General features: G+C 39.8%; 3 protein-coding genes and 1 long non-coding RNA gene across 4 annotated transcripts in view; 1 reads left to right on the top strand and 3 right to left on the bottom strand.

Annotated features, from left to right (window-relative positions):
• Positions 1-6,055: 6,055 nt before the first annotated feature.
• On the bottom strand, positions 6,056-74,315 carry ZZEF1 (zinc finger ZZ-type and EF-hand domain containing 1). Its single transcript, XM_026708690.2, has 55 exons — positions 73,671-74,315; positions 66,617-66,761; positions 65,349-65,543; positions 63,407-63,578; positions 62,010-62,209; positions 58,417-58,627; positions 57,268-57,384; positions 56,982-57,160; positions 55,951-56,049; positions 54,839-54,930; positions 54,004-54,152; positions 52,044-52,155; positions 49,887-50,102; positions 49,153-49,253; positions 48,487-48,656; positions 47,211-47,341; positions 46,825-46,895; positions 45,762-45,876; positions 44,315-44,474; positions 44,030-44,151; positions 43,810-43,932; positions 42,687-42,853; positions 41,437-41,518; positions 41,107-41,308; positions 40,187-40,335; positions 39,074-39,314; positions 38,165-38,244; positions 37,178-37,271; positions 35,792-36,284; positions 34,864-35,028; positions 34,545-34,664; positions 32,632-32,793; positions 31,044-31,173; positions 29,786-29,924; positions 28,445-28,610; positions 27,315-27,577; positions 25,840-26,000; positions 24,749-24,914; positions 23,423-23,559; positions 22,800-23,077; positions 21,785-21,959; positions 21,264-21,396; positions 20,201-20,397; positions 19,090-19,209; positions 18,396-18,581; positions 17,405-17,505; positions 16,540-16,675; positions 15,146-15,505; positions 13,995-14,138; positions 11,658-11,826; positions 9,758-9,856; positions 9,193-9,358; positions 7,386-7,536; positions 7,229-7,300; positions 6,056-6,859 (listed from the first exon to the last, which is right to left on the bottom strand). Exons 1-55 carry the CDS (start codon positions 74,196-74,198, stop codon positions 6,785-6,787), a joined length of 9,087 nt encoding a protein of 3,028 aa, XP_026564475.2. The 5' UTR covers positions 74,199-74,315; the 3' UTR covers positions 6,056-6,784.
• Positions 74,316-74,751: 436 nt separating this feature from the next.
• On the top strand, positions 74,752-89,596 carry LOC148127510 (uncharacterized). The gene is made up of 4 exons (XR_015742249.1): positions 74,752-74,820; positions 75,020-75,156; positions 79,340-79,599; positions 84,243-89,596. It is a non-coding gene; the product is annotated as an uncharacterized LOC148127510 (long non-coding RNA).
• A 6,148-nt stretch (positions 89,597-95,744) lies between these two features.
• On the bottom strand, positions 95,745-118,514 carry LOC113441545 (uroplakin-3b-like). The gene is made up of 6 exons (XM_026708594.2): positions 118,191-118,514; positions 112,037-112,186; positions 107,487-107,718; positions 103,651-103,727; positions 100,573-100,702; positions 95,745-97,866 (listed from the first exon to the last, which is right to left on the bottom strand). Exons 1-6 carry the CDS (start codon positions 118,258-118,260, stop codon positions 97,755-97,757), a joined length of 771 nt encoding a protein of 256 aa, XP_026564379.2. The 5' UTR covers positions 118,261-118,514; the 3' UTR covers positions 95,745-97,754.
• A 20,841-nt stretch (positions 118,515-139,355) lies between these two features.
• Positions 139,356-144,179, bottom strand: part of LOC113441443 (uroplakin-3b-like) — a 16,648-nt gene continuing 11,824 nt past the window's right edge. Inside the window, exons 5-6 of the mRNA XM_087927034.1 lie at positions 143,134-143,263; positions 139,356-139,867 (exon numbers count right to left, since the gene is read on the bottom strand). Coding sequence (XP_087783160.1) covers positions 139,705-139,867; positions 143,134-143,263 — 293 coding nt within the window. The 3' untranslated portion in view covers positions 139,356-139,704. The remainder of the gene's footprint in view (positions 139,868-143,133; positions 143,264-144,179) is intronic.

Here is a 144,179-nt window from a genome sequence, read left to right on the forward strand (position 1 = left end):
CGCCCAATGCTCACTCACCCCACCCGCCTGACGTTCGCCTAAGGTATTTTTTTCTTTTTGTCCCCTGACAGTCAACTGTACATAGATCAGCTGTGCCAGGATTCCCCGTGCTGAGGCCCAGGAAGGCAAAAAATGGCTCAGCCCCCCCCCCCCGCTCCATTTTTTGCCTTCCTGAGCTTCAGAAGAGCCTTAGGGGAGCAAAAACGCCCCCCTAGAGGCTTCCCTGAGGCCCAGAAGGCCCAAAAAATGTGTGGGGGCTGCAAAAAAGCAAGAAAAAAAAGCCACGCCCATCCAGTCACATGGCCATGCCCACACCACACCCACAGAACTGGTAGTAAAAAATTTTGAATCCCACCACTGGATGCAACCCCTCCTCTCTCCAAAGATGGTTGAGAAATTAGGTGATTAAGTGAGGAGTAATCAATTTAACTATAAATTGCTGCTTCGGTTTCATTTGGGGCCATATTGTTGAACTTTGAAGGCAACTCTTTGAACTCCATATGTGTTGTGAGCTCTTGCTAAAAGCACATTATCCACTCTAACAAATAGTGTCACTTATAATTGAACAGTCTAATACTTATTTTTTCCACCTCCACCTTTCTAGATTTCATCTATTATTAGGCTGTAAGTCCCTGGGAGAGACACTATGTCATGAGCGGCAAATCTATTAAATGAGCCAGTGAATGAGAAATATGTAGGTTGGGAAGCAGGCCGATTGATTGTGGGCATCCGAGTTGTTGCTGTGTCTTAACAGCTGCACAAACTTTCTCCAAGATGATCTGTCTCCTGTCTGCTCCTTTTTGAGTCTTCCGATGATGTACCCATCACCACTGTAACTGAGGCTATTCATGTTGTTGCTGATTCTCCTCCTCTTTCCTTCTACCTTTCTCAGCATCACAGACTTTCAAGAGAGCTAGGTTTTCACGACATGTCCAAAATATGATAATTTGAGTCTGGTCATTTGTGCCTCAAGGGAGAAGACTGGGTTGATTTGTTTGTTGATCCAGTTTTGGTTTCTTGACTTTCTGCGGTATGCTCAGGAGTTTTCTCCAAGACCAAAGTTTAGAAGCATCAATCCTGTTATCTTGCTTCTTCAAAGGCTAATTTTTTTACTTCCATAGTGGGTCACAGGGAAACCCATTGCCTGCATTAGTTCTGATTCTGATCTTTTTTGGCTACAGAAACTCCATGTCTGAATATCTTTTCCAAAGCCGTCAACTACTACCCTACTAAATGCTTGCCTGGGGGATAGTTCTTGATTGCTGTGCATAAAGAACAGAGACTATCTACTGCTTAAGTAATTGTATTGTCATTTCTAAAGCTTTAATAAAGGAGAATATTTGTAGCTCAGGGTTGACATGAGGGGTCTTTGATGCTCTCTGAACTTGTTTTTTTGCTGACATTTCATTATCCAAACTTGATATCATCATTGCTTGTCTGATGATATTACCTAGTTTGGATAATGAAACACCTGTATCAAAACAAGCAAGCTCAGAGAGCATTTTTTTAAGGCTTTACCTATTATTATTTTGTCTTCATACTTATTCTTAGCTCTACTTTTTCATTGTGCCTGTTGACTTTCCTTATTAGGACTTGCAGATAATTTGCTTTTTCAGTTAATCCAAGTAATGTCATCAGCATAGTACAGGTTCCTGGTATTACCGATGCTCCACTGCTGGAGGTTTTCATGAAAATATTGTCCAATTATTTATCAGGGATGGCATAAGGACTTTTGCCTTGTGTAGGGGGTTGGATGAGAAGACCTCTTCCAGCCCTATGATTTTGTGATTCCAAATCTGGAGATGTTTTGGAAAATTCTCCTTGTTTTTCTGCATTTGTTTTTTTTTGATATCTTTACAATTTAATTATAATACTGCTTCTTGTCTCCTCTAACAGTTCTCTGAAAATTCTTTGTTAGGTTCCTTCCTGAGATCTTTATCCTTCTTGGCTTTGCTTTCTCCTCTTTGCACTTTCCACTGTTTGTTTTGATATCCAACTTTTCTTTTTCTTGATCTGTGGCAGACGCTTTTTCCTAATCGGGTTCCCTATCAATGAAGATCAGGATTTCCAAGTGATTCAGAGTTTCTCTTTGAAAATGATGAACATAATAACACTCAAGATCTTGTGGAAACTCACAGGCTTTGTTCTTCGGCTTCAGCTTGATTTGGAACTTGCCTATCAGCAGTTCATGATCCATTCCACAGTCAGCCCAATTAGCTGAACACTTCCACATCCTTGTTATCAATAATATAGTCAGCCTGATTCTGTATGCTTCGTCTGGGGATGTCCATGTTGTTTGCAAAATGTTCATCGGTAATGAAGAAATTATTGGATTGCCTGAAATGGTCACTATCTTGCTTCATTTATTACTTAAGCCATATTGTCCCACTTCAGCTTCCAACTACCACTGCACGTCCTGCTTGCATTGTTTAGACTACGAATTTCAGACTAAATTTGACTATGAAATTCTTCAGCCTTCTGTTCTGCATCTGTTGGAGCATTAGCTTGGATAATAATCCTACTGAAGCAGGGTTTCTCAGCATGTGTGTCTTCAAGTCCCAGAATTCTCCACCCACCCACGCTGGTTGGAGAATTCCAGGAATTGAAGCCCACTCATCTTAAAAGTTCATAAGGTTCAGAAATGCTGTATTAAAGGACTGTGAAATCTAATTGATTTTATCTGCTGACTGACTGCATTTCATCCAAGTACTGTTTTTCCTATAGGAAAACAACACAATTTCTGGTTTCCATGTCCCAAAGACCAAACAGTATGATCTACTGACTGAAAGTTTCTGATTCTAGTCCATTTCAATTTTTCGGATACCCAAGATGTTACCGCGTAGTTGATTCCTTTAATCTTTGAATGTGTTGAGATTTCCCATATTCATCTTTCTTATTTTCCATGTTCCCATATAAGTCTGCAGGGTTTTTTTGTTTTTGTTTTAGTATGGCAACATCACAAGTTAGACATCCAAAAGGCTTTAGTAGCTGTGTCATACACTAGTAGAAAGATTCTCAGTTCTTCCTCAGTAGTAGTAATACTGCCATGTGACCGGAGAAGTCTTATCATCTGGCATATTGCCAACCACTTTATATTGTCTGTCCATCTGCCTTTCTTGATAAAGTGCAGAAATAGTTTATCATTGCTTTCTCCCACACAGTATGACTGTCTTTGCTGTTGTTACTAAAGTGATCACCTGCCTTCAGCATCTTCCTATAATACTGCTGTCATCAGATATAGGTGCCTATTTGCTTTAACTGGGCAGTTGGGATCACCTTCATGCTGGAGATGCTGATCCTGCTGGAATTATACACTGTATTCTTGGAATACCTTCAGTGTTATTTGTTATTCTCTCCCAGAAAGCTCCTCTCTCCAATCATGAGGAAACGGCATAGTAGGACATCAGGTCCTGCAATCAAAATAATTCACGAGTCTTGTCTGCTGACCAAAGCTGCAGATGTGACTATCAGCCTGTTTCGTAGTGTACTGGTGGGTCATCTTTAACAGTGTTTCTCAACCTTGGCAGCCTTTCAGGTATGTGGAATTCAACTCCCAGAATTCCCCAGCCGACCAACCTAGAGTAGCTGGAAGTTCTGGATGGGAATTCTAACACACTGGAGGGCACTGAAATGGCGGAGCATATGACAAAGACAGAATGTCAATGCTGAAGGAGAATAAGAGAATAAAGCAGTTCTCTATAGACTAACCTTTCCAATCCCGATGCCCTCTAAATATGTTGAAATATACTTCCCATCACACTGGATGAGGAAGATAGAAACTAATTCAACACACCAAGAAGACATCAGTTTGGAGAAGGATGCTATACTCAAAGCTCTGGTAGTCCAAAACATTTATTTGAAATTCCTACAATTCAAACACTTTTTTGTTGATTGTCAACAAATACATTTACATAATGATCAGTCACATATTTGGTACTTCCATTTTTAATATAATTTTTTACAATATATCTCTTCATTTGTATATATTCATTGCATTTATAACTTCTTTTTAAATACATATTAAGCCAAACAGGAATAAATCTAAGAAGTTGATTTTAATTATGTTAAACTAAAACAGACTATCCTCCCCCAAACAAAATATTTTTTTTTTTAACCCCACCTCCCCTCCCACCCTCCCAAAAAATAAGCATGTAGGAAAATGAATGACTACTAACATTTAAGTTTTATGTTGGGAAAATAAAGTTATATTAGGGTGGTAATAGTCTCTCGATATGTGGGATGCAATTTAGGATACACAATAAATCACTTGTAGGCACGTTTCTTGTTTTCTTCTCCCCGTTCACCCTTCAAATCTCAGGTTCTGCTTTCATTTGAAACTACTACAGATAATGAACTGCAATGTTTGTTAACTGTCTTAAGTTCAATGTATAATGTGCATCTTTCACGCTAGCTAAAACAAAGGCCATAATTCTTCCCTGTGAGAAAAAATAAGGGAGCAATCAAGGTAAGGCAATGATTTATGTTCATGCTCAGCGGTGACCCAGTAAATTCCTTGTACAGAGATTAGAACAAAAAGATGGATTCAATCTTTTCTAGCTTCAAAATTCTTATTGGTCATAGGAAAAGCAATAAGCAAGGTATAACGGTTCCTTTCTTTTCAATATTCATATGATTATGTAGAAAGAGACACATTATAAGCCAAACAGAAACGGGAGGAATTGAAATCATGAAGCTGTTGATTACAGGTCTCAGGTCATGCTGTCCCATGAATAAAATTTGCAAGTTTGTTTTAGAGGAGAGGGAAAAATAAGCCGAGACTCCAGGTATCCATGAGTTCCTTTTCCCTTTCAACAAGCTATCCATCAAAACCCTGTCTTTTAAAAATTGTGACGGACCTTTTTTTTTTTTTTTAACAGGAGCAACATTGCTCTCATAATGGATTTTTTGGCCTGTCTGGATACAACTATCATTGAAATGGCCTTCAGAAAATGCTTCCCTTCTAGCTGCACCTGATCCATAGCTTGTCTCAATATACAGCTTGGAAGACAATAGATATCTTTGCTACAACAGGTATCACTCTCCTGTTATGGATGCTTTATAGATAATCTGATTGTGAGAGGATGCATCCTGGCCAAAAGCTGATTGTGCTGGTTATGGCTTCTGCTTTTGAAGAGAGATGAGAGAGAAGAGAGTTGGAGGTTTTTTTCTACATTGATTGACACTTGCCATTGTAAACAGTCAAGTACTCTCCACTTTCCCCATAGTGTATTGCTTAAGCCAGGAAAGCTCCAGCCCCCCTTGGCACAATCATGGAGACCAATATGCAAGCACCTAGCATCATCTTCAGCAGTTATATCTAGCCTGGGGTTTTGCAACCTTGGCAACTTTAAGAAGTGTTGGACTTCAACTCTCAGAATCCCCCAGCCAGCCTTGTTGTCTGGGGGATTCTGGGAGTTGAAGTCCACACACATTAAAGTTGCTAAGATTGAGAAACATTGAATCTTTTTCTTTCGCTGTCAAAAGATCAACCATTTTAAAATCTTTATTTTATAAAGAAAACACTGGGTTTTTTTTTTAATGCTTCAGCAGGAGCAATATATTCGATGTGTTTCCCTACACTGATTTGCCATCACAGTGTTCAGATCCTCCAGTTTCCTCTGGATTCTGAAAATCCTGAAAGACATACTGAAGCACAACTGATGACTGGCAAGCTTGATAATAATATAAATATAAAGCTGGCAATATATGGTTTCCACATAGAAGCATCTAGCTTTCCATGGAGTTGTCTTGGGAGAGGACCAAACAACAACAACAACAAAATCTCCTCTACCCTGCATTGCTATTTTCCCTCCTGAGGTGAGAAATTAAAGCCTATTTATTTCATTTTTGAGATCTTATGTCTTCCCAATTCAGGAGCTCTGTGGTTACTGTTGTGAAAAGCAAGATGAAGTAGTTTACTTTCTCTACACCACAGTACTCCTAGGATTTTGGGGGAGGGAAAAAACCCTGTTGCACTCCCGCTCTCTTCTCAATGTGATCTTATTGGGGGAAAAACCCTTCCTTTCTCTTGCCTTCTTATGAGCAAATACTGTAAATTCCAGGCCACGGGAAATTTTATTGTATGACATCTCCAGGGATTCGGACTCCACCACTATCATTCCATAACTGTCCACAAAAGCTACCCTGCTCTTCCCAGAAAATACATTCTTTCTTTTTGCTCATTTGTAGGAACTGATCTGGATCCTGGAAGCTGCCCCTGGGCTAGGAAAGGAGCTCACATCTCAAAAGAAAAAAGGGTGTAAGGCAGCAATTCAGTTTTCTGCCATGCTGTAGCCTGAAACCCTCTTAAACATCTTGCTTCTTCCGTCCACATTCAGGCATTTACAGGCTGCTACTTGCTCATTCCAGTTCATTCGCTCATTAGCCTTCTGGGAAGAGGGTTTGCCCAGGATGACCGAAGGATGTGATGACTGCCAGAAGATGACCTGAGTTCTCTTTCTTTGGGGGAACTTCATCCCCCCACCTTCCCTGCCTTTTTTTCTTCCGAGATTCAGAGGGTGAATACTGTTCCAAAGATATGAAGTGCATACATAACTCTTGATGGCACCAGAAGTGCTCCAGGGAATTCTCCCTGCTTCCCCAGATGTGCGCTTTTGCTCTTGCAGAATCTAGATTGGGGAGGAAAAAAGGTTGGCTGGCTGCAGAGTGCACATACACTGAAGCAGGAGGGGCCTCTGCCTTTCTCCGATTCGTGAACCGAGCGAAAACGCCTGCACCAAAGTTCCTCTGGACAAGAACTTAAGTTATTCTGAGCAGCGAAAGTCTAGACATTCCAGGGACTTGTTGATTTGTTGGGATAGTTAATGGCAAGACTAATAGCAGCAATGTTTTTCAGGGCCTGTTAAAACAAACAAAAAAACCAACAATTAAAGAAAAAGCAGAAAGATGGTTAAAAACACATTGCATTTACTATCAGGAAATGCCACTGGCTGTTAAGTTTTTTCAGGTTGAATTCAGCATGTTAATTTGAATTTCAAAACCAGCTTTCCCCAGTAAGAGAAAACGGATTTAGAAGATAATAGAATAAACACTTGGTTTTTCTTATTATAGTATTTGAGCTAATTTTGGGAGCAATGTCTCTGGTTTCACTGGCCTGATGCCAATGTAGTCATTCCAAAGGACTTCACACAGAACCCATTTCAAACTCTTCGAAGTACTTCACCCATATGGAGAGGAGCTTTAGAACAGAAGGAACAGGCTGTCTTACCTGGGCTGTACAGTGGTAGAGATGGTCTTCCGTATTTAAGGCAAGCAAGTAATCCTGCAGAGACCCAAGTTCCTGCAAACAGAAAAAGTGAGGCTCATAAGCAAAATATAGAACACACTTTTGTGGTCTGCAAAACAAAGAAAAGCAAATGACTTACACTAACTCTGCTCTCAGCAATGAAGAAAAGTTCAGTGAGTGCCCGGTGGAGTGGAAGAAGGACCCCTGGCTTAGTGACTTCATACTTCATGTTTTTTTCCATGTGGCTGAAAAGATGCCACAATGGCTTCAGCAAAGTGAGATCACAGTCCCTGGGGGGAAAAAAGGTGTGTTAGAATTAGCATGAAAGGCAGCGCTCTGCAACTGACACGACCACTGACCACTGTTTTACGTTCACATACCAATATCTCAAGTTACTATTTTGAATGCCATTTTATCCCTGTAGTTCTTAGGAATCCAAGCATTAGCTTTACACGCAACCACACTAAAAAGTTACAGTGTAAATGTTCATTTTCCACAATGGAGCTGGGGCAATTGATAGTAGGCATCTTCTGCCCACTTGTTATGAAGGCAGGGCTCAAGATCTCTTCTTGAAGGAAATAAGAATACTTCAGTCAGCATTAGACTGCAAAGCTAGAGAAAGAGATGCAGAAGAAATAAGGCACTGAGGAGTGAAAACCACACATAGCTGGCTGCAAATAGGGATGGAATCCTGAGGTGCCTGCCTATTTTTCTGGCTAGAACCTTTAGGGCATCTGAAGGGCCAAATGATTTTGAGTCTTTCAAGCCTACTGATGTCTAGATGTTCCTGTATAGTAGTACAAAAACAACAACCCTGCTTTCTGACTAAGCCTAGTGGACCTGGGGAATAATTGCTGGTCATGTTCCTTATCTAAGGATGATTTTACTTCCTTGCTCCCTGCTGTCTGGTTCTACATCTCTCCTTAGGATGCAGGGATGAATCCCCCTACAGGTGTGGCAGAATGGTGCTTGCCCACTGTGGTGGTGGATCTCTGTCTGAGCTGCAGACTGGTGATATTTCACTCTGGCCCCAAAGTCCTTGTGACTTGTGCCAGCTGGCAACCCAAGGCAATGCAGAAAGGAATGGAGAAACACAGAAAGGAATACCACGGTGAGATGAGGAGGAGTACTGCTGCACCACTAGGCCCAGTCTCCATGCTTGGCCTCAGCCACTGCAATGATCCTCTGAGAGAGTAGGTTACATGAGCCTGCTGATCATGGCCCCCATGCTAAGTTAAAGGAAAAAGGAAGAGAAGAGAAGGGGGAAAGTTCTGACCATTCTGGTCATGTGAATAGCCCATAAAGTTCACTGTTATGCATTGTCTCTTGAGCAAGGCAAGCCAACAGCTGGGAGAAGAGAGAAGGCTGGGAGAAGTCCACAAGTCTTAAAGTTGCCAATTTGGACATCCCTGTTGTAAAGGCTTCAGGAGAAATTTATCTGCTGCCTTGAAAATGATGGAGGGGGGGGACTTTATGTAGAGCAGGGATGTCCACCCTTACCAACTTTAAGATTTGTGAACTTCAACTTCCAGAATTCTGGGAGTTGAAGTTCACAGGTCTTAAAGTTGCCAAGTTGGACACCCCTGCTGTAGAGGCTTCAGAAGAAATTTAAGTGCTGCCTTGAGAGTGGTTGGGAGGGACTTTCCATTGGATTCACTGGAAAAACAAACAGGTCAATATTTATGAAGAAAGAAGTATGAAAAAATCTAAGTAACCACTTGTGAGACAAAACTATTTCTTCTGTTTATACTTTGGAACGGAGAGAACTCAATTTTTTACACTCTCAATTCCAACTTAAACGAAGTGTTTAAAATGGAAATACACAGTCCTCAAAAATCATAAGATGACACAACATACAGTAGTAGTGTGGATTATGAGTTTTCTGCAAAAACACAAGAACTTAGGAACTCCCTCAAGAAAAACAAAGGTGGGATCAGAACGTGTACCTCTCACCGCTGCACTGTATGATCTTCAAGAGCAAGTGGATGGCTTTCAATCGCTGGTGTCCAATTTGCCTGCAGGCCACGCCCACCTGCCATTCCCAAACTTTCGCAAGTGGAATATGAGGAATTACCTTTTCCTCCGACAGCATTTGCTTCAAGATCTCAAAGCCTGAAATTCAATATAAGCACACTGCGTTCTATATGCGTTCTTTTAAGTCCCTGTATTCTTCTTTTTAATTAATCCTATACTCTTATCCGTAGAAAAGCTCATAACTAAGGTGGTGTACAGAGCTTAAGAAAAACATACAGATAATTGAGGAGATTAGAAAAGCGGTTTCATAAAGTTAAAATAATCTAGATAGGTAATACAACTGTTTTTATTGCTTAGGGCAGCCCCCTGACTTCCTCTATCTAGATGTGTTTGGACAGTGACTCCCAATGTTGTTGGAAGGAGACTGAATTAGATCTTCTTCCGTTTTCAATGTACATATTTATTATTTTATTTAGTATCCCTACATAAAGATACCCACTAAGCAATAATACAAGGTGTGACCTAAGCAGTACTGACCTGTTTGGAATCTCCCCAGGTGACCAGCTGTTACTGTAAACTTGTAACCCCACTCAGTATTGCTCATGTCAGTGGTGAATCGGTAGTACAGCGTATCTCCTGTCAAAGAAGAAGGAAAAATTCTCTCACACAGCCTGACGTGACCCGTTTGACAAGGCTTCCCTTTTTCTTTCATACACCTGTAGGAGGGAGACTCCTACAGGTGTATGAGTCTCCCTCTTACATGTGTATGAAAGTAATTTTTACTATTTGTAGTTTTCATAAGAATTTGTATTAAAATGCTTTATATAGTCATTCTTTTTTAAAAAAATTCCTTCATTTATTGGAATTAATTAAGATGATGGGATTAAAATAATCAAAATTTATTTATTTGTGTATTTATTTCAGAAAATTTATATAGCAATAGCACTTAGACTTATATACCACTTCACAGTGCTTTTTACAGCCCTCTCTAAGCAGTTTACAGAGTCAGCCTATTGCCCCCAACAATCTGGGTCCTCCTCATTTTACCCACCTCAGAAGGATGGAAGGCTGAGTCAACCTTGAGCCTGGTGAGATTCAAACTGCCAAACTGCAGTCAGCAGAAGAAGTAGCCTGCAGTACTGCATTCTAACAACAAAACCACCATGGCTCTTACTGCCTACTCACTCACAGATAGCTGCCTACTCACTCACAGTGACTCTAGGTGACTTACAGGCAAATAAAAAAACAATGTCAAAAAATTAATAAAATAAAATAAAAATAAAATAATAACACACACATACACACAAGCTTGGTGACAACACACACTCAAATCAGTCATTTAAACCATTTGATAGGCTCCATAGCATCTAGTAACAGCTAAAACAGGAGTAAGAATATTTAGTAAAAAAATGAAAAACCACATTGTCTGTAATCTGAAAGGCCTAATCTGAAAGGCCTACTTCCCCGCTCCCTTGGTTTACACAGATGCAGTAAAATATAGTTTTTAAATAAAACAAAGAAAACTAACAGCAATCCTTCTGCACTTATAAAGACAGACTTTATCAAGATTCTTATCATCATAGAATTCAGACTAGCACTAGTATGGAAATAATGTTATAAAGAATAAATCAAGGACGAGGAGAGAATTCCATAAGGCTCTTTCCAATCTACAAAAAAAACCCCAAGGGAATAGAGAGGCAGAACAGGTTGTATATCAAACTAAGTATGGTCGTTAAATGAACCCATTGTCAGGAATGGACTTTTTTTTGCCCCAATCAGGGCATTTTTGGCAAAATACATAGATCTAATTCCTATTTATGGCTTTGAGTTCTTACAAACATTTCAGAGGCAGTATTAGAAATTACAGTGAATGTATACTGCTTAATATTTTGTTTGAAAAGGTGTCCACTTGCTTCTCAAAAGACAAAGGTCAACTGTGATAATTAAGAGCATCTAATCTCACCAATTAATATTTGATACATGAATGTTTTTGACTGCCCATGTCCAGTGTAGTAGCCATTTTCTGAAAATTGTCATAACATCTTCTCAAAATTTCAAAATGTATCCACTGGGCCCAAAACACTGGGTACTTATTTTCCAAAGCACCAAAAGGCAAGACAAGAAACACTGGATGGAAACTAATCAAGGAGAGAAACAAACTAGAACTAAGGAGAAATTTCCTGACAGTGAGAACAATTCACCAGTGGAACGGCTTGCCTCTAGAAGTTGTGGGTGCTCCATCACTGGAGACTTTTAAGAAGAGACTGGACAGTCACTTTTCTGGAATGGTATAGGGTCTCCTGCTTGAACAGAGGGGTTGGACTAGAAGACCTTCAATGTGCCTTCCAACTTTGTTATTCTGTTATGCTGTTACTTCTGACATGGATCTTCAAAATAAGGGATAATTGGTTTCTTGAAGAAATATTTTGTAGTTTACCTGGAAGTTCAAAATCAGTCCATTTGTGTGGAGGCCCGCTGAATGTATGTCGATCATGGATGAAGTCACAGCTGCTGGCTATGACCAACTCATCACATCCCTCTTCGGTATTACACTGAGAGTCAAATTTGACTGAGAGGTAGATAGCACCAGGGATATGAACTTTATCCTATGGATAAAAGAATGTATGAATATTAGTGGTGTTCCAGAGTCCCATATCAACATGGACCAAATGGGGAGAAGCCAATCAACCAAAATGACTAAAGAAAACCTGCTGGAATCTTACAGCTCAAAAATGGGGAAATCCTTGCCTAGTCCATGAAGAGGAACATGCAGCCCAGCAAAACCATTTGGACCTGGGTAAAGCTGCATGGGTCTATCTAACCACCTCACCAAAAGCTGAAGGTGAAGCATTTCAATTCCTGCAGAGTCACTTTTGAATGCAGAATCAAATATTTTTAAACAAATAAAATGATTTATTTCACCATTCTTTCAACGAGTTTCTGTGTCTGCTGTTTTTAACCTCACACCAAAGCTCAGGTGCTATCTTGCTCCACTTTCTAACAGTCCTCCTGATTTCCCCCTTAAATGAGTTGAGTGTGCACATATTCATGCCTGCTACTCACATGGAAACATCCTTCCCTCCACCCCCACCGGTCCCAAGCCTGTTCAAGTCTATCAAAATCCTTTTGAACCTAAAACCTGTCTTCTGGGAGGATTAGCAATTTCTCCCATTTTTGTATCATCTGCAAATCTGGTGAGCATCCCTTCTATCCCTTGTTGAAGAGCACTGGGCCTAGGGCAGACTCCTGAGATACTTCCTTGTAAGGGCCATGTATAATATACAGTTATACAATCAACTGTGAATTCATCTGATAGTGGGGCCATCTATACCTATTGTTTCCTTCTATCAAGGAAATAGTTATGATGAACTTTTGTCAAATAATTTTAGCAATTTATCATCATCTTTTAAAACACAAATGATCTCTTCCCATATTCTATCTCTTATGCATAAATAAATAAAGCCTTAAAGCCTCATCATTTCTATCCAGAGGTCAGCAAAAGTCCATTAAGGGTTACTAAAAATAATGTTATTTCTGGCAAACCTTGATCAAAACAACTGTAGAATCCTTGCTTTTACTCCTAACAATCTTGATCTTTAGTCCTTTCAAATAATGTCCCAGAACTTGGTTTCTTTCGTTTTTTCTCATTTCTCACAAAGTTCTTCAAAACTTTAATTAAATTTATTTAATTACAGACTTATTAAAGCTTTAAAGAATTTTGTGAGAAATGAGAAAAAATGAAAAAAAAAATCAAGTAAATAAAATAAATCAAATATAAAACTTATCCAAGTCATTATGATTTGTCATTTGTATATCCCTTTCAATTATTAAAACATCAGCTGTTTTTTTTTTGTATGTCCAATGTAGTATCTTTTTTATATCATTCTTGTTGCCTGACATTTTAAATTTTACTTTCAAATCAGTCTCAATCTTGTCAGAATCAAATTTAAATGTTTTTCTCCTTTAATTATAATCTTTCCTTCCTTCTAGTCTCATTTTTAAAATCTTATTTTTTATGGATGTTTTTAAAGAATTAAAAAAGAACAATTTTCTAATGGGAAAAGCTCCTTACAATCAATATCAAAATCTTATTTCAAGACAAGATTGAATGATCTTATCTGGACCCTTAACCCATTTGTAACTTTCTAAAGCCAAAATTTTAATCATCCTTTTGTTGTTTATTCCAAACAATTTTTAAAAAACTTGTATTTAAAACTTCTTTCACTAAGGGTTAAAGGAAACCCATCTGGTGCTGTAAAACTTGTCAATCCAAAAGTTCCTAATAGCCAAAAGGCAATTAATAAGTTATTTCTGAAAGTGCTTAGGAAAGGAAGCATACTAGCCCCAGTGTCCTTTCAAAGGTGCCAATCAGAGTTTGAGTAAAATGGCCATTCCCTCATCTCCCAGAGCTCGAAACCTGCCAGAGACTTCTTTCTCACAGTCTCCTTGAGAGGAACAACAGTCTGCAGCACTTGGGAATGACCTTATATCTTCCCCTTGTCTGGCGATGAATTATCAAAGAGCGAGTCTATTCGCCAGCTCTTCATTTCACTTCAGTCATCAGCTTTGCTTTTTGCTGAACTGTCTTCAGTCCGCCATTTCTTCTTTGGTAGCCTTGTACCTATAGTCTACAGTAAGGCATTTAATTGGGTTGACCGTAGCCACCTTTTTGATAAAATTGAACAATACGAGATGGTCTTTTTCATTTGGAACTGCCAATGCAAGCATGACTGACATTTTGCTCACCTGGCATCAAGACTACTAAGCATAGTACCTCAAAGTTTGTATTATTGTTGTAAGGATGCTTGGACTCGCGCACTTGGACTGCCATCCCAGGCTCCTCCATGAACTGACAGGCTGTAAGTGCCATCTTTGCTAGCATGGTTCCACTGCATCCACGGAGCACTTTCAGTAGAATCTGTAGGATAGATCAAGACGAGGGAATGACCACACAAAAATGATTCACAAAATAAATGTTGTTTCAAGTTAAGTTTGGTATCAATAAAAAATACAGGTGGGTGTGATGAGTAATGAAACAAGAAAGGTAGAGAAGAAACAAAGAGACACTGGATAGCCTTCGTCTGCTTTTGCCCGAGACCCTGAGGTCTAAAAGTGAGAAAAGTACTTACTATACACTATTCATTATTTCTCCTTCGGAATGGATTCACAGATTTAAGTATGAACAAAATTAATTAGAGATCATTCTTAACAAGATTAGGAAGCAATTTCAAACTTTTTTTTCCAATTTAAAGAAGAAAACTAGGAGGAAGGAGATGGTTTCTACGTAGAAGCCAAAATTTAGAGCACATGGAGAAGAACACCTTGTAACTACATTTCTACAGGTCAAAACTCCGATCATCTAAACGGAATTTCTTTTGTTAGTATTAATGGACCGCTCCAGTCACATCAGTTATGCTCAAAACAGGAAGCATGCATTCTCCCTGAAAAAATAAGGCAGTTATTGTCCACCTAGGTCCTAGCCCAATTCCTTTTACAGTGACTAACAGTTATCTAAATACTCAGGCATTCCAGGATCGCTTTATTTGAGATTGAACTATGATTTTCTACATGACAAGTAAGTGCTTTACAATTTCTTAGACATTCTACATCTGAATCTCTTCTGTCATGAATTTCATACAATCTTCATGGATAATTTGATTATGCAGCTGAAACAGTCAGATAACAAGGAAAGGGGGGAAAATGGAACGAGGAAAATATTCTGTTTCTCTTTTTTCCTCTTGAAATCCAACCTGAATAGAAGACTAAAATATTGTCTTCTAGTGTATTAAAGACAAAATTGGCCCAAACAAAACAAGTGAGTTGCATTTGTTGCTTGGGACTGATTTATGTTCTGATTTATCTGCTAGTGTCAAGCTACTTTTCCCAGTTCACTCCCAAATCAGAGGGATAAAACAAGTAATTTACCTTTTCACACAGCTGTTTTTCCTCTAGCTGCAACAGCATGTCCAGGATATATGTCATGTGTGCTGGGCCACTGAGATCTAACATCTCCTCACTTATTGCTACGTCGTCAGGCCACTCAGCCAATAACAAAGCGAGGACATGCCTGGCATAGAGGACAGCAGTAGCTTCATTGACTCGGTAGAGATAACCCCGCACGGTTTTCTTGCTTCTGGAGTCCAACTCTTTATGCAGGAGGACAGAGCTTTTGGTGCGTCGTTGTTTGGCGTAGCTGAGTTGGAGGTCACTTTCTGTGTTGGTGATGAGCTTCTGGGTCACTGGGTTGGATTCATCGGTGGCTTTGTTGCAGGGAACAGGCTTGGACTGTAACACAAAAGGAGTCTCAGTAGATGTGAAATTATCTCATTTCAAAATCTATCCTGCTTTTGGATGCTGCCCATGTACTGTGTGATTTTTTTAATATAAGAGTCAGTAATAAAAACTGTAATGGGTCTTTATGATTAAGCGGAGACTGGAACTGAAGTCTTGCTTGTCCACATCTAAAATTCTGAATGGTATACCATGCTGAATCAGCTAATCACCTACCCCTAAATGACCGGACATATATTGAAGACTGCTTGTAAAGCTCTCCAAAATGGACACTAGTGTTTAAAAAATGCATTAACTTTCTACAGTACATTTTGAATGTGAGGGTTTGATATTGCAGATATATCATATTTTTTGTTGTGTGTTTAATATCCTCTAGATCAGGGGTGTCAAACTCGGTTTCATTAAGAGCTACATCAGGGTTGTGTTCTGCCCCCCCCCACCCCACCCCCGGGGGGGGGCAGCTCAATGTCACTTGTGTGATCGAATGCCACTTTTGCTAGTAGTTTGTTTTGCTAGCACTCTGCCAGCGAAAATGGAGCTCATGAGGGCCGCGCATGGCTCTCCCAGGCTCTATTTTTGGCAGTGACAGCCTCCTACAGCCCTCTGATAGCAAAAATGGAGCCCCAGAGGGCCCCGTGTGGCCCTCCCGAGCTCCTTTTCACTGGCAGAGGCGCTGTAGTTTTTCGTTGTCTCAAGGGCAGCCCCGCGGGCCAGATCTAAGTACCCCGCGATGCGAACAACGGGCTTGGAATTTTGACACCCCTGCTGTAGATGTATTAAATTTCTGCTTCTCCAAATATCTCATAGCTATGCCAATGAATGACTGAAGAATGGCGATATTAGTTCAGTGTACATTGCAATCAACCAGCATTTCTCAATGCCCGTGTCCTTCCAGATGCTCAGACTAGAATTCTAATCAGTTCCAGCTAATATGGTTAATGATCACGTTTGATGGAAGTATTGGTAGATATTACTACATAAATGGAACAAAGTAAAAAAAAATGCTTTGCATAAAACAGTACGCTCACCAAACATGGCACAATGATCATATCTGTATCCAGGGCTTTGGAATTCTGCTCTTCTGTGCGTAAACGCTTACTGGGTTGCCATTTTTGAGCCAATGTACGAATCCTTTCATCCATGGTAAGTACTTCCCCATCAAATCTTTTAACAATATGCACACAAAAACTTTAATTGTCAGAATTTAAAGACAGTACCTTTGAGCTGAGCAAATTCTACATTTAAAACCCTTCCCTATGTTTCATCTCATCAAGCACTACTTTATATTAGCAGTTATACGGTCATGTGGCTTTGTTTCTAGATATCTTGTCCATATTCCATGCAATAAAAGTAATTTATATTTTACACTTTTAATTTGCAATATAAACATGTTTTCAAAGCCAGGGTAACTAATTTATCCTCTCTCTGTCTCTAGAAGGTCAAAAAAATTTGTGGATGTGTTGGGCTCTATCATAATTTATAGTAAGAATGAAAGGATAACAACTCTGAAATGGTTGTTTATCAAAAGATTATAGCATAAAGGTATCTTACAGAAGTGGTCTGCCTATCTCTGGGGCTGTGCCATTTCAGCTTGTAGATGAGCAAAACCATGGTGGCATGTTTCTTGCACAGTAAATAGTTCTCCTCACTAAAACCTGGCCAACAAGAAAGCTGTCCTTTGAAATGATTCTCTCGTCTTCCTCAAAATAATCAATAGCTCATTTAGAAATACAAGTAGTCGCCTGGCCCCATTGCACAATATCTGCAATTGTTAAAAATAAATTCTTGGCTATCTGCTAGTTTCCTTTTTAGGTATTTTTGATTAATAGATTAATTAAGTCACTATGGATACATAAACTTTTCATTCCAAGTTGGCTTTGGAAGTACTCTTACCTCTTCTGAACCTCTAGGAAGAAAGAATCTGTCCTTTTCATATGAAGTTCATACATGGCTCGAAGGATGTGTAGAGGTGCATCAAGAGCATCATGTGTCATCTGAAAAGAGGTTTAACTCTGATTAGGTGAGAAGAAGGAAAAATATTTCCTAATATTAGACAATGTAGCTCAGGGTTCAATTCTTGGGTTCTTGGTTTTGGCTTGGTTGTTTTTTTTAATCTGCAAATATTTTTTACCGGATCTTTCATTGCCAGTGAACACCAAAAATCCAACTGTTTTTTTCTATGCCTCTAAAAACAATTGTGGAAGTATTGCAATGGTAGTCTCAACATTTGAATGTGAAATGCTATGTTAGGCTTCCACAATATACAAATACCCCCCCCCCCACTATGACTAATACTGTCTGGATAGATAAGATCTGCTATAAAAGATGGGAGGTGTCAATGCAATTTCTGTCAATTCATTGCATTTACTTTCACAGAAAACAACCAAGTAAAAACACTAAAAACATCAGCCTGAAAAAGTTTTACATGGACTAGAGTCCACTTCAGAGGCTAACCATGTATCTGTTCAAAGTTGGCTAGAGTCTATGAAACTGATATTATACCTAATTTGTTGATCATTCAGGCATAATTGGGTCTTATTTTTGCCACTATAACACGCTAACAGGATTTTTTATCTGTATTTTGGGACAAACTGAAGTTGAACATTGAAGCAGAGATGGTGAAATGCAATATAACTTCAGGGTCACACACTGTATGGCTGCACTCCTTGACTTTTATACCAGTTAGCCTTCTCCCTGAGTGAAACACTAATCTGAAATTTCTGCTTGTATTCTTAGGCCTGCCTTTTGTCTTGATGAGGACCAATCCCTTGTTGTCTCAAGAGAACTTCAAACAACATGCACAGTGCAACACAAGCTGACATGCTGTGCTTTTGAGAAAGCACTGTTCCCACCCTGTCCACTGCACAATAAAAAAAACCAGTACCAGGAAGCATATTTTGGTGGTTTCATCCAAGCCCTCCAGTGGGTCAAGCCTATTCTGCTCAGGATCAGAAGTATCAACAGACTCATTTACTGCTTGCTCATGATCTCGCTCATTGAACTCTATGTCCTTCTGCTCAGCTATTGAGTTCAACTCCTTTTTTGAAGAATAAAGCATGACTGACAAGATCTGCAAGGACAAAGACAAGGTACAATTTAAGTTACAAGACAAATTACAGACCAGATTTGCTTCTCTTCGTAAGGCTGCTTCCTCTTTAGCCTTTAGCTATACTCTCAGATTTTAGTAGTTGATCAATAAAGCATGAACATAATCAATAATAATATATTGTTAAACGATGAAGTGAACATTCATTTATTGAAATGCCACGGAACTCTTATTCTCAAAAAGGCTGTCACAATCTATAACAGGCTCACAATGCCTCCAGTCCCCCCTCCCTCTATCAATTTGCATTCTGATTAGGTTTGCTGTGTTTATATCATTCCAGTCTGGAGCAAAAAGGCTAGTGGCACATCCATTTAATATTCCTTAGTTGAAGCATAATTAGAATAATTAAAATTATGAAGAACACAAAACTGCAAGAATGAGAAGGAACTGCTGGATGTACAGAATAATTCAGATAACAGTACTGTTTGTAGGGAAGAACTTGCCCAGCTGCTTAAATGCATTGTTATGTTACCTCCAAGTCTCTCAGAAGCCAAGTCTTACTGAAGCCTGTCCCTTTGCTACACTTCTTCACCAACAGCTTAAGCAAACCAGATTGCAGAAAGGCTGTGCGTATTTCTTCAAAAGCATGTGTCTGTTGATCACAAGAAAAAATGGTAACCATTAACACTTTGACTAAGAATGATAGCTTATCAGGTTGTCTCAATCTCAACAATGTTAACATGTGTGGAATTCAACTGTTGAGTTCACACATTTTAACAATGTTGAGGTTGAGACATGCTGGCCCATATGGACTGATTTTTTCCAGGATTTTTTGTAAAGGATTTCTTACATGAGAAAGGCACTGAACATATGAAGATCACGTTTTCATCTATAGTTTGCAGAATTAGATATAGACCACTGTTCCTTCCCAAAGAAAAAAAATAATGTGGTATATTGTAATCTGATCAAGAAAACATAATCTTGGATTGCAGTGCTTGTGTATTAAATTATAAAGATTAAAAATAACTTTTTAGAAGGGTGAAGGGATTTTGGCTGCTGGCTTTTGTCTTAACTGTAACTTTTAGATAATAGAATTATCAACAGTCTTAAGCTGTATTCTTAGTGGACCTTCTTATTCCTTTGGGTTCTTTCTTCTGTTATTTTAAAGAACCTAAAATGGTTGGTTCAAAGTCAAAGCTAGACAGCCATTTTTAATTAATGTTTCAATCTGGATTCCAGGGCAGAGGCCTAAATGGTCTCTTAGACTCTGAAGCTAAACCTCAAATACTATGGCCACCAAATGAGATGTCTCATTTGAAAAGATCCTGACGTTGGTAAAAATTGAAGGCAAAAGGAGAAGGGAACAGCAAAGAATGAGATAGTATCACTGACGCAATGGACATGGGTTTAGAACATCTCTGGCAGACAGTGGAGGACAAGGGGCCTGGCACACCGTGGTCCATGGGGTCATGAAGAGTTGGGCACGATTTAGCAACTGAAATGTCTTCTTCCAGTTCTGTGATTCTAGGTTTCTTTATCAGAAACCAGCAGTGCTCTTTCTTCTATGCTCCCCACCCCACACACAATGTATTATATAATTCTGGGTTATAAGATGCCTCAGGGATCTTTGTCCATTTTTGTACCTTAAGTGTTCTGTAAAGTCCCTTCAGAGCAAGAGATAAAACCCATGTTGCTTCCACTGCCTCTGCAAAGCTACTGTCAATGCTGGTCTGGAGAAGATGGCTAGTTATAAACACAAAATGTTGGAGATACTGGCGGAGCTGGCCCTGAGACTCAGCATCATCTTGCTCACATGGCTTAATCAGCTGGAGATCTTTTACTAGAACAGAAATAGATGAATACACAGGTTTCAGTTGGTAGCTGTCCTGGGTTCAGCTCTGTTTACTTAGGTCTTGCAATGTGAAAAAAATACACACTCTTTTAAAAAAAAATTCAGATCCACCTCAAAAGTAAACTCTTTAAAGAATGGGTTTTTTACATACACAGAAAGATGATGTAAGCAGAATGTAGATTAAAAATAGGCTTGTAGTAAATGATTTTGTCATATGATACGCATTCAGCCACTTCTAATATTTTATTTCAATATAGACAGCCTTTGCTTACTGCCTTGTTCAGTGACCATTCAAAGTTACAATGGTGCCGAAAAATAATTTTACAACCAATGTCCACATGTACAACCTTCACAGCATCCTTCAGTTACATGATCACCATTACAGTTAGTGCGTATTGTCCTGTTGTTTTTCTCCCCACACATTTGCAGAGCAGAGTCTGGAGAGGAAGGGATTTCAAGAGAATAAGAAAGCACACAATCGACCTAGTGGCACTGGCAGCACCAAGCATGCTATGCAAACAGCCGGTATAGTCCCCAATGTGTACTTGCTTACTCTCTTGTAATCCCTTCCTCTCTAATGAATATAAATTACAAACACTAATTCCTTTGTTAATTATCCCAGTACTCGGATGACCGTTCCAAAGCAGTAATGGTTAGGAGGCAAACGTGTAAGTTATGAAACTAATAATCACAGGTCGTAGCAATATGCCGACTATCCCAGCACTAGATTGTGAGTGGGGAAAAGGAAAGCACCGTTGTGATCATGTAATTTTTCCATTTAGCTCACACACACACACACATTAAGTTTCAATGTACAAGATGTAAAGAAATATCCAAACATGAGTGACATGAACCTGCTTTCCTCTTTCGGGTTTTAATATCCACAACCACAGCCCTGTTCTTCTCTGTGAAATGCTTGAGGATGATCACATTGTGGGCCTCATTTGCATTATCCATGTACACTGATTTGGTTCCCATGCATAGAACCTGTAGAGTTGGAAAGAGACATTCAGATGACATTTGTTCAGTTAACGTAGATTACAACTAAATTTGCTCTCTATCCAAGCAAGCTACAGGTAAAACTATGATTTACTGAACAATTTGAGGGAGGGGGTTAGCCACTGTAATCTAAATTTACATCATTTGTATCTATTTATGACAGACATAATTACATACTCATGTAATTATACTCCATCAATTTATGTGATTCATCTGGACTGTCATTCTGAAAAAATGCCTGGATATAACTTTTGTCTATTGCATCTGAAATCCTCTAAACTGAAATCAATCAAAGTTTAAACTGTATGTCTTGGTTGCATTTCTATTTGCAGCTTCAGAAAGCGGCCTAGAAAAGCACAGGCCTTAATATGCTCACCTCTGGAAAGCCAACTAGTACCAGTAATGTGAAAATGTTGGTATGTTTCAACTGAAAGGGAAGCTGCTTGATGCAGTGGTCGGTGAAGGCACCAATCACATAATGCCACTGAGAGGAGGAGTTCAGCGCTCGCAGAATGTCTGCCATGGTGCAGGCCCAGTCCAATCCGACACGGCTAGAAACCAACAGTTAGAAATAATTATTTATCTTCATACGTGCTCCCGCATGTGCCTGTCTTACATCAACATTGCTTCAAAAACTGAAAGCGGCCAATGACTGTTTTGCTTCACTTGTAATTCCCATTGAAATGAGCTGCCTTCTTGGGGTAGATCCTGCCAGCTAAGAGGGACGTTTCTTGCAGAACTTACTGTTCCCCCCATGATTGTAATGAGCTGCAGAAAATGACCTGGAGGGCAATAAGTGGCCTTCAGGCAGTGAGTTTGAGATCTTTGCTTTAGGCAGGAAAGTCTTGCAAAAAATTTAGGTCTATTTTCAAATAAGCTACAATACAGGATTATCTTTAGCATTTCCCATTTCTGTTTTTCTTCCCTTAAAAAATGTTTACATTAGTAATACTGATAGCAATAGCACTGAGACTTATATACTGCTTCACGCTGCTTTACAGTCCTCTCTAAGCGGTTTAAAGAGTCAGCATTTTGCCTCCAACAATCTGGGTCCTCATTTTACCCATTTTGGAAAGATGGAAGGTTGTGTCAACCTTGAGCTGTTGAGACTCGAAATGCCGAACTGCTGGCAGTTGGCAGTCAGCAGAAGTAGCCTGCAATACTGCATTCTAATGACTGTGCCATGACGGCTCTTACCAATTTCATGTGAGCCTCAGTTTTGTTTCTTATTGAAGGCAGTATTTGCTGCCTTTTAGGGGTGTTTTTGTTTTGAGCAGCAGCCATGCTTGCAAACATTTTTAACATTCTGCCATTCCGTGGTAGCTTTATAACAGAAAGCGTCACCTGGACATATTAAAAGCTTTTGAGGTTAAGCCATCATGAAAACTGACCTGTCCAGGCAGACCGCTCCCAGACTGAAGAGGAGATGGGTTGTTTTCCAGCCTTCTGGCACTATGGAGCCATCACCAGCAGCCACAAGGCTATGCTTGGTGGAGAGGACCTTGTTCACAGCAGCATCCACTTCTGCAGGAGTCAGTCTCCGAATCAATTGTCCCAGGAGCCCCAGAGTTAAGTGGTAAGTTTCATTTAAATGGCCAGCATTGGAGATCACAACATCAAACATAAGAGGAAGGATTTGGTCCAAGTTAATTAGAGACATTGTTAAGCCCTACAAAGAGAAAACAGGGAAAAGCATGGAAATCAACAGAGGGGATGATACAACATACTTTATTTTAACTGACATACTTCAAAAGTTAAGTTTTTCAAAGCTAGGTAATTCGCAGTTTGTTTGTTTTTTTCATTTCTGAACCAACAACAGGTCTACTGGATATCAAACAATTTGAAGAAGGGATGGAATGGAATGTCCTAGATAACTCCTTCCTATTCTCAAAATCTTTGATGGAACCACTAATGATTCATATGAACTTCTGGAGGGATTGCCCTTTTCTTACTTCCTTAATTATCAAGCACTTAAACTCCTTTACTGATTTTCCTAATTTGGATACTTCCTTACGGATTTCAGCCGTGGCAACATTGCAGCTAGTAGCCCGAGAATCCTCTTCTGGGAACATTCAGCAAATACTTCCTCTTGACAAGGCATTGCTTTTTCTTCAACTTGGTGCGGAGGCAAAGTATCAGAAACTTCAACATCTGAAAACCAACAAACAAAAATGCTTCCTCAAGTTATGCTTACTGTTGAAATAATCTGTAATATTACAATCACTGCAGATTTACAATGCATCAATTCAATCTTCATAATGGTGCACATTTCCTCATCATATATAACATAGTAAAATAGGTCACTATTATTCCCAAATGGATATTATTTCCATGTTCATATAGGTAGTTCTAGATGAACAATATTAATTGAGACTGGCAACTCTGTCAATAAACAGCGCAGTCATGTATGTGACCATGCCATCTTAAATGGTACTTTCAGTTATCACTGTTAAGCAAATCCTGCAGTCATTAAGCATGATGTCACATGATTGCCATTTGTGATTTCCTGCTGGCTTCCCCACTGACTTTGCTTGTTAGAAACCAGCAATGAAGGTCACAAATGGTGATGAGGTGATGCAGGATGTTGTGGCCATTAAAATTGAGAGCCAATTGCTAAATGCTCCCATTTCAATTATGTGACCGAAGAAGTACAGTGCAGTCTCTTTATTCAGCAGTCCTGTAACACTGGACTGTCACTAAACAAGTAATCATTAACTGAGGACTATCTGTACATGGACTGGTAGAGAGGGAGACAGAGCATGCTAGGAATTCATGCATCTCATGCATCTACCTCTGGAAGGCTGATGATCGTTTTTGGCATTACCAGGATACAGCATTACACATGTAATATACTAACTATTATTTGTAAATATAGGGTATTTAGGAAAATCATAGCAATTTCCTGATTGTATGATGGGCAGCTACACTAGTATCAATTTTCAACATGTCCTTGTGTACGCAGTTAGGCTCAATGTTACCAATTTTCTAAGCTATGAATGAGAAATGAGTGAGAGCCTGTGTATTAAAGTGAATAAAGTGTTTCATCTAACCTCAGTCACAGAATCTCACTGAGTAACCTTTGGCCAATTACTTTCTCAGTTCAACTTACGTCACAGGGGTTTTTTTTGTAGGAAAAAGTAACATTTCTACTGTGGTAAAATATAAGAGCACACTAAATAAATACATTTTAGCCAATTTAGAAATCAACAATAATGTATTGCTATTAGGAGCTGACCAATAGTAATACAGTTGGCTGCAAAGCATGTACATAAACAATCAAGAAAAAAGAAATTGAACAGCAATTGCTTTTTTTATAAAGGAGCTAAAAAGTAAAATTTACCTGGGGATATGCTCTCTGTTGCAAGTAAGTCTGAATTAAAAGCAAGTGTCTGTTTCTCTTGTGATACCATTTCTTTCTTTGGTGGAAGACCATTGGAAAGTTTGTTCTCAATCTTCATTTTACTCTCTTGTTTAGAAGTCTGAATTTCAGTAGTGCTTCCATCTCCCTAAGTAAAAATAACAGCATAACTTCAAACTGTATTTTTAAGCAGTTACTGACTTTTAAGAAAGAAGCTATTTTAATTTTAGCCATTTTATTTGCAATGCTCCAATAGAATAACATACCATAAACCAGTGTAAAATTTTAAAGTTCTTGTTGAAGAAATGCTCCTATCATTAAGCAATAAAGGGGATCATTCCTAATATCTGAATTAGCCTTCTCAGGTTAGAGCTCTCCAGATAAGTGGGTTCTGTAAGTCAAAGTTAGCAAGGTCATCAGGTTCGGGGAACTGCAGTGGCAGCACATCTTGAGTGTTCAGTGTTAAAGAAGGCTGTTTTGAATGTACACCTACCCTCCGAGGTCTCCAAAGAGAGAGAGTCAACTGCAGCTTATTCAGTAGCTAACTAAGAACACAAGAGGTGAAAGTCACAAAGGCTCAAGGTTTAGCCTTAGGAATATTTAGGATTTCTTCAATTTGATGTAATTGAGGTCATAAAGAGATCTTGCCTAAGACCAGGTGAACCAATAATCCTGGAACTCATCCACCTTCCTCTGTAGGAAACGGGTTGACCTGTTTATTGGCCTAGTGGTTAAGGAACTAGGCTATAAAACATGAGACCATGAGTTCTAGTCCCGCCCAAAGCATGAAAATCGGCTGGTGACTTTGGGCCCATCACTCTCTCTCAGCTCAATCCACCTCGCAGGGTTGTTGTAGGGAAAATTGAAGGAATATTATGTTCTCTGCCTTGAGTTATTTATAAAAACAGGATTAAAAAAACTAAAACAAGATCACTTAGAATCCATCTCCCCTCTGTTGAGACACAGGAGATACTCCCATATTTGCATATATCTCTTTAATATCAAGGATCTGCATTGATCTGCATTTATAAGCAACTTAAACAACTCAATATATGTTTTCAAAAAATATTTACATTGCTGTGGATGACAGATTTGGGTATCTTGTTATTTTCCATTATTTTCTCACTGGTGTGATTTTCTACATCGCTATCTGTGGAAAAATCAACTGAGGGCATCCCATTTTCAGACAAAGGTTCTTCTGGCAACATGCTAAGCAGAGTTTGACTTTTCAGACCTAGATGCAAAGAAAGTAAGTTTAGATGTTCAAGACAGATTAAAAACAATTCAGGATTCACCCCAATCAATGCATTTCCGAAAGACAGGATACATGGAATTGGTTCCATCACATATCTACTGAATCCTTAATTCTTCATGTGTGTCTACTGTTCTGTTCTGTTTTGTTCAAGCTGACAGGAAATGGTAATGTGAGAGGGGAAGTGATATATCTTCCTCAAAGTGGAAATTCCTTTATCCACCCATTCTGGACAACTTCTACCTCATCTGGAGTTACTTCAGAGGATCTGGGATGGATTGTCTAGTTCCCTTTCAGGCATGAGCTGAAGCCTGGCTCAGGAACAGCATTGCTTACGTTGTGGATGGGCTGCACAACATGTGGATGGGAAAACACAGTCCTCCTCATCCTGCTTGATTCTCAGTAGCATTAAATATTGCTCATGATGTTTGGGCCATCAGTGAGATTATACTGAATTTTCTTGGTGAATTCTTGTTGCAAGTTTAGAAAAAATGAACTTGCTATAAATAGAATTTTCACATCAGAAATGGTGGTAACAGAGATGGAAGGTCAACCATCACTAGCAGCAACTGAAGTTTTCTTGATGTAAGACAAGCATCCGAGAGTTACAGATACCACAATAATGGCAAGAGCCATCAAAATATTTTGGGTAATACAATGAAAAAGATGAGCTCCCTTTTGTTCCACAGAGAAACCTCAGCATGTAACATGTTCATTAATCTACCGCTGTGGAGTAATTTGAAAGTATCTATGTGGAGAGCATAAATTCCTAATTCCTACTATTTTTATATGACTAAGTTTAAGAGAAACAGCTTAAGGAATCAACTATACACACTGCAAAGACTATTCAGGAGGAAGTCAGTTCAGATAAGGTTGAACTGGAATGCTGAAAGAGGATATGTGATGAACTTATTTTTGACAGACAAATATCCTTCATGTCTGTGGACTCTTTATGTCTACCAAAGCTGTGCCAGGACAGGAATGCTAAATATCTTGCATTCAAATAGCCACGTCTGTCCGCCTTTCAAGGTAGAAAACCATGAGTTCTAACACTGCGTTCATTGTAAAGTTACAGTTAACAGAATCTTGCAAGTCTGAAAGCACCACAATCCACCCCTCCCCTTTCTTTTATTCTCCAAGCAACTAGGGAGGGTCCCTTCTAGGACGCTTTCCATGCATTTCCCCTATTTTTTTGTGGGCTGAGATGTCTCATCTCTTACTTTTTGCTCTGGCTGTGGTTCCTCCTCCTCCTGTTTCTCAAGGATATTCCCACAGTGTTACAATATCTCAACTCACCTTTTCCATGCTGCACTTTCATCAGGCAATCTCCAATCAACTGAATGCATTCTTGCTGCAGGATTTTAGCATGAGCGATGATTTCTGGACTGAGTTCTTCTCCATCTGCTTGTTTGCCACAAGTTAAGTCAGCGCTGTAGAGAGCCAAGGCAGAAAACAGGAGCCAGGAATAGTTGTGAAGGTAGGGCTGGATAAGCCTATGGCAGTCACTGATCCTAAAGGTCACCATTGGATACACAGTGATGCTATGGGTAGGCAGGTGGCTAAAACAATAAAAGAGTCTTGGTTATAAAATCTGGTTGATATGATCATTAATTAAAACAAAATATTTTTTCCTGCACTCTGTTTAGAGATATCTGAAGCCTACTGTCTGTCATAGTGATGAATGAAACATAAATGGTTCAATCATGTGACTCACTTCATGGCAAGGCATCAGCTACAGCCCAGTCTGTACCACCCAGTTGAAAATGAATGATTTGATAGATACTAAGTTTTTACTTAGACAGAAGTGACTGTTCTTGACGTATATCAAATACTGTGAACAATATCAAAGACTATAGTAAAAATGGGCAGAAATTATACAAATGAGATCAGGATATACTGGAAGCAAAGATGAATCGATAGATGGGGAAGCACAGCACTGCAGTACAGGTAGTTCAATGGCACACTCTGTCATGTGACTGGACTTCAGGAGCTTGGCAACCAAGCTACATTTATGGCTCTTCGTGGCATCCTGTGATGGCATTTTATGATCGTTTTGCCAAAAATGGAAATTTCCTTTGTTCATTTATTGACCGCAGCCAAAAGGGTTATAAAACTCAGTTTGTCATGTGACCGACACACTTTATGACCATTACAACTTACAACCTTGATGGGCAAGCTCCATTATGGTCATAAATTGAGGACTATCAATATAGAAAACCTTTGCTTATGGGAGAAGGGTAGTTAAGCAAAGTAGAAATGGAACAACCAGAGTGGTTTTCTAAGAAATTAAATCTTGTCAATTATCCCCTTTTGTTCCTTTCATCCTCCCCCAGACATCTTTCTCCCTATAGCAAAGACAATGTAAATACATAGAGAATGTGACCAAGAAATAGGCTGGCATTTAGTAGCCTCTAATGGGCCTGTACCTGTCGGAGTACTTCTTTGCAGAGTAGCATCCATAGCAAAGGTCAAAATCTTCACACACATTGCAGTTAATGCGCTGGCCAACAATAATACCTTGGCAGTGATTGCAAACATACTCCATGTTAATCATGTCATGACTGGCCTCGTGACCTTCAGGTCGCACTCCACCTTTTAGTAGGCAAATGCAAAACACGTCATTCACATTGTCATCCTGCAAATCATTCTGCACTGATGGCTGGGGAATTCTGGGACTTGAAGTCCAAATATCTTAAAGTTGCAAAGTTTGGGAAACACTAAAGCCTCAAAGCCACACATCCAAAGTTTCGTGCAACTGGGAGCCAGGCCCTGCCCTGCTGCCTATTTTCCTCCTACTGAAGAAGCCCAGAAACTGTGCCATAAAATAACTGCTCTGTTTGCTGAATGAATGTTATTCCACAAGAAACTGATAAATTACTCCTGAGAAATGTACAAGTTAAAAAACCAGCAGATTATTTTAAGTCTATTTCACAGAATCATAAACAATTGGCCATGAAACTAAGTCATAATTGGCATTAGACTTCATTGTATTATTGAATGGTTCTATTTAAGTTTTTTTCCATTTTTTTCAAGGCAATGGTGAGATGTGTGTGTATAGAGATAGATAGCAATAAAAACTTCATTTAACAGATTTTAGTTTAGTGGACTTCAACTGTAACGAACAAAGTTTAACCTTATGTACGTAATTTTAAAAGCTATTGGGTAACTGAGAGTTCTAGGCTTCCTATAGGCATGAAAACCGACTGAGTGATTTGGGACCAGGCATTCTCTCTCAGCCCAACACATCTCCTAGGGCTGTTGTACTGAGGAAAATAGAAGGTACAAATAGTAAATAAGAGTTATATATGAAAAGGTGGGGTAAAAATCTAATAGTAACTCTAACAGCAATACCTTCACACCAAACAATTGTAGGGACAATTAGACATTTCCTATTTACACAATCCTACATTTGCTAGTTGAAAAGGCTTGCAATATCCTTTTCTCCACCTGCCATGACCATCTAGATCATGGTTTACATCTAGAAGAGCAGCTGTTTATAACACGGCATGTCAGTACTGCTACAGAAAGTCAAAAAAGCCCACTTAGATTTAGTGGACATAGACATTTGGTTTCAACAAACACCCTTCCACCCTTTATTAATTTGTGGAGTTACTTTGTGAGTATGTATGCACATCTATGTGTGCACATATACACCCATATCCCCCCCACCCCCCTCAAACTGACTCTGAGTATAACAATGAAAGTTAAACTAGAGTTCCACTATGGGAAACCAAGTTTATGATACAGTTTCCATCAATCTACCTTACCCAGAAAGCAGGTTTTACACAGATCCATATCATTGCATTGCAAACAGCGGTAGCGATGCCATGGCGCAATCTCATCACACCCATCGCATGATATATCCACATGTAACAGGTCACAGTAGCGGGCAATGAACATGTGCATCTAGAAAGAAATAGTGATAAAACGCTGATGAACAATAAATAATATAATGGACAGGGATAGTGGGGGTGTTGTGTCATCTTCCCACCTAGTGAACACTGCAGAAAAGCACAGGAGCAATCAGATGAAAATGGGAATCCAAGAAGGATGGCATCTTCCAAAACCCAAAAGTAATTTCGCTGACAGAATTGCTTTGAATTTCAAAGGGAAGAAATGCATATTATATTCTGGTTTTGTTTTGAAAAGTTGTGTAATAGCATCTTTCTGAAGCTCAACAGGCTTGGATACAGAGGTAGTCCTTGACATATGATGGCTCGCTTAGTGACCATCGGAAGTAATAACAGATGCCCCCTCCAAAAACTTACAACCTGGTTTCTAAGTTCCGTGGTGGCGGCACAGTGGTCAGAGTGCAGTACTGCAGACTACTTCTGCTGACTGCTGGATGCCAACGATTTGGCAGTTCAAATCTCACCAGGCTCAAGGTTGACTCAGCTTTCCATCCTTCCAAGGTGGGTAAAATGAGGACCCAGATTGTTGGGGGCAATATGCTGACTCTGGAAACCACTTAGAGAGGGCAGTAAAAGCACTGTGAAGCGGTATATTAGTCTAAGTGCTATTGCTATTGTTATTCCGATTGCTATCCTCCCCTGTGGTAATATGACCACACTTTGAGCACCTGGCAACAGGTCTATATTTATGGCTGTTTGCAGCTTCCTGCAATCACACAATCGTGGTTTATATTTCTAAGAGAACCGCAATTTATGTTTCTGCCATAAACTGGCATTTATTTCTGGTTTCTAGCAAAAACTGTCCCACAGCAACAAAAAAAAAGGGGTGGGTGGTGGGGGCTTAACAATCATGGTGTTCACTTAACAACCACTGCAAAGAAAAGATGGTACAACTGGTCACGTGATGACTCGCTTTAATGATTATCACAACTTATGACTCTAATTGCCAGGCTATTACAGTCATAAATCAGGGACTAGCTGTTCAGAGATTCCTAAACACTCTTCCAGTCCTACTACTGTCCAAAAACATTTAACATATGTAAGCTACAGTACATCTCTCTGTTTTAAAATCTCTGTCTGAAAAGAAAAACGTTAACATTTTTATCCTTATGACCTTTCTCTGCTTATCAGGATCTGCTTGGCTTATCTTGTCACACCACGTTTCAAAAACTCCTTCCTGGCATTCGTCCATCCACTCTGAGTTTTGCTTGTAGTCAGCAAGTTCTTCTTCTTTGTTGCATGGGCTGAGAACAAAGACATTACATTAAAACTCATTACAGAAAAATGACAAAGCCAGACAGACCATCTCCAACAAATTTGCATAAACAAAACTAAAACAGAAGAAGCTGTAGTTTCTGGTTTGCTATGTTGCTGCTTTTGAAATGTAATGATCTTAGCCTTTAGCATTTTTAGCTGGCATGACCTTTGGGTAGGAAATATATAGTAGTCAAAGTACAATATAACAGCAGGACATCCAGTTGCAAAGAGATATTTTTAAAAAAATTAAGTACAGCTTTAAGATGTGAAACACAGAAATGTCATCTTAAAATCTGCTTTACATCTTCTTTCTCACAAAAGATGAAATACCTCTAAGACAACATCAATAGAAATTCTAAATACCCAGAAGAATGAGCTTACCTGCTTCACAATTACTGCTTCACCTTTAATAAAAATGTTTAATAAAATGTTATCAGTAGAACTATAATTGTAGCATCCTGTATCTAATTAGAAGAGATGCAGTGGCTCAGTGGCTTAAAAGACGCTGAAGAAAGTCTATATTCTGGAGTCCTACCACTACATGATGGAGTGAGCTCCCATCACTTGCCTCAAAACTCCTGCCAACCTAGCTGTTCAAAAGCATGTACAGGTATAATCCTCAAGTTACGAATGTAATACAGCCTGCCAATTACATTTGTAACCCAAGGATTCATTAATTGGATCACATTAAATGTGACCACCACCCCACTTTACCCAATGCATTTGCTAATTTGCTAATGCACAGGTCGTCAAATGCATATGTGGTATCTTAGGGTGGGGAAGACTTAGTGTTGCAACAGGTCACTCAAGGCCTCCTCTGACCACTAAGATACATCATGATTGCTTAAAATCCTTACTTACTTCTTACTTCTGCATCATTCCACATGAGAAAATGTGTATGTTTGTTGTTTGGAGATGGTTGCATGGCTATTGTATTTATACATTTGCAAATGTTAACCATTTGGCTGGAAGGGAACATTCAAACAATGAAGCACAGAAAACACAATCACCATGCAGGATGCACATCTTTGCACAATGTGTAGTTGAGATTTGGGAGGTGTGCATGTCAACTCATCTGCAACTATCTGCAACTTATGCACACCCATCGATCCCTTTGCAGTGTAGGTATGCATTGATGCCTGCGTGCAGTTGCAGACAAATCTAAATATAGCTTTAAGCAATGACTAAATTATTCTAGATAACCAAACCAAACCAAACCAAATCTAAGACTCTATTCTAAGATTCTATTCCCTCTTTGCAGCAAGTGACTAATAGTGAAGTCATAATGTTTACAATATTAGTACATTCTATATATAATCATTTAAATATTTCACTCCATTTTAATGAGTTTTTAAAGTGGTTGTGGAAAATGCCCATGTCCAAAACGTATTTTGAAATTATTTAACTGAGTTTTCTTTTTAATATTACATATTTTCCTGACTTACCAAATTATCTTGTCATGCGTACTTATGTTTTCTTGTGACATGGTAAGGAGGAGACGTGGTAGATGAATATCAATGAAGAAGGAAAGATCGTTTGCTTCCCAGCCCATATCCAAAAAGTGAAGGAGACACGTCTGCACACAGGACAAGGCAGGTAGTAATGATCTAAACAAGTAATAATAATAATAATTCATTGAAATTGAGTTAGTGTCATCTAGTTGTATGCAGAATATAACTTTCTTTCTAAGTCAAGGTAATGATAGCTCACCATCTCCATTAGTGGAACAGTTGTATTCGGTTCTATCAGTAAGTGTATATAAAAAAAATGAAATGTCACCTAATGGCTATTAATATTAAAAATTCCTGAATCTTACTTCACATGTTGATAAATTTCTCACACTAAATTGAAATCCAACGAAGAAACAAAAAAGAAGCCACTGCATGGAAGTCAGTAAATTTTTGCATACTTATATTGACAATAGCCACTCAGTCTTCCTAAAACTTGATTATTTAAATTTAATGTGACCTGAAAAGATGCCACTGCAGTTTTGTCTGTCTAAAATGTTATCAGAAATGAAGCCGTGCTTTGGTTGTAGTTTAATAACTTATTTAAAATTGATTCAGATACCAGAGTCTTGCTTAACTGTATCAGTCTATGTAGTCCTTAGCTAAAAATTGTATATAACTAAATACATCCAATATAATCACTAAATATATCACTAAATCAGCTTTATATAGTATAGAAACTGATCTGATCTATTAACCGAATTGTGGGAAAGCCAAATTCTGCTTAATTAAGACCTGCTGTTATGCTTGCCATGCAGGTTTCTAAAATGGACATCCAATTTTCAAGAACTCTCTTTCTAAGAGAAAGTTTAATTTGATAGACCAAGACAGTCCAGCTGATTTTTTTAAATAACTCACTGATTGGAATAATAGTTTCTATGAATAATATAATCAAAAGATACCAATTGTGCTGAAATGGATAGGTTAGCATTAAAGATAAAGGATAAAGAAGATACAGAATATTTTTCAACATGGGATTTGTTTTATCAATGATAATAGAGGCAGAAATTAGAAGTTGGAAGAATACCACTATGTACAAGTAAATAATTTTATTAACTATTATTATGTATAACTAAATTGACCCAGACAGTATACTGTTTATTAAGCACTTATATATATAAAAATATGTGTGTGTGTATATATATATATATATTTTCTGAGGTTTTCGCAGGTATTTGTATGTGGATCTTTGGTTATTCAGGTTTTCCCCTGTGTAAAATTGGAAGTGTCTTGGCGACATTTTGATGAACTCTCATTCGTCATCTTCAGGCTTGTGTCTTCGGCTTTGTGCTTCTCGAGAAGCCTGAAGACACAAGCCTGAAGATGACGAATAAGACTTCGTCGAAACGTCGCCACGACACTTCCAATTTTACGTGGGAGAAAACCTGAATAACCAAAGATAGATAGATAGATAGATAGATAGATAGATAGATAGATAGATAGATAGATAGATATAAAGGTACAGTTGTCTGACCCTGTGAATCAACAGTTTTACAGCAACTAATTCAGCAATATCTGAATACAGCAATGAAATAATCTCAGAAACTGATCCACTGTAAACAATACATGGTGATTATTTATTTATAACATTTTTGTAGTATTCATTCCTGATAACTCTGAGAGGCTAACAATCAGCTACATCATTACAAAAAGTTGAATAAAAATCCATATAAAATAATAAAATATCTCAAAGTTTCAGAAAAGTATATGTATGTATGTTTCCAAATTGAGCCAATAAGTTTATAAACTCTCCATCATAGAAGGACCAATGACTACCAAGAAGATCAATTACCAACATAAATAATAACATGAAAGAGTAATTCAGCATGTTTTATTAATAATGCTCATACTTGTCACTGTAGTTGTTAAATCCTTTCAAAGCATTGACCAAGAAGTGAAGCAGCTGGTAGAAGGATTCCCGTATTTCTCGGTGTAATTCAGCCCCACACCCTTCTAAGTGTCCAAAATAGCTGGAAACAAACAAACAAAATAAGGCTAGCAAACTACAACATAAACTCTACACTGGGTGATACCAACATTACATGTGTATATATGGGATATGGGGGTAGGAGATTCCATGGACAAGTGGACATTCCAAAGCACACCAGTCCAACTGTGTATGGTCTAAGTTGATGGAATGTCAGGGGGATGGTTTTCACCATGTCTTACTTTGTGAAGTCTTTCTGGCAAGCTAAAAGCTCCAGCAGGAAAATTATGCAAGGTGGAACAAAACAGTGAGGTTGGCTGAGGGATTTTAGGCACTGGAGGATCATCTTTAGCACTTCCAAAATACTTTTGGCTTGAGCTTTCCTCAAAGCAAGGATTTTCTGGACACTGTGGATAAAACACACACATATCCAAATGTGATGACAGAATACTACCACCACCGTCATATTTAGATGTTGGATGCATGGAACAGAATTCAGAATTTACAGAATCTTGGTATGGAAAAAGCTATATGAATCTTGCCTCAAGTCATGGGTTAAACTTAAGATTAAACAGACTATGTTTTTCTTCTAAATTAGCATAGGATAGAATGGCATAAGTTGCTTATCCTGGAGCACCTGAATGGTTGCCTTTCACTATTCTGTCAAGTCTCAAGTCCTGAGGAGCCAGTTAATACCGCTATCATTTTCACAATGCTCTTACACTTGGGCTGTTGGAAACATAGCTTTCAGTTTGCCATACTTCAAAGATCAATTTATGCAATTTCAAAGAGAAGTTAAGCTCCATATTTGCTTTGTTCTGACATTAATTGGGGCTGTTGTTGAACGTTCAAAGTTAATTTCCTACATTTTTCTTCTATAGAATAATCCACTTGATATCTGCTCTAGAACTATAAACAAAAAATTATTTTCTTTACTAAAATAGGGACTATTTCACTATGTTTGAGTACTGAAATAATTATTAAAATATATTTTCTTTCATTTGCTCCCTCCCTGTTTAATGTCCGGAGTTTGCTTGCCACAACGTATTTTCAATTCTTTATTGACTATAACTTATAGGGTTAAACAACATAGCCACTCCTGGAACTCTAAAGCAGAAAATATGATCAACCCTATGCACAGATTTGCATCCAGGATGCAATTTGGCTCACCTTTCATGGGAAAGAGACCGATCTTTAATGAAATCCAAGATGTCTTTCAAGATGGGATATTTCTCCTTGATGCTGGGTGCAGGTTTAGAGTCTTCCATTGAGCGGAAGGAGAGAAGTCTTAGCCTTCCACGGCTGAATGGAGGCTTGCGGGTTGGGGTAGAAGGGGGGGACAAGGTTTCTTCTGTCTCTGAGGTTTTTTCCAGGGAATTACTTTGGGATGCTGAAGCCAGTTCCCTCTGTGGGGAATCGGGCACTTGTTTTTTCTTGAGTTCAGAGTTCTGACCTCCCTCTGGGAAAGGGAAACCGGTTGCTTCACAAGCAGGTGATGGATGTGAAGCTTGGAAATCTGCTTCTATGACAGAACTTGTCCTATGGCGTTTACCACTAAGGCCTTGCCCTTGGTCCTCCAGATGATCAGAGTTAAGACCTTCAGTCTTGGCCCGTACAGGCAAAAAATTCAGCAACAGAAGACTTTTCTGGATACACTGCTGGGCTACAATGGAAGGCAATATATGTTTTGTAACAATAACACAAGCAACACTCTGCACCCCAGGATCTCAGACTATTCTTGCGATTCTTGTTTAGAAATCTGGAACATCCACCTTTGGAATACAGCATTTCCAAGTGAATGAAAGAAATGAAAGAAATGAATGAATGAATGAATGAATGAATGAATGAATGATGCAGACTATTAAAAAAGCAATACAAATTTAACACACATTAAAGCAACTATTAGAATAATGCTTTGGGTGAGATCTCCTGAAAATTTCAGGGTTGGCCTCAAGCATGTCAGTGCAGTGTTTTGTCAATCCAGGCAATGGAAAACTGAGCGTGGATGCTGTAATTCAAACAGAGCCCAGTGAGCAACAAGACCTTGGGACTACTGAGAGACAGAAAAGAAAAGGTTTCCTCAATCAAGCGAGCAATAGGGAGACGGGGTCTTCCCTCAAGTTCATACCCTAATTTATAGACACTAGAACCTGTTTTTCTCATTTCTAATGCAATTTTTGGATTATAATTTGCTGTTCAGTTAAAGAGTAACTTTCTACAGATACCAATAAGTATTTCTCCTTGGTGAATTTTGTTATTTCTGCAATTATAATATACAGAAATGTCTGTGAATGTTTTTGGCTAATTTTTACTGGATTTTTGCTGATTAATAAGGACGGTTGAAGATTTAGAGATGCGTTTATAGAAAAAGGCACGAAGTATAGAATGAAGAGTTATCTGGTTGTATTTTAAAAGAGAGTGTTAAGTTGATAATGAAGCCGCTTTTGGACTTTTTGTGAGAAAGACAAATGTTCTTCAAAAAGTTCTTTGGAAAATGGACATACTATTAATAACTAATAGGATTGCAAAAAGAGGCGAGTGCAGAAAGAGACTTACCAAGACATTCTGGGTTTACCTCGCTCATCTCACTAGCCTGCTGCTCCTCCCCATTACTTCCTTGGCCCATGAGGAACTTCTGCTTCATTTCCAGCTGCAGAAAAGGGAGTTTAAAAGAGAATATGGCTCACATTAGCCTTTCTCAGATGACATCTCCACAAACATATTTTCTCACAATGAGTGAAGATCAACAGACCAATGGGATTGTATTATAAGTCCACAGCTTTTAAAAAAAAAATCCTAGAAAAATATAAGAATGGGCAATTTAGAGACCTAAGTTTGAAAATGATTAGTTCAGTCAGATTGCATCAGGAAGTATATGACCATTAGTTTGATGAATGGGTTAACAACATAATTTTCATGTCATTTCTTGCCTAAGAAAGGATACCAGTAACTCATCAGGAAAACCAATTGATATATGAAAGATGTGCTTGTCTCAGATACATTTAAGTGGACGTCTTCCTCTTCCAGAAATTTAGTATATTTTGGGGGATAGCACCTGCTAAACATGCTCCCTGACATGTAGAGCAGCAGTCCTCAACCTTTCTGGCTCCATGGAATGGAATGGTGTCGGGGGGGAGGGGGTGGCTTGGTGTGCGCCCGCCACAAATAGAGCATCATGCACTCACATGCAGCTTGCGCAGCCCAGTTCCCAATGGGGCACGGACTGGTACCAGGCTGCAGACTGGCAGTTGGGAACCTCTGATGTTGAGTAGCAAGATTTTATGCTATTTTTAAATGAAAGGTCATTTGGGAGCTCTCACCTGTTTAGGAGTACAATCTGCACAGACATTGATCAATTCCATGAAAAATGAGTTTTGCAGGATTAATTGCCCCATAAAAGTTGGTAATTGATCAAGCAGAGCATTAGAGATATTCAAGCATTTAATCAACATCTGACCAATTCTGAACAGCTCCAAAACAGATCAACTCTGTGACCCACTTAGTAAATGACGAATATATGATAACACTTAGCAGACATCTTACCATCCATATTCTGATCCCATCTGCCAGCAAATATACTTGTGCAAATTCTTCACTTAAAGGAGATTTGCCACCACTATTCACTGCAAGGACAAAAAGATGGAGATAAGATGACACATCCTTTTAATCTAAATTAGTCAAAGAACAAGGCACATCCTTCATACAAGGTGCGAAATCTTTCTAGATCTTTCTTAAAGAGGTGGCAAAGCTTTGCTGAGGAAAAATAGTGAACTGACCTTTCTATCACTTCCAGAATTCCCAACCATCTTGGTCTACGACTTTACAGTACTTTCAGGAATACATGTCTTCCCCTTTCATCTGATTACATCAAGGACCAGAATGATGTGTTACAACCCAACACCCATCTTTCTAAGATCAGGACAACTAGGATCAACCAAGGTATCAAAAGGTCTCCCATCTTTTGAGGTAGAAGAATCACAAAGTAACCTTGCAAATGCACCCCAATCAAATATGATACCCCATTATGGTGTCTTGGAAATTAAACATATCTCAAAACATTCTTCAGAGGAGAATGTTCAAGAGTGGTTTCCCATACTAAGCTTCCTAGGAAAATTTAATTTGTGTACACCTTTCCCTGCCGATAACACTACTGATTTCTGGAGCCTAATGCTTCAGGTTTTCCTTGTATATAAAGTGATGTATGTCAAGATCAAATATTATTTGAAAAAACATGCAAGCTGTACTTTTCTGGTGAATTTTAAATAACAACTTTCTCACCCTGATGACCAGTTAATTTGCTAATCTACAGTTCCCATAATCCTCCAGCTGCCACAACCTCTGAATGTTCACTGTCATCCAGCACATGTGGAGAACATCATGCCACAGAAGGCTGCTATGTAATAAGAGCAGCAGTCTTTGTTATGAATATATATTCACTAATGTAGAAGTTACCATATTTTTGCAGCTTCCCATACAAATCTGGAGAGAGATACACCAAAGCAGCAAATGTAGATTGGACAGCTTGATCGATAGTGGAACCAGCAACTATATCTGTCTTTGGAGCCTGTTTATTACATGCCTGTAAGAGTCCTTTGAAAAGTTCGGAATTTGGCCCACCGAACTCCTGGGCAGGGTCTGACTTTGAGAACTCAAGGAGAAAATTATGGCAGCAGTTGGCATCTGAGTTGACTGCCTAAAAAAGAACATCAGAAGAGATACCGGCATTAACTTCTATTTCAACCCAACTCTAAGTTCCTGAAGATTAATTCTTGCAACATGAACATTAAAACAAATAATGTCATAAAAACTTTTAATCAGTTTGAATAAAAACTTAACATAGATGCAGTAAAAATAATTTTAAGAAATTCAAAAAAAGAAGATATCCTATTTAGATTTAAAAACAGGACCATTAATCTTAAAAATCCATTTTCTACTTTCCTAACTGAAATGGAATTAGAAACCTGCAGTGTTATATCCTCCATTCTCCATTCTTTGCGGATGGTTGGCTTTACCATGAGAAGGAAAAATCAACAAACTAGCCAAGATTTCAACTAAGTTATTCAAGTATCAGTAACAATGCCAATTTATTAAAGAAAATAAAACCCTGATAAATCTGTAGGATCTCAGCACTCTTTGCATTGTGGGTAAATTTCTTATAAAAATCCTATAATTTTAAATTCTATACTGTATAAATAAATCCTTGGTTTGATTTATAGTTCAGCACTCTTATTGTATTAGGCTAATACATATTCCAGGCAAGGAAGTAAAAGAATATCCACAAAAACAAAGATTACATGACAACTGAACATGAACTCTGAAGAAATTCTAAAATTAGTGTAGAAAAAAAGGAGATTCCTCCCACGAATGAAATCTAGCCTAATTACAGTTGCTCCCAGACAGAAATTAAACATACTTTTAATCCAAACTCTATCTGATACAGAATTGTGGCACAGCATTCCAGTCCCTGAATGATAAAACAGCTATCAGAAAAGATGGGGGGGAAAATGATCAAAAGGCTCTCTGAATTGGTGTTACTAAGTAAGTGTAAGTCGCCAACCTTAATACCTTTTTATTTTCCTGTTGAGTTTGGCTTTGTTTTCTGTCTACTGGCATTTGCTCAGAACGCATCCGATGCCTGAAGACAGGTTTCCATAAAGGAGAGTTAAGAACAGCTGTTGCTTCTGTGGGAGGCAATTCTATTTCACTTTCTACTCCTGAAGAGAATAAACACTAAGTTAGATTAGAAGAGGCTTCATCAAATTTAATATATTTTAAGATTATAGTTTGTAATCTATATTTACAAAGATTTCTACAAAGTACAAAATGAAAAGTAAATTCACTATAAAACCCAGCCAATACATATAAACTTTTAGAAATCGGCACTCTTTGCACCCTTGCTCCCATTCCTTCTGAGACTTTCAATATATGCATTCAGTCTTGCCATAGGTTATGGTGTTATTTTTGTTGGATCTTGGATTTCCTGATAGACCAGTACTTCTTTGGGGAACTATACTGGCTAAAGTAAAGTAAAGCACCAGAGGATAGATATCCCTATTCTAATCCCCTTTGTAGCAAAATTATTATCTGTTCCTTTTCTGTCAGGAGGAAGTCCCTAAGCACGGCTTACAACTCAGAGAGGGAGGAAGCGAAGGAGGGGACGGAAGAGGGAGGGGGAGATGCACATCACTTCAGACAAGATAATCGTTTGAGGATAAGTGAGTGGGTGAGATATGGAAACACAGAAATTCTAAATGAATTTAAACAAATGACAAATTCAGCTTTGATGCTGAGTATTTGTTTTAAAGCACATTGCTTAGCTTTTCTTCCACTGTCTCTTAAATGTATAGGCATTTTAAAAATAAACTTTGAAAATAAAAATTGACAAGCCAGCCGTAGTTTTCAGCTGTATCATATCACATCCATGTCCCATCTATAAAAGCATCAAGAATTTGAAAATGAAGGCATTTAAGCTATAAATTACTCACCTTGTGAAGATTTTAACACCATACTCTGTGAGGCGAGGCGCCCCATTAACTTGGCCACAAGAAGATGCAAATCCAGGACCCAAGAAATGTCAACATCAGGCAATCCATAGGCTGTGACAGAGAATTTGTAGCCCCACTCATTATTACTGCTATCAGAGTGAAAAAGAAACTGCAACCGAGGACCAGTTTTGAAGGTCACTTTCTACAGAACAATAAAACAGCCAGATTTTTGTAGGTGTTAACAGGTTAGAAGAACAAGTCAATATCAGATATCAGGGATATGAACATCATCAATATGAATTTCTCGCTTAGAATCTGGAGATTACTCACCTTAGGCCACTTATCTGTTCCAACTTTGGTATCATAGCGAGTTTTGGCTCCTTTGGCATCAGTAAATTCCAGATAATCATACCTACAATGTTTTTGAACAAATTAAAAGGACAAGTCTTAAATGGGCTAATTTTGGCACCCTGTGATTAATCTGGAAAATAAGACATGCAACTGAGCCACAAGACAAATTTTTTTTATTATGGATATTGGCCACCCAAGGTCCATTATGATGCTGAAGGAAAACAGAAAGTTGATATGGAGAAGGGAGTTACATAGCCAGCAGAAGGCTCCAGTAGCAGGACAGCAGAAAGCCCACTCTCCCCATGAAAAGTTACCAAGTGCGTTCTGTTTTTTTTTCCAAATTAGGAAGTGATCTTGGAGTTAAAGAGGACACTTGTCTGAGATGTTTCCTCATGTTTTATTCTTGGCCTGGGCTCAGGTCCCTTTTATTTGACCATTGCCTTGGTAGTCCCAAAGATGCTTTTAAAAGCAACTGGCCTTTCTTGGTTTTTTTTTTTCCTTGAAAGCATTTAGCTTCTTGGAGGACAAGAGAAACATTTTCAAGGAAAAAAATCAAGAAAGCCCAGTTGCCTTTTGAAAAAGCACCTTTGGGACAACCATGACTTGGATGATTGAGAACTTCCATAGACATTGCCTAGTAGCAGCTCTTCCTCCTGTTCTTCAAGGCCATTCCCTCCTCCCTCTACAACAGAGGTCTTTAAACTTGACAGCTTTAAGACTTGTGGACTTCAACTCCCAGAATTCCTCCTCCAGTCATGTTAGCTCAGGAATTCTGAGAGTTGAAGTCCACAAGTCTTAAATTTGCCAAGTTTGAAGACCCTTGCTTTACAAGCACCCTAGTCAATATCTCAGTTTTTTAACTAGATTAAATTGAAGATGCCACTTACTACTAGTGTGATCATCTGAATGCAATAAACTGCAATCCCTACAAGAAACTGATTACCACAATATATTTTCTTGGGTGGCAAACATTAGCAGTAAAGAACTTGATGAGAGAAGTTTTAACATGTGAGACAAATGTTATCGTTCAAAACCATACATTTGTCTTCTTACATTTGGTTCTAGATCTAAAATTTCTGGCTCTGGAAGAAGCAGAGTCCTAGGACTGGTATTACCTGAACAATCTAAGAACCACCTCTTTTTTTTTTTCAGTAGCTTTAAGAACGTAGCTAATAAGGCCAAAAGGAAATATTAACCAAAAAATGTTAATACAGGATTGATCAACTTGCCTCCGCTCCGTTTCACATCTTTCATCAAACTCAACTTCAAAGGAAGTGGCTCCTGGGCACAGAAAGACAGTAACATCATGGCAGTTGTTATCATAGTTATGGGGAGATTCTGTTGTCCATGTTCGTAGTACCACTGGCTGCTCCTGCTGCCAGCTTTCTATACCCATCTGACACAAATAAAACCACAGAGGAGAAGCAGATATTAGTTAACCTCTCTGAAAAACAATTGTGACCACTTATGCAGTGGCATGGAAAATTAATCCAGACCCTCACTTTAGATCCTGACTTGTCTCGTAGCTATGGGCCTGCTCACTCAGGGATCTGTTTCTTTAATTTAAAAGCTGTATCTGACTTTCAAAATTGGATTTTCCTAACCTGGTTAACAACAGATCTTCATATATCAGAGGCTAGAAATCTGTGTTTCAAGTGAAGCCTCTGTAATGCTTTACAGATTTTGGAACATGCTTTAAGCAGGACAGAGAAATGTCAGCTACAAATAGCATAGTTGTAAAAATAGAGCAGTACAGAGCTAAGATTCATTTAATGACTGAATAAAATCAGAGTTTTCAAGTTCTACTCCAGCTACAATAGATACTTATTTTTTTGGATACTATCTTTTCATTCAGAGCATGGTAACGTTTACGAAGTACTCACTCTTCCTATTTTTCCCCAATATAATATTAGCATGAGGTAGGTTGAACTGAAGAAAAAAAAGCCTGACTGGCCCAAGGAGATTCTATGATTCAGAATAAACTAGAAAGTGGGTCTGTCACTCCTTATTTAACATATGAGCCACCACCTCACACTTGTCCCAGAATCTCAGGTTATCTCTCTGAACTCCCAGGAATGTACTCCACATATTTTCTTAGTCTTAAAATCTTTTAACAGCCTATCAGCATTTTGCAACAGATCCTGGAATAGAACAGGTAACCAAAAAGCTGAGATACCAGAAGAATGTGTTCCAACTGAAGATAAAAATTTCCTAAGTACCCAGAAGCCTGCAATCTACTTAAGAGCTTCACTATGACTTCTTATCCACAGTGTTGGTACTGTATTACAATACCGGCATTTAGTTAAAAACGAAATATTGTTAAGCATTTGTATTGTTTTCCTCTCAGGTTACCTTATTTGGACAATTTTCAGGCTCTGCAGACAGATCATTCAATAATTTTGTCAATGTGCCAACATCTTGCAGGAGGCTCCCATGGGGGATGTCTAAAATGCAGAAATCCTGCAGAAAGATAATCTAGGGAACACATAACGCATCTGATGTTAACACTTACAAAAAGAGGCACCAAACTGGAAATAAGCAAGTGCTGTAGGAACTCATTCAGCTCACTCACCAGCTGACGAACTACCATGGCAAAAACAGAGTTGCTTAATTTTTCCACAGTGGTTTTCACACTGTATTGAGATAGGAGAGAATCTAAAATTGTCTTAATAGTTGACAGGAACTGTTGCACATCTAGATAGAAAAAGAGAACAAGGCAACAGTTAGAGGAAATATCAGCAACAAGATTCTGTCACTAAGTGCCCACTAACTATATTGGATTACATCTCTCCACATTTTCAAACAGACTAAATTGTTGGTGACTACTTATGATTATTATCTCAGATACATTACTCACATTTTGTAAGGATTTCTTTGGCAAGACGTTTAGATGCTGCATCACTGCCTTTAAGTTGCAAGTAACACCAAGACAGGAGGCTACCCTGTACTGACCAGAATAAGGATGAGAGAACCGGGCCAGTATCTTGCAAGACAACGTCCTTCATCAACATTTCACACTGGGGGAAAATCAGTTAAGTTTCAAAGTTGTTAGAAATCAAAACTAAAAATTAAGCAATTAGAATAAAATGCACACCCTTTTCTTGGCCTGAGAGTGATCACATTTTCTACTTGGGGATCAGAAGAGGTATGGAACCAATGAGCAGATAGATGCTTTTCAGATACTTTCCCCTGCTTCCTGAGGTTTTAGAGAGTTTAAGAAACACAGCCAGTGCTTTAATATTGCCTGCCCTTTAATCCTTGCCTCAAAATTAGCACCTCTCAGATTGATTTGGGGAAGGATTCCAGGGTTTTTAAGGGATATAATTTCAATCCCTTAAGGTCCCTCACGAGAAATCTGTATCCAAAAATTTCAGTCCCATTTTCTCAAAGAGTATGCCAGGTGCAAATGACGTCTTAGAGGTTATTTCCCTGTGAGCTGCCATCCCTGAATTAGAACAACTAACTGGAGGAATTGATATTCAACATCACATTTCCCCCCCACTTATTATTTTTAAATGCATAACATAACAAAAACTGCACTTTTTAAGTCTTAAGTGTCAAGAATAATTAAGCAAGGTAGACAATCTTTTGGCAGTCAATAGTCAAATCTGACTGAGATGAAGGGATTGAGGATCATAAAATGGGTGGGATAACATCATATAAGTAAACTGGATATGGCTATTTGGATTTTTAAAAAAAATCTGTGAAACAGCATTGAATCATTAAGTTTAACTTGATTTCCTATCAGAAATCAAAATGAAACAGTTTGTTGGCCAGCTAGCTACCATTTCAACTTGGTCATAGTTCTTTTAAATACGTTTAATTATAATTAAATATAATTTTAATTGAAACAAAATCAGTTTTCTGCTGGTTCTTTCTCCTGTTTTGGGAAGGGCAATGCTTAATGCAGATCTGAAATGTCAAATGTGACACTTCACCCCAAAAAATTAGGCATCCTTACTTCACCATAACTTCACAATCTGCAACCGATTGTTTAATTTAAAAATGCTGTAAAATAGGGCTATTATATTAAAAAGAGCTTATTACTAAAAACATACAAAATTTATGTTCAGCTTTGGTTATGACCAACAAAAACCCAGCTTTATTGGTAATTAAATGTGCCAGTAATTTTTTGCAAATTCAATCAATATTGTCACCTTAAGAGTATTTATTGGAAAAAAAACCTGATACACCTGTTCTGTAACTATTGGAACATATTGTCAGAAGTAGCTTTCACAGACTTCCCAGAAATAATATATAAATTATCACTTCCATATGGGAAAAACATTTTTAAAAACTACAACCTCTTTTGACATCACCATCAGGAGAGTCTTCATCACTGTTAGCACTTGAGTAACATCAACATCTGCAGAAGTTCCTTTATCTGGTAATAGCAGAAGTCCTCCTGGATCCTGATCACTGGCAAAGAAGATTTCCATCGTAATGTATTGTTAATTACCAAACACTCTAGAGCAGGGTCACAGTTCTTTCAAATATGTTTAATTATAATTAAATATAATTTTAAATGAAAGAGCTTTGCTGGATGAGGAACTCTTAGAGTTGAAGTCAACAAGTCTTAAAGTTGCCAAGGTTGGAGACCCCTGCTCTAGATGGAACATCCATTTTCAACAATTGGAATTGGCAACTGGTTAATCTTTAGATCAGTATTCCCCAACCATGGCCACTTCCAGGCATATGTATTTCAATGGCCAGAATTCTTATCAATGGCCATGCTGGCTATGGAATTCTAGGAGTAGAAGTGCACACACTTGGAAATTGCCAAGTTTGAGAAAAACTGCTCCAGATAATGCAGAATTCAACGTCAGCCACCACCGCTAGCATGAGCAATAAAAGGGGATACTAGGATCTATCATTCAGCCAATTTGGTCCAGTGGTTATCACACTAGGCTAGAAAGTAAGAGTTCATGAAAGCCAGCTGAGTGCCATGAAAGCCAGCTGAGTGACCTTGGGTTAGTCATTCTCTCTCAACCCAACTTACATCATAGGGTTGTTGTTGTGGGGACAATAGGAGGAGGAAAGTGTGCTGAATATGTTCGCCACCTTGTGTTATTTGTAAAAATAATAAAGATGCTATAGGAACAAACAACAAATATAACAAACATATGAATGGCTGCAGGTTTTAAAATAGAGCCATGTATTTTTCAATCCTTATGGCCACAGTTTATCTTTTAAAGTAATTCAGATGAAGTTCCTATATTAACCATATCTATTTTTTTGTTTCCCGAGTCAGCAATCTCATTCTGATGATCTGCAGGTTCATACCACAAAATGCCAGATATAAAAATGTTTTTTAAAAAATGCTAATGAGATAATTCAGTCAAGAAACGCAAAGATTAGCTTGCTTACCTAAAATAAGCACAAAGCGATTTGAAAGTAAGTTGCGCAGATGGATTGTGTTTCTGCTCTGTAATATTATTCTGTAGAATAGAAAAGGCTCTTTTAAAAATAAATCTCACAAGCATAAAGTTTTGGCAACAGAAAAAATAAGCCTCAAAGGATTGTCGGGTAGATGCAAAATGGCAGGGATGGAATATAGATAGCGTTATTTACAACGAACATGTACAAGATAAAATAGAGTTAATAAATATTACAACTAATAAAAATGTGTTTCTGGTAGGAAAGTTGAGGTAGATTGGACAGAAGATGCATGCATCTAAAGAATCTAATCTTAAAAAGTACTTTTAAGTAACAGATACAACAAAAGCTACATTTCACTGATCTACACAACATACCAGCATTGCAAAGAGCTGCTGCCGCCTGGTATGTCTCTGGGGGAAAAAGATGGCCGCTCCATTCAGTAATGTGTTAGTCACTTCCTGCTTCAGAGTCTTCAGTGGTGTGGACTCACTGTCACTGTTAACAACTGTGTGTTAAAAAAGATAAAAATATGCTGGCCCAATAAACCATTTTGAATTCCAATTCCTTTTCCTGCTGTTTTTATTCTAACTTAATAATCTCATCTCATACAGGTATTCCTAGATATACGACCACCATTGAGCCCAAAATTTCTGTTGCTAAGTGAAGCAGTTGTTCGGCGAGTTTTGCCTCACTTTACAATCTTTCTTGCCACAGTTGTTAAGCGAATCACTGAAGTTGTTAAGTTAGCAACACACAGTTGATAAGTGAGTCTGGATTTCCCCATGGAATTTGCTTGTCAGAAAGTTGCAAAGGGGGATCACGTGACCCTGGGATATGACAACCATCATAAATATGAGCCAGTTGCCAAGTGTTTTAATTTTCATCATGTGACCATGGGGATGCTACAACAGTCATGAGTGTGAAAAACAGTCACAAGTCACTTTTTTCAGTGCTATTGTACTTGAACAGTCATTAAATGAACTGTTATTAAGTCAAGGACTATCTGTATTTCCTCTATTTCTTTAAGACCCACCAAGAAGATACCAATTAAGGGTATCTTTGTTTTGGGAGGATAAATTACAGTCTACAATTAGTATGTAACAATTTCAGCAGCTGTACCAATTTGTAATAGCCAGGCTGGAAGATGACTTCCACCCCAGCAGAAAATAGCTAATATGAAGTGGCTTAGGATTGAACCTGTATGAAATGAGGCTTGGGCTCCAACAAATAGGAGATTAAATAGAAATTTAAATAAAGATTAACAGATATTCTTATGCACAAGGTCCCTGCTTTTTTTTTTTTAATTCTGTGAGTTAAGAAGAAACTGGCCACAATAAGAAGCTAGCGGGGAGACTATAAATAGGTGAACTTCAGGTACAGTTAGTTTTCCTCCTTCCCCAGCAGAAAGCTAACTCAACTCCAAGTGCCAGCCATCTTGGGATCTGAGGTTAGGTGTCTGTCATGGAATCAAGAATCAGTATGATATTCTTCTTGTTACCAGGAATTTCATAGCAATTGCATTTCCTTTCCATAACTCCTTGAAGAATTGCCAGCCTCCCTGCTCTATAAATACCTCACATTATTGTATTAAAGGAAGAAGCTGCAGCTACATGGAATCCATGGATTGCAGTGAAAGATAGGAATAATCACCTTCACACAAATGTTTATAAAGTTCCTCTGCTGCTTCTGTACTTTCAAGAGTTGTTTTCTGAGCAGCTTTCTCAGTCTTTGCAGCCTTGGGATCTGATGTAAGCATTGAGAAACAACTCTGAAGAAGCTGTAAGAGCACGGCCTGAGCATCAATGCATTCTTCTCTTGGACTACAAGGAGAAGCCGCAAAACAATTGTCATGAAACAATAGTTGACAGTAATTCAGAGTTTAAAAAGCTTTCCCTAAATACATAACCAAGCCTAGAACCTTATGTTGTTTAACTTCCTATATGCCAATCAGTAGAAAGTCTTTATAACACATGTTTGTGGGAGTTAATAAATGCCACTGGAAGGCCCTGAATTCTGGAAAATGCAATACTTGCTTTAGATTTTTATTTTTCTCAACTGTATATTGATTTCCTTTTAACAACAGCATTGTGCCTGCTGACAATTGCAAATGTGGTTTATCGTTTATTATAACTTACCAGTTTCACATCTTCCAATCTGCTGATTTGTTGCACCCAACAGGACAGTGTGATTCTACTCATGTATTTGACAATAGACCAAAGCTGAAGGTTTTGCTCACTGTTGATAACTACCACAATGATAACCCAGCATTCAATTAACTATACTGATTTTTGTTTAATATAATGGAAAGGGACCTACTTTTGGTGAAGTTTACTATAAAAATTCCAGAAAAGCTTTAAATCCAGGCCTGTGAAGTCCAGATATGATTTATACCGTTGACCACTTTCCTTCTTCTGAACCTATAAGAGGAATTACTAAATAATAAAATGGAAAAGAATTTGATTTGAAATAGATTTTGTTGGGACAAAAAGCGCAGCTTTTAAATAGAATGAGCGGGAACTGATTTTGCATCATGCACTTGATGATCTGCCATTTGCTGAAATGGAATCCAATCCCTGAATGCTAATTGCATAATACACCTGAAAGTCTGAAATGGGCCATATAATCATGTACTTGTTATTACCTTAGCTATACTATCTAGTTATTGACTACTTTTGAAGTATATTCAAAGTGTTAGGATACTATAGACTGGATGTCATCAGGAGCTGCATTATCATTCTAGATCATCTTTCTAACCATAGACCCCACTGCCACACCCAGCTATGATGGAAGAAACTCAGATATTTAAATGCAACTGGTCAAATAAAAATGCCTCAAATTGCAAAACTGCATTCTGACTCCAGTTAATCCTTTGATAATTCCTCTGCATAACTGAATTCCATACAAAATGGGTTTTACTGAAATTTTGCATCCTTTTATATTGTCGTTCTTGACAAGATCCTTTGTTTTTAAGAGCTTATTAACTTGTCATCAATGTGTCTTTACAAAACACTCTACAGAAGAGAAGTTACAATGAACAGAATGCCACATACCAAGTCTTGTGCAAGTTGTTGAATGAAGGAGAGAGTTTTTAGAAGAAGAGTCATCCCACAAACGGTATCACCATTTAGTCTGTCACATTCCCTACAGATTTTGTTTCTGCTAGGTTCTTCAGATGCTGACCGAATATAACCAAAGACACTTAAGCCTTGTACTCCGAGCCGTTCAGCTTTCTCTTGTCTGGTGCATAAGAACTTTATCATCAAGTACTAGAAAAGAACAGAAAACTAACATGAGTCTAAACAATTTTCATTAAAAAAGACTACATCATTTCACACTAAGATTTACAAGCACAATCCTGCTAAGAAATATGGTTAGCTGTGCTGTTTGATCCATTTTCAGTTCTTTTAACATCAACATATGAGTTCTGAATCCATAAGACTAAAATGTTTAATTCGGGTCATTACAGAATAGCTTCTTTCCTGTTGGGGGCAATGCCTTTAACACAATGCCTGTTGCAGCATTTAGCACACATCTAAAATAGTGTGTGACTTTTTACATTAGACCAGGAATGTGTAATTAGCATTAGATCAAGGCACTTAATGTTAAAGAATGCAGGATAAGGATGCATTTTAGGGAGGGCAATCATTAGGGCTTTAAATATCTTAAAACTTTGCAATAATTACATTTTGCTCCTTAAATTGCTATCCAAAACCCTGAAAAACAACAAAAAAGGCTGAATTCTGGGACCACCCACAATGTGTGTGAGGCAAGGACAGATATAAGAGAAGCTAATAGAACATTTGTGGCCCCAGATTACACCTCTGCTTTAAAGCTATACTTTGTTATGCTCAAATATATATAGATTTACTCTATTAACAGCAAGAATGCAACAGTCCCTAATACAAACAGTTCAAATTTGCACAGAGTAACAGTCACCAAATTGGGATAACAATGGAAAAATTAAAACACAACCATAGAATGCTGCTGTTTGTAATGCTGCCTTTAGCTCGATGTGACTGAGATATCTAACTGCAAATTAATGTACCTTCCTCCATTAGGCCTGATATATAATTCATGTATTTATTAGATTAACACCCTACCTTTATTTCTGAATAACTCTAGAACAGGGATCTCCAAACTTGGCAACTTTTAAGACTTCGGGACTTCAACTCCCAGAATTCCCCAGCCAGCATAGCCCACAAGTCTTTAAGTTGCTAAGTTTGAAGACCCCTGCTCTAGAAGGTGCAAAAAATGCTTCCACCTCTTACTTTTCCTATAATGACAACTTAGTGAAGTGGGTTGGGTGGAAAGAAAGTTGTGGTCCAAAGCTACCCTGCCACCTTTCACAACTATGAGAAGAGTACAACCCAGTCTTCCAGTTTCCACTTTCTATTTCTGCACAACTGAAACAGAACTATTACATTAAGACTCAATCTTGGTACAGTCCTTCCTAGCAATGCCTAATAACCAAGTTGAGATATAGACCACATTAATTTAATATGGATAGACAAAGTTAGCCAGGATTTAGGATTAACTAGGAACAGGGAATGAACTGAAGCATTGACCCATTTGGCTCCTTCTGACAATGGATGTAGCGAACTACAGACACATATCCTGTGGTTTGCTGATTAAATCATTTGAACAAGGAAGCCACGATCACACTGCTGAGGTGGCCAAAGATCTTCCTGGAATGTGCCTAGCAATCTCTGTGCTTTCCCTTCCCCCATGTAAGACCAAACAGCACATTAATACTCTCTATCTACAGCACAGCACACCATACCAGACACCAGACTTTCCTGCTATAAAGTAGGATTAAGTTTCCAGCTATAAGACTGGAAACATTGGGGGCATTTAATAATATCCAAACCAGTATGTTTTTCTGTTTGCTTGACCTCCAAGACTTTTGGTTTGGCTAGTAAGTCCAACCAAGAAGTTGTATGCATCTCACTGAACCACCACTGAACCTATAAGGTAATAGATTATTCTTTTATGTCTGGATATGTGATACAATGAGAGACAGTATGATACAGTGTACTTTCCTTAATTCTAAGAAAGCACCAGGTGACTTTGGGCCAGTTACTCTCTCTAGGCCGAGTTCCTGTTGTGAAGATAAAAATGAAGGGATATCCTCACACAAGTCATCTTGAGCTTTCAGAGGAAAGACGCCATGCATATCCATAGACAAAGAGACAGTGTGTCCGTTTTACCTTAGATATTCTACACTGCTGCATTTTGACTTCTACTTCATCCCATTCCTCTTCCATTTCAAACCATCCAACAGGATCTTCCTCTCCAAGTTCATCACATAGAGTGCTACTTCTGGAAAACAGGCAGCATAAAAAAAAATAATACTTGTACTTTATAAAAAGTACCACTTATCTCCAGAGGGCTAGAATAAAGGGTTCCCAGTACTGAGCTTCTTTTTCTGGGGAAGATTCAAAGGAACGGAAAGACTGGCTGAATAATCCAAAAGCATTGCTGCACTAAGGAAAATGACAGCAAGGTGTGCCCAACCTCCTGCTCAGTGTGGAAATCCAAACTAAATCATCTGCAACTAATTTCTATTTTGTCTTGAACAAATTCTGTGAAAGCCCACCAGTTTGCTGCGTAATGGGTTCCACTGTCACATTGTTTTTACTTTTAGCAAGAATTTTCTAATATTCAGTTGCAGTAATAACTAAAATCCATTCTTCCATATACGGCATTTTGGGATTATTCAAACAGGTCCTGATCCTTTCACATCGTAAGGGTCTCGACTTAAAACTGTCTGTTTAGTGACCAAAGTTACAAGACCACTAAAAAAAAGTGACTTACAACTGGTCCTCGAACCTATGACCACTGCAGCATCCCCACAATCGCCTGATTAAAATTTGGCCACTTAGCAACCAGCACCTATTTACGATGGTTGCAGCGTTCTGGGTTCATGTGATCACTACTTGCAGCCTTCCCAGCCAGCTTCCAACAAACGATGACAATGGGGGGGGGGGGCAAATTCACCTAACAGCCTTGTGATTCATTTAACAACTACAGTGATTCACTTAGCAATCCTGGCAAAAAAGTCATAAAAATCAGGCACGACTCACTTAACAACTACCTTGTTTAAGCAATGGAAATTCTGGTTCAAACTGTAGTTGTAAATCAAGGACAACCTGTATTTTTTTTAAGGCAAAGATATTCATGCTTATCATTCCTTTTTGGCATGATTTGTGCAGCATGACAAGAAGCACGGGCTAGGGGGAAGATAAGCTGGAACAAGAGCCGACAGAGATGAGAGAGTGGCTCCATTGGCCTTGGAGGAAACTAGGGAAGGGCACAGCCAGTCCAGGCAGAGCTTTTCAGGATTAGAAAGGCTTGTAGACAAGGAGCAGCAGCAGAGATAGAGCTCAGGCGGAGAGCAAGGACCATCTCCTCCTGATCCGAGAGCACAGAGAGAAGAGAGAAGGCGAGAACAATGCAGACTGAGCAGGCAACGAGGGAGGAGAGTGCCCCACCCCCCTTCACAAGGCACACCTGGGGACAGATGTAAGGAGGTGCTGGTGGGAGGAGCATTTGTTGGGAACAAGCGTTGAATCTGTGGAGCCTCGTGTGCACTTGCCAACGCCTGGAGATTACTGTGCTCTGTCTTGTGGGGATTGCCCAGTTTGCCTGCTTCACTGAACTTCTTGCTCTGGTTACTGTTTGGGCTAACCTGGCTTATTGGACTACTAGCAGCCAGAGGCTTTTGAAGGTGCGTGTGAGAACTTTGCTACAGGACCTGTAGTAAAGGTGGGGACGTTTGGGGGCAAAGTTGGAACAATAAAGGGGAGTTAGACCTGTTATCTGGCTGTGTTGCTTTTGTGCCACACCCTGGTCATCACAGAAATGATCTTGTGGATCAACTGGTCAAATGTGACACTTTAAACTGGAATTGACTGTTGGGATTGTGTCTTCTGTCCCAACAGACTGTCATGCTTAGTTTTCAGGGAAATGTCACAAGTCAAAGAGCCTGCATAGAAAGTCCCAGTTGTCGGTCTTTTCAGTTAAAAAGAGCAAGCAAGCAGTGATAGGCAAGGCTTTTGTCTACTGAGCTCCTGGGGAGTTACTGTCAATGAAAGAAGCTTATAGGCTAACTTAATAAAAGGCGGTTTAACATAATATGTGAATGAGGCACATTTGTTTTATACGTACCTTATTTTTAGGAAGTGTCGGAAATCCTCTAGTTTCCATTTGTCATAGCTCTCGAATCTTTTGAAATGCTTATCTGCATGAAATTTATCTGAAGAGGAATTGTAAGCAAATACCAGTCCGCATCGGGCTCCAATTGCTCCTCTCCGCACCTATCAGGAAAAAAAAGGATGTTTAGCATTGCGCAAACCAAGAGGAGAAAAATTAAATGACTCTTCTGAGATTAGCTCACATAAGCTCCATATAATCTTATTCAACATAAATAATACTCTTCTCAACTTTCAAATTGATTTGATGCATTATCTGACTCATTCATTAAAGTAGAGGATACAAATATTCACTGCTTGTTAATTTCATAATCCTCATCCTCATTTCAGCCATTGTCTATCCACTACACAGGATGAAGGCCTCTTCCGCATGTCCCCAACCAATACGGTCCTGAGCTTTCTTTTGACAATTGGGCCCACAATACTTGCTGATGTTGTCAGATCCATCTTGTTTTATGTCTCTTTCTTGGATGCTTTTTATCAAGTGGGATCCATTCTATGACTGCCTTGGTCCACCTACCACCAGTTCTTCTTGCTATGTGACCAGCCCGTTTCCATTTCAATTCTTAAACAAAATGTTATTATTATGGGTTCCCTACTGCTATTGTTAATATTTTATTGTTTGATATATACGTTCTACAAACTTGTTTCCCCCATTTTTTAATATCAGACTAAACCTTAAAGCTTACAAGAAGTTAAATTAGCAAAACTTTATCTTACTGATAAAGACCATGCAATTAAAAAGCAAAACAAAGAGATTCACAAAGAATATTTAAGAAGCGCATTCGGACCTTGATTCTGATTTGTGTGACCTGGAAGGCTGATTCTGTCCCAGTTGAGAGAATGATGCTGGCCTGTCTTTTTCCGGTCTCTGTCAGAAAGCCTTTGGATAAAGCAGAATATCTGGAATATTCAGAACAAACTTTTCCACATTGATACATGTTCGTTTGAGACTATGCAATTGGTATGCACATTAATTAAAACTTAACTGTGTCTAAGAATTAAGTTCGCAATTGGAGTGTGCTCTTGGAACTTGCTTTACTCCTGATGGCTGGCTAGTGTATAAAATGCAGGGATGGTCCTCACTTAATGACCACTCATTCAGTGACTATTCAACCTTACAACAGCACTGAACAAGTGATACTTAAGATCGGTCCTCGAAGTTCTGGGTGGACATATGTAATGTCATCACAATCTCGGTGCTCGGTGACTGGCTCACATTTACAACATCACAAGTGTCTTATGGTCATGTGATCACCATTTGTGACCTTGACTGCTTGCTTTCAACAAGCAAATTTAATGGGGGAAACCAGTAGGAGGTTGTAAATGGCAGGTATGTGATGTTGCAAGAATTGCCTAACAGCAGCAATTGGAAGTTGTATAATTGCTGTCACTAAGCAGCATGGTCATGTGCAGTTGTGCTTTATGATTGCGTCATTTAGTGATGGAAATTCCAGTCCCAACTGCTGTTGTTAACAGAGGACTACTTGTATTTCAAGCCACTGTTACACATGCCCAGTTTTATTGCAATATGCTGAATATGGAGTTGGCTCTGAACATCTAAAAGCTTTTGGTTGTTCATAACATGTCTGAGAAAATGCTAAAAAAATTCCTGTTATTTGGCATATTGCTTTTGTTTCCAACCTCAATTCAAATTGGCAGCTTTTACCACCATACTAGTTCACGATAAGTGAAAACCACTTTCTACCATGGTGATGGCTGTCTTGCAAAGTCATATATGACACATATTTGTATTGTCTGACATCATTGCTCTTTTCTGTTTATTGGGTTTTTAATATTCTAAATTACTGTTTAATTGTATGGCTTTTTGATATCTGAGGCAGAAAAGCAAGATGGATATGTTTTTACTGAGTTGAAAATGAGAATCAAAGGAGGCCCTTACCATCTCCTGTCCATGGTTCCACGAGCATATTTTCAGGTCCTGATTTGTCTTCCTTCCCTTTGACATCACAAGCTTGCAGAGTTAGCTGCAGGGCTGTTCCTGGAAAAAGCAGAGAAGCTTTATGAAGAGATACAAGCTGCCCAATTGAGTCTAACTGAACAGAGTGGGATGAGAATAACTCAGAATAACCTCTACTATTTCGGCTTAAGTTCACACAGATGACTCCAGGTCCAACATTTACAAGCCGAAGTATGTGGTTGAAAGAAAAACTTAAAATTTATTCTTCCATTTAACTGTGAATGGTCACTAAACAAACTGTTGCAAGTTGAAAAGTACCTGTATGTTCATATAGCAAGGTGTTAAACGGAGTAAAACAAAGGGAGGTAAATAACTGTTTTTCCCCCCCCACAACAGATACTGTGTGAAGTAGTCAACCTTAGGGGAAAATGGGGAGGAGAATCAGATGTGGATTTGCATGTGAAAGATTGAACTGAATTCTACTATTATAAAAAAATTATTTGGCTGAGTCACTTTTCAGAAGCATCCTGATCGTTTAGACTCCATGAAAGTCAGCGTAGCACAGAACTTAAGATGTTCAAGTGGGATCAGAATCATTTGGGGGCTTGAGAAAAAAGTGGAAAGGGGGCTAGAGCTTCTGGGAGGCAAATCTCTTTCACTCTCACCCTTAAACCTCCCAACACAAAAGGGGGGGGGGGCACACAAAATAACACTCACGACACTTAGCACAAAAATGGCTAATTCATGGTTGTAGGGAATTTAATTTGCTCCCAAATATTTCACCACACATTATAAAATGGGCCATCTTGCTACTGGATCTCATCAGTATAATCTCAGAGATGTGTGAGATGCTGGACAACTTCGGGTGGACTATACTTTGTGCTGCGGTTTGTGGACTGTGGAAGGCCAGCAGAGAAACAAAACAAACTCCTGGTTGCAACAATAGGTTATCTGCCAAATTCTAACACAGAGAGGACTGAACACCCCCAAGCCCAGTTTCCAGTGATGGTTACCATATTTGTAGAGCAGGTTTTGCCTGACTGTAGCCATAGAAGTAATTAGAGAAGCAGCCTTATAAGCAGTTTCCAAGTGGCCAGCAATTGTGCAAAGTGAATTCAACACTTTGGTCAGGCTCCCTCTGGCCAGAGAAAAAGCTAACAGCGTAAGTTCTACTTCTGGAGAGGCACAGTAACTGGAACGGAAAAAGAAAGTTTAAAATTGAAAAACTTGCAATTTATTCTACCTTGCTATCCTCCTCCTCCTCCCCCTTTTTATATTCTAGATTAACCCTTACTGTACCTGGTAATTCCCAGGAGAAAATTGTCCACTTCTTCCAAAACATTGGAAGATAAGAAACTTGAAATGTCTGTAGAGCCTGGAGACAGAGACAGAGGTGGCATATGTTGCAATGCCTTCCTAGAGGGGAAAAGAAAGAAAAGCCAGGCCATCAGTAATTGTCTCAAACCCATCACCATAATGAGTAATATTTGCCCAAGAATCTGGCAACAAAGAAACAAGGGACTTAATGACATTTGCTTTTACTTTGTTTTTTACCAACCTCTGCTTGTTTTAGCCATTCGGGTCCCTGAAAGCAGATTGTTAATGAATACTCGGATACCTGCCCTATAACAGGCTCAATCATGAGAGCTTATTCTGCAGAGAATTCAAAGAAATTAATTTCTATAAGAAACAAAAACATCCCAGCTTGCAATCAAATTTGTTTAATCCATGCCATCCAGTCCTGTTGTACACTTTTTAGTATTTCCCTGAGGGTACATTTAAAAACTGGCTGATCATCAATATAGTTATCTATAAAGTAGTGTTTACAGTAGAATATGGAGCTTGGCTAGCAGTATATGGACCTTGAATCTTTTGGCCACTAGGCTAGTAGTTAATACCTTTAGGTTTCCTGCAGCTTTTCCTCCACTCCATGGAGGCAGGGAAGAAAGTAGTTAGTGACTAAGTTAATTACATAACTTTATACAATTTTATTTTTGAAAATAATAGCTTACAGTTTTTAAACTGTTTTGGAGTTTTAACTTTCATTATGGTGCATAAAATAACAAAGTATTTTTAAAGAGCAGTTAGATATTGCCTGCTTCATTTTGAAGGTTTGTACTACATTAATAAAAGTGAAGCATGTATTTATAAAATTTATAGACTGTAGGACTATTGACAGCATGAACAAAGGAAATTGTTCCAAACTAACAAAATTTAGGATTTTAAATCATTTTTTTTGTATTCCTGGATTAAAGGTATTTACATGCTGTCATCCAAAGTTCCAAACATAAGCTACAGAGCAACCTCTAGATCATGGGTGAATCAATATGAATATGGATGAATACTATTTTTTAATGCTATAAAGGAATATAGAACAAGGTATGTTCACACTCAAAACAAGGAAGTGATTTAAAGAGAATTAACATGCTGAAAGAGGAGAGAACTTACTGGGTATTTTGCAGAATGGCATGAACAATCGCAGGGTTGGTTTCCATGGATGCTGTGACCAGAGAGGTCAAAAGTGACCAGTACCAGATTGCTGAAGCATCACATACAGAGACACAGTCTTTTTTCACTCTTTGGTACCCAATAGCCCTGAGACCATGAATTCTTGTGTCACATCCATCACTAAGGCAACGCTTGATGTTAATCTGTACATCTGTCAAGAATATCAAACAAGGGTAATTTCTTCCAGTCAAGGGCCAAACTGAAAATTTCAGAAATCAGTCAATTCTTGATACACCATTTAAGAACAGTTCTGAAGGCACATAGCTACACAGTTGATTAATCTTTAAAAAACACAATTGTATTCTAGGTATAATCTCAATTATTTCAGGGAGTATTAATATGTCTTCCTAGTTAGCAAATCTAACCAAAGGTAGGCTCATGTGGCTCATGGTGACTTTTGAGGCAGGACTACTTTCTGAAGATTCTATGTAAGACAGTTTGTAAAGTGAGAGTTGTTCTTGAAGCAGTGGGAAAAATTGATAATTTGGAAAAAGTAAATGTCTACCCATTATCATAATCAGGTTACAATGGGAAAACTATACACCTTTGTTATTGTTGTAGTAATAGTAATTTTTTTTCTCAGAAGTCATTCTAAATATTGATTTCTAATCATTTCTCATGTCAAGAATAATAAATAGATGCTTTCATAGGAAACATCAGAGAAATAAGTAACCTCTTGCCAGCAGAAAAAGGTATCAGTTGAAAATTATACAAGACTCTTAGAATCATGACCTTGAAATGACTAGACTATTAATCTTTTAACAGTGGGAAAGCAAGCAAGTTAAATGCAAGCAAACACTGCAGCACTATCTCCAGAAGGGTGCATCTGTATCTGTACCTGTGCTAAATACAAACAACATCCCCATGAATTTATATGGAAAAAGACATGGGTGATTTAAGAGCAAAAAAGCAAAGGAAACCTACATAGTTCCCATGTTTGTCAAATGTAAAAGGTTTAAATGGCCAGCAATACTCCTGTGACAATGTCAGTTCTGGTTTTGGGGCTTTGGAAAATTGTAAAATGATATTCCATAACCTAATTGGATTAATACAATTTCAATCACCTGACATATCCTTCTGTATGAGTCTATTGAATTAAAAAGCACAATACCCAACAATTTCAACAAATGAATGTCCCAGCACCATGAGAACAACTCCTATGATATCATGATAACTTAGTAGGAACTATGTTCTGCCACTGACACTGACGTGTCTTATGTTTGCAAGTTCAATTCTTCGAGTTCTACTAAAAACAAAACAGGGGTGGGGGGGGACTAGAACAAGTAATTTACCATCTCTGACATTAGAGCATTATTTCTTCTCAATGATTATAAGATTGGAGTTCAAGACTCAATTGCCAAAATTAAGAATAAATTCCTACATCGAAGTAATCAATCAAATTTACAAGGAAATAAGACAGTATATTTTATCAACAGCAGATGGATATAGGCCAAGAATTTATTTGGCAGATGGCCAGGCTATCTGTTAAAGTAGTTACTTAGGGGGGAAATAAAACCAGAATTTACAAAGGGAAGTATAATTCCATTTGGATCAGGATACAAGTCAACCTGCACTATTTTTCTGATCCAATTACCTTCCCTCAAACTATTAATCACAGAGGAAAATATACACCCAGCAATAATGCATTGGGGTGAGGTGATAATAGTATAGTTTTTGAAAAATGGCAGAAGAGAACAGAATGGATTGGCCTCCATTATTCCTATAGTATCATTGTTTAATTATTCTGAAACAGGGTTCCACTACCACAATTGTTTTAAAGTGAAAACATTTCTTAGAAAAACCCAAGAAATACTCCACATAATGTAATTCTTTCAGCCCTATCATATCTACTCCAATGGGGCTCCTCTTGTCTCTGTTCTCATAGATGGATGCTGAATGTTGCTGATATACGCAACCTAGGCAACAATTTCTTGATTTAAAAAATGATTTTGTTTTGATTGTCACTGACAGCATATATATTTAATGGTTAGTTATAATTATGATACATGACTATTGCCCAAAGAGAAATTCTAGTGATTCCTAAAATGTTGCAGGTATATTTACACAATCAAGAATTGAGACTAATAATTGAGATCTGCAATCAAGTGCCCCAATATATTTCTATAATTAAAAAGTGATCCTGTTTAGAGCTGATTGGCCTTGAAAAACTAAAAGTTCAAAGTTCAAAGGAAGGAGATTTCCCAAAAGAACAGGAGAAAGTGCTGTCACCCTCCCCTTACGCTATGAAACATACGAAAGAAACCCCAACTGATTTCAGTGCAGGAAATTTTCCTCCTTAGAACAAACTGGTACAAAAACATACTGGAAAGTTCCAAATAATTTTCAATTTGTTACTTTTAGACGTGTATACGTATGTATGCATATGGAGTCCTGAGTATAACTTTATTCGGGTATTATAAAACCCAGAGTAGATCGTGCTAGCGCTCCCAATAATCTATGCCCTGTCTTCACTGACATCATTTATTATTATTAAGGTGCCTGCTTATGTAAAAGTCACTCTTATTTTTGAGTGGCCCTATTCCAGTTCTACACAAATAAACAGCCAAAGATTCAAGGCTGCTGTTTTCCTAGATAATGATGGTTGCAATGGACCAAACCACAATCTCAGGACAGAATTCTGAGAAATAATTTCACTTGTGCAAATATTTTTGTAAGTTTATAGGTGCTACGAAGGGATAAAGGTTCTGCTAGGAGGAAATATATTTTTAATTAAATTATCTGATGGAAGAGGTGGTGAACACATTGACACCTCTCGATTAAGAGATGAGCCCCTTTTACATCTGCATGTCTATCTCCTACTTGTGAGAAGCTCCCTCCCCTTTCCTTTCATGTTCTTCAGAAAAGAAACTATTTTCTATTTTCAGGCTTCTTTTTTTAAAGAAAGCAATATTGGAACCTCACAGCTATTTCCTGAAAAAAACCAAAATGACCACGGAGAGAGAAGATTTTTCATTCTGAAAAGCCAGCAGGAGATGGTGGTTGCAATTTCTTTAAAAGCCCAATTTGCAGAAACACTCAACTACCACTAACTTCCTTCTCAACAAACCGAAAGAAAGATGGTTTTTCCTCTGTCAACACTGCTAACAAAGTATTTGTTGGACCTCACTGCTCTTCCCTGCAAAACTCTAATGGGAAGAGAGAAAATGCACCCATAGCGCCCTACTACAAAGAAAAGGAATAGCTGATTGGCACATCTGATGCTTCTGAGAAGGCTAACCATCTCTTATCTCCTCAGGTTCCTCAGGTTCCACATTTGCAGAGACTTGAAGCAGTGCCTTACTGCTTCTATCTCCTACAAACTTTTAGCAAAAGAGAAATAAATATGTTCTTTCTCATAGAGAAAGACAAGAGTGAATTATCTTCTCATCCAGTTTTAGTAAATAACAGCAGCGGCTGCTTGCACTTTCTTTAAAAGGATGTCAAGTTCTGCCTTTAGCTTCCAAGTTATTCCAAGTTAATTTACTTAAAATAAAAAAACAGCAAAAAAGCCAATTGTATTGTTATTGACTCACACATCTGACTAATGTTAGCGTTTTCCAACAATGTCACGTATCCAGTAACATTGCTGGGAATGTGAACATCTCGGACCTCCTGGAGATTGTTGGGAGTCCTTCCAACTGCTACTGTAATTTGCTGGGGCATGTAACTCTGGTCGTTTGCCGCGACAGCAATGGAGAGGTGCCTCAGAATGACATCTGGTTTCATCTTTAAACTGCAAGGCAGAAAGAAAGAGTTTATTTATCAACTGCAACCACAGTAGCCTCAGTGGCTCACAAAGTAAGAATGTATGCAATGAAGTATAAAAACACAAACACAGGACAATTAAGGTGTGATGACACATCACTGTTATGGAAACTTTTAATACAAGCATTATTCATGAAAGCATGAAGAAACCAAGAGGAATCCCTTCAATACTCACATTTCTCAGCAACCAATACAAAAATAAGTTCAACTGTAGTCTACTTGACAGAAAATAGCGTAATATAGCAAGCATGACTGTATCAATTGATAGGCTTATATTTCACAAGACAAAACATTTCCATTTCAATGACTCTTGAGAAAACAAAAGGCTGCAACATTTAGGCTGCATTCCTAGTTATACTGCTACAGATACACAGTCTGATTGTTCTGGATGGTTTTATCTTGGCTGTTGTGTTTTTGTTTATGTTATGATGTTTGTAACTTTTAGTTTCTTGTCAGTTGCCTAAAGTCATATATTTGAGATGGGTTGCTGTATAAATTGAAGGAACAAATACACACTTAACAAGAAATAAAATTACATTTACCTAAAATAGATTATCAGAGATGTATTATTTTAAAATATTTTTATCATTTTTATTCTGCTATTATTTGCAATAAATAGCATATTATATGTGCGCATATAATATACACTACACATAAAATCTAGCTAAAACTACAATTTTCTCTGATACAAGAAGGCATAATTCAGAAGACTGAAAAAGAGAAAAGATTTTTCCCATTAGAAAAAGGTTTCTCTTGTGCAAATTTAACATATAATTTAACATTTGTCATTTAAACATTTATCATTTAACATATAATATTTAACATATCAAGCAAGCAATTAATAGTCCTGAAAGATAATCATAGCATGCTATTTTAGATCCATCAATTGGCATGAGAAAAATGCTTTGGGGGTTTGTTTTGGGTTTTTTTGGCCAGGTCAGATTTCTATCTGTTCAGGGTTCATATGTTTTAAGTATATGCCAGCATTAGGCTCAGGCCAGGCCTAATCGATGAATTCAGCTGGTTAAATGAACACAATCCAGTTGTACCACCCTAACACCTGGGAATCTTGTTTTAACAGAATTATAGATCAATTTCCATGAACATCAGTTTTTATTCTAGCCATCTTAGGCAGTTTACTAAATATTTAGCAAGAAGGTCTCACCGTATCCAGTGTGATCGAGCACTCCCATCCGATTGCCAGAAGGAGGAAGTTTCTCCATTTGTCATTTTGTCTATATCAGCTGAATTAGAGGAGGTTTCTATATGGGTGTAGCACTTAGAAACTGATTTGAGTTTGTCCAATTCCTGATTTCCATTTAAATCACTAGGGCTCTCTGTAAAATGATCAGATATAGGGACAAACAGGACAGTCAGAAGCACTTATTATCAACAGATGTCATCAATTTGCATACTATTTTGCTTTTATTTGTTAACTTCCTAGAGACATACATTTGAGATAGATGATCAGATAGATAGATCTGTTCACCATTCTCTATGAATGTCTGCTCTCTCCTTTCACAGTGGTTACCCACAAAATGTGGCACCACAAACTCAGAATACAATTTGCAAGTCTTATTCTAAAGTGTTTAGCTAAAAACATATAAAAACTGCATTCTCAATCATAAAATTTACCTCATCCCATAGTGAATAGAACTAAAATTTGAAGAAAAGAATTTTACCCACCCCCTGAGTCTGCTACTTCTACATTACTTTTTAATATTTTTCTTGTTTGTGGTTTTTTGACATCTGTAGCTGTCTCGATTCAGTTTGAATAGAGGGTGGGGAAAAAAGGGAAGCACTTCTTCCCCAGTTTTGCTGACTAATGTGTACTTGTCTGAATAACGAAACAAAAAATTTCAAACAAAACTGTGCAAATCAAATTTACCACACTATTTATGGGCAAAGGAATGTATGAAATACTTTTACTTCAGGTTTTCAGAGTGTGAGAAACATTGATCATTGGTTTCTCAGGAATGGGTCTCTGCTGCAGTGGAAGAGCAATTATTTTTTTTCTAAATGTTTTCAAGGAGGGAAGGAGCAAAGGAGATCACTAGCTATGGTCATGGAATAGTTGCCATTTTGTACTTTCTTTCATGCTTCAGTCCAAGCATTGTTCTAGGTCATTTTAAGTACAGAAGAGAGATGGCCACTTCCAAAATGCTGCAGAACACTTAAGGAAAATTCTGCAAAATGGCCTTTTACTTAGAAGGGGAATGAGAAAGAAAGAAACACCTAGAACACTTAAGTGGTTTTGGCTCTGCTCCACTTAAAAGCATACAAATTCACTTGCCTAAATTAACAATTACACAATGCTGCAGCTTGCTTCATTAGTTGCACAATCCTTCCAGGAAAAGAAGAGCATCAGGGAAAGTAATTCTATAAGTTTGTAGTAAATCAGGGATCCCCAAATTCTTCAGCTCATCAACCTCTTTATTAATTTTGAGATTGCTCCTTGACTGCCCCCACAAACATTATATGAAAACAATTTAAATTAATTATTATTATTATTATTATTATTATTATTAATAATAATAATAATAATAATAATAATAATGGTATCCTCAACCACTTTTGGTCAACCCCCATTGACCCTTGAGGGTTGATACTTACCACTATGGGGAATCCTGCTTTAAATCACTGTCTTCATAAGTACTGTATTGGGGGAATTGAAGAAAAGCACATAGGCCAACACACCACTAACTAATTTTTTCAACTCCAAATACAAAAGTCAGATTATTATAAATCCCAACTGTCAGTCTGATACTTCTTTGATTACGGGAGAATTTCTAAACAAATTCCTTCTCTCATATAAGCCTGTCTTTTTTGTAATATCAGATTGGAAGCCCTATTTAGGATGCCACAATGAGATGAAGGACATAGAAGTGAGAACAGGGATGGGGATGGGGGGTTTAAGTGGTGCATTCCAAATGTAAAAGAATCAATTGTAATTGAAATAGATGTTTTTTTGGCAGTCAGTTCAATATAGACTTCATTGGTACCCAATTTTGAAAACTACCTTCAAGGCTTAGTGACAGAAAAACAGGATATAACCATTTTAAATAAGCAAGCCCAAACTAAATCTATAAAAAATTAATTTTTAATACCCTTTTCTTTTAGGAGTAGTCGATCTAAAGAATCCTTTAGTACAGAAGATCGCATAGTGCAAATATTGTTAAAGTATTCCAAGACTGGATATGGGATAACAGTGCTGGTGATACGATGTCGATGCAGGAATCTAAGAATCATAGTAGCATGAAGACTAAGGCGCTCATTTGAGTCTGAAAATATATCTATAAAACCTGCAAGAAAAAGAAAAGATCCTCAGAGAAAAGAATATAAAAGTTGGTGGGAAAACTCATTTTACTCTACCATATCCTTTCCAATATATATTCACTCTGGGAGTTTAATAAAACCTCACTACAAATGAAAATTATAGGTACTTTCAAACTGAATGTTGAATATCCTGAGAATACAAACCAACCCAGAGTTCTCATTCAAAGTACAAATGGCCAGATTCAAATTATCCTACTTCGGACACATTATGCGAAGGCCTAACTCTCTGGTGAAAACTGTAACGCAGGGAAAGATAGAAAGAAAGGACGACTAGTAGTCAAACAGATGAACTCGGTTATAGTGGCTTTGAGTGCATCTTTGGAAAACCTGAAAAACCAGGGTAGGAACAGATTATCAAAATCTATCTATGTAGTATCTAAGTTGGCAACAACTTTATGATACATAATCAATCATATAGAGCTGGAAAAAAAGAAAAAAACTATTTCTGGTAAAATTCATGAAAGGGTTATTTTAAGCATAAATGCTAAAAATGCATGGGTTAATTTTGGCTGATTCTGGAATCAGATAGTATTGCTTAGCATAAACTTATGTCATGATTTAAATGCTATCCATGATTATGTATCCACATAAAAAGTAATCAGTGGTTCCACTGTATAATACCTTAAATTGAAACTAATGCTTGGTTTAATCTATCTTAGAAGGACCAATGGACACATTTTCATATTAGGCTTAATTGCAGGTATTTTTATAAAAGTTTCCAGCTCAAAGTTGCAAGGTTCAGTTAGATACCATACCTTTAAAAAAACTAAAGGAGATAAAATAAGGGCATTGAAAATATAATTTTGTTCCACTATTCTCTAGAAATTTGGAAAAGCTTCATGAACTTGAATAATATTTTTTTCCAGGCAGTAGACAAAGTATACATGCACATACACAACTTGAAAAATCATGTTTCTTAAAAGCTGTATCCATCTAAACCAGGACTGTCGAAGGCCTCAGTGAAAGGATTGCTCCAGTGCACAAATCAAAGATTGTTTAAGTGAAGATGACAGGAACATGTTCCTTCCTTTTTTCTTACCTGGAATAAGTGAACAACTCTGCATCTGCCGGATTACGTGACTAAGCTCTCCTTGCAAATTTGCACCACTAGAATTCTTGAGAACCTCCAGCATATTTTCCACATCCACTGTGCCATCGCCCTCAGGATCAAACTGAGCAAAAGCCTAGTGGGGAAAACAATTAGAAAAGCCTCTCAGTACTTATCATACCCATCAGCTGTTGGAAATCAACAAATTTTTGATTAGAATTTGGTCAGCTTTAATACCATCTTGCTGAAACACCTTCCTGAGATTCTAAAAAATAACTCATATAATTATCTGTAATAATAATAGTTTTTACAATACACAGTTATAAAAAAATAAATTCTGTAAAAGGGCTCTCACAGGAGAAATCAAGAGCTGCAGTCAATACAGTAATGACACTTGGTTTTCTGGGGTAACTTGCAAAGCAAAACACAACATATACAGCTTGAGTAACAGGCTTTCAGTATGCCTGGCCTGAAGAAACAAATGCTCTTATTTCTCCTGGCAACTGTTCCCTATTTTTCACTTACTACAGTCCAACCATAGAAAGGATTGATATTAATAGTGGTGAAGGCCTCAGCTTTTCTGATCTCTGCAGTTAAGGTAACTGTAAACCACAATTTTAGATTACAGTATCCTTACTTACTGCAAATATTTGATGTCGAGAAACAAAGCATTCAAAGACCTTTCTCTGAAACAGGTTGTTGCTTTCCAAACAGCATAAATACAATTCTGGTTGCTAACACAGGGGTCAACACTGCAAATTGATGCATGCAGAATGCTGCTGTATCTGAACTTTACAAATATAATCTATATGAAACAATATATTAACTGATATCACAACTGTCTAAGATAGGAAAATATTTTACTACCTTTAATATGGCAGTTTCAGCTTAATCAGTAAGATCTGACTCTTTGAGAGGATCTCCTACTTATTTAAGATTCTATCCTCAATGAATGTAAAAATAAAGCTCAGCAGATTTGCTTCATCTGATGAAATTAAACAATCTTGGAGAACATTTATAGCCTATCCATTCCTGAATAAGATGGCATCCACTTAGCATAGAATGGTGCTCTTCAAATAAACATGTTAAAACTCTAAACCTAAGAATTGCTAGTGGTAATCATAATAGATGGCAATTATGGGAGTTCGAGTCTATTTGGAGCAGCGGTCGCCAACCGGTGGGCCGTGGCCCACTGGTGGGCCATGAGAAAATTTTGGTGGGCTGCAGAGAAATCTCACCCCCGGAGCACCCCCACAAAGCAATTAATCCAAGCTGCGCAGCGGGAACCCTCCCCGCCAACTCATTCCTTACTGGAAACTGGCCTGCGAAATTGCTATTTTTCCTTTTCCCAACCATCATCTGTTCTTCTGTGCTGGGAGATTTAGATTAGCTAGGAAGCAGGAAATGGTTGGATTTCTTGCTTTCTAGCTAGTCTTTAGATCTTTGGCTCAGCACAGCTGAACCTCCCTTAGGACTGAAGGTTCTATTATTCAGTGCAGACTTATGGCAAGCGAATTTGAGAGACTGAGCTAGCCGATGGCAGATAGATCACTGAATGATTCTGTGAGCAACTCAATCTGTCTGCCTGCTTTGCCTGATTTTGGGTAAAAGTTGCTCTTTTTTTATTAAAAAAATTCAATATTTACATACATGGTGTGTTGTGAGCTAATTTTGTGAGTTTGCTTGCAAGCAAATTTTATGTGACAGACTGAGTTAGCCAATGGCAAATAGAATCTCTGAATGAATCTGTGATTCTGTGAGCAACTCAATCTGCCTGCCTGCTTTGCCTGATTTTGGGTAAAAGTTCCTCTTTTTTATAAACAATTCAATATTTATATAAATATTTATAACATTTACATACAAGCCATGCCTAGCCAGTCACATGACCAAGCCACACCCACAAATTAGGCCACACCCACAGAACCGGTTAGTAGTCCCTGGGATCTAAAATTATGAGTTTGGTGGTCCCTGAGGTCCAAAAGTTGGCGACCCCTGATCTGGAGAATACAAGACTTGAAAGTTTGGATTATTTCTGGTGAATCTTATCACAAACTATAAAAATTGTTTCACCTGTATTCAGCACCTATCCATCTGAAGCAGCAATTTTCTGAGCTCAATGGTATGTAAACAGAGTAGGCACTAAACTTATTATTCAGAGCTCTCTCTGTTCAGGTACTGGTAGATTCTATCTAACTATTCTTAATAATCAATAATTTTGATTTTGTCTGCCGTAGTGCTGCTTTGATTATTTCTATTTGCAAGCATAATTTATAACAGGGGTCGCCAACCTTTTGGACCTCAGGGACCACCAAACTCATAATTTTAGATCCAAGGGGCCACTAACCAGTTCTGCGGGCGTGGCCTAATTTGTACCCCAAATCAGGCAAAGCAGGCAGATTGAGCTGCTCACAGAATCATTCAGTGATTTATCTATCTGCCATTGGCTAGCTCAGTCTCTCAAATTTGCTTGCCATGAATCTGCACTGAATTTGCTTGCAAGCAAACCTTCAGTCCTAAGGGAGGTTTGGCTGTGCTGAGCTGAAGATCTAAAGACTATCTAGAAAGCAAGAAATCCAACCATTTCCTGCATCCTAGCTAATCTAAATCTCCCAGCACAGCAGAACAGATGATGGTTGGAAAAAGGAAAAATAGAAATTTAGCAGGCAAGTTTACCGGGTAAGGAGTGGTTGGGGAGGGTTCCCGCTGCGCAGCCTGGATTAATTGCTTTGTGGGGGTGCTCTGGGGGTGAGATTTCTCTGTGGCCCACCAAAATTTTCTCAAGGCCTGCCAGTGGCGACCCACTGGTTGGCAACCGCTGATTTATAATGTCTTAATACGTCATGTACCATATATTGTGGATTGCATTTACATTTTCTAATATTTAATTAACTAGATATATGCATTACTTTTTTAAGATCATACTTTATTCCAATATATTCCATAGCATGATTGGATTTGCAGAAATGGGCTCCAGAAATATAAGTAAACAAGATAACTTTGCCATTTGCTACAGCTTGAAGGCATGTAAATCAACCAGCTTTCCTATCTGAATAACTTGTTTTTTAACAGGGTGTGGTCCACTGAACCTTTGCCCAGCAGCAATATTGTACTTCTCTTGACATTATCTTTTATTACATTATTTGTTTTCCACACCCTTCCAGCAAAAGCAACAAAATACTTTGCAGATTCAATTTTCTTGACTTAATCTAGCCTTCAGGTGGCTTTGGGCATTTTTCTTGATTATAATAATTTAAAACCAAGGGATCTTTACCATCCACCCTAGTCATCAGAATTGGCTCTAATTGGGAAAGGAGTTGTCTTATATATCAAGGCTCTAAACCAGGGGTGTCCAACCTTGGCAACTTTAAGACTTGTGGACTTCAACTCCCAGAATTCAGCTTTGCTGGCTGAGGAATTCTGGGAGTTGAAGTCCACAAGTCTTAAAGTTGCCAAGGTTGGACACCCCTGCTCTAAACAAAAGGAATTTTAATGACCAATAACTTAAGCTGCATTCAGAAAAAAAGCTAATCAATGTAGCTCTCAGAACAGTAGTGTAACTTTGCAGTGCCTAGATTGCTCAGTAAGTTTAACTGCTGATCATGATGCATCCGGGACCAGCTGATGTTCCTGGCTGGTCTTTGAGGGCAATTCCATTAAGAACAAATTATAGTAATCTACAATTGATGCATTGACTGGAGCTGAACAAAAGGCAGTATAGGCTACAACTTCCACCTGCTTTTGTAGCAGGTACTATGAATCCAAAAGAAACATGTAGTAGTAAACCTGTGCTGAGTAAGCATAACTTTGCTAAGAGTTATATATGATATTAACCTCGATTCAATTGGCTTCTGACTTAACATCTACTGCATTTTGCTTGGCTTAAGTATAAACCTATTTTTCCTATCAAGCCTCTAACAGACTCCAAGCATAAGGCCAGGATTTTTGGGGCCAGGGTCAGATCCACCCACTCAAATAGAATTGTAATCAATGCAAAAAATGCCTCCAATTCCAATTTCCAATCCTCACAGATGGCCCAAACAGATATTACTTGTCCCTGGTTGACAAATATTTGTCACTGAGAAGATAAGGACAGTCATGATAGCTCACAACCATGAGGACAATCAACGCATGTTTTTCTCCTTACTAGGGCCTGTTTCCCAACTGCCAGATATCACATGTCTTCCAGAGCTTTAATTATTGCTCTAGCATCTTCTCAACAATTTCCTCACTTCAAGTGCCACAGGCTCAAAGCCCACTCAGGTAAATATGTCATTTCTGCAATATTTTAAGATACTGTGGGATCCCTGGTACTCCCTGAGCTTGGTTGTTTTCTTGCAGATGTTTCATAACCCTACTAGATATAACATCATTGGAGCTAGCAAGATACTGTCCTCCCAGCTTCAAAGAGAAATATGAGCAACCTTATCTCTGAAATGCTTAGCCAGGTAATCGCAGTTTCCCAGCAGCTACTTCTAGCTGTAATTTTAGAGAAGCTTAGGACACTCTGAATTCTGCAATGGGCAAATACTCTACAGAGAAAACAAGAGTGAGAAATGTTTTATTGAATCATATTTATATGCTGCCCATCTCACAGAAATGTAATCTTGCTTTGTTGCCCTTATTACATGAGGTAGACTCAGATTTTTGCTGATGCGTATTTTCAGCTGTATTCACATCATTTTCCCCAAGCTTGCTCCAAGTATCTCTTTATTTAACTTCCCAAAACTCAACAGAAAACTCAGTCATGCTGAAAGAAGCAGCCCTATGTAATATACTTATTGTCTTCATATTCAAGAGGCTATCAATACATTCCATAGAGCTGCCCTAATTGTTGAATTCCTCAGACCCACCTGAAAATCCTGTACGTTCATCAAACACAAGGGTCTTCAAACTTGGCAAGTTTAAGACTTGTGGACTTCAACTGCCAGAATTCCTGAGCTAACATGACTGGAGGAATTCTGGGAGTTGAAGTCTACAAGTCTTAAAGCTGTCAAGTTTGAAGACCCTTGATCAAGCACTTCAGGCAGGTCATCTTGAATCAATGCTTTCTCCCTGTGGAGGTTAGCAACCCCCATTAAACTCTTCGTCATGAGGAATGATCTGTCTGTGACAAGAACTGGTGCAAAAGTCTCCTGTTATCAGATCATGTCTCTTTCATAAAGAGAATATATCAAGCATGATCAACAACTATTTGGTGTGAGTCATTGATTACATAAGTATGTTTGTACTTTTTATATGCAATAATAAAGTTGTTGGCCAAGAACCTAAAGAAGTTGCCACAAATATTGCACTATATGATGCCACAAGGAATATGGACCTACAATAATATAACAAAAATGTGTTGGACAAAGAAAATGCAGTAAACAATTGCCGGCTTTAGAGATAAATCACAAAAAATAGAATAAGTAAATGAAATTTGCCTAATTTGGTAGAAAATTTATTAAACATGAGAAAATGGATAGAAATTTTAAGAAAAATTGATAGTCAGGGGAAATATATGGTCTGTGAATGAATGCTTGCCAGAAGAAGAAAAATGATGCCATATAAGAACATAATTCCAACCATGTTGTTATACAGAAGAGTTGGTCAGGAAAAAAAAAATGAAACGTAGAATACAGTGGGATTAAAGAACAAAATTATAACTCTTAAGACAGTTTACAGACATAGTGGAAACAATGATAGGTAAGGGGAAAAAAGGTATAAATTTTTTCATTAGATTTTACTTACCTTTTTTGCTTATCTCTTGTCATCATTACTCAATCTAAATTTTACTGTCAGTACATTCTAATTTATTTTGTTTACTATTTTTTTCGGCATAACAATGATACCCCAAAAGGAAACATTAGGATTAATGTGTTTATCAAGAAATAAACATGCTGAAAGGGCTCCATTAAAATCATACTGACAATGGTCTTTGTTTCTCTACAGTTCAATGATACATGGTTTAAAATATGTTTGTAAGCATTCCATATCTCATTATTTCAAATGGATTCCCTAATGGCATCCTTGGTGAAAACTGCACATGCTTGAAACTTGCTAATTGGTTCAGGAGAAAGCCAAAGATGAAATTCCAATAATATACTTAGTACTAAATGTAACCCAGAGTTTATGCATGCATCTTTAGTGGAAAACAAACACCACCCCCCCCCAAAAAAGGCTGATTTTTTTTCCTTAAGTGAGTTCATTCTGTTCTTTTGAACATTGTTCCTTGGGTCTGAGCATGGTGGAACTTGGCAGGAAGTGAATTCTAGATAGGACTGCAGTTCAGTAACAGTAATAGAGTTGGAAGGGTCCTTGGAGGTCATCTAGTCGAATTCCCTGCTCTCGCAGGAGACCTATACTATTCACATTAGATGGCTGTCCAGTCTTTTCTTAAAAGCCTACAATGTTGGGGCATCAACAACTTCTGAAGGCAAACTATTCCACTGATTGATTGCTATTGCATTGGAAGAACAGTTACAGGAACTGGGCATGGCTAGTCTAGTGAAGAGAAGGACCAGAGGAGACACAATAGCAGGGTTCCAATATTTAAGGGGCTGCCCCAGTTAGGAGGGGGTCAAGCTATTTTCCAAAGCACCTGTAGACCAGACAAGGAATAATGGATGGAAACTGATCAAGGAGAGATTCAACCTGGAAATAAGGAAACATTTCCTGACAGTGATAACAATCAATCAATGGAACAGAAGTTGCCTTCAGAAGTTGTGGGAGCTTCCTCACTGGAGCCTTTCAAGAAAAGACTGGACTGTCATCTGTCTGAAATGGTATAGTAGGGTTTCTTGCTTGGGCATGGGTTGGACTAGATGGCCTCCAAGGTCCCTTCCAACGCTGTTATTTTGGTTGTTCAATGATTCTGGTATCCTACACTTAATACATCAGAAAGATGCCCCGACGGAAAGATGCCTTGAAAGCCTGAGAGCAACAAGTCTTTTTGCCACCCTCGGAAGAGAAGCGCTACGGTCCCAGCCCTTTCGCCCTGCAGGTATGCAGTTGAACCCCGGCCGGACAGCCGCGCTGAGCTTTCCGTTCTCCCCCCTCAAGCGCTCACCTCTTCGCTCCTGACTCGCTCCTCGGCCGCAGCGGCAGCGGCGTCCCCTCCTGCCCCGGCGGCGGTGGCCGTCCCTTGCGCGGGTCCAGCGCGGATCTCCAAGGCTTCGCAGAGCTGCTCGAGGCCGATGGCGTGCTCCCCGCGGCCCAGGCGCTCCTCCAACCAGCGCACCAGGGCGGCGTGGTGGCGCGAGAGCAGCGACTCGGCCGAGGGCACCTCGCGCAGGCGAGCGGCGGCTTCCTCGCGCAGCCGGGCCTGTCCCAGCAACACCGCCGGCGGCGGGAGGGTCGAGGCGGCCGAGGAAGAAGACGACGACGACGAAGCCGGCGGGGGGGAGGCTAGGCCCGGGAAGGTGGCCTCCATAGCTCCCGGCGGAGGTGACTCGCTGGTGGCAGCGGCCCAGTTGCCGTTACTATTGCTCCAGGTGACGATGCTCGCCGTTCCTCCTCCTCCTCCCCCTCCTCCTCCTTCCGCTGCCGCCTCCTCCTCTTCTTCCTCGCCCTCGCTGTGGCTCCCCACGTTCCCCATGAAGCCCTCGACCGGCCTTTTGCCCTCCGGCTCCCTCCCTTCAGGCGAACTCCTGTCACAGATCAGGAAGGGCCGAGACGGCTCTTTCTCTTTCGTGTCTTCTTCCCTCAGGACACACTTCCGCCCAAACGTCGCAAAGTCCGCTCGCCCGGTTTACGAGCCTGTCGTAAATCAGAGCGGGAGAGTGGGGTCCAGGGCCCGAGCGGCACGGCGAAAGATGGCCCCCTGTCGCCTGAGTAAGGGACGGCGTCGCTTTTCGGCAACACCGCAAACCTGAGCACGGGAGGAGAGGTCTCTACAGCAACAGAGGGCTGGCCTCATTTTGCGGCAGTCGCAAAAATCACAGCCGCCTAGAGTTAAGAGTATATATATAACCTAACGGGCGCGAGCGTCTAAGAATGTCGCAAAAGGCGATCAAGACTCGTCTTTTGACGGCAGAGATGGTGTCGATTTTGGCTGAGGGAAACTTGCGGCATAGAGATAAGAAAAAGGAAGAGTCACCTAGGTTTTTTTAAAGGGCACCAATAAAGGAGAATATTTGTAGCTCAGGGTTGAAATGAGGGTTCCTTGGTGCTCTCTGTATTTGATTGTTTTCTTGGAGACGTTTCATTACCCATACTAGGTAACATCATCAGTGCTAAGCTGTCATTTTAATTTCAAAAGGGGGTTTGTTTGCAGATCCAGATTGGCTGCATAGAAATGAAAAACAGATGAGCCGCACTAGGCAGAAGCAAGATAGGTGTGCTTGATTTGATATCTATAAAAATAAATAAATAGACGCGCTGGCGGTCCATCTCATGAAGCGGGAGTTTATTTTCTAGGGAGGCTGAGTTGAAGATGGAGAAATCGCTACGCAGGACGGAAAATCGATAGCATCGGAGCGTTGCGACGGGTAGAATGCCTTTGGAAATGGAGGTTCTGGTTATCTAACGCAGCGATTCCCTCAGAAACCACCTGGGTAACGTGTTTTGTAATATAAGCTACCACCTGCATGCTTCTAGTTGGGTTGGAAAGCAACAGCAGTAAGATATTTACCTCTTCGTGTAATTTATGCTGCCTACTGCGCTGATTCTCAGTAGATATATTGCTTCTGGCATTCAGTGTTTGAGGACCGCTGACCTAGGTAAACCAATGGAGCAGCTTGCCCTCGGAAGTTGTGGGAACGCCATCACTTGAGACTTTCAAGAAGAGATTGGACTGCCATTTGTCAGAAATGGTGTAGGGTCTCCCGCGCGGGCGGGTGGGGGTGGACTAGATGACCTACAAGATCCCTTCCAACTCTGATTATCTTATCTATCTGTATCTATTTATCTATCTATCTGTATCTAACAGCAAGGGTTAAAGACCTTGCATCCCCCCCCACACACAAAGTTCAAGATTTATCAGGCAAACCAAATAATTAAAAAATCCTCAAATATAGCACAAAAATGCATTCTTATAAACTGCCCACCTAACATTTCAAAGCTGTTTTCTTTTTACAACAGCTGGTGTTTGGCAGATAAATACAGGGATGTGTTTATAAAAACAAAATGTTGATATTAAAGATTAATCCTTTTTCCTTTGTAGAAAGTTAGCACCCACTTCTCCTAGAAGAATGAAATATTCTAGAAAATATTTAAAAAGCAGGATATTATATTTCTCTGGATGAGAAAAGGGGAAACATGTTTTTAAAGACAAAGCAGCTCCCTGCCCTTCCACCCCCTTTCAGATCCAGGGTGATGAGATTATGGACATGATAGGATTCGCCCTCTACCCATTTTACCACATGGCGCTTGGGAAGATTACATACCCAGCAAGATTCAGCCAAGCTACCCTTACGTGGCCCCATGGGAGTCTGACAACCAATCAGGATACATTTCTTGCCACAGGAACAGGAAACAAGTTCAAAGCCCAACAGGGTTTATAAATCTTTCTTCCACTCTTACCAACGTGCTTCTTTTTGGTCATGACCCATGTGGTCCTATCCACCATTAAACCATCTTTCCAAGCAGTCACCATGTTTCCAGTGTTTTTCTTCCCACTTGAAACTGAACCAGAGGGACGTTTCTTCCAATACCTTACTCTTATAAGGCCGTGGCATACCAAGCCAAAGCACATCCTCTCTTAAAATCACCCTCCCTTAAATTATGTATCAGCACATTGATATGTCATGTGAGTCTAGCCTGTTTAATTAATTTGATTCATGGCCCAGATAACAGGTTAATTCAGGAACGTCTAAATTTGTTGCTTGAATACAGCTGTTCATTGACCCTGCTTTGTCATTAGAAGTCTCTGTGACATGGCAAATCTTACTGTATTATTATCTTTTTTTGTATACTACTCAAGGGAATGAACATATCTAATACTTCTGCCTCCATTTTCCCTGCAACAACAACCCTGTGAAGTGGGTTGGACTGGGAGAGAGTGAATGGCTCAAAGTCACCCAGCTGGCTTTCCTACCTAAGGGAGGCCTTGAACTCTCAGTCTTGTGATTCAAGCCACTCAGAGTCACTTTGAAGCACAAGGTGGATGGCAAATACATTTGATAAAGAAATAAATAACATCTACTGGTTGTAGCCCAGCTCCTTAACCACTTCATGAAACTGGTTCTCTGTATGATTGATGTGCTGCCTGCTATGCCTGCTCTTTCATAGGCAATCTAGCAAGAATTGTTTGTATTGATAAATCATCTGTAAAGATTTAATGCTTTTAATGTAGTACAACCACTGGACAATGGGAAAGTGTATATTTTTGGTAACAGTTGATTTAGCTACCAGATGTGTTTCTGCAATATATTGGGTCTGTTCTTGAAGACCACTTATAAACTGGAAATTAATTCAAAATCCAGCTGCTAGCAGCTGAACCGTGACTGGACTGAGAAGCTGCAGTTTCAGCCTTGGCCACCATAGAGGTGGTACTGCAGCACAACAAATGGATATTGTCTTGATAACCTCCACTACAAGGACATCCGTCCTGGGGTGATAGAGCACCTTTTGCAAGTGAATTCTGTTGTCTTATATACTCTGGTTACAGAGTTTATTCCACAAGGTTCATGTTTCTAAATCACAGAGTTGGTAGTGGGGGGACATATTTTGGTCCTTATAGAAAATCTACAGAATAACACAGTTGGAAGGGACTTTGGAGGTCTTCTAGTCCAACCCCATGCTCAGACAGGAAAACCAATCCCATTTCAGACAAATCGTTGTCCAACCTCTTCTTAATGAATGTCTGCAAGTGATTCCAGTAAGTAATCTGTTTTCTCTGTGTTAGTCCATGGTTAAAGTAATCCCAATTTTTTTTTTTACCTATTGCCCAAATTTAGGTAGTTTTGGTGTTCCTCTAATTTAAACCTATGAGAGCTGGAAAGCAAAGATCATTACTTTTTTCTATGTCCAACCCAGAAGGTGCAAAAGGTGCATTCTGTTATTGTACGGTTTACTCATTGAAATATTTTATTTCTTATGGAAAATAAATGATAGAAAGCATCAGAAGATACTGCAAAGACAGTACCAGAAGGAACACCAGAGGATGCAATAGGACAAACAACATTTGCAAGTGAACAACCTATGTCTCAGAGTTTTGAAACAATAATATTTGTGTATATCCTACTTATCCCCCCCAGGGGCATTGAATTATGCACTTTCTCATTAGGACAAGAAATCCGTGAATAACTGTTGGAGCGTGCGTGCCTCCCTCTGTAATTGTGCCTGAAATGTTTTGAAAAAAGTAGCAGTGAAAAATGTATGCTGCTTATGTGTGAAGATCATTTGAGTGTATAATAAGACATTTATTACGTATGTATTATGTTGTTCCATTTGATGCTGCCCAACTCTAAACAGCCCTGGGCAGATCACAATACACCAAAACAATATAAAAGCCACATAATACGAAACCAGAACTTGGACAAAACAAGGAGAGGAAACTGTGAACTCAGCAAACCCCAGAAGATCCCACCAGCAATTGACAAGGGGGCAGAAATCATGCTAGCCCAGAGCCTGGGAGAACAGCCTGGTCTGTATGGCTCTTCAGAGTGCCAACAGGGTGGTAGCAACCAGAGCTCAGGGGGAACTTTCTTCCAGAAGGCAGGTGCTGCATCAGAGAAGGCATACTTTCTGGAACCTGATAGATAGCATTCTTTAATAGAAGGAACATGGAGCATGCCAATCCTGTCAGATCGAACCCATCTGGTAGAAACCACATTATTAAATATTTCTGGGGCTTCAATAATGTGATTATGTTATTTTATTCACATTTTTTATTATTATTTTTTAAAGGAAGAGGAAAGTAACATGGACTAGCCTTTTCCATTGATTTTTTTCTTTAACACCAGAAATAATTAAGAAAAGCTTCAGGCATCATGTTCATAATATTATTCATTACCAGGTCTAAACAAAATTATCTTTGTCTTAAGGGCCTTTATTCTAATTTGGCCCTGCTGCACCTTATTTTTAAAAAACTCATTTCCATATATTTTAATTATATGACTGATGCCTTCTCTCCTGGGCTGCCTTTAACCCCAGCATGCCTTGGGGAAATAAAATAATATACAAGATAGCTCTCTTTCTAGCATTCTGATTGGCTGGTTGTTTAGAAGCCAGCTGTGCCTAGTTCTGATTGGTTGCCCTCACCTTCCCTTTCCATATCCTCACAACTTTTACACTTTGAAACATATTTACGGTTGCCTTAAAATGGATGAAGTCAATAAATGTGCTGAAAAATACGCAGACTGCTGAACCTTGAAACAATCATTATGGAAGCTGTGCCTCTACCTAGATGTTAGCAAGGGCTGCTACTGCTGCCTGTGGTGTTTAGGAGAGATTAGAAGAAAGCCATGGAATTAGTGAAGTACTCAGTGCATTATCTGCCCTCTCCTGATCCAGGCAGGCTTCAGATTATCATCTCGCCAAACCAGCAGTCCCAACATAAAGCTGTAGCATTTGCTAAAAGCCGGCAGTCCTTCCCTTTGGAGCATCGATCACGGATGGACTCTAGAAAATAGGAAAGGAGGTGCATTGGGCAGGCAATCCTGTAGCAGAGTCTCCAAGCAACAGCAGCAAGAGCAGTAGCTCTTCTGGAAAGAGAATGGGGGAATGGCAGATGAAAGAAGCAGCATTCAGCGGAAGGCAGTAAATCACCACCTTCTTTTTTTTTTTCACCCTCAGAATCTGTGAGCTGCACAATTGCATCCCATTGCTCAGATCCACCACCTTTTGTTTGGCTGCCTCCCTGAACAGTCACCCAGCCCCATTGTTACCCAGCAGAGCGGATCATTTGCAGCCAGCCGAGAAAAGCATCCTGCTTAATTGCCCAGGGAAGGCTTGGAAACGCTGAAATGGGAGGGAACCTCCAGTTTTCCAAATGCAGGATCTGAAAGAGAAGATCTTTGGATGTGAATGTGGCCAAAGTTCAGGAGCAAGCAAAGGTAAGCGAACGACTCTTAATTAAAGACCTCTTGTTGGGCTTCCTCTTTGGATATTCTGTATATTGTTTTTGCTTGTCCAATTGGTGCAGGTCAGAGGGCCTTTTGAGATATTGAGACTTCCAAATTCATCTTTCCTGTTTAACTCAGTTACATGGGCAGAACCAAACTTAAAATTGAAGGAGGCATCTACCATCCAGATGGATCCTTCCTGTCCAGATGCGGTGTATTTTTAGATACAGTTTGTTAGGAAGCAACTGCGAGAAAGAGACATCACCTTAATTTCCTGATTGTGGGCTTTCCAAGTGGACTGAATGGACCATTGTCAGGAGCAGCATGCCTCTTCTCATACCATTTATGCCGTAGCCTGACCCCAGGTAATTGAAAGGAGGGTATGTTGGCAGTGCAGTATATGTAAACATTTGCTATTTCTTTGTGCTCATTCTTATTTAACTTTTTAAAGAGGCAGTGCAATGGTAGGCTGGAGAAGGAAAGGACCCACAGTCTCCAAATAGATGAATGTACAAGCTTCCCAGAATGGTATGGTTCAGACACTATCAGGAAGGCCACTGTCCTGAAGCACCAGATAGATTTCTGATCTGGAGTGCCACAATTTTTGCACCCGCTAATTACCTGTGATTATTATTACTTGGAATTTGCTAGATTTTATATGCAATTGCATGCTGACGTTTACATTAGAATAAAAGTGAACATGCACCTTAACAATGCTGATTAATGGAAATAAAAATAAAAGCATGCAATCTAGGAATGGCCTTTTCAGCAGTAGCCACTTGGCTCTGGAATCCTGTGGTTGGAAGGAGTCATCTTGCAATGTTTCTCAATCTCGGCAGCCTTCAAGTCCCAGAATTCCCCAGCGAGCCTGCTGAGTTGAAGTCCACATATGATCAAGTTGGCAAAGTTGAGAAATATTCATCCAGGACATCAAGTCGTATAGGAATCCACGTTAAAACATTGCAAATAGACGGTTCTCTGGCCTTCAGTAGAATACCTCTAATAAAAGGGATCCCACTACCTATCTTGATTGGTTTTGACGGTCAAAACCGCTCTGATATTTTGAATTTTTGTCTAGGATTGCACCATCTTCTTGTAACTTAAATCCATTATTTTGTACTGGAATGATGAAGAACAGGTCTTGACCTTCTAAGTGACAACCTTCCCGGTGCGTGAAGATTGCTAGCATATTCCCATCTATTTTTATTTATTTATTAAATTTATATGCTGCTCATCTTCCCAATAAAATGACTCTAGATGTCTTACAGACCAGAGCTGTATAAATCTAGCTTTTTTTTTTCCACAGCCAGGCACACCCAGCAGTTCTGCCAATTTCTCTTGAGGTTGTATTTTCTCCAGATCGTTCTCATTGCCCTACCCCAAATCTGTTCCTCAGATTTCTCTGGTTTTTTTTTTTTAGTAAGCTCCCCAGAACTGGAGTGGAGGTCTGTGCAAAGCAATCCTATTTCTGATGTTTGGAAATTGTATTTCTGTTGACACTGCCTCCAATTGTATTTACCTTTCTTTTCTTTTCTTTTTTTTTACAACTGCCTCATATTGCTGGCTCACATCCAGTTTGCAATTGATTCTGGTTTCGACAAGTCTCATTATCAACCGAGCCTTGTGAACCTGTGCATCTGGTTTTTGTTTCCTAAATTAAAAAAAACAACACCTTTCACTTGTCTCTAATAAATTCCATTCCTTTCAGACCATTTCCCTAATGTATCAAACACAAATAAAGGTATTTTTTTATTCTATTAAACATTTTAATATATTGAGATCATCTCTTAGATTTCTATCCTGGAGTGAAATTTTTACTCAAGGCCTGCTGTTTATGCTTTCTTGATTTCATTTTCAACAACTAATCTTAATCTTTATTTTTTTTTTTTTAATGGAAACTTACTGTGTGATAAGCAATCCTGGGAATGGTTTGTTTTAAAGAAGAGAATGCAGGTTTTAAAAGTAAATAAATGGATAAGTATATAACAGAGTAATCCAGAATGTCCTGCTTTCGTTCTCCATGCCTTTCTGACTATTTTCATCTTTACTTTAGATTTCTTTAAACTGGACGTGGACACTGATCCTTTCAGTGGGGAAAAAGTGCTGTTTAAAAAAAAGATGGAGCAGCATCAGTCTTACTTGTTTGTGCATTCTGGTGGCTTAAAGCAATATCTCTCATTCATTGCTTTTATATACTATCTATAGAAAGAAGGAAGTCAGCTTGGGTACTAGATGTGCAAGCTTAAGTAAAAGTAAAATTGTAATGAATAAAGCATAAAAAAGAAGAAATTGTAGTCACAGTAGCTTTAAGAAAAAGAAAACTTCAAATCTGTATTAGGGCAGTCATTTCATTAGAACAACTCAAAGGCCAACCAAATGCGTGATTGGGCAAAATGGTGAATAGTATAAAAAGGGTGTTTTGCTGGCATTCAAGACATAACACATTTAAATATAGTTGTGACAAGCTTCCAGACAGGCAAACTGTGCATTATCTCTGTACAATTTATATACTAGATTGCCAGTGTCATCCAACCATCTTTAAAAAGTCTGTATCTGATGCCTCAACAAAGAAAGTGGACATTGGCTATATGTATACTAATTAGGCTATACTTTAAAGTACAAAAATGATTTCAAAGGACATCTAAAATTCTCCTTTTCAGAAATAAAGAACCAAACTGTATCCCCTTTTAAATATAAAATCAACTTGTTACTCAAAACTGTCTTCATAATCAACCATATTCCAGTGAAAAAGTTAGAACAACAGGAAAAGACAAACCAAACAACTTTTATATTAACAAAGATGGAGATAATTGTACATCTGTGCAGCTTTTTTTTTTTGAACTTAGGACTAGAGTTGGGGTTTGAGCCCTAGAGGATAAGTTCCTAAAGTAGATGGAACCAGGCCTAAAATAGTAATAATACAGAGAGATAATTTAAATCAAATGTCGTAATTCGTGAATAAGCTTTCTGGTGCTGCTAAAATATGAAATTGCTTTTTCTTCAAAGGAATCATCTGGTAGAATTAACCCATCAAGTACATTCTTCTTGGATGGTTTCTCAATTTTGGGAATGCTGGGATGTTTGGCTCCTATGTTAAGGAATAGTCTCTATCCCCCGGAGACCAGATTGGCACCCATCCTAAGAACTTCTTGGAAATTGATTTAAACTGAACTTTTTGAATAATTTTTGAAGGATCATGGATTGACATAGTCTGTGGTTAATATAAGTTCATTGTTTTGCAGTTTGTTTTATGAATTGTATGTTCATGTTAATATTTATATTTTTATTGCATTGACTATGGTGATATACGTATAAACCTAGCAGTCTATATGCCCAGTAAATCTCCATATCTGTAATCTGAAATGATGCATCATAGGGCAAGATTTTTTCAACCAAGGTACCTCAAATGAGCTAAGTTACAGAACACATCCAAAATCTGGGAGATAAAACTCCCATGGAGTTGAAATTTGGCAAATGTCACCAAATATTTTCTGTGGTCAGCTCCTGGTGTTTGACTGTGCTATACAGTTCAACATGGGTTGTTTTCAAGGCAGACACTATATCTTTGAATATCTCCCTGAATTTTTAACAACTCTTCCAGTACATTAGAGAGTCTGCCGTTTTTGACATCTGGTGTATCTTTGAAACAATGGCCCAAGGGGTCATGCATTCTCTAGTAAACAGATAAGGTTGATGTCGGCCATCCCTCATAAGTGGAAGTCAGAGGGAAAAATCTCTGGAGGCTAAATTTCTGGATAGCAGAATTACCTTTGTTGTGGAAATAGACAATGGAATTTAGTTTGGTTTAAATAAAAGATCCATATTTTCCCAGTCTTTGCAATGTAGCTAAGCTTAGATTATGAACTTAATGTTTTTACAGGTGAGAGGAGCCTTTGAACAGTAACGTGGATTGCTTTCACTTATTTTCAGATTGTAAAAAGCCTATCAGTGGACTGATATATCAGCTTTCTCTTTTATCAGACACTCATATTTGTTTTTTTTAAGTCAATTTCTTTTTTTTTAAACAATTTTATTAGTTTTTAAAAACAAACAGAACAGACAAAACATAAAAACATCAGCTTTCTTTCATAAATATATACAAACAGTGTGTCGGTTGGTTTACCAGTTTTTGTGCATTCATTTCGTAGTCTCAATTACAGTTATATTACATAATAACTCATCAATCAAAAATTATATATCCTAGTATCACTATTAAACAATCATTTGACTATAATTTTATTCATTCATACTTTACAAGATAACTATAATTTACGTAATTTATTTTATAACAAATCATATAGTCACACCAAATCTATCCTAAAAACATTTTGGGACCTTTTCTATCAATGGTTGGATGATAAAATACAATAATAGAATATTTAGAATTTTAGATAATAAGGAATATATAAAAAGATATTTTTTCTTTTCTTTGTTATTTGATATCATATCTATAAAGTCAATTTCTTTATATCATGAAAAATATTGAGAAAGTTGGAAAGTATTTTTTATTTTTATTTAAAGAAGGCAATCATCTTCTCTCACTTATTCTTCCATATTGTCTGCTCACCATTCTGGAGAAGTCAGAGAAGGGCTGAAATAAAACATAGATTTTTTTTTTTTCTGTATCTGTGCAGGACGATCCCACGCCAGAGACCATGGAAACTGAGTTAAGGCAAAGCATAGTCCCTGGCTTCCTGTGATCTCAACATTCATCCCCCGGCCCTCCTGCCACGGACACCTGAAGGCCGCAAGCTCCACAGCTCTTTGGAGGTATCTGCACCAAGAGACATGTCTGGAAAGAAGAAGCTCACGAGGCTGGTAGCTGACATTCTTCAAGAACTCCAAAGAGCTTTGGCTTATTTCTTAATTGTCTACACTTTACTGTTAGGTGGCTTCATTTGTGCCGGTCTGATATACCAGATCTTAGCTTCTGAGTAAGGGCTATGCCCCAAGTATGCTTAATGGAGACAAACATGAATTAATGGAGAAAGTGCACAGCCTTCTTTCCCACTTGTAATGAAAACAAGCACATCTGTAACTTGGGACACTTCCAGGTAGAAGTCCAGGTCCCTGATGATTGCCTGACACTACAGCTGGACAGTTGCCATTCCAAAGCTTCCCAGCACATCTCTGTGACTGTTATCAACGAGAGGAGCCTGCTTAGGAGTGGTGATATTTTGCTGCCAGGAGATCCAGTGGACATCGTGCACTGTTAAGAAGGTGGGGTGGGGAGAGTTTCACATATCCGCCCTCTTGCAATTAGCCCCACAATGACGTTTAAAGGCTGTGGCGCTTTGCCACCATGCCCAGCAAAAATGTTAGGGATTCGCTGTGCTTTATTTTGTTTAAAGGGGAGAAAGCAACAGAGAGTGGGAGGCAATCAACTCCTGGGTAGTAGGCAGAGGTGGTACTCAGCTGGTTCTGACCAGTTCTGGAGAACCGGTAGCGGAAATGTTGAGTAGTTTGGAGAACCGGCAAATGCCACCTCTGACTGGAGATTTTACAGTATCCTTCCCCTGCCACGCTCACCAAGCCACTCCCACAGAATCGGTAGTAAAAAAAAATTGAATCCCACCACTGGTAGTAGGTAAGCCCTGCCATTCTCTGGGCTCAGCTGGCAGGGAGAGAGCTGCTTTGCTGCCTGTCAATTCTCTGTGAGTGCTACAGACTGACAAGCCATTCCATTCAGGTCCATCCTGACCATATTCAGGTGGAATTGGAGGGGATGGAGGGACAGAAACAGGGACCTCTTGGACATTCCCAGAGAGGCCAGGAATGAAATCTGACAAAACGGAAGTAAATTATAAAACCAATATACTCAACTATTGTTCTGTTTTAGAACATTAGAGAGGTTTTAAGGCCAGGACTTCCAAATTGATGCCACCCCAGGGAAGCCTTTCTCTCTAATAACCAACTACTTGATTTTTAATGACAAGGAAATCCACCACAGAACTGGACTAAAGATCTTGCCTATCTCATGAGATATGAGATAATCTCGGGTTTTTTTTGCTGTCTCCTTTTTACTAACAGTCACACGGTACTGTTTAGAACAGTGTTTCTCAACCTTGACAGCCTGAAGATGTGTGGATAGCCAGCATGGGGAATTTGGGGAGTTGGAGTCCACACAAATACAAGCTGCCAAAGTTGAGAAACACTGATTTAATATCATTATCTACTTGGCAATGTTATTTTGGTTGATTGATTGGATTGATTGGACATTATTTGCTGCTTAACTCCAATAGATTCTGGGTAGATCATGAAGTTTTACTAGCATACACATTATTTGCAATGCTGCACCCATCACTTTCCAGGGTGGTTTGTAACAAGTTGACCCACTTTTTTTAAAAAAAAAAAATTAATGGGGCAACTTTTCTGGGAAAATGAAATTGGCCGGGAGTGTCTATGAAGTTGCATGTCAAAAAAAGGTCATGATGATAATACAACCATGTGATGGAAGCCTTGCCTCATTTTAACATACAGCCAACTCAAGTTGAGTGCACTTCAGTTGAGAACTGGGCAAAAATGTACTTTGGATAGCTACTAAAAATCGTTGGTGCCAGTGAATTCTGTATGACTTGTGTCATAAATTCTTTGTGCCAGAGCTCTCTCTAACTTATTTCTCTCCTGAGCTCATGCAAATACATATCTATATATCTGAAAACACCAAGAAGTTATTCCCCCAGGTGAAGGGCTCCAGGCCAAATTAGTGCTATCCACCATTCCTTGAGCCAGTTGGCATAAATTTTGTTGCCCTCATAGGCGATCTTTAAGGAGTTCAGCAAACTAAGCTGCTTTTTGTTACTGCTGCCAAGTTGAGGAAAGGATTATGTCTGCCCCATTAGGTAAAACTACTTTATTGAGATTGGCTATAATAGCAGATTCTTGCAAATCTGTGCCTTCTTCCCCTTCTTATACTCCAGTGATTTAGGGAGGTGTCTGCCTGAGCCACTTCCAAATGTTATGTCTTTCTGGACTTTAAAAAAAAGCTCTATCCCCTTTTGCCTCGGTAACAGTTTCTGCATATTTTTGCAAAAAGTCCTCTTCCTTACTCTCTATAATTGATAAATGTCCCCCAATTTAATTTTCCACTCAGCTTGATTTGCCTGCTGATAAACAACTACTAATCACTCTCCTAATATGGGAAACGAAAGATAACTTTAACAGATGTTTGGAATAGCAGATTTCGTCACCTGCTAAATTCTGATTCACCGGTGACAGAACTAAGAGGGGGATACAGAGTGAAGTAGAAGGAATTCTCCTTATGCTCCTGCTCTTTCATCTCCTCCTTTATACTTAACACTGACCACCAGGCTATTTCAAGAAACAGGTCTAGCCTCCCACTAAACCCATGTTCAAATTTAGTTCTAGCAACCTAGAACTAAGGAGAAATGTCCTGACACTTAGAACAATTAATCAGTGGAACAACTTGCTTCCAGAAGTTGTGAATGCTCCAACACTGGAAGTTTTTAAGAAGAGATGGGATAACCATTTGTCTGAAATGCTATAGGGTTTCCTTTAAGCAGGGGGCTTAGACTAGAAGACCTCTGAAGTACCTTCCAACTCTGTTATTCTATTCTATTATTTTGGCTGACAACAAAGAGTGCAGGCCAGAGCAGGAGGGAGGGAGTGATAACAAGCAAGTTCCACCTTTTTTTAGTGCAGTAAAAGAATAGTAGTGGCAGCAATGAGTAATAAGAGAACCCAGTTCTGATTTTACAGCTGGAAACATCTGGAAATAGCCTGAGAATAGATCAAATGAAGATACATACTAGAGTTAGATTTCCAAAGTTAGAACTGGCTTGCTTGTTAGAGCTGTTATCTCTGTGGCACTCAAATGCTGTTAGATACAAAATAAATAGGCAAAATAACGCACCAGCATCACTATGAGAGCACTTGTGCAGGTGATGAAGTCCATTGCACTAATAGTTGTAGGAACAGCAGCTCCACTGAACTCAACACAGAGAGAGCCATAGTATTCTTGCACCAATCCTCAGAGCAAATCAAAGTAAAAACAAGTATGGGTGAACAATCCCATGTTAGCCAAAGCTAATAACACACATTTGGCAGAACCTGGCTTTATTTTTCCCTCTGCAGGTCAGGGTTAGCTCCGTCCCCTAACTGGGTCAGCAACCAAATAGGCAGTGAAGCTTGCCAGACCATTTTCACAGCAGTGAAGGATGACTTCGAGCTGCCTTATTGACTGGCTGTGTGTGAGACTGATTTCTGCTTTATTGGCTAGGAGCATTTCCCAGCCATCACTGATCATTGCCATTTTGGTAGAAACACAGATGGATGGCTGTAGAGCAGTACATACAGCACACTGGCTGGGAAAGTCTGGGTGTTGAAGTCCACACGTCTTAAAGTTGCCAAGGTTGAGGGACACTGCTCTGAAAGGAGCTAGAAATTACTAGGGCAGCAATGTCAGGTAGCTATGGAGGGGAAATGTTACGGAGAAGCGTTTGTGCCATGATTAGAGTCCAAAGCTGCTTTTTATCAGGCTCAATTCCCAGTAAATACATGGATGGAAGTTGGAACCCAGTCAAATGCTCATCAAGTGTGATGCCGTTTAGCTTTTTGAAATTAGAAAAAGTTTTCTAGAAGCTGGTACCCTTTGTGACTTTATGTCCTTTTTAGGAATCAGTAAAAATCTACATTCACAGTCTGATTTCCCATGTTGCATTTTCTTTTATCTGAAGCAAACTACAGTAACTTGCAGGCACTTCCCATACAGGATGTCATACTGAGCTAATCATTATATAGATTAAAGCAAAAAGCAATGTCAAATTATTTCTCAGACCTGATTATACTTACAAAATATATCCAGTTCAAAATACATCCAAATCACTCAGTTGTAGAAAAGAGAGAAATATGGTCTTAAAGATCCCTAATATACAATTGACATGTTCCAGATACATAACCCCTTAATATTTATGTCTGGTTGAAATTCCTCTCAGTACAGAATCACAGAGGTGCTGAAACCTGTTTATATAATTTTCAGCAAATTCTCCAACTGTATCTGTTATCCATCCTATTTTCCAATCACTGTGCACATTGAGTAGTATTAGCAAAAATACCAGAAGTCATTTTATGCAGTTACTGAATCATTTTAGGGTCTTTCCTTCAGGTCATGGTTATAAAAAAAAAACCCACATGGATAGTGCCTTATCCATAATGACTATGAAGCTCTTTTTAGGATTCGTCTCTGGTTTTTTTTGGTATGGGAACCATAATAATTTAAGAATAAGTCTTCTGTATTCTATAAATTAGATTTAGTAAGAGAAAACTAGGAAATGACTAAACCAAATTTAAAAAAACAAAAGGAAGAAAAATTTACAAGCCAATTTAGTTGTCAAGAAAACAATGTAGCCTTGTCCAGGTGGCCATCGGCTCAGTGTTAAAGTGACTTTATCCACAATATGCTTATTATTAATGGTCTGCAAAACCATTATGTTCTAAGAATAAATTATGAAAAGGCAAATGGTAAATAGATATTGAATTTCCAAGCTCCACCTCCTGATTCCCCCAATTTTGTCCAAATCATGGACAATTGTGGTCACCAAAGGTAAGGGGCTACACTTCCTTCTTAACATCTGTCTGTTATCTTCTGTTTGCCACCACAATAATTTGAACAAACTGGAGAGAAGGACTTCTCTCTATTTATTTATTTATCTATCTGTCAACATGGTGACTAGAACAGGTTTTCCTGAATGACTTTTAAAGATCTATAAAGAATTTTAAAGATCTATCATAACTGGAAGCTACTAGATGGCCACATACCAATTGTTTGGATCGAGGTTTGAGGGGAACCCCCTCACCTGGTACAAAATCACCAGCTAAAGTTAGAAATGTAAGTTGTGGGGAGGGGTCTTGAGTATCTCTAAAATACACTGTGTCCCCTTGAGGGAACTGATGCTGTTTTAAAGACCGGAACTGTCTACCTACGTGCCGTGTTATGTACATTTATAAATAAAGTGCTAATACAAAGTTACTCAAGCCTGCCATTCTTTCCTCTCACCAAACCTCCCTTATTCTGTAACAACAACGCAACCCTCCAGCAGAAGGACTGGCTGTTCTGATGGTTCATTACCCACCGCTGGGTGGTTTCAGAGCAGATGCTACTACTATTTTAGTATTACTACTAAAAAATTACTACTTGCCCTGTGTCTGCATGTATCTTCCCAAACGGTTTGGTGGATTCTTGAATCATCCTGAAGCAAAGAAAAATAGGTTGGCTCTGAATACCAGCTCCTGTAAAACAGCAGGAGCAGCTTATTATCATGGCTGGGCTTCCCAGAGATACCTGTTGGGAAAGAAAGGTTATTATCCTTATTCATTTATCCAGGTGTATATTTCCATTTCCCTGCACCAGAGTTCGTTACTATTTTAGGAGGGTGGTGGGTAATAATATTTTAAGCAAGGACCATGTTCCTGGTAAGGCCTGGCTTAATGTCTATGGAGATTCTCAGTCATCCAGGTCATAGTTGTCCCAAAGGTGCTTTTTGAAAAGGCAACTCGACTTTGTTTTTCCTTGAAGACGTTTCACTTCTCCTCCAAGACCTTTCTTCAGTTCTGACCCGAAGGTTGGAAGATGGGAGGATTTATATTCTTTGCGGTCATCTGGTCATTTGTACTCTTTCTGAGAGTCATTGAGGCCAATTGGAGATTTATATGTGCCCTGAGGGATTCCAAGAAGGTTCCACACCCATTTACACTATTCAGGCGGCTACTCGGGGCTCAGCTAATCCCGAGGGCACAAATAAACCTCCAAATGGTCTCAACAACTCTCAGAAGAGAGTCATAGTGATAACATCTACATGCTGGCGTCAACTAATAAAATATTTCTATGGTCTTTTAGAGTTGCCAACAGAAAGAGAGGGGGGAGCAATGCGGCAGCTTGCAAACTGAAACTGCATTCCCTAAATGTTTTCAAAGATAGTTTCTAGGTGATTTGAAGTTTTTGCCGCGCAAAATTCTAACTGGAGAATAGGATTGATGACTCTTGGCTATGGATGTGTCCCATTGGAGAATATGAATTACGATACACCCAGGGGGTTAGTCAGCTACACCCAGGCAGTGCCGGACCTTTTAACTCCCAATAAATCCTTTTGAAGTTTTGGAAGTTTGGCTCGAGACTCATGATTTAAATGGGGTTAAGTGCCTGACAGAATCCTGGCAGCTGGATCTTGACTTATTTCTAGGGACATGAGAGGAAGAAAAGGGGACAGAAGTCCTTTGAAACATTGAACCCCTGGTCAGACAATATGCTCCTGAACACAAGCAGAGTGCTGAAAGATGCTAAGTAATTAAGGTCCCATTTAAAAACATCTTTGAACTGCAGTTGCTTTGGATGTAGTCCCTTAAGACCTCCATGGGCTAAGAAGAGCAGCTGTACTGTCAGAGCCATTCCAAAGCTTCTGTTTTTGATAGCATTTATAGTAGGAAGGACTGATCTTCTTTAGAAGCATTTAAAGATGAATCAGTGGAAATTGGATGTACATTTTTACCTGCAGACTTACTGGTGCACCCTGCAGAAAAAGTGTAATGCAGATTTTCTATTGAAACAGATTCTCTGTCCTTCTAGACCTCTGTTCTTCCAGACCAGTGTTTTTCAACCTCAGTTGCTAAAATGTGTGGACTTCAACTCCCAGAATTCTCTTAAAGTTGCTGAGGTTAAGAAACACTCTTGGTGGAATTCTGGGAGTTGAAGTCCACACATAATTGAAAGTCACTGAGATTGAGAAACACTGGTCTAGATCAATTTGAGAATAACAAGTTACCAGGACTGCACATTGACTGGCAAGTGCAGGAGTGGACTGCAACATGGATGAAGGACTTCTAGGTTAAGGTGGCATCCAAGCAGGGATGGGATTCAAATTTCTTAATAATTGGTTCTGTGGGTGTGGCTTATTTGTGGGTGTGGCTTGGTGGTCATGTGACTGGGTAGACGTGGCTTGCTGGCTGGGCATGGCTTGGTGGTCATGTGATCTAGTGGGCATGGCTTGTATGTAAATATTATAAATATTTATGTAAATATAGATTTTTTTTTTTATTTAAAAAAGAGCAACTTTTACCCCAAAGCAGGCAAAGCAGGCAGGCAGAATGAGTTGCTCACAGACTCACAGATTAACTTAGAGATCTATCTATCTGCAATCGGCTACCTGAGTCTGCACTGAAAAGCTTCAGTCCAAAGGAAGGTTTGGCTCTGCTTTTAGTTTACTAGAAAGCAAGAAATTCAAGGATTTCCTGCTTTCAAGCTAACCTAAATCTGGCAGGGCAGAACAGCTGATGGTCGGGGGGGGGTGGGGGGAAGGAAAAATAGCAGCTTACCAAACCAGGCAAGTTGGATGGCTCGCATGCCAGGTGAGGAGTGAGTAGGCAGGGAGGGGCAGGGCCAGCCAGTGGAGCGATTTGCTGGTTCTCCGAACTAGGGACAATCATGTATGCAGTGTTTGCGAGAAATCATCAGCTGTGCCATTTGGACAGCTGACAAGCACTGTGCTCGGGTACGCAGGGTTTGAAAATCCTCTTGTTTCCTGCTTTTTCAACCTCAGCTGGGCCGCGCAAAGCAGCTGAGGAGGAAATAGTAGGGAATAAAGGACAGCCTAGAGCCCGGGCAGGCAGGTGGGCCAAACACCAAACCGGTTCGGTGTCAGCTGCTCTTTGCAGCTACAGGTTCTATAAAATTGAGCCGAACCGGTAGCATCCAACCCCTGCCTCCAAAGCTTTCTAAAACAGTTTAATAGCAGTAGACAGAACAATGAGGATAACTTTATCCCCATTGGGGGCTTGGGCATAGCTTTATGTATAACTATAGGCTAGCTTTAGGGACAATTCGGTTATTTTAAAATAAAATGATTACTGCAGTCATTAAAGCACATTAAAAAAAATCAACAACATAAGGAATATGAAATCCATAAGAGACCTATTGGCGGTTATTACCATCTCAGTCCTATAAACATAGATGTAGTCCTCGATTTACAACAGTTCATTTAATGACCAAAGTTACAATGGCACTGAAAAAAGTGACTTATGACCATTTTTCACACTTACAACCTTTGCAGCATCCCCATGGTCATGTGATCAAAATTCAGATGCTTGACAACTGGTTCATATTTATGACGGTTGCACTATGTCTCAAGGTCATAGTTTTGCGACCTTCTGACAAGCGAAGTCAATGGGGGAAGCCAGATTCACTTAACAGCCAGGTTAGTAACTATCAACCACAGTGATTCATTTAACAACAGTAACAAGAAAGGTTGTAAAATGGAGCAAAACTCACTTAACAAATGTCTCACTTAACAACAGAAATTTTGGGCTCAGTTGTGGTCGTAAGTTGAGTACTACCTGTATTATAATATCATGATGGCCCAGCTGGATAATTTTAGATTCTGGATTTAATAATTGTACTGTGGGCTATTTTAAGAAGCCATATGAGTAACTCAGAAGACAAACGAACAAATCCCATTTCTTTCCTCTCTCCCTCCACATTTGAGATGCTGTTTCTCAATTTTTAATGCTGTAGAAGGGAGACATTATGAATAACAATTAATTATTCATAACTATAAATAATGCAAACATAAAGGAAACAAATGCACATATAGTTTTGGTCTCATTCTACTCTTCCAAGACCATGCAACTCTATTTGCTGAGTGCAACACTCAGGAAAGAACTCCTATTATTTACCATCCCTACATTCTTATAGGAAACAAGATATTCTGATTATCCCAGGATAATCCCTACTCTCACCATGAACAAATTTAAATTTCTAATACTGCACTTCAATTGTAGCACTTAGTGGAAATAGTTCTTATGCAGTCGGAAGAAAGCAACCAGATGTGAGATCATAGCTAAAACAAAAGGTAAGTGAAAACCAGATCTTCTACCCAAAGAAATTAGCCTCCAGCCTTTTGCATAGTTTGGGCAGGAAGAATAGGAATAGAAAAAGAACTTGAAGTGTTATTTCACTATATGTAGGATTTGCATTTGATGCAAACTAATCGCTGGGATTCTTTCTTAATGGCTTCTTAGCTTTTCACAATAACATTAATTACCAATTGTTCCCAGATTCTTTTGTGTTTATTTAAATCTTATAGGAAGTCAGCCCCCCCTACCCCACAGAGAATGAAATATTTAAGGGAATATTAAAAGAAGCGGAATATTATATTTCCCCAATGGAAAAACATGTTCTTAGAGGCAGAAAGCAGCTCCCAGTCTTTCTTAATAACTTTCCACAGGTGCCCATTAAGAAATCCTGGGCCCTCCTATTCACCTTCATGTCCAGGTGATGGGATTAAAGACAGGGTATGACCTTAACCCCATTCATTGAGAAAAGTGGAAACAATACCTGTCCATTTCGAAAGACAGACTAGAGGCAGTAGATGACAGGATAAAATCACTTACACATGCCTGATAGGATTAGGACTGAGGAAGTGATAATTAAGATTCATCTTGAGCCTTTGTGAAACAAGTAAAACCAATCATAACCAACCAATAATAAAACACAGAAAGCAAGCCCCTGGATTACAAAATGCTATTAAAAAAACTATATAAAAACACAAGCCAATTGGTCAGCTGTCCCAGAACTGCAGGCTGTGTGTGTCTGTTGGTTCTGCTCATCAATAAATCTACTTACTAGGCAGAAAAATCTAGGAGATCTAGGTCCCATACCAGTTCCTATGATAAATGTGTCTTGCCCTATATAAATTGGAGGGGGCCCGCCATACATTTAGTGCCCTATCTGTAGTAATGCGGCACAATAGTGAAGATTGCTTTGGCTGTGGCTGCCATCTTGCCTTTTTTAATCCATTGATACCACAGTACTCCCCCATTGGCTGCTGCTTAGGTTTAATGAAATCCTTTTGCACATTTCATGTGCTCTTTGCTCTGCACAATGCAAACATGTATTACAGCTTTGCTTCACTCAGAAAGCAATCTATTATAAAAAGGCTTTTTTTAAAAAAAAATTCTAGTGTCCTCTTTTCTACCAGAGGTAGTTCTAAAGTGCCTCATTAGCCTCTTTTAAAAAAGTATTTTAGCTACTTTTGATCACATTGCATTAATTGTAGGACAGGTATATTATATACCTATAGCTGTGTTTATGTGTTTGTGTGTGTGTGTATCATACAGATAGACAGGAGGGCATATATAGCGATCCTTTTCCTCTGGTCGATCTATTAACAATTTTTCATTTTTGAAATAATATTAATATTTATCTCTTTAGCTTTTCTCAGTGTTATATTTGTTCTTTTTTTAAGGCACAGTAAGAGTATTTGTTATAAATGTTCAGTTGATGTGGCAACTATAGAGTTAGGGAATGTTTGCAGTCAAACATGCCAATTTAAAGTCCAATGTTATAATGGCTAATATCAATTATTCTATAATGGGACTAGTATTTTATTTGGGAATAAGAATCTTTTTGCTATTGAATATATTTAAGTAAAAATAATTGGAATACTGGTAGACGCTGCAATTTTTTTCTGTGTAATAGACATTATCCTAGCTGGCTAGGATAATGTTGTTCGTCTAGATTGGCATTTCTCAAACTTGGCAACTTGAAGATGTGTAGATTTCAATTCCAGAATTCCCCAGCTAGCACACATTTTCAAGTTGCCAGCTTTGAAAAATACAGATCTAGAGAATCTTATTCCCACCAAGTTGATGGTTCTCAGAATATTTTTCTGAACATAAGGCTGTGGAATTTGCATCCTGTTCAAATATTTATTTTTATTCTTATTACTAGGATTTCCATGTTGAGTTTTTGCTACAAAAACAAGTCAGATATTCGGGGGACTCTATGAATCAGAGTTCCCTGCTATAATTAATTCTATTAAGTCCAGCATTTTTCCCAGTTTTTTCCCTCAGTAACTTCCCTGAAGTGGTTTGAAAGGAACACGAAGAGGCTAATATTCACAAAAGAGAACCATGTAAAATTTTCCAAGTGTGGAAGTTAGTTTCCTTAAGAATCCTGCTGAATTCTTTCCAGCTTTTATGTCCCTATTCTTTCAAGATGTTGAGTGCTGTGACTGAGTCTCCAACCAAGAAAATTAATTTCCTTGTGAGATCTAATTTTTTTTAAATCCAGTTAAAAGAAAAATCTCCTTGGGAAATGCAATAAAATAATACAATCACATCTTGGCTGTGAAAGAATATAAATTTACTCTTAGTAACATTCATAATTTTGCTTTACAAAAACAAATGATTTAAAACAGAGAAACCCTATTACAAATCCCTTTTTTTACATAAGAATAAATATAACATTAAGTTGTAATGGGAATTAGAGGTGGCTCCCTTTATGTCTTGCCTTTATAGCTGGGATTTACATTCTGACATCACGGCCCATGTTTCATCATTTCTTTGTCTTCATGGATTGTATCACACACTGGTGTTTCTTTCCACAGATTATTCAGCTATGTCTGTAGAATATGTTAATGATCATGCTGTCCGACTGTTGTCCTGGTTGATTAACGAAATGGAATGTTCTCATTACTGGAGCTGTGGTGGCACAGTGGCTAGAATGGAGTATTGCAGTCTGACTTTGCCCATTGCCAGCAGTTCAATCTCCACCGGCTCAAGGTTGACTCAGACTTCCATCCTTCCAAGGTTGGTAAAATGAGGACCCAGATTGGAGGCAGTATGTAAGCTACCTAGAGAGAGCTCTAAAGCACTGTGAAGCAATATATAAGTCTAAGTGCTATTGCTACTGACCAATGAGAATATTTTGAGGCCGCTGATCATAATTATATGAATTCCCCACCTCTTTTCCTGAGATACAAATAACTCCAAGGGACCCTACTAATGACTGATCAAAGATGGATTGACATATGAACACATAGCCTAGAAAGTATGATGGGAGGACCAAAATACATCTTCTTGGCAATTTAAGCAAGAATAATTGTTTAGTGTTTACATGATAGATAGAAATAAAACTTTTTAAATTATTGCATTGGGAACCAGCTAAGAGAGTTGTGTGGTGTTTAGCTGTTAATCATTGAACCAATTCACCCTTTTCCACTGTTTAGTTGTTAATCATTGAATCAATTCACCCTTTTCCACTCCCATTATGCCATGGTTTACAAGTTATGCAAACTCATATAATAAGTACTTTAACAGAATAAGAGAGTTGGAAGGGACCTTGGAGGTCTTCTAGTCCAACCCCCTGCTTAGGCAGGAAACCCTACACCATTTCAGGCAACCCTTCACCATTTCAGGATTGGTAATCCAATCTCTTCTCTTTTTTTAATTTTTATTGGTTTTTAAAACAAACATGAACAAACAAAACATAAAAATATCAAGCCATCTTCCATATATATATACATACAGTGTATATATCTCTTCTTAAAAGCTTCTAGTGTAGGAGCATTCACCACCTATGGCGGCAAGTTGTTCCACTGATTAATTGTTCTAACTGTCAGGAAATTTCTCCTTAGTTCTAGGTTGTTTCTTTCCTTGATAAGTTTCCATCCATTGCTTCTTTATGGCAACTCCTGCGATATCGGAACACCACTATCATGTCACCTTCTTTTCCTTAAACTAGACATACTCAATTCCAGCAACCATTTTTGTATGCTTTAGCCTCCAGTCCCCTAACCATCCTTGTTGGTCTTCTCTCAAATACCTGAAAGGCTTTCACTGAGAAAAAGGTCTGGATTTGTTTCCAAAGTTCCTGGCGGTTGGATGAGGATGGAAGCTTCATAGAGGGAGACCCAAATTCAAAATAAAGAGAAATTTCTTGACCATGAGAACAGTTAAGCAATAGAACAGCTGACCTGGAGTTCTAGGTGCTCCATCACTGGAAGTTTTCAAACGAAGGTTAGACAGCCATTGGTCTGGGATAATCTGAGGATTCCTGCCTTCAACAGAGGACTACAAGACCTTCACATTCCCTTCCAACAATTTGATTCTATGAAGATCTCACATCAACAGATATAAATCGTTGGTATGTGAGTGTGGCTATATCAGAATGTATGGCCATAGTTTAAGATAGCCACACTCACTTCCTCCCTTTTCTTCTGAGCAGACAAGGAACGAGAGATGGCAGCCCCTCTTCAAACATAAAATGTAACTGGAAGATTGCAATTAATAAATGAAACAGGAAGCAGGCAGGAAAAGGAAAGAAAATACTAACTGAGCCTCAGCAACATAGGAGCTCATGAGTTGTTGGACAACTGATCTAGTATTTGATGAGAGGTGTAGCGTACTATAGTTGGATCCTGCATTCCTGGAAAATTGGTAGACATCTGTTTGTCACAAATGTTGGAACTGTGGAAAAGAAAGGCAAAGAAGGAATGAAGATGGTATACAATGACATTATAATATAATAGGATTAGCCTACCTAGTAGTTGAAGAACATTGATATTTCTCCATCTGTTTTATGGCAGCCCTCCCACAGCACCGTTAGAAGTTGAGAAACTATTTGAAGGACAGCCTGTCACCCCATAGAAAAATGTGGTTTTTCAATACAGTAGGTTCCCACTTTGTAGAATCTCAGGTAGCAAATTTGGAGAAGACCTACCAAAGACTGTGGAAAACTTCCCCCACAGTATAGAAAATCTTAGGTAGGTTCATCGTCTCCTAGACCAGGGGTTGCCAACCTTTTGGACCTCAGGTACCACCAAACTCATAATTTTAAATCCCAGGGACCACTAACCAGTCTGTGGGTGTGGCCTAATTTGTGGGTGTGACTTGGTTGTCATGTGACTGGCTGGGCATGGCTTGTATGTAAATATTATAAGTATTTATATAAATATTGAATTTTTTTTATAAAAAAGAGCAACTTTTACTCAAAATCAGGCAAAGCAGGCAGGCAGATTGAGTCGCTCACAGAATCGCAGATTCATTCAGAGAACTATCTGCGATTGGTAGCTCAGTCTGTCACATAAAATTTGCTTGCAAGCAAACTCACAAAATTAGCTCACAACACACCATGTATGTAAATATTGAATTTTTTTTATAAAAAAGAGCAACTTTTACCCAAAATCAGGCAAAGCCAGCAGACAGATTGAGTTGCTCACAGAATCATTCAGTGATCTATCTATCTGCCATCGGCTAGCTCAGTCTCTCAAATTCACTTGCCATAAGTCTGCACTGAATAATAGAACCTTCAGTCCTAAGGGAGGTTCAGCTATGCTTAAAAGCAGACCTGAAGATTTAAAGACTATCTAGAAAGCAAGAAATCCAACCATCTCTTGCTTCCTAGCTAATCTAAATCTCCCAGCACAACAGAACAGCTGATGGTTGGAAAAATAGCAATTTAGCAGGCAAGTTTGCCAGGTAAGGAGTGAGTGGGCAGGGAGGATTCCCACAGGCCATGTGGGTGGCACAGCCTTGTGTGTTCTGCGCATCTGGGATTAATTGCTTTGGGGGGGTGCTCTGGGGGTGAGATTTCTCTGTGGCCCACCAAAATTTTCTCCCAGCCCACCAGTTGGCGACCACTGTCCTAGACAAGTGGATCCCATTCAGTCCAAGTCCAGATTCAGCAAGAATCTTTTTGTCTTCACAGTTGGGAGGACTTTCCAAATAGATGAGTTTGTCTATGGTGCTGAGCCAAATATTTGTTAAACATGGTTTTGAGTAAGCCATATTTGGTTGGCCTCACACATTATACTAAGCTCTAAATAATGGTGTACAAATCACAATGGCTGGATTCTTATCCCTAAAAGCAAACAAATGTGTGTTCTAGTGAAATGTGTGAACTATCTCACAATGTCAAGAAAAATACTCCAAGCATGTAAGTGATACACAGAGTATAAAAAAAAGGACCTTTCTCCATGGGTTCAAGGTACCTGATTGGGTGAAGATAAGGCTCTTCTCCCATATATGTATATGTACCATGTTTTCCCGAAAATATGATCTACCCTGAAAGCAAGCCCCTAGACCAATTTTCACACTTGCGCCTAATATAAGCCCTACCCAAAAATAAGCTCTAGTTAAGCCCCACTCACCGTCTGGTTGTACAAGGTAGAGCAAGGCACAGATGTAAAAATCTAGCTGGTGGGGGGTGGAGCTGCCCCACGTGCCTCGTACCCGCTTACTGTAGGACCGCTGCAGCCAGGCCTCCCATTCCCTAACACCTGTCACACCACTGCCTGACTTTTTCTGCAGCCGCTTGTGGCCACTTGCAGCAGGACACCACAAGGCTCATCATGTCAGTGCTGCCACTCGTTCTCACAATGGCACAACACACGATGCAGCCTCCTGCTGCATGCAGCAGCACCGATGCGACAAGCTATGCAGTGTTGGTTGCAAGTGGCTGCAAGCGGCCACAGAAGAAATCAGGCAGTAGTGTGACTGGTATCAGGTGTGGGAGGCATGGCTGCAGTGGTCCTAAGGTAAGTGGGTAAGACATCCCCCCAAAATAACATCTAGTGTTATTTGGGGTCCAAAAAGAAAATAAGACTGAGTCTTATTTTGGGGGAAGCACAGTAGGTAGGTAGGTAGGTAGGTAGATATGATATAGGTAGGTAAGTAGGTAAGATAGGTAGGTTGGTAAGCAGATAGATATAATGGGTAGATAGTTATGATAGGTAGGTAGTTAGCTAGATAGCTACGTAGGTAGATAGATATGACATAGGTAGGTAGGTATGATAGATAGATAGATAGATAGATAGATAGATAGATAGATAGATAGATAGATAGATAGATAGATGATGGATCGATGGATGGATGGAAAGATAGACAGATGGATAGATCGATAGATGGATGGATAGATAGATAGATAGATAGATAGATAGATAGATAGATAGATAGATAGATGGATGGATGGATGGATGGATGGATGGATGGATGGATGGATGGATAGATAGATAGATAGATGGATGGATGGATGGATGGATGGATGGATGGATAGATAGATAGATAGATAGATAAGTAGGTAGGTAGGAAGGTAGGTAGGTAGGTATGATGGATAGATAGGTATGATAGATAGATGTGTGTGTGTACATATATTCATAGATAGATGAAACATACTATTTGTAGATGAAGGTGGCAATGAGAGCAGCCAGGAGAATGGCAGAGAGGATGGAGAGGATGGTAGCAATGATGGTCGTTCCAATTCTCCGCCGTCTGGGCTTGACATCAATTCCGTTAGGACTTTTCCCTGGTGAAAAACAAATTTATAGTTTTATCGTGTAATCCTTTCACAAGGTGCCATATTTAGAAGAATATCTCTTCCTCCAGGACAGGATAGTTTTTGTAATGCCTGAAATATTTCTTTGAAATCAAGATATACAGGGAAGCGTGAACCTGAATTATTCGGAGAGCAGAGAAACACCTCCTCCAACAGGGTAGGTTGACATAACACCAGTCTTCCTGGATTTCTACAGTTAGTCCTTGACTTATGACCACAACTGACTTTAAAATTTCAGTTGCTAAGCAAGACAGTTGTTGAGAGAGTTTTGCCCATTTTATGACCTTTCCTGCCACAGTTGTTAAGTGAATCACTGCAGTTTTAAGTTAGTAACATGATTGTTATGAGACTCTGGCTTTCCCATAGATTTTATTTGTTAGATACAGAGGTCTCCAAACTTGGCAACTTTAAGACTTGTGGACTTCAACTCCCAGAATTCCTCAGCCAGCTGGCTGAGAAATTCTGGGAGTTGAAGTCCACAAGTCTTAAAGTTGCCAAGTTTGGAGACCTCTGTGTTAGAAGATTTCAAAAGAGGATCACATAACCCTGTGACACTGCAACCATCATAATTACATGCCGGTTGCCAATCATCCAAATTTGATCACAAGACCATGGGGATACTGCAATGATCATAACTCTGAAAAAGGGTCATAAATCACTGTTTTCAGTGCCACTGTAACTTAGAACAGCCACCAAACAAATAAGTTGAGGACTACCTGGGTTTCCTGCATTTGAAAAGTGTATTTCTACCCTGGCAGATTTAGGCAAAATATGCTGCCGTCTTTGAGTGTTGGGTGTTAGAAGGTTTCAGAAATGCAGGCAGTCCTTCACTTACAACCACAATTGGGACTGACTTCCATTGTTCAATGATGCAATCACTAAGTGAATCAACTTCGATTTCACACCTTTTTTGCTGCGATTGTTAAGCGAATCTGTCTTCCACATTGACTTTGCTTGTCAGTGCCCTCTGGGAAGGTCACAATTAGTGATCACAAGATTCCGGGACACATCAACTGTTGCAAATACAGTTGCCAAGCATATGAATTTGGATCACATGACTACAGGGATGCTGCAATGGTTGTAAGTGTGAGGACCGCTCATAAGTCCTTTTTTCAGTGCAGTCATAACTGACATTGAACACATGGGTATACGTAAAGGACTACCTGTATTATTTGTAATACGTATGGGTCTTCTAGTTTTTTTTCTTCCACTTTTTCAGCAACAAGTAACTCACATACAACAGTGTGAACTGTTCCTCAGAGGCTGATTATCCTTTGCAACACTTCCTTGAATTACCACGCAGAATGGCCAACAATATTCAGAAAGGAAATTGCTCTTGTTGTGAAAAGAAAGTAAAATCCAAGAGCCAGCATCTGATGAACATCCCTCCCATCCCGTCAGAGAACAATGAAGGCTGGGCAGAATGTTTCCTGCTCATGTTTATTTCACTGCAAACTCTAGCAAGATCCATGCAAAATTTTCTACCTTTGTAATGGGAAGTAGGAATAACCTTGAGGAACAGGAGGAAAAGTCATGACCAAGGCAATGGACAGATAAAAGAAACCTGAGTCCAAAGCAGAAATGTAATTTGAGTAAGTGTCTCAGACATGACCCTCCCTCATTCTCATGAAGATAAAAGAATGGGGGAGGCACATAGAGACTTGCAAGATTCTGTTACTTGAATCTTATAATAAAGTCATACTAGCATTCATAACTCTGCTATTCTAGTGTGTTCCATCTTGAAGGACAACCATCACTCTTGCAAGCTGACAGAGGAATTCTAGGAGTTGAAGTTGATACGCATTAAAGTTAACAAGATTGAGAAAGACTCCACTAAACCATAGTCAAACATATCATATTTTGCATCATGAACTAACAGATTAACAAAGTTGGAAGGGACTTTGTACTGTAGGTCATCTAGTCCAACCCACCGCCCAAGCAGGAGACCCTACACCATTTCTGACAAATGGTAGTCATCTCTTCTTGAAAGTCTCAAGTGATGGTGCTCCCACAACTTCCAAGGGCAAGCTGTTCTATTGGTTGATTGTTATCACTGTCAGAAAGTTTCGCCTTATTTCCAGGTTGAATCTCTCCTTGATCAGTTTCCATCAATTATTCCTTGTCTGGCCTTCAGGTGCCTTGGAAAATAGCTTGACCCCTTCCTCTCTGTGGCAGCCCCTCAAATATTGGAACACAGCTATCATGTCTCCCCTGGTCCTTCTTTTCACTAGACAAGCCATGCCCAGTTCCCGCAACCATTCTTCATGTTTTAGCCTCCAGTCCCTTAATCATCTTGATTGCTCTTCTCTGCACTCTTTCTACAGTCTCGACATCTTTTTTATAGTGTGGTGACCAAAACTGGTTGCAGTATTCTCGGTGTGGTCTTACCAAGGCTTTATAGAGTGGCATTAGTACCTCACTTGATCTTGATTGTATCCCTCTGTTAATGCAGTTCTGTTAATGCAATTTAGGATTGCATTACCATTATTGGTTGCCTCCACACACTGCTGACTCATATTTAACTGGTTGTCCACTAAGACTCCAAGTTCCCTCTCACAGTTACTACTGTTAAGCCTGGTTTCACCCAGTGAAATTAACTCCAATGTCTAACTCCAATGTCTAAGGTTGCCCACTTGTGAAGCAACACTGGGGAGTTTTCAGAGAGTTGAAAATAACTAATAGTGACAATAATCACAACATTAAAATTAACCCTCCCAGGGGAGAAAGGCAGACTCCATTTACAATGGTTTTGCTCCTTTTCAGAAAGAAACCCAGCTGAATTTAATGCTTATTTTCAAGTTAGTGTATATGAAATATTACAAAGGTAGGTCCATGTGTGACTGTCTAAACAAAATGAATGGGATTTCAACAGGCTGGACATGTGATAGATGGTGCTTGTGGTACCCATTTCTAGTTACCTTCAATCAGTGTGATGGGATCAGACCATTTTGATTCCGCTTTGATGCTTGTTGAATTCATTGCCAGGAACTTGACCCTAGAAAGAGAAGGCTGTGTGTATTAGCGACAGTGAATGGTGTTCCAAATTTGTCAGCAATTGCTCTCTTTTTTCAATAAATGGCAACTATTCCTGCTTGATCTTTTTCCCCCAGGTGCCCTTGACTTCAACATTCAGTGAGGCTGGGGGAGTGTGGGATTTGTAGTGTGATGCCTGTGACCAGCATTGGTTTGGTAAGGCCATTCTAAATTCTACCATTAAGATGAATAGGATTCTTGTCCTGAAAAAAATCCCAAATAGCTATGTCACCTATAGACCCCCATTCTCTTCCCACATTAGCTACCTTTTAAATGCTGAATTTCAAAATTCTTGGAGGGGTGGGGGTTGCTCAATAACCACGCTGCCCTGCTTGTTAATTTAACTAACAAATTTCTATCCAGCGGCCAAGGGTGGGATTGAAATAATTTAACAACCGATTCTCTGCCCCAATGACCAGCTGGGTAGGCATGGCTGGGTGGTCATGTGACTGGGTGGGTGTGGCCAACTTGACATCACTCAGGTCGAGGGAGGCCTCACATTGCCCAGTTTCTCCTTGCCCCTCCTTTTCACTGGAGCGAGTAGTTTTCCTTTTCACTGGAGCGAGTAGTTTTCAAATAAAAAGAATGCTTGCCTTGTGCAAATAAATGATAAACATTTTGATGTCAGGTTTGATGCATCTTGCAAAGTATTACTGCTCATTCTAGTCTCCTTTCCTACTTACAGGTCCATCTCAGATTGTAATTTGCTACAGCCTCTTGTCTTTTGCATCGTTCTATGGGAGATCATCCTGAAATGTTATCTGTGATGTTTGCAGCTTTACAAGTTTGTTTCCTCCAACCCTGTTTTCGCATGCAATTCTTACAAGTTATTTTGACAATCCTTCCTCCTTTTTAAACAAAGTAATGGTTAAGGTGCTGGCCAAGAAACCAAGATATTCTTGAGTTCTATGGCTAAAATTAATTTAATAATATAACTTGGATTTCTATTTGCTTTTTAACTATTCATTTAATAATTAAAAAGAGAAACGAAATACAGATGTGAGAAAATGATTATGGAGGGGAGAACCACCCAGTGTTATAAGGCAAAAATAAAATGACCTCATTAAAATCAAGTGCAACTCAGAGCAAGTGTCATTAACGAGAACATCAGCTGTAAAAAGGAGGCAAGCACGGTGGAGAATTGGCAGGGGATCAGAGATTAGAGCAGGCATGTCTGCAAAATGTCCCAAAAAGCCAAGATGGTCATCAGATCAAAATTCTACCAGTTTTTAATGTACATGGCATATGGAGCAGTGCTTCATGGCCACCACCCTCCTAGAATACATTTTTTTAAAAAAAATAAATAAATAATCAGTAGAAAACTTCCAGTTAAAATTCTACAGGTAAACCTTCTCCCTGAACAACAGGGAGGGTGAGAAAAAAAAAGGATGTGGTTTTTTGGGGTGCGTGAAACTGATTCGTAAATTTGGTGTGGTGTGGGCAGGTTCTATGTAGGGATGGAGAACCAGTTTCTCCTGGGCCGGATAAGACCTTCACTTTCCTTTTATTCTGGTTTTTGGACCCTCCTTTGAACATGAGCACCAAAACTGACCATTGTCCCTTCATTCTGAGATGGAAAACACATGATGGATAGATTGATGATGAATTGTCCCAGATCAATAAAGGAGGTACCTGACAATTGTAATGTAAGACCCCATTCCTAAGAGGTCTCTAAGGGGGCGTGCATAAGCGCACAATCGTGCCTACCGTCCCTGTCCTATTGTCCCCAATTACTAGTTCCTATTTCTTATATTTAAACTTATGTTTATTCTTCTTTCTATTATATTGTAAGCATTTGACAAAATAAATAAACAAATAAGTTCTAAAATAGGCAATTCACAGTTTTAAAATAAATCTTCAACTGGATTCCCTTCTCCCAATCGCCCACCACCCATGTGGGCTTAGAATGTGGCTACCAAACCCTTCCTCATTTCTTCCCAAATAGGTGACTTTTAACAAGAAATGAACAGGAAATGTAACGCAATTACCTTAAGTGACAACATCCAATTAGTCATTCTTGGGGGTCCAAGTTTCTTGGAGAAATAACCCCTTGACAGTGAATCCTGTTAGTGATTTACTGCCTTTATTTCCTAAGACGAGCTATTGCAACCTAAATAATTGATTGAGCTTTTTTCTTAGAACACATTTTAGATCTACTGTTACAAAACACTGGAAAATTCAAGAACAAAAGGGAGTGTAAATAGTGACATCTATATGTCTTGGAAGCAAAGGTGATTTGCAATGGTAAAAGGCTATGGACAGATTAGTAAAAGGTATTGATGTAAGTCAGATTTATCTATCTTTTCTTTTCCTCATGTCATGTCTTTAACTTTTTTGGGCTTATTGTTTCTGACTTCTTTTCAATTCTCTGCATAACACTGTTTATCCTGAAAGTTAACTGTGTAATAGGTATTGATATTTTTATGTGGAAAAGGAAAATACATCTTCCTTTGCATCAATAGCATTTAAAGATGCTTAAAGAAAGGAAATGCTTGCAAAGAGCACAAGAAGAAACACAAGCAAAGAGCTTTGAAAAATGTCCCAGTGTATTCAGCTGAGTCACCACTTATTAGCAATATTAATAGTTTTATTCTTAACAGATTTCTCTCAACTGAACAAGATTTGTTCTGAGTAGCAACATTGAGAAGGAAGGTGTCAAATGTTTGGATATATACTCGATAGCACATTTGTGTGTGAGAGAGAAAGAGAGAGAGCGTGAGTGTGTGTGTAAATCAAACCTCATGTTAAAGTTTATTGTTAAAATATTAAAATGTAGAAGGAAGAAGTAAAATAAACAAAGGAAAAAAAGCAAATGAAACATTAAAGTGTGGGAGATTTTGGATATGTGTGTGTGTGTGTGTGTGTGTTGCTGTGTATATACACACAACACACACACACATACACACACACATAGGTGTTATTCACCTGGTTCGGACTAGTTCCGCCATACAGGTTGTGGAAATTTTGAGTAGTTCAGAGGACCGGCAATACCACCTCTGGCTGGCCTCACCCTCCCCCTGCCCCCCTGCTGTTACCTCTCCTATATTCCCTTGTTATTTAGTTCAGCTGATTCACGCAGCAGAGCAGATTGCCACATCTCAACTGAGCTAAAAAAAAAAGCTCAGCCCACCAGTGCTGACAAAAAAGGCAGTTTCGCCCTCTCATAGAACCAATAGGAAAAAATATGGAATCCCACCACTGTTGTAAATGCTCCAACACTGGAAGTTTTTAAGAAGAGATTGGATAACTATTTGTCTGAAATCGTACAGTTTCCTGCCCAAGTCCCTTCAAAATCCCTTCCAACTCTATTATTCTATCCTATCCTATCCTGTCAAGCAGAGTTTCTTTAATTGTTGTTCTACTTTGCATCAGATTTGATGTTATCAAATGTTTTCTTTGCTTTCCCCTTCTTTGTCCACTAACTATTCTTTGCTCTGTACTGCCTTCTCCAAAGAAATAGCACACATAAAATGGTGAAAGTAAATCAGATGATTTTTGTGTTATGATTTTAACTTCCAGTGATATGTCTGGTTTTATATGATTTGACACTTCTCTGTTAGTTACTCTGGGTGACCATGGTATATGCCTCAATTTATGCCGGCAACACAGTTCAAAGGTGTCCGTTCTGTATTATGGACATGTATTATTTTGATATTAATTCAGACAAGGAAGAAGTAAGCTATAGAGAACTCCAGGGAAACTTTTAATATTCTTTTCTCACCTGTATGATTCGGGACTTGGGAGAGGACCATTACAATCTGGCCGCCAAAAATCCGTAACGCACGTAGTTTCTGCCCCCACGCGCAGGACGGCAATCTCATTGGGGTTTTCTGGACAGGAATACCTTGACAATGTGACATTCAAAGTCATGTAAAAATTATTCGTGGTAAAAGATTGATAAGTCAGATTCTTGAGCGATGGGAGCGATGGGAGATTTTTGAAACTCTGTACAGCTAGAAGGACAAAGAGCAAATGATTATTTTTCTATTCCAACAAAGCTGAAGTTGTGAGTGATGGCTTTATCATGCTTTGTCCACCAAACCATCATCAAATTTTAATACCATTCATCTCACAAAACAAATGATGTTGAGTAATGTACAACAGAGCTAACCAACAGTTAACAAATAACAAAGGATTGTTATTGTGGTTATTATTGTTACTAAAAACATTAAAAGCAAAGCCTAAGAAGAAATATTGGGCAAAGGGATATTAATAATCTCAATATTTTGCCAGTCTCTGGGTGTCCCTGGCCCTGATGGCAAAACCAAGTCTTCAGAAAGTCAAAAGTGATAAAGCAGCATCACTTCAGAGGGAGGATATTCTATAACATGGATGTCACAGCAGAAAAGACCCACCATTTATGACCTACAAAATATCGCTCCTGGTGGATCTGACGGGACAGGAAGATGTCATTGGGGAAATGTGATCTGCCGTATAACCCGATCCCTTGCCATGTAGGGCTTTAAAGGTCTAAAACAGCATCTTGAATTGGATTTGGAAACAAACTGGTAATCGATGCTGAGCAGAGATGCAATATGTGCTCTGGTAGAAACACATTTAACTGCCCATGCTGCTGCATTTTGCACCCAAATGAAGAGATACTCTTCAAGGACAGTCCAGGGGTGGGATTCTACCAGTTCGCATCTATTTGCTGGAACCAGTTGTTAACATTCTATGCAGTTTGGAGAACCGGATGTTAGAAGAGATTACTGGCCTAATCCTGTAAGGAATGCAGGAAGGAAACATTCTGGTATTGCTTACAGAAACTGCCTCTCCGTTAACCCTTATTACATTCTTGGCAGGACTAGACTTCCTGTCTCAGGAACGTCTTTGGAGGTTTTTTCCCCTCCTTTGCTGGTACTTTGCTTGTGTGGAGTGACCATTCAAAGTTACAATGGCACTGAAAAATGTGACTTATGACCATTTTTCACACTTACGACTGTTGCAGCATCTCCACAGTCATGAGAGGCCAGAGGAGGAGATGCGTGCCTCGATGTGAGTGATATTGAGTTGGCCACACCCAGCCAATAACATGACCACCAAGCCATGTCCACCCAGTCACATGACCACCAAGCCACGCCCACCACCTAAGCCACGCCCACAGAACCAGTTGTTAAAAAATTTGAATCCCACCCCTGGGACATTCCCATGTAGAAAGAACATAGTACAATAGTCCAACCAGTAGCACAACGGCACAATAGAGTGGATAAATCACCTGGTGCAAGCAGGGAGAATCACTTGGGAACAGGAGAATCCCCTGGAACAAGGGAATCGTGACAGAAAGGGGGAATACCTGGAAGCCTTCTTTCCCTCTTATTCTGTTATTGTTAAGTATATTAAAGCAGGAATCCTCAAACTTTTTAAACAGGGGGCCAATTCATGGTCCCTCAGACTGTTGGAGGTCCAGACTGGGTGGGTGGGCATGGCTAGGTAGTCATGTGACTGAGTGGGTGTGGTGAGGTGGTCATGTGACTGGGTGGGCATGGCCAAGCTAGCAGTCCATTAAACAATACACACAAATTAAACTTTAATTCGTTATGCTCCTGGGGGTGGAAACCAGGTTAGTGAAGGGAAGTGGCTGCCTTGGGGTGTAAGTGAGGGACTTCTCCCTTCCTCTCTCTCTCCCTCTCTTGGGGGGGAGGGGAAGGAACCCCTGAACTGGTACTGGATGGTGGGAATCTGACATCTGGAGGCCAACAACTGGTGTGCTGAAGACCAGCTGGCCGGTAGGGAAATCCTGCGGGTGGCCCTCCTACTACAATCCAGTCCTCCCCTGCCTCCAGTACCACTCTGCCGGCCAAAAACAGGTCCATTTTAGGCCTCCCCTGGCTCCAGTAACACTTTTTGGCTTCCCAAGGCCTCCATGCATCCTGTTTTTGACTTCCCCAGCCTTCAGAAGGTGGGTGGGAGCCAGTGGGTAGGTGGGGCGATGTGGGCAGGGCAGCCTCGTGGTCCCGTGCAGGCCAGATTAATGGCTTCGGCAGGCCTTATTCTGCCCCTGCACCGTAGTTTGAGGATCCTTGTATTAAAAGGGTAACAACTGGAATAACTAAAAGCCATTCACTTTGGGACAGCCTATGCTTATTAACCACATAGTCCTGTTTCCAGTGGTTCTGGAAAGTACTCTCTTTTTGATACACATAGTCTTCGAGTTATGACTGTAATGAAGCCTGCCTATCATGGTTATAAGTTGTGATAGTTCTAAAGTGGGTCAGTCACATGGCCAACCCATTTTTTTTTAACCTTTTTGTGAAGTCATTATTGAAGCATGCAGTAGTTTAGTGAACAGTGCAGTTGTTAAGCAAATGTTGTGGTTGTTAAGTGAAACTATGGCTCATTATAAGCTGGTTTTGCCCAAAAACAGAAGTAAACATCAGTTTTGGGAAATCGATAGTAAATCATTGTCATATATAATGGGGCACTGAAACTGGACATTAATGTGGCCTGGCGTCCAAAGTGCAATTATATGATTGTAGGGGGGGAAGGGTGCAGAGGTGGTATTCAGCAGGTTCTGACCAGTTCTGGAGAACTGGTAGCAGAAATTTTGAGTAGTTCAGAGAACCGGAAAATACCACCTCTGACTAGCCTCACCCTCACCTATTCTCTGCCTCCTGAGTTCCAGCTGATCGGCTAGGTCTTCTTTTGTTGCCCTGCACAGGAGAATGGAGCTGGAAAGCAGGTTAGTGGGGTGGGGAGGGAATGGGATTTTACAGTATCCTTCCCCTGCCACGCCCGCCAAGCCATGGCCACAGAACCAGTAGTAAAAACATTTGAATCCCACCACTGGAAGGGCAACTTTGAATCTAGGTCACAAGTAACTTCCAGGTAGGTCCTTCGAACCGTTGCTAAGTGGCTGGTTGTAAGTTGAGGACTACCAGTAGTTAAATGTGTATACAATATAAATCACTGCTTGTTGTTCCTCTTTCTCATATTCTGAGCTTTTGCCTGCCTTTTGTCCAGCTTTGCCAGTTTACTGTTTTGGTGCTTGCTGATATTTATGATTAACACCAAAGCTATATTGTTTTTTTGGTGTTTAATCTGAGCGGCCTATGTGCTTGCTCTGTACCGACTATAATGTTAAACTGAGAGTGTGCCGGATGCAAACTAATCAACTGTACCTGGAAAAAAATCCAGGATTTTATTATTACTACGATAATTATAATCAATGTTCAGCCTTCTCTTTTGCAATGCATTGTCAGTGCAGGAATCCTAGACCATTATAACCAGTAGAGGTCATTTCTGCACATATGGCATGCAATCATTCCTTAGGATAAAGTAAATTCCCTTAACATCCAATTGAGGTCCAGCCCAGCTGTTTTCCTTTCATACTCTGCAGTTGTTAAGTTCATTTGGGAACAAGTCTATGCACATTGCCAGAGTGAAAAAGTTGGGAATGGGGAGATGGGTTATGTTGTTGCAATGTCACTGGAAAGTACACCCCTGAAATATCCAACTCTTGTTTGGAGGCTTGTCTGGGAATAAAAAATAAGATAAAGTTATTGATCTTAATGAAGGCTTAATACCTATTTTAATTCCCACCCTCCTCTAATCCCATTGCTGAAAATCATTGATGTGCTGGTTACATTTTAATTCACACTGTTGGAAACTGGGGGTTGTAATTCCCCATCCAATCCCAGCTGAAGTGAAGATGGCACTTCCAAAGTGTTATCTAATGGAATGGTCTGCCTTGGAGCTAAACTGGATCATACAGTAGAGACTGTAACCATACATTATCTTTGAACCAAGAATAATCTTTAAAACGAGGATTGTCCTATGCAAAAATAGCACTTAGCAATAGTACATAGACTTATATACCGCTTCACAGTGCTTTACAGCCCTCTCTAAGTGGTTTACAGAGTCAGCCTCTTGCCCCCAACAATCGGGGTCCTCATTTTACCCACCTTGGAAGAATGGAAGGCTGAGTCTACCTCGAGCCTGGTGAGAGTCGAACTGCCAAATTCTGCAGGCAGCAGAAGTAGAGTGCAGTACTGTATTCTAACCACAGCACCACCGTGCCTCATACAGCTCAAAAAGTACTGCACAGGAATTTAATTTGCACAGTAAGGTTACTGACCACATCACCTGGTTTTTATAGAGTTTAACGGGGGTTAGTATTTTTTAGTAACAATAAATACATAATCAATCAATCAATACATCTAGTAATTGCAACTGTGATGTAGACCTATTTTTTCTAGAAGGGGCCACTTCGTATTGGTTATTCTCTCTCTTTTAGAAATTATTACTAGTACATTGCTAAGAATCGTAACGCACCTTTACTTTTACCCACAAGCAGCCAGATCTGATCCGTGGGACTGGCAACCTCGTTGAAAACACAGTTTGGTTGCTGTAGGACAAAAGTGGAAGTTGTGATCTTTCCTGCCATTTCCTCAGAAGTGAGATGAGGGGTGTAGTTAACTGGCTCTGGAAAAAAAAAAAAAGCAAAATGAATTTTCCTCTGCATTCAGGCCCATCCAGCACAAAGGCTTCTCTCCATTTAATACTTTCTGCGGTGGATTAATCATCGGAGATTTAAAAAGTGAAAGCATTCTCCTAACACCTCTTGTTTATCGAAATTGTATTAAAAGTAGATAAGCAGTAAGGGAAGGGAGATGAGATTAAAATCTGAGCTGCGCAGAGAAAAAAATTCTTGAGTTTGGAAACTGGAGTACAGTAGTTACGTTGAGGGCTGCTTGAAGCTCAGGTCCAAAATACTTAAAATATTTGAGAGGCCTCAGATTTTTGTATCTAAGAAAAGTGTTTTTCCACTGTTGAAAGACCTTTTTTTTCACCAAAACAAAAAGTATTTCCCATGTGCTGTTGTTATTGTTGTTGCAATATTGATAAGTAAAATTAAAAAACATGTTACAGTATTTTTATTTATTAACTTTGTTTGCCACTCATCTTGCTGCAAGCCAAGAAGTAAAATAAAAAAAAATCCAAGAAGTAAAAATAAAACAAATCTTGGATTGTAAAGAAGAGCAACAAAGATGATAAGGGTCTGGGGCAGAGGTGGTATTCAGCCAGTTCTGACAGGTTCTAGAGAACTGGTAGCGGAAATTTCGAGTAGTTCGGAGACCTGGTAAATACCACTTTTAGTTGGCCTCACTCCCATCTATTCACTGCTTCACTGATCAGCTGGGTCTTCTTTCGTTGCCCTGCTTGGAGAACGGAACTGGGAAGCAGGTTAGTGGGGTGAGGTAGAAATGGAGATTTTACAGTATAGCCTTCCCCTGGAGTGGGGTGGAAATGGAGATTTTATAGTATCCTTCCCCTGCCATGCCCACCAAGCCACAACACACCCACCAAGCCACACCACGCTCACCAAACCATGCCCACAGAACTGGTAGTAAAAAAATTTGAATACCACCACTAGTCTGGAGGCTAAACCCTACAATGAACTAGATACAATATGTTTAGCATAACAAGCAGAAGCATTGGGTGTCTAATCGGAGCAGCCTATGTGCTTGCTCTGTTCTGACTATAAAGTTAAACTGAGAGTGTACCTGGAAAAAAATCCAGGATGTTATTATTATTATTACTATAATTATAATCAATGTTCAGCCTTCTCTTTTGCAATCCATTGTCAGTGCAGGAATCCTAGACCATTACAACCACTAGAGGTCATTTCTGCACATATGGCATGCGATCATTCTTATATTATATGAGATTGGTCTTCTATTTGAAAGGTTGTCACAGGGAAGAGGGGCAGGATAAGAAGAAATGGGTGGAAGCCAGAGGTGGGATTCAACTGGTGTTACTACTGGTTCGGTGACAGTGCTTGTACAGCATTTGCAAAATGCTGTCCAGATAGCGGACAAGCGCTGTGCGTGGGCGCGCAAGCATTTGAAAACCCTCTTCTTTTCCTGCTTTTTCAACCTCAGCGGTGCCGTGCAAAGGTTGAAAAAGCAGGAAATAAAGGACAGCCAAGAGTCCAGGCGGGCAGGTAGGCCAAACAGATGAACAAAAGATTGTTCCAGTGAACTGGTTCTGTGTCCGCTGCTCTTCAGAGCTACTGGTTCTATAGAACCAAGCCGAACCTGTAGCACCCCACCTGTGGTGGAAGCTCTTCGGAAAGTGAAACAAAGGATAAATTTCCGGACAGTGGGAATGATTAATCAGTGGAATAGCTTGCCTCCCAGACAAGAAGGAGAAAAGATTGGACAGCCATTTATCTGGGATGGACTAAGGACTTCTGCTTTGGGTAGGGCTGTAGACTAGGTCCAAAGGTTATAAGGTCCCTTCCATTAGATTCTATGCATCCATGAAACAAGTTAACCTTGAGGTGTGAGTAGATTCAATGTGTTGGTCAAACCAGAGACTTGGATCAAACGGAATTAAGGTGAAATCCTGTTTTTATTTTTTCCCAAGCATGTACACGTAGTCCTCGACTCACAACAGTTCATTTAGTGACCGTTCAAAGTTATAAAGGCACTGAAAAAAAAGTGACTTACGACCATATTTTCACACTTACAACCTTTGTAGCCTCTCCATGACCACGTGATCAATATTCAGGTGCATGGCAACTGGTTCATACTTGTGACCGTTGCTGTGTCCCAAGGTCATGTGATCCCCTTTTGCGACCTTCTGACAAGCAAAGTCAATGGGGGAAAACCAGATTCACTTAACAACCATGTTACCAACTTATCAACTGCAGTGATTCACTTAACAACTGTGGCAAGAAAGGTTGTAACATGGGGCAAAACTCACTCAACAATAGTCTCCCTTAATACCAGAATTTTGGGGATCAATCGTGGTCGTAAGTCGAGGGCCAGCTATAGTAAAATTATACCTGTAAGCCTGGTCTCTCTATAGCACCTGTACTCAAATAGTTTTCCCTTCTAGATTTGAACATAGGAGTAGGAAGCTAGAGCAGTAAGAAAATGAGTAGTGGTGTTTCCTAATCTACACAGGACAGTCAAAAGGGGGAAAAAAATTATGGCCGTGCCACTGCCATCAAATTCCTGCCCCTTTTATTTGTGTTCCTGTACAAAGGAGAGGGAATTTGAGTACATTGTGGGGGCTTCCATCCCTGTGGACATTGGTGGTTGAGAATAGACTACAATATCTCTCCCCCGTTTGTTTTTATATCATCCCCCATGAGCATGCTGGAGGATGAAGGCACAAAATGGGAGACCCTAACGCTTAGTCTAACCCCACCTTCATAAAGTTCAGTAAGCCCTAGCATTGCTTTGCATATTTTGAGAAGCGGGCTTTTCCTTGACATCTAATTAAAATGTTGTCTACAAGTTCCTGAGTTAGCAGAAACCTTTTTGTGGCATAAAACACGTTGCTTCTTGGTGGATTCCTATTCAACCTCAGGCCCTAGGTTAGCAAATAGTTTATGTTGATTTATGGGGTAAAGGCACGTTAAAACAGGAATCAGCTGGGTTTCTTGGTTTTGTTTCCTGCCCCTCTCACCAGACATCGCCATTCTGAAGAGAAAGATCTGAAGCAAATACTCCAGAAGATAGGCTCAAGATAGGCTCAATATACAGACTTGAACGTTGGGCCCTATCCAACAAAATAAATTCAGTGGTGAAAAAAAGGTAGGTTCTACATTTAGGCAAGAAAAACCAAATACACAGGTATAGTATAGATCAGGCCTGTCAAACTCCCAGCCCACGCCCGGTTTAGTGAAGGGGGAAAAGGTCCTGATACGTCACATGACGACACTGTGATAATGTGTGTTTGACAAACCCCTGCTATAAATGCTACCTGGCTCCATAGTAACTGTGAAAGGAATCTTGGAGTCCTAGTGGACAATAACTTAAATACGAGCCAGCAGTATGCGGCGGCAGCCAAAAAAGCCAAGGCAGTAGGCTGCATTAACAGAGGAATAGAATCAAGATCACGTGAAGTGTTAATACCCCGTTATAATGCCTTGGTAACACCACACTTAAAATACAGAATCCATTTTTGATCTCCACAATATAAACAAACGTTGAGACTCTAGAAAGGGTACAGAGAAGAGCCACAAAGTGATTAGGGGGCGAACACAAACATATGAAGAACGATTGCAAGAACTGGGTAGTTTTAGTTTAATGAAAAGGAGTAAGGGTAACATGATAGCTGTGTTCCAATATCTAAGGGGCTGCCACAAAGAAGAGGGAGTCAAGCTATTCTCCAAAGCACCTGAGGGCAGGATAAGAAGCAATGGATGGAAACTAATCAAGGAGAGAAGCAACCTAGAACCAAGAAGAAATTTCCTGACAGTTAGAACAATCAATCAGTGGGTGTTCCAGCACTGGGGGTTTTAGAGAAGAGATTGGATAGCCATTTGTCTGAACTGGTATAGGGTTTCCTACCTAAGCAGGGGGTTGGACTAGAAGACCTCCAAGCCCCTTCTGACTCGGCTGGGGAAGAGATAAATTTGAATACATGGATGTACCATCAATTTTAACCATAGACATCCATAGGGAAGAATGGGGGCCATGATGAAATATGAACGGTGATGCTAGCTTCACTCTTTACACTCGGGTCAAGATGTCTCACACATGTAAATAAGGAAAGAGACATCATGATGTACATATCATTCTGCAAAAAATCTTGACTTGCTCCAGAAACTCTTGGTTTAAAAATCTATCAAAACTCACTGCACTTACCCAAGTGTCTTTTGTGTGTGCATTTAAAGGGAGGGGAGGTTGACTATAAGCCAAGATTGCAGGTAAGCTTGTGCTGAGTGAGATGCACACGAGGGAAGCTCAGACTGTCAAGAATCATCAGCCAACCATCCATGAGAAAGGTGGCTGGCAGGAGTGAAATTCAACCACCTCAGCCCACCTCAGGAGAGGTAGTAGGGATGATTTGAATTGGTAAAAGAATGCCCGATTGCTCCTGGTTGCTATTACTATTATACCAAGCCACACCCACAGAGCCGGTAGGGAAAAAAATTGGATTTCGTCCTTGGTGGCTGGGATAGCAATAGCACTTAAACTTCTATATCGCTTCACAGTGCTTTACAGCCCTCTCTAAGTGGTTTACAGAGTCAGTGACAGGTTCTCAAGAGGGGACGCCTGTCAGCTTTAGAAGCCATATTCCACGCTGCCACATAGCCTGAGATAATTGGGGTGTGTGTGTGTGATTCAAGCTGACAATCAGCCTGTTGCCCCCGAAAATCTGGGTCCTCATTTTACCAAACTCAGAAGGATGGAAGGCTGAGTCAACCTTGAGCCTGGTGAGGTCTGAACTGCCAAATTACAGGCAGCCGACAGGCAGCTAAAGTAGCCTGCAATACTACATTCTAACCACTGCCCCATCAGTCAAGTATAGCAGTCAAGACTTTGAACACTGGGAGATGGTCTTAGACTACTGAATCATAGTCTTAAGAAAACTGCAGGTATTTGTCTAGGCAATCACCCAAAGTCAACATTAATTGGAAACACCCTGTAATAAATGAAGGTTATATAACCTTGTTTATTATATCACAAACCATAACTTTAGTTCTCCCTCACAAAAATAGAATAGAAACAAAGTTTATCTGGAAAGAAATCTTACTTTTAAAATAGAAACTCTTTGTCCTTTTAGCTGTTTGAATGAACATATTACCAAAAAAAAAAATTAAAGAGGACATCAATCAGAAAATTGTCCATATAAGTCTAGAGATTCTAGGACATTAGATTATGATTACTAAATGTATTACAAAGATTCTTTGTTGTCTTAATTATTAAAGAAGGGGGAATTTTCCATTGATTGACTTTCAAGTAGCTTTTCCACTTTGCTTTCATCTGTTTTATGTCAAGATCTGCTGAACCAAGTTGTTGTCAATAACAGTTTATGCTATGTATTAATTTAAAATTTCATTGAAAGTGTAAAAATGCCTTGAAAAATGCCATTTTTTCTTCTTTAAAAACAGAAACATAATTAGGTCCTGATTTTTCACCTTATTTTAGGAAAGTTCTCTATGCAAATCAATGTTCATTCTCTTTCCACCAAATCACGTATACATTGATTAATATTTTCTTCATGAACAGTGAAAAACAGGGGCCTTGTTAATAATCTGTCCATTAAAAGAACAAGTCATAATTAGCAAGAGGTAGAAATTGCAGTCTAAAGGCCATGTTCGCACAATGTGCTTAATTTGATTGCTGATTTAATTAATTTTCTGGATCAGCGTAATTGAACCATATACCCACCACACTGACCGGTTTACCAAGACATTTTTAGCAGGAAACAAATCAATGAAGCTTAGCTTCATTAACATTTCTCCCTTCCCTCCATCTTCCGCCAGGTTTCATGCAGAATATTGACACATAGCCAACATCCTTTTCCCCATCTACCCTAAAGAATTTGCATTTTGATGAGGATGCCTGTTTAGCCTGAGGATGTTCGATGAGAGACATAGCACTGTATCTGTTATACCTTCAGTTCCAAATGAGGATTTCATTAATTTCCCATGGAATCGACAGCCAAGCAACAAGCCTCTTACCTTCCGCATGCACAGCATGGATTGTTATCCCAATCAAAAGTACCATGGAGACTGCCAGCACATCCATCATCTTGTCTCCTTCTCTGTCCTGCAAAAGCGTCTGTGCAAAAGTTGAATAGAGACGTTTCTTTCCCCCCTCGCCACCTCACTTGTGGTCCTGCCTTATTAGGCCTCGCCCACACATCTCATCCATTTTTGGAACCGCCATGTATTCTTCTTCCTCAATGGAAAGGGGCAAGGGAGGGCTGGCAGCAAACAGGTAAGGCTAGTTTTCAAGAGGGAGAGATACATTGAATGTGAGCAAGCAAGCAAATCCACCGGAACAAAGAAGTCAATAGGGAGGGGAGAGTTGTAAAATGTCTCACCTGGACTGGCATTCTCTGGATGCCACTTAGAGGTGATTTATTTCAGGAAAAGAATGAAGGTGCATGTTCTTTGTCTTGGAGATCTTGAATTGAAAGGGTAGGGATTTACTGTGGAAATGGATGTGTTTCTCAAGATGCAGCATGTCCCAGGGGTTGGCCTGCCATTAAGTAGATCAAAGCAAACCAGTAAGGTTTGTTGGTGAAAGGACTGGACTAGCACTAGGAAAAGCCAGCTTCAAGCTGCCCTAAATAAATCACTTCTTTTCAGCCCAACCTATCTCAGTGTTTTTATTCTGAGGACAAAATGGAAGAGAGAGGCTGCCTCTGAGTCTCTGAAGGAAAAGAAACATAAGTAATAAAATTTGTAAATTAATGAATATTATATATCCCCGAGCTGAAGTGTTTTTCATCTATCTTTAAGCTGGCAAAAAATTGCGCTGGCATGAAATTTGTTGCCTCTGCTGCTGAGTTTTTTTGCCTCTGTAAACTGCATTTCAAGTCCCTCAGTCACCTGACTTCCCCTTGGATGTCAAAGCTTAATATATTTTATACATCTGGGACTGTCCTTGGATGGTGTTGAAGTTGTAGGAAAAGGCTATTTTAATACATGCACAGCAAGGGACAACTTAAAGCTGCCAAAATAATAAAATGAGCAGCCTGTAATTAACAGGCTACTAAAATTAATAAAATGAAGGCAACATCAAGAGGACCTGGCAGAAGGAGATAGGTTGTCTCTGTCTCTGAAATTTCCAATTCTTTACACTGATTTTTATTGCTTGTTTAATCTTCATTTTAAATGATATCATGGGCACTGAGAGGAATTTACCCCCCATCAGTATGTCTGACCTCTTTTTAGTAGAATGTTGGGAGATGCCTCCTCAAAGAGATTTATTACAGGAGCTGCGGTGGCACAGTGGTTAGAATGTAGTATTGTAGGCTAATTCTGCCGACTGCCAGGAGTTCGATCCTCACCGACTGACTCAACCTTCCATCCTTCCGAGTTAGGTAAAATGAGGACCCAGATTGTTGGGGTCAAACTACAGAGCACTGTAAAGCACTATGAAGCATTATATAAGTATAAGTGCTATTGCTAAATGCTATTGCTATTATTTGATAGATGATTGCTTACAAATATGGAGAAGATAGACAAGATTCCTTTAGTATTAATGGCTGTCCATAGAAATGGGCTAAGCATTCTCTGCTTGGTTTTCGTATAGTTGTGTCTCTCCTTCTCGATTGGTACAGGTAGCCCTCTACTTACAATAGTTCATTTAGTGACCATTCAAAGTTATAACAGCACTGAAAAAAATGACTTACGACCATTTTTCACACTTACAACACTGGCAGCATTCCCATGATGACATCAGGTGCTTGGCCGCTGACTCATATTTATGACTGTTGCTCACATGATCCCCTTTTGCTTGTCCCCTTTTGTGACAAGCAAAGTCAACGGGGAAGCTAGTTTCACTTAATAACCGTGTTATTAACTAAAACAACTGCAGTGATTCACTTAACAAGTGTGGCAAGAAAGGTCATAAAATGAGGCAAAATTCACTTAACATATGTCTCACTGAACCACAGAAATTTTGGACTTAATTATAGTCATAAACCGATAACAGATAATCAGAGTTGGAAGGGACCTTGTAGGTCATCTAGTCCAATCCTCACCCAAGCAGGAGACCCTACACCATTTCTGACAGATGGGAGTCAAATCTCTTCTTGAAAGCCTCCAGTGATGGCACTCCCACAACTTCTGAAGGCAACTTCTGTTCCATGGGTTGATTGTTCTCACTGTCAAAAAATTTATCCTTATTTCTAGGTTAAATCTCTCCTTGTTCAGTTTCCATCCATTGTTCCTTGTCTGACCTAGAGGCGCTTTAGAAAATAGCTTGACCCCTTCCTCTCTGTGGCAGCCCCTCAAATATTGGAAGACTGCTATCCTGTCTCCCCTGGTCCTTCTCTTCACTAGACTAGCCAGGCCCAGTTCCTGCAACTGTTCATCATATGTTTTAGTCTCCAGTCCCCTAATGATCCTGGTTGCTCTTCTCTGTACTTTTTCTAGAGTCTCAACATCTTTTTTATAGTGTGGTGACCAAAACCGGATGCAGTACTCTAGGTGTGATCTTACTAAGGCTATATAGAGTGGTATTAGTACCTCACTTGATCTTGATTGTAAGTCGAGGACTACCTATACTGGACCATGGAGGAAGAAAGTGGAAGAATCCTGGGAAGGAGAGTGGAAGAAGGAAACCTTTATGAGAGGAGGTGTTGGGGACCAGAAGGAACTGTACTCCACCCCTCCCAAAACCAGGACTGTCTGACCTAACTTTCATTTCATCACCATCATTAAGGAGCCTTTCCCAGTTCAGAGTTCTCCATGGCTAGTAAACAAACTGACTCAGAAGGATGGAAATAATATTCCTGCACACCTGAAAGACCAAAGATTGGGGGAAATTGTTCTACAAATTTGAAAGCCTTGCAAGAGAACCATGTTTGAGGAAGGAAAGCAAACAGGGAAACAAAACTGGCAACGCAATGCTTTGGCGATGATAAGGTAAAAGTAAAGTTCCCCTCGCACATATCTGCTAGTTGTTCCCAACTCGAGGGGGTAGTGCTCATCTCCGTTTCAAAGCCAAAGAGCCAGCGCTGTCTGGAGACATCTCCATGGTCATCTGGCCAATATGACTAGATGCCTAAGGTGCATGGAAGACTGTTACCTTCCCACCAAATGGTCCCTATTTTTCTACTTGCATTTTGACATGCTTTTGAACTGCTAGGTTGGCAGAAGCTGGGACAAGTAACAGGAGCTCATTCCATTATGCAGCACTTAGGGATTCGAACTGCTGTCCTGCCAACCTTTTTGATTGACAAGCTCAACACTCTGCCAGCACGATACGGCCCCTATTATTTTGAAGGGCGTGTCTATGGAGATTCTCAATCATCCAGATTGTTGGAAAGGAAAGCACCTTTATTTTGAAGGACCTTTAAAGCAAATATCCTCAGTGGGTTCCAATTTACAAATGAGTCAGCTTTCTTTTCACTGTCCCCAGGCCCTCTCTCTCCTTGCTCACCTCTCTTGGGCTTAATTCACATCACTGTGCAGAAAGAAGTGAGACAGGTAACGTTAAAAGCTGAAGAATTCTACATCATACAATAGCTACTCAGATGCCCTCAGGAAGGTAATAGTTTGCTTCCTCTGTTGTTTCATAATGCTAGTCTATAAAGCATATTGTTTCTGATTTTTGAGGCCAGAATTAACTAAAGGATTTGCCACACTGCAGCTTTCATCTAATTTTCTCCTATCTGTAATGCATCTGGAAATGAATCTGGCTAAAGAAATCCTTTTCTATATTTTAGTTCCCTCCTTTGCTTTGGCCAAAGTGATGGCTTGATGTTCTCACTGGACCATGGATGAGTTTCCCTGCTTCTAAAGAAGCCCTCCAGGACTAGGGTTTTTTTAAAAAAAACAAAGGAAGAAAACACAATGGTTTTGCTATTTTTCTATACCATAGGCCAGAAGGAGAAAGCATCTAGATTAGAGGTATCAAACTTGCGGTGTCACGGTTGGTATCACATGATGTATTGGGACTTTTTCCCCCTTCACTAAACAAGGGCAGGGGTGGGGCCAGCACGTGAGGCATCCAGCCTGCGGGCTGTGAGTTTGACACCCCTGATCTAGGTCAATGTTTCTTAACCTTGGCAACTTTAAGATGGTTGCCTGGGCAATTCTGGGAGTTGAAGGCCACATATTTTAAAATTGTAAAGGCTGAGAAACACTGATCTGGATTGTGGTCAATTTCACTTGAAATCTTGTCAATTTCATGGATCAAAAAAGAGGCACATTTTCGCACTATTTCATTGAATTTTGTTAAAATTGGCCGTGGGGGAGGTGACCAGAGACAAGAAGAAAAGTGGATTCCCACCATAGCTCCAGCAGTCATTTTGGGTGGAGGGCTTCAGTTATAGATGATTGAAATGTGGCACACAAATTGAAGACTAGTGGGGTTTGAGCTGGCATAAGTCAGAAAACGATGCAGAGTCAAAAACTCTGGCAGGGCCAGCATTACCTGCTGGCTGGGGAATTCTGGGAGTTAAAGTCTACATATCTTAAAGTTGCCAAATTTCAGAAACGGTGTTCCAGTCCAAACGAGTAGGTAATAAAGTTTATTCATCCAAACACTGATGCTATTATTATCAAGAAGCATATATACACTTAATAAAAAAACCAATGATTATTTAAAAAATACCTGAATAAAAATATATAATAACTGCAACAACATAGAGATCAATCAGCATTTCAAAGACCAACAGTGCACTAAGAACTAGTAATGTGATGTGCCCTCAACAGCTGGCAAACCTACAGTGTTTGGATGCAAGTGGCACAGCTTCAAATGAAGAGAGTTTCATAGCAATGGTGCCATATCATCAAAGGCCCTTCTTGGCTAATTGTGCCATGGCCGTGTGATACAGGCTTGAAAAATAAAACCCATTGAACTGAATTAGCATAGGGCACGATAGATGCGCAGATGCCCTCTATATGTGGGGTAAAATAGCATCACCGAATTGTGGCAGTGGAGCTGAAAAACAAACTATCCAACACATAGTGACATGGTCAAAACAGAGCCAAAAATGGAGATTTTGCTGATTTCCTGGCTGTGACAAATGAAGTAAACAACTATATAAATGTATATTAGATATACATTTGTAATCTTCCTGTTAAGATTTCAAATTTTATATTCTATGTTTTGTATTTTACTCCATGTTCCTTTTACTAAAATATGATGTGGATGTGCCATATGATAAATACCAGTAAATACAATAAATTTTTTCCAGGGTTGTGAAAGGACAGACAGATACATAATAGGACACTCCTACGCCGTATTTATTTATCTTATCGGCATCTAAATTGATGGTTTCCACCATATCATAGTTTAAATATGCATTTAAATACATGCTATGCAGTGGTGGGATTCAAAAATTTTTACTACCTGTTCTGTGGGTGTGGCTTGGTGGGCATGGCATGGCTTGGTGGGTGTGGCTTGGTAGACATGGCAGGGGAAGGATATACTGCAAAATCTCCATTCGTTCCCCACTCCAGGGGAAGGTTACTGCAAAATCCCATCGCCTCTCCACCCCACTAACCCGCTTTCCAGCTGTGTTCTCCTGTGCAGGGCAATAAAAATAGACCCAGCCGATCAGCTGGGACTCGGGAGTTAGAGAATAGATGGGGGCAGGGCCAGTCAGAGGTGGAATTTGCCGGTTCTCTGAACTATTAAAAATTTCCGCTACTGATTCTCCAGAACTGGTCAGCACCTGTTGAATACCACCTCTGATGCTATGTAACCAGCTGCTTTTTGTGGGGGGTCCTTAGTCCTCTCTGAGCTTGGTTGTTTTCTTGCTCAAAAAGCACCAAGGAACCCACAATTCAATCCTGAGCTACAAATATTATCTTCTATCAGCAAGTGTTTTCTATTACCGGGTTTTAATTTATCTCTATTATCCTTCAGTGGGTGAATAAGAACTTTCTTTGTAAGAAGGAGAACAAACAGGGTATTATCTATCAAGCCACACCTAGCTGCACACTATTTACACCTTGTTTAAAACCATACCTTAAAAAAGAATACAGACAAATGCCTAAAAAATGTTCATGAGTGCCTGTCAGTACTCATGCATGGACAAGAACCAATAATATGCAGAAGTTTCTGAGAAGATGGGATGAAAGGATTACAACATACCCAGCAATACTTCTGATTTTTAAAGTATCATATTCATTGAATGAAATTCAATGTTTCCTAAATAGAGAACAGCCTTTTGGCAAACGGGGCATTTTGACAACTTTCCTGCTCAGATCATCGCAACTTAAGAAACTCCAGATATCCAACTTCCGCAATCAGCATCTCAAAGACAACTGATGGGATTAGATTGATTTATATAAATTGACATTTTTACCCTGCTTTTTTAATAACTAGAATAATAAATGTAGTTGAAGGGATGACGTCCAAGATGCCTTCCAATTCTGTTATTGTTCCTGTTCCTGTTACTGACTGTATTACATTAACCAAGAATCATAAAAATCAAAATATCTCAAGATTCAAATATGATTTGAATATGAAAAAATGAACACTTTCACTATTTCAGATATGGGATTCAATGGAATAACGGGAGCAATTCCAGGAAACACCAAGGAAAAAATAGAATAGAATGTACTGAGCTATAGTGGCTGGCCCAAAGTCACCCAGTTGACTTTCATGCTTAATGAAGATCTAGAAGTCATTAAACTAGACTAGCATTTCTGAATCTTGACAACTTTAAAATATTTGGACCAACTCCCAGAATTCCTCAACCAGCATGCTAAGTGGGGAATTCTGGGAGTCGAAGTCCACACAACTGAGATTAAGAAACACTGCCCTTGAAGACTTTCCCTAAGCCATAACTCTCTGTTTGAGTCTGGGAAACAAGGCAGGGGTGGGATTCCACAGGTTCGCACCCATTCGCTAGAACCGGTTGTTAACATTCTAAGCAGTTTGGAGAACCGGTTGTTAGAAGAAATTACTGGCCTAATCCTGTAAGGAGGCAGGAAGGAAACATTCTGGTGTTGCTTACAGAAACTGCCTCTCCGTTAACCCTTATTACATTCTTGGCAGGACTAGACTTCCTGTCTCTGGAACTTCTCTGGAGTTATTTTTCCTTCCTTTGCTGGTACTTTGCTTGTGTGGAGTGATCATTCAAAGTTACAATGGCACTGAAAAAAGTGACTTATGACCATTTTTCACACTTACGACTATTGCAGCATCCCCACAGTCATGAGAAGCCAGGCGAGGAGATGCATGCCTCGAGGTGAGTGATGTTTAGTTGGCCACGCCCAGTTAGTCACATTACCACCAAGCCACACCCACCAAATAAGCCACGCCCACAGAACCGGTTGTTAAAAAAATTGAATCCCACCCCTGAAACAAGGTCCATACTTCTTAAAGTTATCAAGGTTTAGAAATGGTAATCTAAGCAGCCATATTGCCAGCACTTGCAGAAGGCCTGTGAGAGTCACACAGGTACTCTCGAAAATGGAGAGAAACCTGCTAGAGGAGGAGGGCAGGTAATGGGGGAAATATGTATGAGCCAACAATGCAAAGCCAGAATCTCGTGGTTGCCCAAGCCAAGGCTTGGCTCCAAGCCAGCTGATCTTAGAGCCAACCTCATGTTAAGATACAAATAGTCCTTATGAACACAACTGGGAGCAGAATTTCCATTGATAACAAAATGATAGATAAGTAAGATATGCCTGATTTTATGACCATTTTGAGAACTTCGCCACTTCTATACTCTACTAGGATATGACTAACAGAAAATATATTTCAGATCAGTGGTGGGATTCAAAACTTTTTACTACCGGTTCTGTGAGTGTGGCTTGATGGGCATGGCAGGGGAAGGATACTGCAAAATCTCCATTCCATCCCCACCCCCCATTAACCTGCTTTCCAGCTCCGTTATCCTGTGCAGGGCAACAAAAGAAGACCCAGCCGATCAGCTGGGACTCAGGAAGCAGAAAATAGATGGGGGTGGGGCCAGTCAGAGGTGGTATTTGCTGGTTCTCCAAACTACTCACAATTTCTGCTACCGGTTCTCCGGACTGGTCAGAATCGGCTGAAAATCACCCCTGTTTCAGATGCTTCTCATCTCTTTCGGAAGGCTAATGTAAATTGAGCCTCAAGTTTCTCACGAGTGGATGTCCATTCTAAATGCAATCCCCACCTCACATGAGTGCATATATGAAATTCCTCCAAGGATGCAGGAAGAGAGAGGCGCTCTTCTCAATGGGCCACTAAATTCAGTGAACCTCAACCGATGTTCAACTTTGCTCCCTGCTAACTACAAGGATCAAAGCAACATGCCATTAAATATGAGATGGGCAAATTTATTAAATAAAGACCCAGGGATATCTCAGAGAAGGAAATCAGCATTCTGCCTTCAATTCAACAGGTCTACAGCAATATACATTGATCCGGAAATGGACAGTTCTCAAATACCACCTTTACATACTTGTGTGCTGATTCTGGTGCAAGTACGTAAGTTGCAGCATTTCTGCATGTCTCATCTTTGGTGTCCTCCCAATGAATTCCTCTGTCTTAACTGAATCTAAATTTATCTATATGCTGTGGATGCAGGGTGTGTCCAGGTTGTGTGTAGGTGTGTTTGTATACATCCCAAAAAATCCAAAGGTCAGTCATGACTAAACCATAAAGCCCTCCCTCCTTGCACATGTGTGCAATCTTAATATGTGTATCAAAAGAAAGGACTTTGATGGTGCAATCATGGTTTCCTTCTTGACTTTTTTGACCTGATCACCTTGGCTTCAACAGGTTGATGCATGACTTTGGGAGATCCTTCTCTCAGCTGCTGATGGCATCAGACTAACTTCCATTGTTTGAGAGACATTCCAAGTTGACACCACTTGTGTGAATTATGGAGTTCAGGAGAGCGGCAGAGGTCAAAGTACTTGTAGAGAAATGTTTCTCTACCATGGCGACTTTAAGATGCCTGGACTGCAACTCCCAGAATTCCCCAGTCAGCATTCCATTCTGGGAATTAAAGTCCAAGCTTCTTAAACTTGTCGTAGATTTGTCGAGGTTGAGAAACACTGATATATATAGTGTTGGAAGAATTATCCTTCTGGGTTCAGTTCCAAGTGGGCAAAAAGACACTGGAAACATGGAGGCTGTTTGGAAAGATGGTTTAATGGTGGACAGGACCACACGGCCTGGAGCTCCAAAGAAGAAAGGATGATCACATGCTCCAAAGTGAAAAGAGAAGATCAAGAAGGGCCGGCCAAGATCAGGGTTGCCAGATCGCAGTTTGGCTCTGCGGCCAAACTCAAGTCAAATTACGGCCAAATTATATTTTTGCTCATGGTGACGCACATGCACAAGGGAAGGAGAGTGCCAGAGGACGCACTTGTCTTCCTTTTGCTCATGGTGACGTGCATGCGCAAGGGAAGGAGAGCTCGGGATGGGTGGGGAAGCTGAGGGGCGTGGCGTTGGAACGAGACATAATAGGAATGGGTGTGGTGTTGATGGAGGAGGAGCCGCCCCTGCTTGGGTCATAGGCGGGAAGGGGGCGTGGCCGGGTGCCAAGGTCCCGAAGGGGTGTGTGACAGGAGTTGAGAGGAAGCGGGCGTGTCGGAGAACTGAGAGGATGTGTATGCGTGAGGGAAGGAGAGCGCCAGAGGACGCGCTTGTCCTCCTTTTGCTCATGGTGACGTGCATGTGCAAGGGAAGGAGAGCAGCTGGGTTGCCATCTGGCCGATTTCACGGCCAAGCAACTTTCGTACGGCCAAATTTCCGGCCAAATAAATTTGGCCGGAGACATCATTTTTTTCACGGCCAAGCAGATAGAAATACGGCCAGATTTCTCAAATTTGGCCAGAAAAACGGCCAGATGGCAACCCTGGCCAAGATGCTGAGAGACCCTTATATACTCTCTGTTGGGCCCCACCTTAGTGTTTCCTGTTCCTGTGCAAGAAATGTATCCCATTGGCTATCAGACTCCCAGGGGCGGGGTTTTTAGATAACTTTGTAGGCTTTCCTGAGTTCCAGGCTTGGTTGAGCCTTGCTGGATGATGATGATGCACTGAAAGGGCTCTTGGGCAATTGCTATACCTTTACCTGGAGATCTTTGTTATGTAAAGAATTCTGGCCCTCCCATTAACAAAGAAGGGGGTGAGCTTCTGCTTCAGAGGTATTTCTGCTCGAGTTTCTACTCTTTTTAGATGAAATATTCTGCCTTTTTAATATTTCCTAGGATATTTCAATTTGCTAACTTCCTATAATAGTATATATTTGCCTGCCACATACAAACTAGACTTCATTTATCGCATGAAATGCTCTCATTTCAATAAAGCAGAGTTCTTTCCCCCTCCACCAGGATTTATTAAAAAAAAATCATTTATAACCAAAGATAAAAATTCCATACAGATTTGAAGCAAGCAAATGCCAAATGGAGGTGGGGGGGGTTGCATCTTTTTTGAGCGTTCACTCCATATGGCAACGAAGTCAACATGATTCATTGCAATTTGGGGTTGTAGAGAATATTGTTTCAAGGCATAAGGTTGTCTTAAAGGGGACTTCTAATGTGAGCCAAGAATACTGGGATGTCCATATCCAGATTATGATGGATTTGTTATTTTAAAAATGTGTTTAGAAAAGAAATTCTTTCTATAGTCAAATACAATAACATATGGGGACTTGGGAAAGACATGAGACATAAAACATAAGATTTAAGATGGATCTGCCTTGGATAAACAGAGGCAACTCACCTATTGAGTAATTTCAAAAAAAAACCCCTGAAAGTGCCAGATTATTGCCAAATGCAAGCTCTTCCTTTTCTGGGTAAAGAAAGAGAGAGGAGGTGAGGCTGAGTAATGAGCTAAAACGGTATTTTCGTATCTCTTTTTCAAATACCTGATAGGATGTCACCTAAAACGTCAAACCATATTTTTGTCTTGCTCAAAAGTTTCGGAGTTATTTGTAAAAAAGATTAAGGTGGGACATAAGTAAATAGAATAAAAATACTAAATATTAAGTTATAGGGGGAAAAGGGTTCTGATTAAAAGCAAAGGAAAAAATTGTCAACAGAAACAGGAACTCTTTGACAGGCAAAACTAGTGACCCAAAGAAACTGATGTCTCTTCTTTGTTTGATATGTGTATTCAAGCAAGGGCTAGACTGTTCTTGCTTTGGATTTGATTTGGATTCCTACAGTGAGCAGTGAATTCCAACTTTATGAGTGTGTGTGTGTGTGTGTGTATGAGAGAAAGAGAGAGAGAGAGAGATGCTATAGAAAAGGAATGGAAAGGAACACACCTGCCCATTGTTCACCCTTGGGTCAAGTGGTTTCATAAGTAGTTTCTAGTTCTATTTCTCATGTCACAGAAGACATATGGGGAGTGGCAATTGCTTTGGAGTATGCACGTCAACTGTGCTTCAGGATTCAAATGAATCAATGTTTTTCATGCAGGATAATCATTACTTATCAATTCAGGCACAACCCTAAGAATTATTTCGGGTTTCAGTGGACAAAAATAATCTCCATTTAAATTGCAGTCCATATAAAGACTTGTTCCAGGGTATGCTTCAATTAATATCCTGCCCCCCGCCCCCGCCTCTCAAAAATGCCCATGGAGGGTTGAAAAACTTAACATTTAAACTTCATTATGTCCAAAAATCAGCGTAGAACAAAAAAGTATAAAAAGTTGCATTGAATTGCATTGAATGTGTACTTTATTGGATCAGGTGTGATTAGACGCACAAGGAATTTGTCTCTGGTGCAGAAGCCATCTGGTTCCCTTTCCCCATTTTATTTTATTTTGTTAAAAACTAATTGATGAGGGACTTTTGGTTTGAAGGGCTTTGGCGACAGACAAAAATCTGCGATCATGCACGGTTTCGTCTGGGCTCGCCGCTGGAGTGCCCCGAGCCAGCTAGTTTCGGGGCTAAGCCACCCCGTAGAGGTGGTGAAGAGGGGGGAGACCACCAGCAGGGTTGAGGAGAGCTGCATCTCTCCTCCTCAGCTAGCCATTACTCCCTTTCCCGAAGGCGATTGCAGCGGTGGTCAGAAATGGCCACCACAAAGAAGAACTCGACCAGAAAAGAATGTGCAGGAGGAAGATAAGAAGTGAAAGTTTTGGCTGACCAGGTTAAATTGTAAAAGCAACAACTAAGGTACCCTGGAATTTAAACTTACAAAAGGTTAAATTGTAAAAGCAACAACTAAGGTACCCTGGAAATTAAACTTACAAAAAATAACATCGCTCCCAAAGAAGAGTCGGAAACAGCGAAGGAAAGTAAAAAGGGAAAGGTTTGGCGTTTTTTTTCTTTTTTCTCCTTCCCTATACTGACAACTAAGAGACTTAAATAAGAAATCGGAAAAATCCGCTTTGACATCAATAGGCAATTAAGCTGAAAATAAAAAAAAAATGCCAAAGGGATAATAAAGATTTTTGGACATTAAAATTTCTCTTTTTCATAAGCAGGAAGGGAGAGAAAAAGAATACGGACAGGATCTGGAAGAGCTAGGAGACTGCCTGGAATTAAAAATAATCTACAGTAAAACTTCAACAAGACTTCTAAAAGATACATTTTAACTGAAACTTTGCAACTAAATAGTAACCCCAGGAAGAGAAAATGAAAAAAAAAGCAAAAAAGAAACAGCTTGCGTGTATTTGGATTATTTGGTGATCTTTGGATTCTTGGTTATTATATTTGAATGGCTAAAATCAATTGGGTGGTTGTTTAAACATTTATACAATGGCACCACTTCTGGATGAATTGAAAATGGAACTTAAAAAGTACAAACAAGATGAACAAGAAGGGAAGGGTTCTTTTGGCTTCGTTTTTCAATTCTTAGAAATGGAGATTTGGAACTATGAGAAACAACAAGAAACGTCTGTAAAACAAGAAGACTGGGACAAAGAAAAAGCCATCTTTAATGAACAAGCAATTTTATGTGGGGAAGAAAAAGGAAAGGGGGGAAAGAGAATGGAGAATTTAAGACTTAAAAAAACAACCAAAGAAAAGAAAAATAATTCGAAAAATAAGTATAATACTGGAAAGCAACAGAAAAGAGGAATACAGAAGAGAGAAATAGACGTAGAGAGACAAGGGGGTCAAAAGGGGAGAGAGAAGAAGAGAGGGAAGAAGGAAAGGAAAAGAAGTTACAAAGGACTGGAGCAAGATATAGAGAAACAGGACCTATTTAGAGATAATGGGTGAAAATCTAACTGAAAAAGGGATTTTTTAAAGGTACCTAAGATTGTATTGTTATATTAGTAATAGAAATAACTTTAGAAAATTGGAAACAACGTATGATTAAAATGAGGGATAAAATAGTTAGTGTAATTTAGTGAAATGTTTGTGAATAAAATAAGTGAAATAAAATAAATGAGAAAATTGAATTAGGAAGGAATGGGAGCATTTTAATTAGTTAATGTTTTATAAAATAAAAGTGAAGAGGGGGAGGAATTAACTATGGAAAGCTTATAATTGTTCCCATAGAAGTATGATATTTAATTGAAAAGTAATGTTAAAGATGTTAAGACTTTAATGAATATTAATATTAATGATAGAATTGAATTGGAATGGAATGTTGTTTTAATTATATACATTTATATTTTTTTCTTTTTTTAAGAATACAGTGTGTATTTTAAGAATGTACCAAGCAGAATCCGAATGGAAGTTATGTATTATATTGAATGTTACAACTTTAGGGAAAAGATATAAAGGCGTCATACTCCAATCAGTAACTACAGGAGAAATTTTGTTTAATGAGAAAAGGTAATAGATAATTGAAACAGGACAGACAAAAAATATAAATACAATGATTTGAATTGAGATGAGATAATTAAAATAAAATTGAGAAAGTTAAAAGAGGGGAGAAGCTATGCAGAAAATGTAAAATAGTAATAAGATATGGAATAGAATATAAAAATGAGCATGAACCTGAATTTGTGTCTGTACGAAGGAATGTAACCCAGGATTATGCTGCTTTCAGAAAAGATGTTTTATTTGTATTTTTTTTCTCTTTGTGAAAACTCAAATAAAATTTACAAAAAAAAAAAAAACTAATCGATGAGAAACACCAGGTTGCACCACAAATATCACATGTGTCTGGCCTGTAGGCAAATAGCCCAGGCAGTTGTTTGCTATGGTCATATACTGTAACACACTTAATGAGGCTACTGAATTGGTTGAATCATAAATTAATCAAAGATGGTGGCTTTACACAACATACTAAGCCAATTGCACACACATACACACACACCAACATTGACATTACATTCAGCATATTTGGAGAATAGCTGGTGTGTATTGCTTTTGTAACCAAAAGAATCACTTTTTCTTTTAAATCAACAGTGGAGATTATTACTGCAAAATACACCAAAACTTCATATATATATATATTTGTTTTCATAGATTTTCACAGGTACAGGTATGTAGGTCTAGGTGTGTTCCGGTCTTTTCCTATGTAAGATTAATTTGGTTCCTTTGAAATTAATTTCATGTCCTGTGGCTTTAAGGTGTTGGAAGAGGGAGGAAGTATTTTCTTCTCTTCTGTGTTTTTGTGTTCTGCGATGTGTGCATTTATTCTCCTGTTGGTTTGTCCAATGAATGTGGCTGGGCAATTGTTGCATGGTATTTCATAAACTCCTTGGTTTTCTAGCTGGATCTTGTCTTTGGGGTTTCTTAGGATGTTGGCTATTTTTTGGTCAGTGCCGAAGGCTGTCCTGATATTGTGTTTGTGGAGAATTTTGCTGATTTTATCTGTGGTGCCTTTGATGTAAGGGAGGAGTGCGATACCGTTGTCTTGTTCTGAGTCTTGGTTTTTTGGGGGTATCTCTTTTCGAATTAGATTGGTGATAGTGTTTCTTTGGAATCAGTTGGAAATTAATACGTTAGTGAGGGTGTGTAGTTCTGTTCTCAGGTGGTCTTTGTCAGCTAGGCATTTGGTTCTGGAGATAAGGGTCTTGGCTACAGAGTTGATCTGTGCAGGGTGGTGATGGGATTGTGCATTTAGGTAGTGGTTGGTGTGTAGTTTTTTTCTGGTAGATGGTGTGTCCTAGGGAGCCATTGCGTTTTTTGTAAATTAGGACGTCCAGGAAGGGAAGTTGGTTGTTGGTTTCTGTTTCCATGGTGAATTGTATTTTGGGATGTAGGTTGTTAAGATGTGTGAGGAAGTTGTCCAGTTTTTCTTTCCCGTGTGGCCAAATTACAAAAGTGTCATATACATATCTGAGCCAGAGTTGGGGTTTGTGTTCAGATTTGTCTAGAGCATTGGTTTCAAAGTGTTCCATGTATAGGTTAGCGATGACGGGTGAGAGGGGTGATCCCATGGGTGCTCCTTCTATCTGTTTGTATCTTTGTCCATTGTGGATGTAGTATGTGTTGGTTAGGCAGTGGTTGGTCAGATCTAGGATGTGTTTGGGGGGATTGTATTTGTTTTGGATGGCTGTCAAGGCTTCTTTGATGGGTACTTGGGTGAAGAGGGATATGACATCGAAGCTCACGAGTAGGTTGCTGGATTGTAGGTTTTGTTTCTTTATTGTTTCTATGAAGTGGAAGGAGTTTTGTACGTGTGAGGTGATGGATTCTGTGTAGGGCTGGAGTTGCTTGGCAAGAAATTTGGCAAGGTTCTGTAGAGGTGAGCCTATGGAATTGACTATGGGTCTGAGTGGTATTCCTTCTTTGTGTATCTTGGGGAGGCCATAGAGCTTAGGGCATCTGGATGATTTTTCTCTGGGGATGATTCTCTGCTGGATCTCTTCACTGATGGGAGATGCTTTTATTTTGGATTTGGTGTTTTTTTTCTAGGTAGGTGGTAGGGTCAGTATTCAGAGGTTTGTAAGCGGGGTCTTGGAGTAGGTTGGATAGTTTGGAGTGGTAGTCCAATGTGTTCATTACGACTGTGGTGTAGCAGCAATTCTTGCTTCCAAATCAGGACACAAGACCACGAAAGGTTTGAGAGTACAGGTTTTATTTACGCAAAGTGTTCAGAGCATTAATATGACAAATTCTGAACCCCCAGTTCTTCCTGAGACAATATTTTTATACTCTTTATGACCTCAGTTCCGACCTGGGCGTTCCTTTTACTACATTTTACCAAATAAAGATAATACTGTATACATGTCTATTAAGGAAGCATAAAAAGGAAATAACAAGTACATTTTTTATTACTCAGTTATCTTACACCATCAGTTATTTTCCATGTTCACCCTTGTTTATAGTAACGTGGTTAGTTCAAGTTCCTGAGTTCAGCAATATTGGGGGTTTACAGAATGTTATGTTAAGCAAAGCTACGGGAAACTGGGACCTTTGCTAAATATGACTTGTTGACCTGTGCTAAATATAAAAAGTGCTTTATATGCTCTATATGAAAAGTGCTTTATATGCTCTCTTTCAACTGCTTCAGTGGTGTTGCCTTTGTCTGCTGGGAGAATGACTATGTCGCTGTCTTTCCTCAGGTTGGTGAGTGCTTTTTGTTCTCTGTGTAGGTTGCTTCTGGGTGGGTTGCTGGAGCAGAGGACGTTGGTGACTTCAAATCTGATTTTGTTGGCTGCATCTGGGTTGATTTTGGTTAGGCTAGCTTAAACTCCGCATATAATGTTTTCAGTGGGGATGTGTTTGGGGGCGACTGCGGAGTTGAATCCTTTGGAAAGGACATTGGTTTCTGCTATGGTGAGGGTTCTGTCTGATATGTTGTGTACTGTTTGTTTCATGTGTTGTTATGGGGAAGGGTTGGGTTTCTGGCATTTCTCTAGTCTGTGGAGTTTCTTGGTGTGTGTCTGTCTTGTGGGAGGTTTCGGCTCTCCAGAAGGCTAGTTGTTTGGATTTGTTCCAGAGTGCTGGGTGGATTTTGTTGCTGAGTTTGAGATGGAGTGTGAGTAGGTCTCTATTGGTTTGGTCTACTAGGAATCTTTTCTTGTGGAGTTCATTTCTGATAAGGGCTAATTCCATTCTTTTCAGGATCCTTTCAGTGGCTGAAGTGTTGGAATGGAATTTGAGTTGGAAGCATGTGGGGATCACATTTTTGTCTCGGCAATTGCGTAGGAATGTGAGATCACACAAGATGGTGGCTCTTTGGACTTCGAGTTTCTTGTAGGTCCTGGTTAGCCAGAAGGTTTCCTCCCTGTAGAGGTACAATATTCGTTTTCGTAGATTTTCACGGGTACAGGTATGTAGGTCTAGGTGTGTTCAGGTCTTTTCCCGTGTAAGGTTAAGAGTATCTTGCCGACATTTCGGCGAGGTCCCACTCGCCATCCTCAGGCTGGTGCTTTCGGCTTCGTGCCAGTGCAAGCAGTGTGTGATCAGAGCTGCCGTCTCTCTATAAATACTGATGGTGGGGGCTGGTGTGCTGGGCTGGTTGGCTGCGCTGCTGCCTCTTGATTGGTTGATGGAGTTGATGTTGGTATAATGGGCTGTGTGATAGCCTTGTGAGTTTTGTTGTGGAGATATCCTGGATCTTGTGCTGTAATCTTTATGTGTGTCTTGTCTGCCAGGCGTAAAGACTGAACTATGCACCCTGACTAAACTACTGACAGCCAACGGCTTCCACAAAAGCAAAATCACTGGCTTGATCCACAAAAACACACTGAGACATAATGGAGACCTAGAAGATTAACAGACCTATGGAACAGATGTCCTGCCCTACATAAGAGGTACTACAGACAAAATCAGTAAGATACTACGCAGGCATCACATCAAGACTGCCTTCAAAACAGACATAAAAATATCAGCCATCCTTAGAAACCCCAAAGTTAAAATTGATCTGGAAAACCAAGGCATATAAGAAGTCCCCTATGCATCATGCCCTGCCACATACATTGGACAGACCTATAGAAGAATAAGTACCTGCCTAGATGAGCACAAAAATGCAGTAAAAAAGCTGGAACACACTTCCTCACTAGTCCAACACATGAAAGCCACAGGTCATAGCATCAACTTCAATGGCACCAAAACCCTAGCCACTATAGAAAATCCCAGCTACAGAATTATCAGAGAAGCTATAGAGATTGAAAAAAGACCTGAAAGCATGACTAGAAGAGATGACTCCACCAGACTGTCAATTATCTGGAAGCCTGCACTCTCAAACAAAAAAATCTCCACACCACAAGCCAGGCAAACACCTGGGCACAAACAGACTCCCCCTGATACCTCCAGCTCAAACACACCCCAACCAGATGAAACCTAGCTTCCTAATAAATAATAGCCGTCTGTTTCTTCGGAGCCAAAGTGCACTAAAAGCCTCCAATACAGGAAACACAATGTTGTCAGTCAATCAAGACAAAAAAAGCCACAAAACAGTCAGAAGACATTAGAAACACCAATCAAGCAGAACACAGCAAACTCCAAGACCAATGAACACAGACCAAGACTCCCAATCAAGCGGGATGAAGAAAAAACCATTCTGGCACAGCATAGGCTAGCACCAAATTTAAAACAGAAACGGCTGTGAAAGTCTGACTCACAGACGAACACAATACAGAAGCCTGATGATGGCGGATGAGATTCTGCCGAAATGTTGCTACAGCTTTAAAAGCACAACTCTAATGACGTGGGAAAATACCTGAACAAAGCTGAATACCATACATGTAAGTACCCGCTAAAACTTAAGAAAATGTATGTATGTATGTATGTATGTATGTATGTATGGTATGATATGGTATTGTAAGTATGTATGTATGTATGTATGGTAAGCCTGATGATGGCAGATGAGATTCTGCCGAAACGTTGCTACAACTTTAAAAGCACAACTATAATGACATGGGAAAATACCCAAACAAAGCTGAATACCATACATACATACACACACACACACACACACACACACACACACACACACACACACACACACACACACACACACACACACACATATATATATATACCAGAACACACCAAGACCTGCATACCTGTACCCGAATATATATATATAAAAATAAGGGACTGAAATGCATCATACTCCCTATTTTAACCCACGGGGAATTAAAAAATAAACCCACAGCAGACATTGTATACAGCAGAAATGGATTCTTTGTAGATGGAAAGCTGGAGAGATCTACAGGCTCACATAGCAAATTAAACTGGAGACAACTTGAAGGTAGCAAAAACTTGGTGCCCCACAAACGATGCCTTTCACACTTCTGCTGCTTGAGTTGCTTTGGGGCAGGGCAGTTTGCTTCCGGGTCTAATTCAGGCTGTTGGTTATGACCTTTAAAGCCTGGATGAATGTGATATTTATATGGTTTTTATGTTTTGTGTTTTAACTGTACAAAGAGTCACTTTGTGAGTGACATGGGTGATCTCCAAAACTTGATATGTATATACACAAATAAAATATTGTTTTCATTATAAAGAGAATATGGCGCCATTTATGAATCTCTATTTGTTGTTCTCCTCAAAGATGGGCTTTCACTCATTGTGGGAAAGACTCCAGAAAGTAAAGTCTCTGATATAATATGTTTATCACAGAAAATGATTTCTGGGGGTTTTATTTTATTTTTTGCTTTGGCTTGTAAAGGTGTGCCATTAAAACAAGATAATCCACTGATTTGAAAACATGTTGAACAAGAGATATACAGGTATACACAGTCACAATGGAAATATGTACAGAATCCATTGCCCTCATGATTCATATATATAGAAACATCAACGAAACCTCACATATTATGTTAGGAGAATAAGCATCTGATGTATTTATTTTGTTTATATCTTGCTTTATTTCTGTATGTGTGGCACACATAATGTTCCCACCTCCTATTTTGTCTACAACAGCAGCCCTGTCAGGTAGGTTGTAGTGAGCTACAATGACCTGCCCAAAGTCATCCAACTGACTTTCATGCTTAATGAAACTAGACTAGCATTTCTGAATCTCGACAACTTTAAGATGTATGGGCTAACTCCCAGAATTCCTCAGCCAGCATGACAGGTTGGGAGTTCTGGGAGTTGAAGTCCACACAATGTAAAGTTGCTGAGTGTAAGAAACACTGCCCTTGAAGTCTTGCTCTAAGCCTGTGATGGCCAACCTATGGCACGCATGCTGGAAAAGGCATGCAGAGTCATCTCTGCGGGCACGTGAGCCATCACCACAGCTCAGTTCCATTGCGCATGCGCGCATGCCTCCCGCCAGTCAGCTGATTTTCGAGTATCCGACATACATGCATTGGGGGCCGGGTGCATGCGGGAGACATGTGTGCATGTGCGGGGGGCAGGGAAGCATGGAGGGTCCCGCATGCATGCGCAGGAGGGCAGGGGTGTGGGGGGGGATCACACGTGCATGCCCGGGGGGCAGGGGGAACACGGGGGGGTCATGCACACATTGCACTATGAGTGCAGACATGTGTGTGCATGTGCACACTTTCGGCACACGATGACAAAAAGGTTATACATCACTGCTCTAAGCCATAATTTTCTCTTTGTGTCTGGGAATTAATGTTCACACATCTTAAAGTTGTCAAGGCTGAGAAACAATAATCCTGGCAAAAGATAGGAGTTCGGAAGCAGCCATATTGCCAGCACTTGCAGAAAGCCTGTGAGAGTCAGTTGGCAGACCCACACAGAAACTGGAGGTGGAGGGTAGGTAGTGAGGGAAATATGTATGAGGCAACCATGCAAAGCCAGACTCTCGTGGTTGCCCAAGCAAAGGCTTGGCTCCAACCCAGCTGCTCTTAAAGCCAACCTCATATTAAGGTACAGGTAATCCTTCAGTACACAACGGGGACCAGCTTTTCCATTGCTAAACAAGACAATTGTTAAATAAGTCATGCCCAATTTCATGAACTTTTTTCCCCACAGTTGTTGAATGAATCATTGCAGTTGTTTGGCACAGTCATTAAGCAAATCTGCACCCTTGATTTTGCTTGTCAGGATAGCAATAGCACTTAGACTTATATACCGCTTCACAGTGCTCCACAGCCCTCTCTAAGCGGTTTAAGAAGCTGGCTGGGAAAGCTGCAAACGGTGGTCGTAGGATCCCAGGATACATATGGAACCATCATAAATACACACCAGTTGCTAAGGGCCTGTATTTTGATTACACAACCACAGGGATGCTGCAACAGTCGTAAGTCTGAGAACTGGCCGTAAGTCACTTTTTCCAGTGCCATTGCAACTCTGAATTGTTGCTGAACAATTGCAAGTCAAGGACTTTACCTGTAAATGCATTTCCTGACTGGGCAGAGCCAGCTTTGATTGTATGGCATCCTCTTGGCCAGAATTCTACAAAAAGCCAAGGAGATGACAATGCATAGAGCATTTATTTCACGTAGCAGCAAGCGATAGCAATAGCACTTAGACTTATATACCGCTTCACAGTGCTTCACAGCCCTCTCTAAGCGGTTTACAGAGTCGGCCTATTGCCCCCAACAATCTGGGTCCTCATTTTACCAACCCTGAAAGGATGGAAGGCTGAGTCAACCTTGAGCCTGGTGAGATTTGAACTGCCAAATCGCCGGCAGCCGGCAGTCAACAGAACTAGCCTGCAGTACTGCACTCTAACCCCACTGCCCCACCAAGGTTGTGGGTGTGACTGGGGGTCTGACTGCCATGGAAAGACATAGAGATCCAGTTAGGGGACTGTTGGTATAGTTGTGGGCTTTATGAAGACTAAAGGGCGTGATGAGAGCCAGGCATATCTGCAGCAGGTGGTGGAGGAGGGGGCCCAGGTGGGGCAGGGGGAATGTGATGGGTGTCATAGCGGCTGCCTTGGAAAGGCTCCGGGGCCTGCTCCTCTTGGTTCTCAGGTGGACTGGGGCGCCAACGCTTGAAGCTGTAAAAAAAGAAAAAAAGAAACAGGCTTGAGTAAGGAAGCAGCTGAATGTTAATTTATTTCCTGAGTTTTCCATGAGTTTTCCATGAGATGGAGGTCCCATGTTTGTCCCTGTGCTTTTATTTCCCCTGCCACATAACAAGGGCTGAGGGACAGAGGTGGTATTCATCAGGTTCTGACCGGTTCTGGAGAACCGGTAGCAGACATTTTGAGTAGTTCAGAGAACCGGCAAATACCATCTCTGACTGGCCCCGCCCCCATCTATTCTCTGCCTCCTGAGTCCCAGCTGATCGGCTGGGTCTTCTTTTGTTGCCCTGCACAGGAGAACAGAGCTGGAAAGCAGGTTAGTGGGGTGGGGAGGGAATGGAGATTTTGCAGTACCCTTCCCCTGCCATGCCCACCAAGCCACGCCCACAGAACTGATAGTAAAAATGTTTGAATCCCACCACTGCTCAAGAGAGTTAAGATATGCTGAAAGTTGCCTAAAGTCATCCAGTGATCTAACACGAATTTGACCTCAATTCCTTCAGTCCTGGGACCTCTATACCATATTATCTTGCCAATCATGGACAAGTGGCAGAGGGAATATGATTTAATTCTCACTTGGATTCAGTGATGTGTGCAGAAGGGTCCAAAAGTCAAGATGGTCAAGCCCTAACTTTTTTTTAAATGGGTTCAATTGCACAGCTATGGTCCCCATCTTTTGAGACCCTCGCTGTATAGGAGTGATCAAATAATCAAAGCCCCAGATTATACAGGTAGTCCTCAATTTACCACAGTTCATTTAGTGACGGTTCAAAGCAGTGGTGGGATTCAATTTTTTTTACCACTGGTTCTGTGGGTGTGGCTTGGTGGGTGTGGCAGGGGAAGGATACTGCAAAATCCCACCCCACTAACCTGCTTTCCAGATCCATTCTCCTGTGCAGGGCAACCAAAGAAGACCCAGCCAATCAGGAGGCAGAGAATAGATGGGGGCGGGGCCAGTCAGAGGTGGTATTTACCGATTCTCTGAACTACTCAAAATGTCCACTACGGGTTCTCTAGAACTGGTCAGAACCTGCTGAATACCACCTCTGGTTCAAAGTTGAAATGACACTGAAAAATGTGACTTATGTCTTATGACCGTTTTTAAGAGTTATGACCTTTACAGCATCCCCATGTGATCAAAATTCAGATGCTTGGCAATTGGTTCATACTTATGGCTGTTGCTGGGTCCCAAGGTCGCGTGATACCCTTTTGTGACCTTCTGACAAAGCAAAGTCAATGGGGAAGCCAGATTCACTTAACAGCTGGTTTACTACTTATCAATTGCAGTGATTCAACGGTGGCAAGAAAGGTCATAAAATGAGGCAAAACCTCACTTAACAAATGTCTCACTTAACGACAGAAAGTTTGGGCTCAATTGTGGTCGTAAGTCGAGGACTACTTGGACAGTCCTAGCTAGCACGTGGCTCCGTTGATTCCCCTCACGGAGAGATACCTGGTCTCATCGGTGCTTCTTTCTCCTGCCAGCAGTGCAGAAGTGGCCTTGGACCTTGCAATGGTCTCCTCTATTAGAGTTAAGAGGGACCCTCAAATGCCACCCCAACTCCCCATTCAGAAAACCTCTTCACTTGGTGTAATGGGCGCTGATAATGAGGAAGAGAAGGAAGACCTGCAATGGAGGCTGTCTGGTGAAAAGAAGGACTAGGGATGACAGGATAGCAGTATTCTAATACTTGTGGGGCTGCCATAAAGAAGAAAAAGGGAGGGGAGTCAATCAATTCTCCAAAGCATCTGAGGGCAGGACAAGAAGCAATGGATGGAAATTAAGCAAGGAGAGAAGCAACTTAGAACTAAGGAGACATTTCCCGACGGAGAGAACCATTGACCACTGGAATGCCTTGTTGGAACATCCACTGGAGGATTTTAAGAAAGAATATTGGAAAGAATGTTTTAGGAAAATACTGGACAGCCATTTGTCAGAAATTGTATCAGGTCTCCTGCTTGAGCAGGGGGTTGGACTAGAAGACCTCCAAGGTCCCTTCCAGCTCTGTTATTCTGTTAAGCAACAGTCAGAAAGAGAAACCTCAGCCCACACGGAAGGAATTCAGGTAAAGAAAATGCCTCAAACTTGACCCTCCATAGTTCCCTTCTCAGTATAAAGGAAGGAAGGGAAGGGGTTTTCAGACTGGCAAGATTCTGTCATTGTAACCTTATAATAAAGGTAGCTTTAGTCTTCCTGCATTTGGTGTTCAAACCCGATCTACCTTAAAGGGCTGACCTTTGGGCTTTCTGGAAAATTCAGAGTTTTCCGTATATAGATAAGTCTTTGCCACCATCTGGTGGTCAGCTGGATCTCTGCAGCTCAGATATGTTACCTATCCCACATGAAAAGTGTGGAGGAAGGAATGAGCCAGAAGTTAAGAACTCTCTGGGCTTCCGAGAGCTGGTGGGCCTCCTTGCCTCCACTATATTTATGTCACTGGGTTCAGTATTGTTTTCACCCTTCAATCTGGTCTATTTTTAGGACTCCCTCCTTTTTCTCTGAGTGTAGGCAGGGGTGGGCTGCTGGAGGTTTGCAGGGGTTCGGGACAGCCCCTAGCTAAGATTCTGCGCAGTTCAGAGAACCCCCAAATCCCACTCCTGGCTGGCCCCGCCCACCTCATCTCTCTCCTCCCAGGAGTCCCCATGTGGCCTGTTTTGGATGCAGGCCACACGCAGAGGCTCAGGGAGGGTGAAAAATGGGCCTCCTGGAAATTTGGGAAGGCTTGAAACGGGCCCATTTCCGACTTTCAGAGATTGTTTGGAGCCCGGAGAAGCCGTTTTCGCCCTCCTGGAGGCTTGAGAAAAGCCCCCGAAGCCTTTGGAGGGCAAAAATGCACCCTCCCTCACGGTGCAGGAGGCTGACTAGGCCACGCCCACTATGGCCATGCCCACCCAGCAACCGAGCCAATGGTGGGATTCAAAAAATGTTACTACTGGCTCTGTGGGCGTGGCTTGGTGGGCATGGCGTGGCTTGGTGGGTGTGGCTTGGTGGGCGTGGCACAGGAAGGATACTGTAAAATCTCCATTCCCATCCCACTCCTGGGGGAAGGTAACCGCTGGTTCTCCGAACTACTCAAAATTTCCGCTACCGGTTCTCCAGAACTGGTCAGAACCTGCTGAATACTTCCTCTGAACCGAGCAGAGAACCCATTGCTAAAACTTTTGAAGCCCACCCCTGAGTGTAGATAGGATGATCAGCTGTTCTTTGCAGCATCAAGGTTCTAGGTGTGGGTACTTACCATTCGTAACAGACGGTGCTCAGGAACCCAATGGTGACGACTCCACAGAGAGCGGAGAGAATGACAGTGATGACAATCATGTCTCCACTACGTCGTCCAGGCCAAGTGTCTATTGTGCTCCAGATTTCAGCTGAGAAGAATGATAATATATAACACTATTAATCAATGATATCAGTATCTGATATCTGGGGGAAGCGGGGAGCGATAACATATGTTTGGACATAATCATGTAGATGATCCACATTATGTAATATGCATTCTTTGTGCCTGGCATAATCTGTGTATGTGAAGGCTGACGCATTGATGTGATCGTGGCTTCTATTTAACCAACGTAGCTCTATTCAAACTATTGTTTTTAATCTTCTTTCCATTTGGCTGCATTTGTTTCTTTGTTGGATTGTGATCTTCCTCTTGGTCCTGGGGATCAAGCAGCTTACATATATAATACAGAAGAGTTGGCCACGATGACAAAAAATGGACAGCATGCATGTGGTAACTTCACAGTGCAAACCCTGCCCTTTCACACGCGTGCCTGAGATTGGACACAACTTAATATGTAAACCCTAGGATTGCATCATTATATTAGGACACACGACTGATCATTTCTTCCTTTGCTCTCAGACATATATGGATGCATAGGGATCTCCTTCCATCTTATCCTCATAAAAATAACCCTACAAGGAAGACAAAATCTCCCAGTGAGCAGTGAGCTCCAAATACAAGAGTAGACTTGAGCCTAGATCTTCCCAGCCCTTGTGCAACACATTCATCACTACATCATAGCAGGTCTCTTGTTCTATATATTAATTGTAGTTTTGAGAGTGGGTGGGTTAAAAATTACAGAATGAAAACATACATGTCAAAAAGAACATGGCCCAGTAGTTAGAAGAGATGTTATGAGGAGTCCTAGCTAGCTAATAAGTCATAAAAAAAAATCCACTTATTTTATTTTTCTCATCTGAGCTCCTTCCTTCCCAAATAATTCAGAATTGCATAACTTGTTCTCCAGATGTGTTAGCCTACAGCTCCCCTAACTATCTTGGCTA

This window comes from Pseudonaja textilis, chromosome 1, assembly GCF_049901715.1.
Source record: "Pseudonaja textilis isolate UNSWEBS1 chromosome 1, rPseTex1.2, whole genome shotgun sequence".
NCBI classification, from domain to species: domain Eukaryota; kingdom Metazoa; phylum Chordata; class Lepidosauria; order Squamata; family Elapidae; genus Pseudonaja; species Pseudonaja textilis.

Excerpts from the sequence above, each read along its gene's own strand:
- LOC113441545 (XM_026708594.2), bottom strand. The coding sequence starts at position 118,260 with ATGATGGATGTGCTGGCAGTCTCCATGGTACTTTTGATTGGGATAACA. Across the intron at positions 103,728-107,486 it reads CCAAGTCCCGAATCATACAG|GGTCAAGTTCCTGGCAATGA; the intron begins GTGAGAAAAGAA and ends TTCTCTTTCTAG. Across the intron at positions 100,703-103,650 it reads TCCCATCACACTGATTGAAG|GGAAAAGTCCTAACGGAATT; the intron begins GTAACTAGAAAT and ends GTTTTTCACCAG.
- ZZEF1 (XM_026708690.2), bottom strand. The coding sequence starts at position 74,198 with ATGGGGAACGTGGGGAGCCACAGCGAGGGCGAGGAAGAAGAGGAGGAG. Across the intron at positions 37,272-38,164 it reads ATGGGATCAGAATATGGATG|CTGGAAATGAAGCAGAAGTT; the intron begins GTAAGATGTCTG and ends CCTTTTCTGCAG. Across the intron at positions 36,285-37,177 it reads GGTAAACCCAGAATGTCTTG|CCCAGCAGTGTATCCAGAAA; the intron begins GTAAGTCTCTTT and ends CTTCCATTGTAG.